The sequence below is a fragment of the Chrysemys picta genome, chromosome 5 (assembly GCF_011386835.1).
Source record: "Chrysemys picta bellii isolate R12L10 chromosome 5, ASM1138683v2, whole genome shotgun sequence".
NCBI lineage: Eukaryota > Metazoa > Chordata > Testudines > Emydidae > Chrysemys > Chrysemys picta.
Genome location: NC_088795.1, coordinates 56,239,762 through 56,361,657, shown reverse-complemented (window position 1 = coordinate 56,361,657; position 121,896 = coordinate 56,239,762). Strand labels below are relative to the sequence as shown.

Here is a 121,896-nt window from a genome sequence, read left to right as displayed (position 1 = left end):
TGAAACATTAGGAAAGTCAAATTCTGATCTCCCTAAAATAAAATACCTGGAAGATCTCTGGACATCTTAGAATATATAGACCATTAGTTTGCAAACTTTTATTAAACCAGTAAGGCTTGATTCAACAACCTCTAAACAGTAATTTACTAAAGTTAAGCATTCACAACGAAAAAGAAAATTTCAAACCATCTACTAAACACGCATTCAAGTCTCCAATGCTCAGCTTTCACTCTCACTCTTGTGATATCACCACATCATTTCACTAGTTCTCTAGTCATCAGTGGATTCCAGGCTAGACAGGAAATGAATTTCTAATGTAAAGAACAAGTAGAAAACCCATCTTTACCAATCCAGCACACCACCTTACAGGCTTTTACATGCTACAAAAAGGAAAAGAAAAAGGCAAAATGGTATTTTGTATCCATTCTAACTGAATTACCTTTTAGGCCCCATCTACACAATGTCTTACTCTTATGAAGCTCCATGTAATTGTGCCCCAGCCTTTGCAACAGAGCTCAGTCTTATCTACACAAGCAAGATCCAACTGCAGGCCTGACTCTTCCCCACCCTGTTATACCAGTTTTATGCCAGTGTAACTTTATTCAGTCAATGAAGTTACAGTGGCATACCTAAGTGAAGAATCAGGCTCTAGGTTTATAACACGTTAAAGCTTCATTATAGCAGCATTCCGATATGGGGAAGTCTAGTAAAAACAAAAAATTAGGCATTGTTTACACCTAGGGCCTGCTTTCTTAGAGGGCTGAAAGAAAATATCCAACTGGCTTCCTCTAGGCTACACAATTTGTTTTTTGTTCTTCTATATTACACACAAAAAATGTATTAAAAGAGAATTAAGGTTACAAAGTCAAGCATTCAAGTTAGGAAATGCCAGAATTAAAGGTTGCTGTGCTCCCTGTCCCAGTCTCCTTCTCCAGGCTCCTCACCCAATTTCAATGTCTCCCCTCCGCCGTCCCCTGCCTCCCCACACTGGTTCCTAGTTCTCCTTGCTCAACCAGTCAGCCTCCCTGGCTTCAACTATCAGTCATTGTTTTTCTCCCATAGTCCCAACCTCACCACCTACTCCTTTCCCTCCCCCATCCAAGTTTGGGTTTTTTTGTTGCCTCCGCATTTGTATCAGGCACTTTCTCCTCCATACTGCCAGCTGGGAGTGGAGCAACTGAAAGCACAGGAGAGAGAGAGGCTGCTCCCTGCTCTCAATTCTGGTGCCCAGTCCCACCCTGGCCCAGAGCAGCAATTTCAGGCAAAATCCTTCTGAGCCCCATAGCCCTGGGCTGGAGCATGCCTCGTTGCTATGTAGGGATGGCACATACAACGTCTGGTTGGCACCAGGAGCTGTGAGGGGGATGGAGCAAGGTCAGTGAGGACAGAATTTTTGGAAATTTCAGCTGCTTTTAAAAGGAAAAAGAAATTCCTATGGAACATGTGCAAATTGTGGATTTTTCAAAGGCTTATAACTAGGCCAATATTTGGACATTTTCACCGGGACAGCAAAAAGGAACATCCTGGACACAAAAGCCACACCCTTGCCAAATTCTGAGTCCTTGATCCAAAGCATGGGGACAGTAGAGTATGTCAAAGAAAAGCTCACAAGACTATCATGGGCAAAACAAACCATTTTTCTATAGCCTTGTTCTCAAAAATGACAAACTTTCCAAAAAGGTTTAGCACGAGGCAGACACCTGGAATGGAAAGTTTAAGTCCAAAGAGTTCAAGTTTGGCAAAGTTATAAGCAACTGACAAAAGGGAAGTGTCTGGTAACCTTAATAGGTGGTGCTACCTACCCCAACTGTAATTACCCCTCACCACACACCAGATCTTACCTAGTTTTTGAAGGAGACCAGTGTGTTTTCCTTGTCTCTGCTAGTATGAAAACTTCTCTCCCACAAAGGCTGCCAAAGATTTTTTCAGTGCCCTTTTCTGGATCTTTGCTGTCTCATTTGAATTAAGATGAGAGACTGAATACAAGTGTTGACAATATTATTCTCTAACCCCAGGGTTAATTACAGTTTAACATCTTATTTGCTCTCCTCTCCCTGATCAATAGTACATTTTTCTTCAACTGATAAGGATTGCTAGGATTTGTGTCTTTCTCCCCTGCACCTGGAGAGATTTACCACTAGTTCAGACATTTTTTCCAGAATCCTGCCACCAAGGCTTTGCAGTTCAAAGCAATCGTCTACCTGGGGAAGGAGGCAGGAATAGAATCAAAGACAAGAAATCAAGAGGAGGTGACTGCATAACCTCAGATCCATCCAGCTCTTCACTTTCCAGTGCTCCCACTGCTGTGGATAAAGCAGCATATAACTCTTGGAAAGCTATTTCCCCTCCCACTGCTTCTTCTGACTCACTGTAGGGAGCAGAACAGTAAAATGTATGTCAGGCTCTGGCAGCAACCCACTGATCCAAGTTTCTCTTCTCTATTCCCACTCAATTCAGGGGCAGCCTGATGCCACCAGTGATTCCCCAGCCCTGAGCATCTTGTAAGACTTTGGGTGAGAGCATGTGTGGGGGAAATGACAACTGGGGGACAAACAAGAAAAAGCAAAGCCACTTCACAACCAAGGGAAAAAGAAAATACAGATGCTGTCCACTGTGCCAGAGAATGGCTTAAGAAGCTGCTGAGGGTGCACTTTAATTCCAATGAGTCTCAGAAAAAATGGCTTGAAACCAGAGGTGGATAGCGTATGCTATCATCTAGCCCTCACACAAAGAGCCAGTAAATGCATTTCCTTTGTGTCAGTCCCAAGAATGTTCAAACAATACCTTCTCCTAAATCCTTCATTAACATAGGCAGGTCCTGAGACCAATACAATTTTGCAACAGTGCTATTCTTAGGGGAATTTCTGACTCTGAGCTCCCAAGATGTTAGTCAGTTAGAAGTCTCCAGTAAAGGGTGGAAAAGTGGCAGTTTAGTCCCAAATCTCTGATCCATCCTCACTGGAGGTATATAAAATTTCTGCAGATATTCCATACTAAAAATATATATATATATATTCAATGAAAGAGTCTATTAAGTTATTAGGGCACATTAGTTCTACTGAATCTATTCTATCCTCACCTGATGAAGAAATCCATTTCCCCCACAAAAATCACTAATCACCAGTACTGACTTAGCATTGCTACCAAGCTGTATCAGAAATTAAAACGTTTTTTTCCATTTGATGCAGTATTATCCAATAGAATCTTTTTGTCTGGGTTGTTATAAAGCTGCCAAGAAGTAGACAAGACAAAGCATTAATCAAAGTAAGCAATAACAATGGTTTTATTTAAAACTTCCAGTAAAGAAGACCCTCTAGTTTTGGAATAAAAGTACTTAAAGTACTACAGAGTAAGTGAATATAAAAGATTAGCAGAAGAAAAAAACAAAACATAAACCAGTAAAAAAAATTTTTTTTTAAAAGTTTGAAATAGATCCAAACAGGGTTTTTAAATCCTCCAAACATTTAACAGTTACTAGGTTTGGCAAAACAAAATTCTTTTACACAATTAAAAGCCTACTTCTTTTATGTAAACTGCCTAAAACTGCTCAATAATTCAAGAACAGACTGTACAATTTGTCTTGAAATATACAGAGCTGCAGTCTCAGGACCGCAGGAATGATTAATTTTGCCTTCTTCTCAGCTATATGAATTAACCAGCTACATAAATTGTTTTTGGGGGGAGGGAGGAGGCAAAAATAATCACAGTTAACAAGATAAAGCCACTATAAAAAAATAAATGAAATGCACAGCAAAGTTCAGACCTCCATTTCATTTCTTTAAACTAACAAGCTACGTTTACAGTATATTCTGCATGTCAATTGCCATTTCCCCCTCCCCTTTTCCCCACTCAAATATTCCTAAATCCTCTAGTCTAAGCTAATTAATTCTAAACTTTCAAATACACTGTACATACATTTAGCAAAGAGCATACCTAACATTATTCTTACAGCAGTATGGTCAGTACACAATTTCATAAAGATTATTACACATGACCATTGTTAAACCTCCCACCCCCCCTTCTCTCTTTCTTTCAAGGGAACAGCAAACTATTACTAGACAAATGGTTTTAAAATATTTTGTAGAAAGCCTGTGGAAAGCAGACTTCATCAATAAGGGCTATCAACCCCAGAGAACACAAACAATGAATGCTGAACATATAAAAGAAAGGTGACCTCAGAGTGCCAAGGAAGATCCCTTGGGAACACTGTCTAAAAGATTATTAGCTTGGTCATCCCTAACTATTACACAAAGTCCTGCTAAACAATTTGCATGTATCAATTTTACAAGAGACTGGTACAATGTAAACTGAAATTCTTGACACCAACAGTGTGTTAAAGGCTTTTTTTTTTTGCGTGCTTTTTCCCTGAATCCAAAAGTTGGTCACAGAGGTCAAGTATTATCAAGGCTCTTATTTAGCTGCTGCCAGTTCATACATGTGTCTGACTCATACATCCTTCAAGTACATGCAAGGCTCAATAGTTTCCAAACTGCAGAAGCTTGGGACCCTTTAAGACACAGAGGAAATAGGATTATGAGGTGAGCCCATCTGAGTAAGAACTTTATCCAGCCACTGAAGGGGGCCATGCAGGTGTATCTCAATCCAGCACGGAGTGCTTGTTACATCTTGGCGATGATATTCGGCTCCCCAACCCTACAAACAAAGTCACATAGAAAAGTTATTACTTTTACCTTATTTTACAAGGTCAAGGAAGTGGAAAATGTTTCTATCTCATTTTATATAGTACAAAGACAACAGATGTAACCTAGCCTTACAGGTGGAGGTTACCACTGTAGAGGAGCCATTTTTGCATGAGTTATGTTACCACATTTTCCCCTCTGAATCTGAAGCAGATTTAAGGTGACAGACTGAGATACCTGAAAACTGAAGTCTCACTTCCAATTAGGAAATGGTAATGCATGCGTCCCCATATCACCCAGCCAGTATGCCCCAATGTTGCCCTCGAGACACCACTCTTCTGGATTCCATCTACCCTAGGGAAGTGACCTATGAACAATCTCCCCTCCCCCCCAATGATCTTGGTACTGAAAACAGTTCAGCTACTAGTGCAAGTGGGGACCGGAACATTTTTGAAGACCATGGCAGAAAGCATTGGCCTCACATTAAGACAGTCTGACTATTAGAGTATGCTGAGCCAAACCATTTTTAATACCATGGCAAAAGTGTGCACTACTTTCATAATAGACTGTTCGAATGCTATTGCGTTAAAAACAGTTTGACCTCTAGTATATGTTGAGTCAAACTGTTTTCAAACACCTGTGGAGGAGCTAGGGACTCTTGGGGGTTTGTTGACCAGGTTACCAACCTGAGGTTATTTTCCTAGGGCAAACAAACTCAGGGTGAATAGACAGTTCAGCCCCCAAGCCTTTTTGGCCCTTGCCTTCTCTAGTGTGATTGCCACCAGGGTGTAATCAGTGCAAAGTCTCAGGCTGGATTTTTTTTTATTTATTTAAATAATGGACATCTGTGCACTAGGAACTGGATTAAGCCCACAAGCTCAGGTCCATCAGCCAGTGAATGTCTTCTTCAGCTTTCACTCAATACTGACCTGGGCTGAATAGGAAATAGTGACCTAGAAGAAGAAAGGCTCCATGTGTCCCATTATGACTCCCAAAGCAGATGTTGCTTTTGAATTTTTCACAAGGTGACATTCATTTTCATATCTGTTTATACTGACTAAAGGGGAGTCCTATAGCAGATTCATATAACAATGCATTTTGCAGAACTAACATTAAAATGCAAGGAAGCTCTTTGTCTCCCAAACCCATGGCTTTTGTGTTGCCCATGATAGTCCTAGTCCTACTGGAGATTCCCCCCAAGTCTCTCCTTTTCCAGAGGACATGGAAGGAGGCAGGACACAGTATTCTCTTAGAGGAGAGGGAAATATATTAACCGATTAAAAACAATTAAATACAAACAGAATTGAGGCTACCATGTTTGTGTATTTTTGCACTTCTGGAAAGGTACAGGTAAAAGGATTGAAGATAAAGGCTATTGGGAATCCCATAAGGCCTCTAGAAAAAGCCTGAAGAAACCTCATGTACTAAGACTAAAAAGAGAGTGAGATGGGAAGATACACTGCCAAACAGATTAATAGGCATAAAAACAAGGGGTCATGGATCAACATTAAGGTGGGAACTTGACTCCATGCAGCTAGGGCCAAGGTTTCTTTACAGGATGGGAGGACAAACAGATAAAGCTTCCCAAAACATCTAGGACACTCTTGTAGCTATAAAAACAGCCAATGGAAGAAAGTAGTGTGCACAATAAAAAGTTGTTAATAAACTGGACAATTTTGGGGAGAACGGTGGCATTGGTTATATCCTAGATAGGAAATATCAGCCCAAGTTAACAAGGCGAGCACTGATGGGTTTTCTTTTAGCTAAAACTAAGTCAGTTATAAGATTTACTAATTATCTGGAAAGAAATCTAAAAGTTCATTGTGTAGTTTGATAAAGTAAATTATCTTTTTTGGGATGTGCTGGGAGGCAGTAGATGGACCACAGGAATCACAAAAGTAAAAAACCCACACCACACTATGTATTAACCTCAGATTAACCCGTAAGGCATATGCCCAAAGAAGTCACCTCATCCCTTTAAGGTACCACTTTAGGATACTGTGCAATTAATTTGGCAGTCTTGAAATATTTGACTGACCCTTTTATCCCAATCCACATTTCTGTCCCTCACATCATTGCTACAATCCTTACATGTACCCTGAGAACAGAACAGTATGCACTATGTTTATAGAATTTCTAATCACCAGACAGACCTCAGGGAACAATGCTACCTATCTTCCAATCACCTACATGATAGTCCCAGCTGGTATGTCCAAGAAATGCCCACTACTAAGGCAGCTTAACTTCACGATTTAATCCTTCGGACACTAGAAGATTGTTATGGAATACAATGTGGTTATTTGAAGGGCATGGAAAAGACAAAGCCTGGAAAAGTTGCTTGTTAATTACCAAACTTTAACTTGAGCCACTATGCATCAACTCTGTTCATAAATCAGCTGTGGTAAACAACAAAGATTATTGCATTAACTTTTCTAGATATACAGTAAAGAGACGGAAGGAGTCTCCATGCTTGCAAAACACAAATATTCAATCTAACACTCTTGGAGAAGTGGACTAAACACTGGGTAAATGGAGAGGAAAGCCACAAAAATGCTAAAAATTCAGAAAACCTGACCAATAGGAAAGGTTAAAAAAAACCTGTGCATGTTAGTGTTGTGTAAAGAAGACTGAGGGGGACCAGATGACAGTTTTCAAATATGTTAAAGGCTGTTAGATGACTGATCAATTGTTCTACATGTCCACTGACAGTAGGACAAATAATAAGGGGCTTAATCTGCTGTAAAGGAGATTTAGGTTCGACATTAGGAAAAATGTTCTAACCGTAAAAGATAGTTAAGCACTGGAATAGTCTTCCAAGGGAAGCTGTGGAATCCCCATCCTTGGAGATTTTAAGAAGAAGTCAGAAGAACCTGTTTATTAAGAACCTGTCATGGATGTCTAGGTTTAGTTGGTCCTGCCTCAGTGCAGGGGGCTGAAGTCGATGACCTCTCAAGGTCCCTTCTCACCTCTACATTTCTATGATTTTAATGCAGGGGTGGGCAAACTACAGCCTGCAGGATTGCCACCCCATGGCACCGCAGGGCTAAGGCAGGCTCCTTGCCTGCCCTGGCCCCGCGCCGCTCCCGGAAGCTGTCGGCACCATGTCCCTGCGGCCCCTGGGGGGTAGGGAGGAGCCCCAATTGGCTAGGAACTGGGAACCGAGGCCAATGGGAGCTTCGGGGGAGGTACCCGCAGGCAAGTAGCAGCATGTGGAGCCCTCTGCCCTACCCCCTACGGGCCACAAGGACATGGTGCTGGCCGCTTCCGGGAAGCGGGGCCAGGGAAGGCAGGGAGCCTGTCTTAGCCCTGCTGCGCGCCACTACCACCCCGGAGCCGCTCAAGGTAACTGGTGCCGGGCCGGAGCCCGCACCCCAACCCTCTGCCATGAGCCCCCGCCACACCCTCCTGCACCCAACCCCCCTGCCCTGAGCCCCCTCCTGCACTCCCCATGCCCCAACCCCCTGCCCTGAGCCCCCCCCCCACACTCCCCATGCCCCAACCCCCTGCCCTGAGCCCTCCCCCCCACACACCCTAACCCCCTGCCCCAGCCCTACATTCGTGGCCTTGCATGTAATTTCCCCACCCAGATGTGGCTCTCGAACCAAAAAAAGTTTGCCCACCCCTGTTCTACTGTAACATTCTATTGAGGCAATAAGAATAGTTGCTAGGCATGATGGAAACTACTTAACTGCACCATTATCAAACCTAAAAAAAACTTAATGGGGAGAAATCTGAAACTGAGAACCTACAGGATATACCTTTGATTTTAAAATTCTGTACACCAACAAAATGATGTTTGTCCAAGGGGATAGCTTTGTATATTTAAGGACATGCATACAGCTTTTGTTTTATAGAAAAAGTGTTAATAAAATATAACACACATTTACAATCAATGTAATTGTTGATAGGGGAACTTCTCCCATACAAGGCATGAAATGGAACTGTTTTCACCAGGATTATTTAACGTAATTCAAAAGGGAATATTATTTTGCTTACAAAACACAAGCCCAACTGAACTCTTACCTACCTTTACAAAACTCATACGGATAGTGCACATCTTAGTAAGCTCATACACTGTTTCAAAGCCATGGTTCACTGATTGAGCCAGAAGCTGAGCAAACTCTTGGTTGTTGAAAATTTTCAAACTGCAGCCACTGGGAATTTTACAAACTGTGGTTGGATGGAACCCATGGTGATAGTTGCAGTTTCGACTTTGAACAAAAATACTGCTGTCACTAAGGCATTCAGCATACACTTCTCCCCCAACATAATAGAGGTGAACTCCTAAAAGGAAAAAATATGTTATGGACAGGTCAAATTAATTCATCTCACATGTACAATCTGGCACACATCTTTGTGGAGATGTTTTTGTGCTTCTCCAGCCTAAAGAGAAACATTATATTTCACTCACTAGTAGGACTCTCTTAAAGCTTTGTTGTACCTGTACCTCCAGATTCCACCAAAGTTTGTTTTTCAAATCAACTGTTCATTGAAGTTCTGAAACCTGTTCATTAAAGTTTCACTTCTTGTAAACCACACAGAAGAAAATTACTGTAACAGTGCAAGATGACAGATTTACAGGGCCAGAACATCTGCACACATCCCATGGGTTCATACTCGGGGAACGAAGGGGGACAGAACATTGACTGGGCCCAGGGTAGGGAGAACAGGCAAAGAATCCTCGGAAAACAGTAATACAGCTCCAAGATGGATTCTCCCCCAGCATTACTAGCTAGGATGAGTTTCTGTTAGGATAGCTTCAACAGAGGTGCACTTCCAGGGAGCCAGAGCACAGTGCATTGTCCAGAGGAACAGCTTAAGGCCATGTGAATCCTATGGCTTCTCATGGACCCCTCAAGATCTGAGGCCATACCTTCAGCCTTTTCTATAGGGGACAACAAATCCCTATGGGATACTGGTGGAGGGTGTGGAATCTCTAGAGATCTCTCCTCCTGAGCCCCACATACAGGCTTTTAAACTTTACGAACTGTGGGGCTCAAGTTTTCCACTGTTGGAATAATCAATTTGAAATAGCAAAACCAGAAAAAACGCACATAAGATATTAAAGTAAATGAAATTCCGAGAAAGAAAATCTTGATGGCATTTAATAGTATGGGCCACGTAAAATTTTGCTGATGACGTAACTCCCATATCATCTTAACAACAAAACAATCTGTGGCCATGTCTTCAAGCTGTCAATATGTTCTTCTTACAAATGGTGAGATTTAAATGGCATTTCTATACAAGAACATGAAAACAAAAGAATGGCCATACTGGGTCAGACCAATGGTCCATCTCACCCAGCATCCTGTCTCCAACAGTGGCTAACACAAAGCTTCAGGGGAACGATCTTAAACAGGGCAGTTGGAGTGATCCATCCCTATTTTCCCCCCTCCTGGCTTCTGGCAATCAGAGGTTCAGGGTCACCCTGAACCTGGGGTTGCATCCTTGATCATCTTGGCTAACAGTCATCAACAGACCTATCCTCAGTGAACTTATTTAACTCTTTTTTGAGCCCAGCTATACTTTTGCCATTACAACATCCCATGGCAATGAGTTCCACAGGTTAATTGTGTGCTGTGTGAAAAAGTACTTCATCTAGTTTATATTAAAATCTGCTCCCTATTAATTTCATTGGGTGACCCTGGTTTTTGCATTGTGGGAAAAGGGTAAATGCGTCTCTATTCACTTTTTCCACACCATTCATGTTTTTATAGAGCTCTATCATACCCTCCCGTAGTCGTATCTCTTCTAAACTGAATAGCCCTAATCTTTTTAGTTCCTCCTCATAGGGAAGCCATTCCATACTCCCATCATCTTAGTTGCCCTTTTCTGAATCTTTCCAGTTCCACTATATCCTTTTTGAGATGGGGGACCATAATTAGACACAATATTCAAGGTATGGGCGCCCTAGGGATTTATACAGTGGAATTATATTTTCTGTCTTATTTTCTATCCCTTCCTAATAGCTCCTAACATTCCATTAGCCTTTTTGACTGCTGCTGCACAGTGAGCTGAAATTTTCAGAGAATTATCCACGGTAACTCCAAGGCTTAGTCTACACTAAACCCCCAAATCGAACTAAGGTACGCAACTTCAGCTACGTGAATAACGTAGCTGAAGTCGACGTACCTTAGTTCGAACTTACCGCCGTCCAGACCCGGCAGGCAGGCTCCCCCGTCGACTCCGCGTACTCCTCGCGGCGAGCAGGATTACCGGAGTCGACGGGGAGCACTTCTGAGTTCGATTTATCGCGTCCAGACTAGACGCGATAAATCGAACCCAGAAGTTCGATTGCCTGCCGCCGAACCAGCGCGGTAAGTATAGACAAGCCCCAAGCTTTCTTTGAGTGGCAACAGCTAATTTAGAACCAAATAATTATATGTGTAGTTGAGATTTTCCCCCAGCATGCATTACTTGGCACTTAATCTAGAATTTCATGTGCTATTGTGTTGTCCAGTTACCCAGTATTGTGATAGCCCTTTGCAACTCTTCACAGTCAGCTTTGGATTTAACTACCTTGAATAATTTTTCATCATTTACAAACTTTGTTGCATCACTGTTCTCTCCCTTTTCCAGGTCACTAATGAATATGCTGAACAGCGCAGGTTCCAGTACAGATCCTTGGGGGACCTTGCTGTTTACCTCTTTTCATTTGTAAAACTGACCATTTATTCCTACTCTTTGTTTCCCCATCTTTTAACCAGTACAAGAGGCCCTTTCCTGTTAGGCCATAGCTACTTAGTTTTCTTAGGAGCCTTTGGTGAGAGACCTTTCTGAAGGCTTTCTGAAATCCACGTACCATATATCAACTTGATCACCTTTCCCACATGCTTGTTGACACACTCAAAGAATTCTAGTAGACTGGGGAGGTGTGACTTACAAAAGCCACGTTGACTCTTCCCAACAAATCATGTTTATCTCTGTGTCTGATAGTTATTTACTATAGTGTCTACCAATTTGCACAGTACTGAAGTTAGGTTTACCAGCCTGCAACTGCCAGAATCACCTCTGGAGCCCTTTTTAAAAACAGGTGCTACACTCGCTACCTTCCAGTCATCAGGTACAGAGGCTTATTTCCAGCAAAAGGTTTCATGCTGCAGTTAGTAGTTCTGCAATTTCATTTGAGTTCCTTCAGAACTCTGGGTGAACACCATCTGATCCTGGTGATTTATTACTGTTCAATTTATCAGTTTGTTCTAAAACATCTTCTACAGATATCGATGAGGGACAGTACTTCAGATGCGTCACCCAAAAAAGATAACTCTGATGTGGATCTCTCACCCACATCCAGGGGCAACAGGTTTGTAGAAATTTTGGTGGTGCCCAGAGCCCTCTGCCCCCCGCACCTGCCTAAGGCGCTGGGAGGGAGTTTGGGTGGAGGTCTGGGGTGCAGGCCCTGGGCTGGGACAAGGGACTGGGGTGCAAAGCCCTGGGCTGGGACAAGGGACTGGGAGGAAGTTTGGGTGCAGAAGGGGTGAGGTTGGGCTCTGGGAAGGGGGTGGGGAAGGGGGTCTGGGATGCAGGGGGTAGGGGTGCAGGAGGAGGGATTGAGGGGTGCAGTGCATGGGTTGGGTGTGCAGGCTCTGGGAGGGAACTTGGGACGGGAGGGGGTGCAGGCTCTGTGAGGGAATTTGGGGGCAGAAGTGTGTGTGTGTGTGTGTGTGTGTGTGTGTGTGTGTGTGTGTGTGTGTGTGTGTGTGTGTGTGTGTGTGTGAGAGAGAGAGAGGGGTGGGGTGCAGGCTCTGGGAGGGGGTGTGGGTGGTGCAGCGCTTATCTGGGGCTCCCAGGCGGGGTGGGCCAGGTGGCCTCCGCATGCTGATACCCCCAGGCACTGTCCAGACAGCTTCCTATTGGCCGCAGGGGCGCTTGGGGCGGGAGCAGCAGGTATGGACACAAACCCAACCCACCCCGCCCAGGGGCTGCCAGCCACATGGAGCAAGCAGGCAGGAAGCCGCCCAGGTTTGCTGCGCTGCCAGTGGTGGGTGGGGGCCCTGGGCCATTTTAAATCACCCGGGGAGGCACCGGGGGGGGGGAGAAGAGGGGAAGAGAAGCACCCGGGGGTGGAAAACAGGGCCGAGAGAGAAACCCGGCCTCAAACAGTGCTGGAGCCAGGCCCCAGGCCAGGAATATTCCTGGTGCCCAGGCACCACGGACCCATAGAACTTGCCACCTATGCCCACATCCTGTGTAGTGAAGACCGATGCAAAGAATTCACTTAGCTTCTGTGCATGCTCCTTTAACACCTGAGTTTAGTGGCACCTGTTCAGCAGACTTCCTGTTTCTGATGTAAATATCTTACTGTTAGTTTTTGTCTCTTTAACAAGTTCTTTCCTGGCCTGCCTTATTATACTTACACACTTAACCTGCCAGAGTTTGTGCACCTTCTTATTATCCTCACTAGGATTTGACTTCCAACTTTTGAAGGATGCCATTAAATATGAAATCAAAATTAGCTTTATTTTAAGCACGGAATTCCTGCCATCATTCATTATATATAGATACTTATTTTATAGCTTTCTTGCATTTTCCATCCTGCATTGGTATCTGGCCCAGTTAATGTTATTGTATCTCTGCTATCTGTACAGTTAATGTTTCAGTAGAACTTTGCTTGCAACAAGGCTGCTTTTAAAAGTTTACTTTGTTCACTTTCTATTTAAAACTATAAAAGTACATAGATACTTTCCAGGGTGGGGGAAAAAAAGAGAAAGAACGAGACTTAGTGGCAGAACCTCTGAGTATGAACCTGAGAGCAGCACAGGTACTAACATGGAACAAGGATGCTTTTCAAAATAAAACTGTATGAAAACTAAACTCCCTGCAGCACCAGCTCAGTTTCAAAACAGTTTCCTGTGAGGTCCAGAACAACATCACTGTAAGAAACTGATCTCCGAGTTTAAAAAAAATGAGTAGGGAGACATTCAAAGACAACTTTCCCTCTAAACCCATTTCATAGTACATCAATTTAAAAGGCAATATAGCCCTTTCCCTGAAATACATTTTTATTCCAAGGACCCCTTTCTGAAAAAAAGGTCAATAGAATTTTTTCCCTGCCTAAAAATGCACAAAGTACTTTCTTTTATTTTTCACGCTACATGGCTTTTTATTATCTTGAGGTTTTGAAAAGGTCTGACTGTCCATTTTGTTCTAATACAATTTTTTCAGCATCTAGATACCGCACCAATTGGTGCTCAAAATATACACCTATGGTTTGGGCAAATCAAACCCCTACCACCTCACCTCACCGCTCCTCCAATTAAATTGTTTTAAAAGCAAGTTTACATTATTGTTTGTATTACAATACCACTGCTAGGTGCAGTGGTATTGTAATACAAACAATAATGTAAACTTGCTTTTTGCTAATGTAAACTTGCTAATATAAACAAACACATTTGCTACCACAAAAATTAAAATAAGTCAATTTGGATTTAATTTACATGACAACATTCCTCTCAAAATGGACTATTATGAAGCTAAATTAAAAACAATCAATTTTTTTGAGAGAAGACTGTCAAAGACACAGACAGGAATACCATGAACTGTCCTTTGGACTTCTGAAAATCCCTCCTTTAAACTGTATTTGGAATATTACTTTAGCAGGCCTATACTCCTTTAAGGGAGTTTAAGGCCCAGACAATTTAGCTATCTTTAATCCAGAAAAAAAAAAATTATTTTGTTCAGAGAGCTAGCTGCAGTTATATAGTTCAGATTTCCAGAATCATCAGTAGCCGGTCTGTGTGAGAGAAAGAAACTGCCTTAAATTGTTGTGCTAATTAAAATTAAAATCGATGAGAGTCTGCAGACAATAAAAAAAACTGATTAGAAGATAGAAAGCTTCCTGCAATTATACAACAGGTGAGAACTTACAAGCATATAGGACTTGGCAAAGAAATGATATATTTGCCAGTGTTTATCATATACATTATGAAGTCATGTTCTAATGGTCTGTCCTTGAGGCAAGAAGCCCAGATTGCTGCATTTAGCTAGAAAGCAAAACAAACAAGAGAAAAACTAAATGCACCTTTGCCAATATGCCGCCTGGTGTTCTCAATGGTGGAATTCCGATTAACATTAGAGAGCAGCCCAAGGCAAAATCTGTTCTTGTTGTTTGAAGGATCAGTAAAACCATCTACCAACACGCTGGTGGAGGAGGCATGAAATGCCTCCCCAACACGATTGTTCAGCTCATAGTAGACAATAGAACACCAGTGTTTTGGCTCTTCATAAGCAACTGCCTGAACATCTGCAAAGAAACAAAGAAAAGGTTACAATCAATGGCACTGCAACTAATATGTGTCTGAACTTTAAAGTTCTGCAACCTGTAGACCTTGGCTTAAGATCACAGAGAAATTCTGGATAAATAACTGCTAATTAAGTGCAGTCTTCTATGGAGTTCATCTATCATTTAATTATTAAAAAAAAGAAAAGAAAAGAAAAAAACCCACTTTTCAGAGCCAAAGAAAGAATTTGTACAAATACAGTTAAGATAAAATTACTTGCAAGACTTCAGACACAGGAAAAAAATATCAGAGCTGGCAACACGTACTTAAGTAAGAGAACATGTTGTGGGCTCAACAACCACACCTATCAAGCACTCCTGCGTTCTTTGCAACATATGACCTAGATCAGCACTACCCTGAGTGTTGACAAATCAGTGAAGTACTCCCTCAGTTTATTTTACAGAGCTACCAAATTTAAAAAATATTCTACATGTTACAAAATTCTGTATTAACAATGAGAAATCACATAGCAGAAATTGTCAGAGAACAGCCGGAGGTTTTCACAACTGCCTAGGAGACAGCTGGGATTTTGGCCACACAGACACGAGTGAGACATGGCTTGGGTTTTTGGTATCCAGGTGGCAGATTAATCTTTTGCATCTGGGAAGGCGATGCACCTCTTTTCCCCATTCACCTACTGGACAGGTGCAGAAATTACTTTAAAATTTGGGAAGAGGATGTTTGAATTCTTCATTTCTCTGCCCTACAGGCCACGGGATTGGTTCACAGTGACCTTCCCCAGTATCAGCCACTACATCCAACAGTGGCAGTGGATCTTCGCACATTACAGTTGATGGTTCTATTAAAGTGATCAGCAATGAAATAGTCAAGGTACAGGTAGTCACTAGATTTCAGTGTTAACACCCTAATGAGATGCATAAGCAAATTTCACATCTCAGAGCATTTGATTCATACTCTTTGCAAACTCAAGCAGACAGTACTGCTTCAGTTTAGATTCTGAAGATTTTTTCCCCACAATCAGAAGGGCTAGGAGGCTTTTCTAAAAAGAAAAAAAACACAAATGAAAGCTTAGACTTGGGAACACAATTATGCAACAATTTAAAAATATGGAATCAGGGGAATTTACAAGGCTATGAAATTACATTATACACAGGAACCAGAATATAGTATTTTGAGCTACAAAAAAAGGGAATGAAGTTCAGCAAAATGCCATGGAATAAAGGTTTATGCATCAATATTGAACAAACCTTTAAATACTAACAAATAAGAATGTTTTAAGATTTCATGAGATACCAAACGGTCATTAGTCAGGTAACATCAGGATCCCTCAAAACTTGTTTTTCCAATATTCTGATAATGGCAACAATTGTTCTTCCATAACAAACAATTCCTTATTCAGCTAGCAAACTCTGCAACAGTTTGAGAGAAAATGTGTATCCTGAAGCATCCAATCTTCTGTTTGCGCCTGCCTGCCAAGCTCTAAAAATACATGGATGTTTTAAAGGTAATTTTTTTAATTTTTGCTTTGGGATTTCCCGCTTTGCATGAAGGACATTTTCTTTGACAAAGGAGTTTCAAACAGGGTGTCCAACAACAGTATGTGCTTCTTTGGAGGTTTCCACTTAATGGAAAAGGAATGCCCAATATAGCTACAAATTATTAAAATCACCTCCAAATAAAGGAGGTTGAATAAGAGATGGGATGTGGCTGTTCTGTGTGTGAGGGTTTTAAAGTGAAGACGACGACTATTTCTGGGCTTAGTACACACAGTTTAGGAATCTGAGATAGCAGCTCTGCAGATCACAGCCCTAAATGCAAGCTGAAGTGCTAAAATGACAATGACGTTGCAGCAATTTGTTTCTCCTTTCAGCGCATTCCCGATGCCAACATTAACTTTAAGACCAACATTCTATATTTTCCTTTTGCTTAGAAAAATGATTTTCATACACTTTTTTCTGATAAAAAAAGGACATGAGCAGAATTTTAAAAATATAAAATGTGATTATCAGGCCGACAAATAGTAGGAAAGCATGTAGCCTATGCAACGTCAAGCGATGAAAACTGTGCGAGAGCAAAATCTTGGTGCAGGGTTTTTTCTAGTGTGAAGTCCACTGCTGACCAAGAATATGCTGGGAAATGCTCATGAAAAGGGGTTTAAGTTCTGTAAAGCCACAGTACTGTTAAGCCTTTTCAAGTCATTGTAAAAACAGCCTTTAATTACTAGTAAGGGGTTACTACACTTTGCTTTCAAATTAAGTTGCCAGTAACTACCAAAGCTACCGCTTTGCCCCAGTTCTCAAACTCAGGAAGAAATCTTGCCAGCTGGCCATTCTTACAGAATGAATCATATCTCTCTCACACAGATTTCATACTAACTTCCTTACGTTTGCTTTAAGTCATGCAGAGCAGGTGCGTTTTGTCTCTCCATTCCCAGCATGGGCCAACAATGGAAATTACCCAGCTTCAGTGACAGGATGCAGCTTGTTAAGTCAAATCTCTTAAGACTAACAAATCTCCATAAAGAACATGCTTCTAAACATTTGCAACTAAAACATTTAACATAAAAGTTTATTGAAACAACTGTTTTTATATAACTACAGCAGACCTTTTAGGAGGGCAGTTAGACACTGGATAGGCACCACAAACAGACAGGAACTCAAAGAATGAGCAGACAGATATAAGCAAAGAAATAAATTTGTCTTTTTCCCTTGCCACTAAAGAAACAGTGAATTAAAAGAGACTATTAAACTTACTAGCAGGAAAAAAAGGATTTAAAAAAAATAGACCAAGTAGAAATCTTTTCTTTTAAGAATGAAAAGAAAAATGCAAGCCATTTCCTTTGGTTGTTAAGGGTCTCACATGTGATGCAAAAATTCCACAGCATAGATATAGTGTATTTACAAGAAAAAAAATGTGCAGAAGTCTGCAGAGTTAGGTATAAACACTGATAAATGTACTTTGGGCCTTCATCAGCTACAAAAGACAGTACACAATAGTGTATAGATCAGCAAAATAACTGAAAATGCCAAAGATGGTGCTTATCAAATGCAAGCTCACTCTGAAGAAGGAAAATAAGTGAATACAGAACCGATATAAATTATATTAAAAGAGCAGATATATTTGTGAGCCCAGACATTTTAAGCTTAACAACAAAACTTGTATGAAATTAAACAATAGCTAAATTGTTCATATGCTTGTAATCTTTATAATCATTCTGGCACAGTGTTCAACTTGCTACTCTCTCCCCTGGCTGGATGCATGGCTGTGCGAGCCTAAGTGTTCTCAGAGGGGGCTATTTCTCACCATGTGTTGAATGCACTAAATCCTTTACTCAGCAGTTATATTTGCAATGTGTTTAAAAAGCCATGTATAGAAAGTTGCCTGTGCCATAGGACGTAAAACAAAATGAAAAGAATTTAACACATTTTTCCTGCAGCAATACCACCTTATACTACAATCTCACAAGCTAAGCAGGGTCATACCAGGTCACTACTTACATGGGAAAGGAAACATTCCTCCCCCCAAAGCTCCCAGAAAAAAACCCAGAGTGCTGCAAGAAGCAGTGTTGGCAATTCAGTGTCATGCTCTTCTCTAGAAATCAGAGCTAAGCCAGTGCAATATAATGGTGTTTAAGAGGCACTTTGGTTGGACGTACTGTGTTTCAGAAGACGAAGCATACGGAGATCCTGACCCTTTGTATTAAAACATTCATAGGACTTTTCACAAGTGTAAAGATGTTAGTGCCAGTGTCCTGACCAAATCTCAATTTAGGCAACTATATTCCCTGCTCTAAATTCACCCACCCACCAACTGGATATCAACTGTACAACATCAGGCACTGTCTCATTAAGTCACTATAATCATAATAGATACCTTTCACTGCCTGTTAACAGGTGTGCTGTGTGCCATTACACACAATTACTATACTTTACCATAAGAACTGTTTAACTTCAGTGACTGTTACAAATGAGAGTTTGTAATAATGCTTTTGGATTCTTCTGGTTGGAAGTCAACATTTAAAACGTAAAACATGGTGATGCCTTAATTTAGTCATGTATGGTCACTTAGACTTTTTTAGACCTAGAGGCTCATAAGAGAGTATAATTTCACTCCAGCTGGGAGAGGAGGGAAAGGAATCCATATTCCCTTTAGTTTTTCTTATTGTCTATAGTTACATATTTCCATTAAATAATATGAATCTAGATCAATATTCAGCTTAAAAAATTATGAGACTCTGCACTTTAGAAACCAAGCAGAAAAAAACCGCATATAGAAGCATTTTACCTCCTCTGTTTATTTCTGGGGGAATTGAGGGTGCCATCATGTTGGTGTCCATTGGCTGTGAGCCATCCTGTGTCATCTGATCTTCCGGAGGCAGGTAAGCAGGAGGGGGAGTATCAGCTAAATATAGAAAAGGCAGAGATACAATTCCTTCCCTCTCTTTAAAATGTACATATATATACACCCACATAAACAGTTCAGCGTTAACTTGGAAATACTTTCAGCCTGACTCAGCCATAACTTCCACCCACTCATCAGAATATCTCAGAAAGCGATCATGGACCTTGATTCAGGGAAGCAGAGGATTACTGTGTATGAAAGAATAAAAGTAATTTTTATTGTAGCTATAACTATCAACCCACAAGTGAAAGCTTGGCTGCATTTCTGTCAACAGTGCTTCACAAGTTCAAAGCACTGTATATACATTAAATGTCTCCATGCTCAGCACTCTCAGCCCTACAGTCATACAGAACATGAACAGAACAGAGGCACAGGATTTGGAGTCAAGAGGTTCTAATCTCATTAATGTTGTTTCCAATGTGGCCCTCCATCAGGATAGAATCTGAACATACCGCGTGTGTTAATGAATTTCTCCTCAACATCCTAGTGAAATATCACCACCAGTTTATAAATAGGGAACTGAAGGACAGAGATTTAGGCCCAGATTTTGAAAAGGTATTTAGGCATTGCTGTGCTCACTGTTGCAGTACCTAAAATGATTTTAACAGCCTAAGTCTCATTGTCAAAAGGGATTTAGGCTCTTAGGAGTGCCTTAAAAACTCCTTCCTGACCCCCACAGACTTTTTGCCCTGGTGCATGAGATTTGATTACTACCATTCTGCACCAGAGAGCAAGTAGGCAGCCTATGCAGCACTGTTATCTCCATCAATCAGTGAGTCATTAACTATTATGACAAGTAACCAAAAGGCAAACAGGCCAATAACTACACCATTTCTTTCATGCAACTTTCTGGCCTTCAAAATCTCAAGCTAGTTAAAGTTAGTAACACAAAGCTCTCAACTAAGCATTACAGTAATACTACAGCTATGTTTTTCCAATTTTCACTATCCTTTTCCACTTGACCTTACAAACAGTCCCCTTTATGGAGAGTAGGCAGGAATGCACCATGGAATAGAATTCTAAGTTTGTGGGGTGAGGATCAAAATTTTGAGTCTTTATTAGGCCTCGAATGAACTTTGAGACATTTGTGTAATTGCAACTGTTATGCTACTGTTTGTATGTCTATATAGTACTGTGGGAAGGCCATCATTTTAGCCAGCATATATAAAATTTTCACATTTCTAGATATAGTCCTGCTCCCCTTTCATATTTTCACAACTGGGTCTCCTCCTGCTCTACTAACTCAAAATGGGTGTCTGCCAAGAGACCTATCTCAAGGCAATGACTCAGAATACTGAGTCAGGGCTAAGAGAGCCTCAAGATGGATGCCTTTTCATCTTTTCCACCACAATGCTCTCTCATTCAGTTTCTTCAATGCAGCTGCTGACTCTGCTTTACCTCTAGCCAGGAATGCTGGCAAAGACAGGACTCCTCAGAAACCAAATCCAATGACCTATCACAAAACATCTGGCATGGGGATACTGTAGGAGACCTTTCCCATTACAGACCAAGCATGGGACCTCTGTGACCTGATCTGTATCCACTGGGACAGGGAGTCCCAGAGCCTAAATCATAATCAGCAGTCTTTCAATAAAATGTGTGTGTGTGTGTGTGTGTGGGGGGGGGGGGGGGTAACCATAAAATGTACTGATTTTTCAGAAGAAATTACAAAACACATGCATGCAGCACACACAGTTCTGTAGTCTTTACCCATCAAGGGAAATTCTTGAAGACAGCTATCAGTAGTTAACTTCAATGAACACCCCCTTTACACAAGAAATTACATGTCTATATTTGCAAATCTCTCTCCCCTTCCCTCCTCCAGCCCAGGCTCCTTCTCCCAGCAGCAGAAAGGTAAATCAAAAACATCTTTCAGAGGCTGCTTTCTTCATGATACTTAGTCATGGACAAACCAGGCAAAAAGATAGACATTTCTGTAAAAGTCTATAGCCAACAATCAAAACAGAAATAAAAGGCAACTGTTCCACTGTCTTTAAGACAGACATGCTGAAGGTTTCTTTCCAGGGCCTCTGCTAAGAGATTGTTTTGCAGCTGAAGCATTTGTTTCTTGGGATTACATCACCATTTGAATGAATTTAATCAAGTGGTGGTAGTGTAATCCCCTTGGGAAACATCTTTTATAGAACCATAACCTAAATGCTGAACTTAAGAGTAAGTCTCTTTCCTGAACAAGGACATTCTGTAGCAATAGTTGTCAGAACATTAGATGTGCATAACACCCCTCCTCCCCCAAACTATATCAGGACTCAATGCTGCAATAATACACTATTCCCTCCCACCCCCACCCCTCCAAATACAGCTGATTTGTAAAGCAAAAACAAAGTATTTTACCTGCATTAGAAAGAATACTAAAAATTGAACATTATTGCTAGGCAGCCTGATTTAGTCGCCACGTTACATAGCATCTCTTCAACTAGCTACTGAATACACTTAAGTGCTGGCTGATGACGCTTTTGCTTAACGATACTTGCAATATCTAGCTATACTCTCCTTAATTCTTACAGAAGGTGAACTTACCTGGCATCTGGAAAGGACTTCCTGGATCCGAGCTAGCAGGAGAGTGTGGATAGGTGCTATTGCTGCTTCCAGGGGAGTTGGGATAACTACTATTGGGGGAATGGGGGAATGGATGACTGTTGGGTTGCTGGAAAGAGTCCGGGAAAGTGGCATTGTGTGGCATGTGAGGCTCATTTTGTCCCAAGTTGCGGAATTGAGCCAAGAGACTGTGCTGAGGGTTGTATTCACTGTGTCTTGGAACCAGCACTGGAGGAAGAACTAGAAGGGCAAAAAGAAAAACAACATTGAAGATCTGATCCCTAAGGGTTATATTATGCAGAGACATTTGTACTTAGAAGAAGTAAAAAGAGTTCTTCAGAGTCCCTTATGCCATATAGATGTGTCTCAGAAATGAGGTAGTCACATTCTAGGAACATATGTCTAGGCAAGAACCCTTTCCTCGTATCCTGTTACTGCATAATTTAAATTCACAATGATCACACTAGCTGTCTGGATCCCCAGCCATAAGCTTGTTTTTATGGAAGGCCAGTGTAGAAGAATAAAGGGAAAAGCTATAACAACCTTTTCTTTTTTTAAAAAATAAATGATCAGAGATGCAATGTATTTCACAATTTAATGCTGACATGTAGTTCATGTTAGTGCACTTGGTTCCCATGCTAATCGTTTAATGGTCTGTAACCCAAAACCCTGCTAATAAGGACAGTTTTTTTTTTTTTTTTTTTTTTTTTAAAAACACAATGCTAATACTACATGGGCCTTGAACTAATCCTGGTTCCAGCAGCTGTAATTTTATTTTTAGCCTACGCAACGTTAATTAAAAAAAATGTTACTATTTAACCCTCTATGCCAATTTACCAACAAATGTCTAATTTAGAGAGGGTTATGTAATGCAATTAAAACAGAGCAATCTGGCAAACGAAAGTCCCACCCTATGTTACTATGGGACAAGCGAGATACAGGTCAGAACTTGCTAGATCACACTCTCAAGATCCATACACTCCAGGGAAACAGATTTCCTTTTAATTCATTTTAACAGAGGAAATGAACAGGACACCAGATGTGTTAAAACATAATAATCTTAGTCAGCTCTTTCAGCCCAGCATTTCTGCCTCCAAACTCCTTATAGCAGTGGCAGAACCACTCAGAAGTTTATCCAGCTCTTTTAAAAGCACAGCTGTAGATTTTTATTTTGGGAAGGGGTGGGAGGAAGAGAACCGTGGGGGGAAGGCGCACACAACAGTGGGAGACACATGGAACATGATTCCTTTTGTTCCACCCCACTTCACTCCCAGGCTAAGGAAAACTTGGGGGGGAAAATCCCTTTGGAGCCTGCAGAGAAGGAAGGAGAAGGGTGGGAGGGAATAGAAGAAATACAGTCTCTTACCCCAGAGGCTTATGCTGTCTCTCAACTCGGTCTGGCCATGTGAGGAAAGGTCTAAGACCCAGATGCAAATTATGCATGTGGCACTTTGAACAAAGCCCTTCTCATTCCTCTGTTTAAAACTCACTCTCTGATGAAAGCAACTCAGCTGTTTACCTCAACTGCAGGAGAGGCTACAAGAGTGTATGCAGTGTTTCTTGACTTTGATATATTATGGGGAGGTTTTATTTAGAGAAGCTAGCCCAAACCTGCAAATCTTCACTCACTCAAACAGTCCTGACAACATGGGGAATTTATACTTAGAGAAAGGGTTGCAGGATCAGCCCCTTGGACTTTAAGGTCAAGCTGCAAGTCAAATCAGTACCAATTTTACATACACATCCAATTTCACTGACAGCGGCTTCAGCACAGTTTTCATTACATTTACAATCCTTAAAACAGGGTGTCATTCTTTAAATGGACTGCTTCATAGTTAACTGTGTTCATTTTATGAGTGGAATGTCACACTACAGGATGAATGTACGTTATGAGAGGAGGTTTCTTCATCTTCCACATGATGGAAGTTCTTGCTCTTTGGCCTAATACATCACCAGGCAAATGAGTAGGAGAAACATGTTCATTCTATCGTGCATATTCCTTGCTTCTAAGGAACTATTTTAATTAATAACTGGAGAAAGTCATTTAGATTTACCCCAACATTCACCTCAATATTTCAAATCTTACCAGTTGCAACACAGCACACATCAAATTCCAATTCCTCTGAATATTAGGATTCCTCTTTTCATTAAAGTTTGCTCTGAAAAACTTTTGGGTTTCTGAGCACGTCTTACTCAATACACTATTTGAACTTTACTTGCCATAGCAAACATGTGTTGGCCTAATAAATAAGAAGTGAAAAGGGTAACAATGAGAGCTTATGTTTAAAGATATAAAGATGGGAAAGGGAAAAATAATTCTTCCTTACTTTTCTGGGCATTAAAACACGGCTTCCCTATATATCTATTTCCTGCGGATGAAGGTCAAACTTTTCTAAGCTAATTTCTGAAAAACAAAGTACACCATCTACCTTTCCCACCCCTACAATGACATACATGACGTCACAGGAAGCCATGCGATTTATAGCATTTTTTAAAATAGCTGGAGGAACAGGATATTTTCAATATGGTTTTAGCAATTAAAAAAAGCTGTATCAGATTTTCCCAAGGCATGCACACACTATCTCCAGTTGGAACGGAGCCCTTCTTAAAAAAAACAGGAATAAGTACAGATGTAAATTGTACATTTCCCCCTCCGTGTTTTCCCCTCCCCTTGCACTCCAACCATTTCCAGGTACATGATGTGGCTTTGGCGGGTGGAGAAGAGAAAACTTGCAAAAAAAAAAAAAAAAAAAGGATTGTATTATGCCATAATTTAAGCATTATTCCAAATTGTAAAAGAGTTTTGAAGATGTAAAACATTACTGTGAAGGAGCAAAGCAGGGGTTAAAGAAAAGGCTCAGCTAGCCCCACTCTGCTATACCTGCACCCAATGCCAGGCCAATAAGGGGGAGAAAAGAAGTGAGCCAAGCTCAGTTGGGGGCTGACTGGCGAGGAGACAGCAGCAGTTTTCGTAGGTACTGGAGACAAATAAGCCTTCCCCAGCCAAGGGCAGCCTACAGCTCAGCCCCAACTGTGGGGTAATTGAACTAGCAGGGCCCTGCCCCAGATTAAAGAGACTAATAGGAAGTAGCTCAGGGCAACAGGTCTTGAAAGCTCCCCCTCCCCCCGCAGAGAGGCAAATCCATCAACCCCTGTTTAGGGGTCGAACTACACAGGGCCCTGGGGAGGGTCTGGGTCCCCCCTCCAACCCCTCTGCCCAACAATCTAGCCACTAGGCCACCGAAGGCTCTATCACAAGTGGTAGAAAATGCAGGCAATGCCCTAGTCCCTGCCGAAGGAAATTTAAAAAAAAAACCAAAACAAAACCCAAAACAAAAAGAAAGCTCTTGAATGGAGATAGAACAGATGCTGAAATGGATGGCCGAGCAAAACACACACCATCAACAGCAGCAACTCCTGCAGTAGATGGCCACACATCAGCAAATCCACGAATTGGCAGTCCAGCTAGGGTGACCAGACAGCAAGTATGAAAAATCGGGACAGGGCGTGGGGGGTAATAGGAGCCTATATAAGAAAGACCCAAAAATCGGGACTGTCCCTATAAAATCAAGATATCTGGTCACCCTAAGTCCAGCAACAGCAGCAGCAGCTGGTCGTCCAGCAGGTGCCCTCCATACTGCGATCGAGTGCTCCAACAGAATCAACTAACCTGCCCCATCAGGCTTACCAAGTTGGGGCCTGATGATGATCCTAAGTTTTCTTAGAAACTTTTGAGAAGGTAGCCACTGTAGCCCTGAGGCCAATTGACTGCAGTGCTGGCCCCATACTTAATCAGGGTAGCACAGACCACATATCGTGCTTCAAACCCTGCAGCCGCCAAGGAACATGCCCAGGTTAAGGCAGCGATATTCGATGCCCTAGACATGTTGGAGGACACATTCCGTCAATGCTTCCAGGGGGAGCGGTACCCACCGAGAACCCAACCCCGCCTGGTCGCCAAGAACCTGCGGTACTCATGCAGAAGATGGCTCAAGCGAGAGGCAAAGTCAGGAGCGCAGGTTGCTGAACTGGTCCTGTTAGAGCAGTTTGTCCAGATCCTTCCCCTTGGGGGAAGAGAGCAGATGTTGAGGTATCATCCGGAGACCATGACAGATGCTAGCTATCCAGCTGACTGAGAATTACCTAGCTGCCATGTCCCCCCATGATGACATCCCCTCAGGGACCAGCTGTAACCAAGAGCCCCATTGTATGTCTCAGATGATGATTTTTAGTAAATGGCAGAGTTGTTTCAAGACTCTACAAACATCCATATACCACCCCCAAACAGACGGCCTGGTGGAGCGCTGTAACAGAACCTTAAAAACAATGCTCCAAAGGTATGTCCTGATGAATGTCTGACACTGGGACCAGCTACTCCCTCCTCTTCTATTCGCAGTCCGAGAAGTTCCCCCGTCTTCCACTGGCTTCTTGCTATTCAAGCTTTTCTATGGGAAGCAGCCCTAAGGGATTTTAGATCTAGTTCGGGAAATGTGGGAAGAGCAGCCATCTTGAGCTAACAACATAGTTCAGTACATCTTAAGCCTGTGGGAGAAATTTGAGGCTTTAGGTTCATTTGCCAGGGAGAGCCTCTTAGGCTATGTCTACACTACCGGGTAAATCAACCTACGCTACACAACTCCAGCTACGTGAACAACATAGCTGGAGTTGACGTACCTTAGGTTGAGGGGTAGAGCACAGGGGTCGACTTCAGACCCATTTGCAGTCGATTTGGTGGGTCTTTATTAGACCTGCTAAATCGACCGCCGGTGGATCAATCCCAGAGCGTCAATCCCGGCTGTAGTATAGACCTGCCCTTATATGCCCAAGAAACTGCCTACAATAAACTAGCACGCTTCCGAGAGTTTCAGCCTGGTGATCAGATACTGTTGTTATTACCCAGCTCGGAGTCGAAGCTCCTAGCCTGCTGGCAGGGAGACCTATGAGGTCATCCGATGCGTGGGACAGGTGAAATAAGAAATCAGGCAAACTGACAAGCGTAAGCTACAACAAATCTACCATGTGAACTTTTAAAACGGTGCAAAGCCCAAGAAAGCTTATTAATAGCTCCCTACCCACCAGGGCCTGAACTAGGCCCTTGGGCTGCAGAGGTCTCAATGCCAGGTGTGGTCAAGATTGGGGACAACAACCTTACCCCGAGCAGAGAGACCAGGCATCATAACTGATCACTGCCTTCTCCTCTTCCATGTTCTCTACCTTACCAGGGCGGACTCACCTGATAACCCATCAGGTTCAGATGGAACCGGGAGTTAAGGTCAGGGAAAACCCTCGGTCCCTGCCTCAGAAGTTAAGGGAGATTGTGAAACAGGAACTCCACTCAATGCTAGTGTTGGGGGTGATCGAAGAGTCTGGAGAAGCCCCGTGGTACTGGTCCCTAAATCCAATGGGACCACTCAATTTTGCATCGACTTCTGCAAGGTCAATGCAGTATCAAAATTCAACACGTACCTGATGGCACACAGATGAGCCACTCTGGACTTACAGGGATATTGGCAGATCCCCCTCACGCCTGCATCCAGGAAAAGATAGCTTTCTCCACCACCTTGAGGCTTTCAATTCCAGACCACACCCTTGAGATTGCATGGGGCCCCAGCCACATTTCAGCACTAATAGACCGAGTCCTTTGCCCCCATAGCTGGTATGCAGCTGCGTACCTAGATGACGTGGTGATCTATAGTCATGACTGGTAGACCCATTTGAAATACATGACCGCAGTGCTACAGTCCCTCGAGGCTGGCCTGACAGCAAGCCCCACTAAATGTTACCTCGGTAAGGATGAGACCACCTACCTCGGGTACACCTTGAGAAAAGGCACAAACTGACCCTTGATTAGCAAGGTCCAGGCCCTCCCAGACAAGCTCCCATCTTCCTCGAAGCAGCAAGTACACCAGTTTCTAGGTCTGGCCAGATACTACCGCCGCTTTATTCCAGGGTTCTCATCCATTGCAGCCCCTCTTTCTAATCTATTGAAGAAAGAGCCCCAAAAATGATCCAGTGAACCAGAGTCTGTGAGGAGGCTTTTCAAACCCTGAAAGCCCAGCTTTGTTGAGAACCAGTCTTGTATAGCCCCAACTTCACCAAGGAGTTTTGTTACAGACAGACGCCTCGGACATGGGCCTAGGGACTGTTTTATCCCAGGTAGTCAGAGGTGATGAATACCCAATCTTACACATTAGCCAGAAGTTGTTCCCGAGGGAGAAGGCCCACTCCGTAATCGAGAAAGAAGCCTGAACAGTAAAATGGACTGTGGATTCACTCTTATCGCCTTTGGGGTGCACCCTTCACACTAGTCACTGATCATGTCCCTTTCTGCTGGCCACATGCCATCAAGGATACAAACCCCCGAAATATGGAGCTGGTACCTCTTCCCTCCAGCCCTTCTCCTTCCTCATTCAGCACTGAGCTGGGAGAGTCCATCTGAATGCCAACTCCTTCTCACGGGATGGTGAAGAGCAGTTGAAGGAGGGGAGGCAGACCCCAAATTGTGTCCTAAGGGGGGGAAGGATATGTGAAGGAGCAGAGTAACTGCCGCCTGGCACAGTAGGAGTTAAAGAAAACCTGTGGACTCAGCTAGCCTGGCCCGCTACACCTGCAGCCAATGCCAGACCTGAAGGGGGAAGAAGGGAGCCTGGTTCAGTTGGGGGCTGACTGGCGAGAAGGCTGGAGCTCTATGTTTGGCTGCCTGAAAGTAAACCTTCCCCTGCCAAAGGGAGCCTGCAGCTAAGCCCCAAACTGTGGGGTAATTGAACTACCAGGGCCCTGCCCCAGACTAAATAGCTCAGGGAAACAAGTCTTGAAAGGCCCCCCTCCACACACACACCCCCGGCAGAGAGGCAGATCCATCAACCTCTGTTTAGGGGTTGAACTACACAAGGCCCTGGGGAGGGACTGGGTCCTCCTCCAACACCGCTGACCAATGATCTAGCTACTAGGCTGCCTGGCCACCAAAGGCTCTATTACAATTACATAAATGCCAATTATTTCTTCAAAAGGTTTTAAAAATTCAGTCCAGTCTACGGGGTAGACAAAGCAAAGCAAAGCCGGCCCATCATTATCCCTAATTCAAGCCACCCATACCCTTTACCCCAAAATCCTTTAACTTGAGTTACGTGGTGCTTTTAATAGGCGTCGGCTGGCCCATCAGGCTACAAACTTAGCAGCTCCGAACACACACTAGACAGTTGGAGTGCCATTTCCAACTGAGTGAGAGCTGCCAACTCAAGAGAGGAGTTGGCTCCAGTTATCTGCACTCAAATTAACTGTGCAGGGAAGACATGGCCAGAGATTGTTGAGAAGTATGGAGGAATATGTAACAGTTCAAAATGCTAGTGTGAACACAAACCATTCTTACTCCCCCGTTTAAGTCTGTAGGCTTCTGGTTATGTTGAAGACCTGAATCACATGGAACAACAAATTACCGAGGCTCAGTGCAGCAGAAAAGGATAATGGAAGGGGAGAAAGCATGGGAGAGCATGTTATTTGGTGTTAAGCCAGCACAAATGTTGCTATAAAATAAAATAATCCAGTAGGGCATATCTTTGCTGTGGAGAAACCTGAAGGACACTGCTCTAGGTGATAGGAAAAGGGAGACATTTCTTCAAGCTTTCTCAATGAATAAGAACAGATACAGTGAGAACCAACAATATTAGTTTTACCTGAGACAATCTTTAACTTGTTTCTTGTTAATACAGATATCACTATTTAATGAGGGAAATATGTATTTATTAAGTGCTTTTCAGAAAAATGGCTAACAAAAGGTACCATCTAAACTGGACAGATCTGAGAGTCACATCTGTCTGCTTCATTAATTAAAGTAAGGTTTTTATCTACCAATTAGAGCAATAGCTCAACAAAGCAACAAAACAAAGAGCTAGATTCTAGATCTTCTCAAACACCAGATTTTTTTTTTTTTTTTTTAAACTCCAGGTCTAAAATTTGGTCCTTAGTTAAGCTACGCAACTCCACCGAAGACTGCGGACAGCTTCTGCAGTCTGGGGATTGTACACGTTTAATTAAGGACATAAAACAAAGGTTCTACAGGCCAAATTATTACCACTCAGTGCATTAAAAAAGGGGTTGGGAGGGACCGGCTTGACTTTCAGATTTCAGTTTAAGTTTGCAGAACTGCAGCTAGAAAAACATCTTATTCGTAAACGGAGTAAATTTGCATCTGGAGTCAGTCACTGATATTTACATATAGATTTACAGAGACACTATTCATAGTAAATAAGAGTATGACCACATTCAGTTCCAAGCGTGAGCTTGGTGCTGTACAAAAGTACAGCAACAGGGCCATTTAATCAAAGAGCCTACAGTACCAACACACACAAACTAGCAGAAACAAGAAGCCATAAATGGCCAGATGAAATTTCTAATTACAGTAGCATTTTTTACTTCAATAGTAATGGTAATCTTTATGGAAGTAGTTTAGGGGAAACCTATTGGTCCCTATTCTTTGTGCTCTGTTTTTCTGTACATTGAGTCTCTCCATGACTTCATTCTGTTGTCCAACCAATAGTAGTGGAATAAACTAGCGCAGCACATGCTTCTAACACCCAGAGAAGAGTGAAATGTGTGCAATTTTAGTTAGTTTCAACTTTATTTCTGAAACACAGAACAGAACAAAATGGGTGGAGTAAGAACAAATCTGAATTTCCTTTTTAAAATCTTCATGTTTAGAAGTGTAAAAATTAATCCAATTGAAGGACCTGTAACATTTTCAAGTGAGGGCATGTTTTCTCCCTCATTTGGTTTTGCCATCATCCTACATGAGCGCAGATTAAAGGGTTTAGTTCCCTTGCCACCCGCAGCTTTGTATTTATCTCCACCTGCTAGCAACTAAACTTTGGTAAACCTCTCTCTGTTTGAGACAGAATCTCAGAAGCCAAGAACTGAATGGAGGAGACGGGAGGAAGGGAGAAGTGGAAGAGAAAGGAGAGACTTTGATCATCCATCCTCCACGATGTTAAACTACTTCTTGAACTCCAGGTACATATGCAAATTTCAGTTTTCCCATAAAAGTTATGAATAAGACGATGAATTGCTGTTGCATTTTCACTATTTACTCCTGGTGGAATTCTGTGCATAATATTTTCAAATTCTGCAAAATTCTGCCTACTTTGTCAAAACAACACAATATAATCACACCAGTTTCAATTGTTTTTGGTAATTTAGTTCAAAATAGCTGTCAGCAAGTATGTCTAACAGTACAGACAACAAAAAAGATTCAGTAAATATTTTTTGACAAAGATTCCTTACTAGACATGTTAATACAGAGCTCTGAGTAATAATTCATTTAAACTATAATACAGAACCATATTTCCCACATCCCCCAGAAGCAGTGCAAAGGCTGGGTGGAGTCGGGTAATGGAGGAGCTGAGGGAGAGGGAAATAATTGCTGGGAAGGAGCCTGGGTGCGAACTTGGAAGGGTATGGATGGGAAAAGTATGGAGCAGGTTTTTTTGAGGGGTGGGGAGAGACTGTTAGGGAGCTTCCCCCAGGCAGACCCTGGCTGACCCCTAGCCTCCTCCCATTCAGTCAGGCACGTGTCCCTCCATCCCCACTCAGCCACACTCCCCCAATCCGCATGTGGCCCTGCGCCTCCACTCCCATTCTGTCCTCCCCCACTAGCCCTGATAAGCCTGTCTGACTGCCCAGCCGCCCCACACAATCTGTCTCCCCATAGCCCCTGTCTCCTGACCTGGCACTACAGGCACTGTGAAGGCGGCTCTGCAGGCTCTCTCTCTCTCTTCCCTAGCTGGCTGGGAGCAGTTGCTTTGTTCTATTGCCACAGTGCCCTCTGGTGGGCAAAAGGTGGAACTGCAGCACCTTTTCAACAGAAGCTTTTTCTGCTCAAAAAATTAAAAATATGCACAGCTCATTAATTACGTACACACACAGTGGCACAGAATAGGAGTAACTATTAAGATTGTAGTATGCATCTGTCAAGTCATGGTACAGCCAAAGGAGCATTCGTACAATTCCTGACACATTGGGACCCCCTATCCCAAATCAGGGTCTCTGGGCAGTACCATATACCCCCCCCCCCCACACACACACACACACACTTTCAACTGCATTTACCCACAGTCACTTGCTGTTTTATTTGAAATGTTCAATTCAGAATAAAACCTGCAGTTTAATTTTTAACAAAAGAGAAATATCAATAGCTAAGGGAAAATAGAAATGTGAGGCTTGCGCTCATAATTCAAGATGGAAAATCTTGTATGGATGAAGTGGAAAAGGATGATTAGGAAGGAGAAGGAAATCCAGATGGTAACAATTTTAGCCTATAAAACTCTAAAAAGGTTTAGGTCTTAGATTAAAAAAACCCCCACATCTCCCTCCTATTTGATTCCTCAGCAGTTGAAATCAGGTGTGACATACTGGCTAGCAGCCCCTCAGTTTAAATAGAGATAGTTTTAGTGCATTTTAAGTTGAGGACTCAAGTTGAATTTGCTTGACTTTCTTTGGCATCTGTAGTGTTAAACAGTTGATGTGAGCGTGCTGGTTGGAACCTTTTGCCAAGAACCCTCTTTTCCTTGCAGAGGTTAAATACTGAGTGGAAAGAAAGTTTTGGTGCACTTAATGTTTCAGATAGTGCAAGAGAACAAGACTCTCCTTGGCAAGCATAAGTAGTCTTTAACAACAGGACATGTTCCCAAATATAAAGACACTTACATTTCTACAGTGTGGATTAAGTTGCTCTTAACAATAACTAATATTGTTATATCCAAAGCTGGTCTCAGAGGACCTAGCTAAATTATGCTGTTCTAACACCACCTGGTTCAAACAAGGTTTTTCTATGCCATGTGGCGGTGAAACTTTGCTTTACTTTTTCTCAGAAGTAGAAGTGCCAAGATTTTAGCTGTTTGCTTCAACAGGACTTAAGTTACAGTAACTGTAAATGGAAAGGCTCATTAATAGCCATCCAGCAGTCTGTTTTGGGGGACTATGATCAGACAGGCACACATTCCAGGCTATTCATTCAAGGAGACAGCTGAGAGTCTGGTTTTCTTAACTTTATTTCTCAATTTCAGTAGACTTCATAGCTCGATTTGTCATTTTGCATATTTGCTACTGAAGACTTAGTTTAAAACATTTGTTGCTTCATTTACTGTAATTTTAAAATCAGACATCTGGTATAACACATTTGGCAAGTAATATTAGTAAGTTTCTTGCATTATAATGCTCAGTTAACATTGGAGGCTTTACTTGGATGCCCACTGATTCATGAAATTGACATTTGTTCAAAGTGCTTCCAGAATTCAGCACTAATTACATGCCTATGATTAAAGCAACACTTATTAGCTTGTGGCAAAAGTAATTCTGACAGTTCTGTAGTGGATAGTTAATAGTTTGACAGTGTATGTTAATTTAATTACATTTAAAGTGATCGAGTTTCTCATTACACCTGTAAGCAGCACTACCAATTTGCCATATAGGTGAAAAGATTTGCAACTTCAAGTCTGGAGTGACATTTGACAGGAATTTGGTTAATTTTTAAAAGGATTTATTCTTATTAAATCCATCAATAATGGGATCCCCTTCTCTGGTTCACATTGGAGAATGACAAAAATATTTCCCCAAATTGGGTTCCCTCCCAGTTGTTTTCAGTGGTGCATTTTAGAACTGAAATTGGCAAAAATTAGATGAAGAAAGCTCAATACCACTTGCCAAACAAACTGGCAGTTGTCTGCTATTTTGGGGAAACATCCTAGAATTGTACACACCTGTTGTAACATGCTATTTTTAAAGCTACGCCCAACAGTAATATTATGAAGCAATATGACAAATCCTCTCACCAGTGACACTCTGCATTCTCCCATCCCTGAACTTGCAGAGCTATAGGATGCCTAATAGAGAAAAAAAAGTCTAGAAACAAGAATTTCACTAAATACAAGTCAGACTGTTTTTTCTTTTCCTTGTTTAAGTCAGCTAGTGACTAACTCCCTGTCTCCAACCCCCCCTTCCCATCCCTTTCTTCTTCCACCTCTAATTCATCCTGTCACCATTTTCTTGTCTCCTCTTGGATGATTTCCACTCAATTTATCTTCTCTGTCTTTGAAAAGGAGACTTCATTTTTTTCCCTCTCCATTCTCCAGACTGGAGCAGCAACAGCTTCTCCTTTGCCCTTGTTCTTTTATAGTCTCTCCCCATTGCTTTCCTCCCCCACCTCTAATTCTATTACTGTCTAATGTTCCCCTCAAAAAGTGCTGGCAGTATGGGAGTATTGCACACAGCTGGTCCACTCTGCTCCCTCTAGTCTTCCTGATCAAAGCTTTCCCATCTGGCCGGAAACAGAGCAGAGAACTGAGTGCTGATCAGAGTTCTCCCAGGTGTTGGAAGGAGGAGGGAGTTACTGATCAGTCCTGGAATCCTTACACTAGCCAGACAGGTCACAAGATAGTAGTGCTTAAGAATAAGTTTGCCAATTGTTATAACTTCTCTCTTGGTCCCAAATTCAATTCTGAAATGATTTAGCAGCTGTTACCTTGAGAATCACTAGAAAAACCACACCAACAGAAACTGCATACCAAGTATGGAACCCAAGGTTCAAATGATAAAGTACTAATTTTAGTGATTTGATTTTAGGTTGGCTAAAACTGCATCAGAATTGAAGTGCAGTGAAAAAAGCAAGATAATAGGTAAGAATGAAATGATATTTAAAGGGCCAGAAACAGTTGCAGGACCAGTAAAGTTTTCTAAATAATGATCCTAGGACCAGAGAGAAAGCCTTTTAAATCCCCATAAGGTGGATGGGGGTGGGGGGGAGAATCCAGTTTGGGTACAAATTTCAGAGGCACAGCACAACTTTCATTATTTTTAACACATACACGAACAAGTTTTTAATGAAACATAAGACGAAATGCAAGCTAGGACACATTTTAAAGTTGCTTTATCTCAGGACAGTGTGGATCTCAAACTGGCTTAGCCAAGACTGTCACCACTTAAGGGTTTTCTCCTCTCTGGTGAATCACAGGATTGCCTTTGTGATCAGGAAAAAAAAAAAAAAAACTTTTTCACTCTAACACAACACACCACACATCTGTGTCTGATTATACAGGCTCGATTTAGACAGCAAGTTACTCAGGAAAATGATCAAGCCAAATCTGAAGAACCACGCAGAGGGCATGAGAGGAGTCCATGCTGGGGATGAAGACAACATGACATGGCTACTGTTTCTCAGAGTCAGACCTCTGCTGCTAAGGCAGCAAGAAGCCTCCTATACATTTAGCATGTTGCTTCCTACCCTTAACTGACCTGCACTTCGAATCCCAGGTGTGCTGACTGACTATTTTCAGTCTGAAGACTGATGTTCCAAAAACTGGCCTCTTACTTCAGTTTCCCAGTAAAGGCCACCGAGTGGCAGTTGTGCTTCATATGGCAATTTGGGCAGGGTACATGCATTACTAGTCATATCAACTCTCATCAGCATAGCGCATAGGCCACAACTGGCTGCACAGAGCCAGAGGAAGAGTTTAACAAAAGGAATAGGCCAGCTGAGCTAATCATCCATTTCATCCATTTGTTATTGGTAATTACAAGGAAATTGGAGCAGGAGCAGACCAGTTATTTTCAGCCTCAGATTAGATGCACCAGTGAGCCAGTCAATACCTATAGGATTTTTGAAGTTTAGATCAGCAATTTGCACAACTAGTTGTGAGTAATTATGTTTTATATCACCCTTTCGCTATGTGTGCATCTACAGTGCCTAATTCAACAGGGCATCAACTGCTTTTGCAAACTACTGCAATAAAAATACCACCACCACCCACATCATTCAGAGCAGGAATTAGGTTTACTTGGATTAACGGACAACAGGTTTTTTCCTAGCCTGACTGCATGTTAAATTCTCAACAGTCCTTGGAATTTGATGGTCACCTCAGGTTTGGAGAAAGTCAAAAGTGCAAGGGATTGCCAAAAAGGAAGACTTCGTGTATTGTACATAACCACCCTCCTTCACATGAGTAAATATCAGAAAAAAGTTAAATTAAAAAATTATGGATTAGAAATTTCTGCTAGCAAATTAATTAGCTTAGACTCTCAAACTCATTTAGCTGTTTTACTTTCCATTCCTGTTCCTATCCATGTAATTAATAGATGTTCCAGTTATCTCATGGTTATTCCATGAGTATGACTACTGTTTTTAAAATTTCAGAATGATGTATAAAAGGCAACCTAAGGTTTGGTTTTTTAAACCATTTTTTCTGCCTGTTTTTAAAATACATTAGAAACTCAGGTCCTGTCTCGCTTGTATGACTATGATGACCAGGAAACTAGTGAAATGAAAATGCAAGAGACAAGATAGTAAAAGTGATTTTCGGTCAAACTGTTTCCAGTTTATTAAAAAAAAAAAAAAAAAAAAAAAAGTTTTTACACCCCCATATAACTCAAAAGACTAAGTAGCAATTGGGAGAAATTAAGCTTTGGTTAAAGATTCATTACACTCCTCCTCCTTCAGTTAAGGCAAGAGAGTTGACAACAAGTTCCCCAAGCAAAACTTGAGAGGTCATTCCTGATCTTTCCAAGGGAAGGAAAAAATTAACCCTTGACCGTCTCTCTCTCTCCTTCCGGCCACACAAAAAACCATAATCCCAGCTTTTAAAACAGCCTTTAGGTCACCTTTAACTAAATCAAGGAGTGAAACATAAAGAGGCAAACAGACTGAGTCATGCTAAATAGGCCAGTCAGATTTTTTCAAGAGGTTCTTAAATAAAAGTTTTGTGCAAGTTTTAAAAGCTTTGCCTTGCCCTGCCAAAAGCAGCCAGTCAGATTTGATACAGACATTAAGTACACCATTGTCTGCACTAGCAAGTGTGCAGCATACAAATGACTCTGCATAAAATGACAACAGTTGAGCTATTCCAACACAGTTGTAGAAGGTACTTCTTTCCAACAATTTATAGCGGTTTGCCAGATGACAAGCTTCCCTCAGCATTTTCTTCCTTATACCAGCAGTCTACGAAGAAGCATGCTTTCAACAAAGCCTAGATTCTCCAGTCTTAAAATTCCCAGGAGCCTCCTCTCCTGCCCTTCCCCCAGTGTCTCATAACAGCCAACTCTTATATTTTCAGCCTCCTGTTTGTTGCTTTTAAAAAAAACAAACCTTATTTGAATGTGATATTTTAAATTTTAAAAAGTAAAAAAAATAATAATAATAATAATAATGACATCTGGGGTTAGAAATGAGATTTTCAAATCTGTAGGTATTTTCTAAAATCTATATGTTCATCTTGTGTACAAGAGATGAATATCACTTTAGCACCACAAGTTTTAAAAAGCAGAAGTGTCCATAAAAATTTGTGGCCTTCATTCCCCAGTGTAGAGTGATGTGTGATTTTATACAGATCAAGGGTAGATTTATTTTATTATGAACCAGCTTTTCAAAAAACCCCAAATAGGATATTGAAATGGAAAAATGTAACTATATACACACACATATACATACATACATTTATATATACATACACACACACACACACACACACACACACACACACACAGAGTATACAATTCCCCCTACTTTGCACCTTGTCCATATGAGTAAAAGCCTCCACCGTTATTTTAGAGGAAGGGTGTCAAACATATGACCCATGGGCCAAATCAGCTCACATGAGGTAGTGAAATTTTGGTCCCACTTACATTTCATCATCACCACCACCAACTATTAATTCCTGAGAATGTTAGAAGATGAAACAGGGAAAATGAGAGTGAAAACCTTAAAGGGGGTAGGAACTGAAGATAGTTACAGGGCAGAAAACGAAGAGGAAACAACTGAGGAAACCTGACAGACAGAAGAGGACAGAAACAGAGAAACCAAGGAGGAGACCAAAACCAAAACACAACCAACCACTCAGGGTACTGAATGGGCCAATAAGATACTGAATAATAAATACAACTTCAGTTGATACAGAAAAGCTGTATTCTCCCTTAGATCTCTCTGCAAACATCCCACAAACATCAGTGGGACATTAACTGTGCACTGAGGAGAGTACAAAGTCCTGAGTTTATATCCCAGCCCACCGCCTATAATAAAACATGAAATCCATCCCTCCTCCTCCTGACACCCTCGTGCTAGAATTTTTAAACTATCATGTCTAGACATTGCACAGGTCTCAGAACAGTGCTCTATTTTAATTATAAACTGCCAGATCTCCCACTCCCATTCCCATTCTCTTCACCTCTGCTTAACTCCATTCCTGTCTGTCCTTACCCTCTCCTCCCTGCACTGCTCCCCTCACTCCTACTTCCCTTGGCTTTCCATTTAACTGATCCCCTCCTAAGTATTCCACCCCCCAAAACAATGGAACTAACACGCCATTTATCATCATCATATTGCTCACTCAGCTAGTGTGTTTTACACCTTCCACCACCGCATGGCTGTCTTGAATGTTTAGACAATATTGTCTCATTGTTTCCTTGTACTCTCCCATCTCTCTGTTGTCTCGTCTTTTACTTGGATTGTAAGCTCTTTGGGGCAGGGACTATCTTTCTGTTCTACTGGGTGTTGGTACAGAGTTGAGCTCAAAGGGGTCTTGGTCCATGCTTAGGAGTCCTCGGTGCTACTGTAATACTACTACTAACAATGACAATAAAACGTTTAGTTTCCTTGCGTCCATCATAATTTTATATTTCCTTTTATAACAGGTGAAGCGTGGAAGGGACATCTCCCCATTTTACAGATGGGAAACTGAGGTTCAGGGAGAAGAAGGCCCTGATCCAAATTCCACCAAAGTCAATAGAAAGACTAAGGATATGTCTACACAATGATTAAACAGCCGCAGCGGCCCAGGTCAGCTGACTCGGGCTTGCGGGGCTCAGGCTGCAGGCCTGTAAAATTGCAGGGTAGATGTTTGGGGTCAGACCTCAGCCCGAGCCCAAACATCCACCCTGCAATTTTACAGCCCAAGCCCCGCAAACCAAAGTCAGCTGACCCAGGCCAGCCATGGGTGTGTAATTGCTATGTAGACATACGCTAATTCAATGGCTCTCAACCTTTCCAGAGTAGTGTACCCTTTTCGGGAGTCTGATTTGTCTTGTGTACACGCAAGTATCACCTCACTTAAAGACTACTTGCTTACAAAAATCAGACATTAAAAATACAAAAAAGTGTCAGCAAACTATTACTGAAAAATTGCTTAACTTTCTCATTTTTACCATATAATTATAAAATAAATAGATTGGAATATAAATATTGTACTTACATTTTCAGTGTATAGTATACAGAACAGTATAAACAAGTCATTGTTTGTATGAAATTTTAGTTTGTACTGACTTTGCTAGTGCTTTTTATGTAGCCTGTTGTAAAACTAGGCAAAATATCTAGATGAGTTGATGTACCTCCTGGAAGACCTCTGCATACCCCCTGGGGTACGTATACCCTTGGTTGAGAACCACTGCCCTAGTTCTCTTCAGTGGCCTTTAGATCAGGCCCTAAAGCCCTGATTCAGCAAAACATTTAAGCACAAGTTCAAGTTCAAACTGCATTCTGTTCAGCAGTTATTTCCAGAATATTTTGATTGAGAGGACTGCACAAGGCTTGTGTGAGCTTTTGAACATTTCCATGGCCTCCTAAGTATTTGAATATGTTCTGTCCTCCCTTTAGCTGGGAAAATGTCCTAAGAAACTGGAGCCTATAAGGTGATTCACCAAGAGAGTGTAGTTTTTCCTTAAGATGAGAACTAGAGGAAATAAAGTGGGGCTTTTTTTTTTTTACTGCTCAACTAAAATCTTTGCATTCAAATATTTAACTGTATCTGGATAACATTTCTTTAAATGAGTGTCCAAGAGTCAAAATGTACAATCTTAGCTTTATTTCCTTAAGACACTATTTAAAATAACAAAACTGAATAAAAGTGACAATGACACTAAATCCAGGAAGATAAGTAAATGGATGGTTTGTAAGCTACCAGATACAACCTTGATGACATATTTTAGATGTTACATTGGAGGGTTTATTGTATATTTTATTTGCCTATCTTGCTGCAGCATCATGACATTTTTGTAGTTTCTTTTTTAAAAAAATACTCTGCAACCAGATGAGAACATTCTCAAACACCAAACCAGTAAGCTGTTGCCAACATTAAATCAAGAAGAGTTAGCATAATGTTAAGAAACATGTTCTAATAGCAGAAGTCCTATTGCTGCTCAATGACTTAAGATTTTTTTTTTTTTTTTTAAATATAAAGGCATCCAAGCCTTCAGTACATTGGGATACAGAACACATCTGATCCAACTGTCTATGCATAAAGGACATAGTCGGGGACAACTGCTCATTTTAATATCTCACGTCTAAAGAGCAGAAAACTAAGAGTTTATAACTAGGTTTCTCACATAGGACCATTCTTTAAGCTTCTGCTGCATAAAATGTGCATGTTGTGGTATTAGTTTAGTTGTCTGGATTGTTTCCAAATACATACTTAAATGCTGAAAGGAAATAGTATATAGCACCATAAATATGCATTGCACATTACAAAACAGAGCTGCAAAGAACAACCACCTTGAAATATAAGGTCTTATCTACACTGTAGTTTTTAGCTACCTATGTAGCTATGCAGATATAATTGCTGGTACAAATCCCTAGTATAGATGCACTGCACAAATATAAGCCATGACGAACTACTAGTTCATTGCAGCCACCAGGGACGGCTCCAGGGTTTTTGCCATCCCAAGCGGTGGTGGGGAGGGAGGGGCGCCGCTTTCTTCTTTGGCGGGACTTCAGCAGCAGGTCCCTCCCTCCGAGACGGACCGCCACACTAGGGATTGTCACTGGTGCAACTACATCTGTACAGCTACACCAGTGGTGACTAAAGCCTCCTGTGTAGACAAGTCCCAAATACTTAAGCATATGCTTAACTTAATTCATGTGAATACTTCCAGTGAACTGAATTTGACTACTCACACAAGCAAATAAAGCCTGTGCTTAAAAAGTGTTTGCAGGATTAGTGCCTTAAAAAGGCAAGAACAGAAGGAGGTGGTGCCAAACAAGGATTTTACATTTTAAGAGTGGAAAAAGGGGGGGAAACCAACACATCTGTAAAGTGCATGAAATGGATTTTAAAATTATGTATGTGTATTTAGAAAAAAAAAAAAACTATTGGTCACTAAAGTATTATAAGCCAAATTGTGAACCTTTCTAGAAAGAATACAGAAATGCAACTACAGAACTATAGTAAAGATTGTGCCAGTAGCTAGAGTTCAACTCTGATCTGGAAGGTCCAAATCACTGCTATGAAGTTTGTACACGTATATGCCACATTTTCCCACAGCGCTACATTCCACAGAAAGACACTTTGCTGCTCTAATGTGCTATTCCACTAATAAATATAATTATTCCTTTGTGGAACCACCTAGTAACAGCCACATACCATCCTCCCAATTGGTTGTCCTCCTTCTGAACCTCAAGGATATAAAGATGAAAGGACCTCTTTGAGAATGAAAATTCTGACTTGGCCAAATGGTTGCCTATATTTTTATTTTTTTGTGAGAATTACAAGTCTGCACATCGAGCCACATTTGCAAAAAAAAGAGTTACCTGACTAATGTTGACCTTCAGAGCACTTTAGGATTCATTAATCTGCAAGCCTGTATAAAACACGTATGGAGAGGGTGAATGACTTACCTAATATTAAACTCAGTGGCCAAGCTAGGAGAAGATAGACCTCCTGACTCCCAGTCCTGTGTTCAGACCACCCTTCCGTATAGCCATAGAACACGTTTACACATATTTATAGCCCCCAGCATGTGAAAGAGCAAGCTACTGTATTATCACTTCTCTTTGAAATTATGAATAGTCTGAGACATGACATTCATATTTGCTTAAGTTTAATAGGATACCAGCCATCTGATCACTTTAATTACTAGACTTGTATGTTACTATCTAGATAAGAATTGAGAGAGAGAGAAAACTTACCAGGACTCTCCACCCGTTTGTAGTGGTAGGGATTGATGCAAACCTCCTTCTGTTTTGAACCGAAGGGAAACTCACAGCATTCCAGTGGTTTCAGTTCATGATGGCTCTGGAGGTCTGGCCAGCGCCACACTCTACAGTAAATCACATGTGGTAGCCCTTTCCGGTGCGAAACTTGAAGCCTGCCATCCAGGGAACGGGGAATTGTAACACAGTTGCTGGGCTGACCTGGACAGCTTAATGCTTTTTCCAGTTCCTCCATAGCACCTTTTTTCTTCTTTAGTTTTTTAACTAATGCATCAACAGCTTTCTCTGCCCATTTTTCTTCTTCATCCCCTTGCTTCCATCCCAGCAGCCTCTTAACTGCTGGGCTTGTGAAGGAGAATAAGCTTGTCACATTCATGGTGATCAACTCAGTCACACTGGATACCGAAGAAACAACAGAAAAGATTGCTCCCTGAAAAATGGCCTCAGCAGATCTTGTATATAAATGGGCACCAAAGGTTTGCCTGGATTTATACTGTTCCCTTTGGCTTTCCGATTCTGAAGTCTCGAGAAACTGAAACTAACATTCCAGCTTGACAGAAGTGATCTTTGTGTTTCAAACTGAAGTCCAGCGCCTAAGGGGGGGAGGGGGGGGACGGGGGAAGAGAGAAGAGAAAATTTGTTTTTAGTAAGTGACAACAATTAAACATGTCTAGATGTGAAACTGGAATGATAAAAAACACACAAACCAAAAACCTCACATATCCAAGTGCTGACAAACTTCAGAATCTGACTAAACTGGCAGCATCCAAGTTATTACAGAACATGGATCAATTTGTGCACATGACACTGGAAGAGGGGTTCTCAAATACTTTAGCGTGAACCACATCTTGACACTGAGTGAGTTTCACAGACCACTTCTCTTACCATTGACAATTGCACACATTTCCCTTTTTAAAATAAACCTAAATAAATTAAATATGAAATTATGACAATTTATGTTAAGGCCTAAACTCACTATGATGATCAGTTACATTAAATTTAATACTACACTATACATGTGTGCTGCTGAAGTTTTTTAAAAAGGCAAATCACTGAACCAATAGAAGTCACTGGATAAGCACCAGGACTCAGAGTTTGTTGAAGTTCTAAACCAGCTTAAACATTATTATTAATTATTATTAATAATAACAACAGCAGTAGCCTGTTTTGCAGGTCCAAAAGAATATTTTCTTCATTTTAGTTTATTCAACTAATTCAGTTCAATGACTAGTGCATTCAAAATTAAGAAAATCAAATTGGAGTAAGAAAAAGCAGGAAAGTTTCTCTTCTTATGTCCAAGAAAAAAAAACAAAAAAAACACCATGGTGTGAGCTGATGAGATCTACTAGTTCTAAAAAATCTTGAAGGACATAATAACCAGAAATAATCAGTTCAATTCTCTAACTACAGATAGTATCTCCTCTGTTTATTAAGATCAGTTTTAAATAAAAAACATGTTTGATTAGGTTTTGCCCCCTTTGGTGTAACCAGCACATTTTTAAAAAAAAAAAAAAAAAAAAAAAAGGTTGGTTCAGTGCAGGGGTCTCAAACACGCAGCCCCCAGAATTATTTCCTGTGGCCGCCAAGCTCCCCTCACTCCCTGCCTCCTCTCCCCTCCCTCCCCGGTGCGCCGTGTCCCCGCTCCTCTGCCTACAACTGTTTGGTGGCGCTTAGCACTTTCGGTGGGGGGGGAGAGGAGTGGGGAGCCATGTGCTCAGGGGAGGCAGAGAAGAGGCAGGGCAAGGGTGGGGACTTCAGTGAAGGGGCTGGAATGAGGGCGAGGAAGGGGTGGGAAGAGGTGGGGCCTCATGGAAGGGACGGAGTGGGGGGGTTGGTGCAGGCTTTTGTATCTTTATATGAAAAGGTATCAGTGATGCGGCCCTTGGGCCAATGTAATCCTCATTTGGCCCTCATGGTGATTTGAGTTTGAGATCCCTGGTTTAGTGCATTTTAAAAGAAAACCAATTTCTATGCAAACAGCTTGTTGCAAATCAAATCAAAAGTAAAAAATTAAGCTAGTAAATGAATCATTCACCATTTTCTAACATAGTGAAAATATAAACAATAAGAACCTGAATAAATCTGTTAAAACTATATTACTGCTTAAATAAATGTCTGTAGATACAGTATATCTTCCTGGTTAGCAAAAAAAGTACCAAATTTAGTGTAAAAGCTATGTTTAGTTGAAAATCAATGTTTTAATGTTACCAGCCAATGAGACTCAATCTGTCTTTATAAAAGAAAAAGGAAAAAAAAAAAAAAGCAAAACAACTACAATACATTAGTTAAATCAAGGTTTCCTTCTTGCTGATTTAAATCATGATTAAAATTTATGATTTAAATCAACCCACCCTGCCTTCCATTCACAAATTTAACAGCCCTATGGAGTTTATAGCAAATGCTTAGGTGGAAAAAGTATTTTTAGCTGTCTTCATCTTAGAAGCTGATAACAAGGAGAGCCAGAAGCACATGACCATCCAGCATTCTGCAGATCACCAGTGATATAGGGACCAGAGTTTGAAAGCCACTGCAACTAGAGAGTTTGTGAATACTGTGACCTGAAATAAATTAGGTCAGCTTGTTCATCTCAATAAGTTATTTTTCAAAGACTGACTTAAAACTTAACACAAAAGATTTAAAACCAAGGAGCTCTTTGTCAATACCCATGTCACATTAAAAAAATGCAAGCCACACATGCAGGCTGTAGAAAGTAGCCATCATGACTTCATATGGACCCCTCCCAGGGGCCACATGATAGTTTCAGGTTGTTATTTTAAATGATGAAAAGACAATTTTAGATAACTGGGGTAAACTGTTGCCATCTGGTGAAAAAAACAAGATGTAATCACATGCAGTTTTGAACAGAATCATACACCAAGTCTTCAGCATTAATTGTTGGTACATAACAAGAGATATCTTTAAAGTGACAGAAGCTATGTGTCACCAAATATATTTTTACATTTATTTAGTGGACTCTGCCAGAATGAGGATTTGTCACCAGTTTATTCAGTGGTTTTGCCATATGCATCAACATACCTGGAGTACTTTCAATTAAAATGAAACACCTTAAAGTATTTTGTCATGAAAATGTTCGGATGATGTTGCTCTTGAAGTTGTATGAAATATAAAATATGCAAAAAATAAATGTCAACACTGTTTATAACTAATCCAGGTCTGTACTTGGTGCTAGTTTATCCCACTCTTAAGAAAGCTTTAAGAATTCAAGTAATCAAATTTTGTACAGTATTGTCAATGAAATGGGAAGATTTTCATGAGCCTGGAGCAAAATAAAGAATATATTCAGTTACCTGGACATTTGCTGTATTTGATGAACTCAAACTCAATTACTACCACTGAATGTGCTCTGGATATGATTTTATCCTTATGTGCACTGTGAAGTGCTCCATTAAGTGCTGTGATAAGTTAAGAACCTCATCATCAGAGCTCCAAGTCTGGTTAGAGTATACTGGCAAGTAATGGAAGTTAGTCTTGACTCTCAGAATACTCTCTAATATGTAACAGAGAGAGAGAGAGAGAGAGAGAGAGAGAGTGAGAGATTTTCCTCCTTTCCCAAATGTGGCTGTGACTTCAGGGACACATCTAAAGTAACCAGCTGTTTGAGCTCTGATCAGATTTCCAAAACTGCACAGGCTAATAGCATTCCTTTATAAAAAAAATTAAAAATAATAATAATAAAAAAAGGAACCTAACAGGTTAAAAGTTTCAATTTAAAAAGAGCCTTCTCTATGTTACTACAAGCTTAGGTTATTCCACATGAAATAATTTTGAAAGTTAATATTCCACTCTTTATGTTGTTGGTGTCACTAGGCATTACCCTTGGTAACTCAGGGGGGTGGAAGACCACGAGAGTCGATGAAGCCCCCCCACTCTAGGCCAAAGTGAACCAAAGCCCCTCCATGTTAAACTTTACTAACCTCACAGACCAGCAGCTAGAAAGCGGTAGTGATAAGGGGAACCTACATGCTTCTAGCTGAAGGACAAAATAACTTGCAGAAGGGAACATTGAGAACAAGCTACACAGCCAAGGTTCTTTAATGTAACTGCTACAGGGGGAGGAAGGGGGGGGAGGAAGGAAAGGATAAAAAGGGAAAAACTGCTTGTATCAGAGCGCTTGATTTGAGACATGCTGGTCTCCTAGTGCCTATTCAGAGCTCTTGAATAAACTTTGTCTGCTTCTCCACCCTGGTGTGTTCATTGGCACGAAGCACACCAGGCAACGAACCCCACTGTTGCCCCCCTCAGGCCCTCTGTGCCGGCAACAATGTCAATCCTTCCAGATTGGACAATGAAAAAAAACACATCAGTTTCACTTTTATTTATAGTCTGCTTCCAGGTTCACATCCAAAAGCACAATACTACATGTTTCTCATTAAGTTTTAGCCATTTGAATGTTTATTTCCTCTTTTTTTTTTTTTTAAAACTGTTTCCATTAGAATGGAGAGATTTTAAACTAATCAATTTTATTTTTACAAACCCTAAATCTTGGGCCTACATAATGGTGTCCTTTTAATGCCAGTTGCTGAACATTAACTAGTTGTGGGTATCTTCATTCGGGCTTCATTTATTGCTACTGAACTGCTTTAACACAATAGATCAAATCCTGCTTGCACAAACTAGTAGTCTCATTGATTCTAATGTGGAAGGTGAACAAGATTTGCAATTTTTTCTGCTTTCAAAAATAACTCCTTCACGGTTTTAAAAAGTAAGTGTCATACCAAGGTATTCTGTACATTTAGCAGTGGCTAAAAACACACACTCTATGGAAGCAAGGACTTGTACACTAGTTCTACAAGACTCAACAGGACTTATCCCACATTTATATTTCACCCATCTATACTACATTGCATAACAACAGACTAGGGCAGGGTTTTATGAACCACATTTCTACCCCTTCAAAATTCCTTTACATCCCAGTGGCAACTGCACAGAAAAAGTAATATTAGGAAAGCCTATATTTCTAGCCATCACTGAAGTGCATGAAATTTAGCAGCTGGAAATGCCAGCATCATATGACTAGCCAGCTCTCTCTAAGGACATGCACCATAGTCTGCTTTAGGACTGCTTTTTTTTAAAGTTACTTACATTTTGCTACGCGGGATAATCTATTCAAAATAAATGGGACAAAGACAACACACATTTCTAAATTAATTGTGTTGAAACTGTTACACACTGAAGTCTGCTATGAACTGCTCTAACACTGAATTCTAGTGTCAAAACAGTATTAAACTAAGAAAAAAAAAAAAGAGATAGCATAGGTGAAGTTTTTTTATTTCCAAGAATTATAAAGTGTATCCATGGTTCTGAGCTTTTGCCAGTACATTCCGTTTTCCTTTCTACCACTTTTGGTTTTTGCAATGCATCATTTCCTGTATTACTTTTACACAAAGTGGTCTTATCAGTTTAAAGAGCAAAATAAAGTAACAAGTCAGCAGATGACATAGATTTTTCTCCTCTCTTCCCCAGAAAATACACGTGCCCTTCTTGGGGAAAAAAAGTGTCTGCGCAAGTCACTACCAGTCCTTGAAGATAAGTATGTTTATCCCAAAGGTATTGTACAATCAGAAAAATAAGATGATCTCCATATGTTCTTGACCCTGGTTTAAAGGAAATCTAGTTCCTGTCCAGTTAGCAACCAATCCTTGTGTCAAACCATACATACCTTTATTTGTGTATTCGGTCTATCTGTGGCTAAGCTGAAATCAACAAACTTGTTTCAAATGCAACTACCTCTTTGTATTTTCTTCACTTTAGCTAGCTTTTATTTAGTCTTTGGACCTTTCAGAAATACTTAAAAACAAGCAGTTTAAAACAAAACTGCCACAAACAGCTGTGTTATTTGCTTTGTATTTAAACAAAACTCAGCTAGGCAGCTTCCCTAACAGCGAGATTATTTTTTCTAGCATCCAATGAAGAGATAATTATACCTAAGAATCTGTCAGCAACACCGAGTGACTAGTTTGATGGTGAATATTTTACTGCCTTCAAATGCCCACAAGACAGATTCCTACAGACCATCTTCATTTGGATAAGAGGTTGGTTTTTGGTGGGTGGGGAGAGGGGTCAGAACAATCAAATTACCACCACTGATGGAGGAAGGGAACCAACCCCTAGCCCCAGGTTCAGACAAACAAGGAGGTAGCTTTGACTCTTGTACTGACTTTAGTGTTTACTTTAGTGCTCAGTGGGGCAGACAAAATAAAGAATTCCAGTAAAAAGGTTTTAAAATGTGTACAATTCAATAAAAACCAAACAAATTCAGGCAAAAAATTGTGAGACTGCCAAGGGGGAGTGGAAATCAAGGAAATCCACACAACCCCTAAGAGGTTTTTTTTTTCCCCCATTCATTTTTCCACACCTAGTTCCATGGTTCTTTTCTCAATCTTCATTAGTTATTAATGGCATAAAGAGATAATACAACAAGGGGTTTTAATTTGCTTCTTAGAAAATAGTCATTTGATTCACTTCTCTGAAAGAAGCTTACATCTTTACAGCTAGGGTGACCAGACAGCAAGTGTGAAAAATCAGGACAGGGGTGTGTGGGGGATAATAGGAGCCTATACAAGAAAAAGACCCAAAAATTGGGACTGTTCCTATAAAATCAGGACATCTGGTCACCCTATTTACAGGGATTCGTTTCTTTCAATACAATATTTAGCATTTGCAACAGAAAGAGTGGCTCCTCCCTGCTTTTGGTTCCCACTTTGCTCCCTGCAAAAATATTTTCCCACACAAAACTATGCCCTGGTCTACACATAAAATTTAGAGCAACCTAGTTACAGCACTCAAGGGGGTGAAAAATTCATACACCACCCCTGAGTGTTGTAGTAAGTTGACCTAACCCCACGTAATGTAGACCTGGCTAGGTCAACAGAAGAATTCTTCTTTTGACCTAGCTACTACCACTTGGAGAGGGGGATTACCTACCTCAATGGAAATACCTTCTGTCTATATAGGGAGCATCTACACTATGGCACTACTGCTATGCTGCTGTAGTAACCATACCAAAGTTAGTAGCTTCTCAGCTAAAAGGTGCTGCAACAGAACAAGACAGCATGAAAGCTTAGTTTATAAAAAGCTCTCCCTTTGCCCCCCATTCTTGCAGCAATCAGTGAAAAGATTTGTTTTTAATTCATGTTGGAACTAGGTCATGGGAGAATTGAATTGTCACTGATTCAATTATAGCTGTAGGTGTATATATGGGGTATGAGCTATTAATACAAATACAATGGATCAGAGTTCTGCACTGCAATGAACCACAGAATTTCTCTCATGTGTGTAAATTTTACACAATCTGTATATTAATTTTTGTGTGGAACATTACAGAAGAGAACAGACCATTTTTCACACCTCCTCTAAACTCGTACCCTCTTAGGATCCTTTAAGTGTGGCCAACTATGCATGCCCAATCTTCCTTCAGTGGGAGCGAAGGGAAGTCCTCAAAGTGGGCAACAAGAGATTTTATTGTTGGTAACACAAGCTTACCCTTCTGAGCTACAGATTCTGATAACTTTACTTACACTAAAGAGCAACTTCACAAGTGCTCCTGGTGAAGTCACTGAGATTACTCAGGGAGTGAAGTACCATCCAATGGGCCCAAATTAATAGCAAAAACAAGCTAAGTCCTGAAAGAACAGAAAAGCCTCTAAACCAAATAATTTGGACTACAGCCTGTCAGTTTTACAGACAGTCAGTTCAGATAAACTCAATTTATGACCATTAAAAAAAATAATCAAAGCTTATAACATAAGCTTGTAAATCACAAGATAAGCATTTTAGATGCCAAATTCAGTACTAAAAAAAAATAAAAAAAATCAAGAGGTAAAAAGGGGAAAATGTGTCTTTCCTTTTATCTTAAAGCCCCTAGTGTGATTTTTTTAAGTAAACACAGAGATCATTCCCTTTCCTGACAGTAAGAACTGTCTTTAAAAAACAGGTGTTTACAACAATAACAAACACACATCTGTGTGGGTGTGTTAATACACACAAAGGCAGGATAGCTGAAACCTCTTCCTATATTTAGATCTGTCTGGTCAGCGCTAATTGCATAATTTAATCAGGACCCTCTGCAGCGGAAATACATCCATATTCATCACAGGCATCAAAGGAAACATCTTTACAAACTATATCCTTTTACAAACCAACACATGGTCCCACGCCATTCTCCCAATTGTTTAATTCCTCCTTTGGGAAGGGCACGGAATTTTATTTCTTTTTATCAGTTGAAAAAAAAAATCACTTCCCTCTAATTCTGCAGGGTAGGGCAGGAGGGGTTTCCTTCACAGGTGAGCTGAATAAAACTTGTTGATTTGTCACTTTCAGGAATTTTTATTTTTTAAATGGTTAAAATGTTCATTTAAAAGGCAAAGGAAAATTTGAGAAGCCAGATCATGTGTTAAAATCAAGTTTGTAAAACACAAGATTTATTTTGTCTAATTCCAGAAGGCAGCATAGTCCAGTGCATATGACATGGGACTGGGAGATGGAATAGAACCATAGCCTGCTGGTCCATTTTAGGATTTGCCTACAATGGGATATTTTGCATCAGAATAGCTATATCAAATGCAAACCCAGTGAAGCTGCAATGAATTTTTACACTAGTACAATGAAACTTCACAAAGGGATTGCACTGGTGCCTCTACATAGTACCAAAACCAAAGTGTAGAAAAGCCCTAGAACTTTTCTAAAGTCTGATCCTGATCTCATGTATCAGAGATTAAGTAATTTCTCTCTGCACCTCAGCCTCCTCATCTCTAAAATGGGGACACTGCTTTACCAAAGTACACAAGACAAAATCTGAAGGAAAAAAATAAATGTATTTATACAGTAGGATATGTTTTAATCAAAGCTCAGCAACTCAGAAACAGGCTCCTCAAAACCATGCCAATATTTTTAAATAATCCTTTAAAATATCTTCTTTTAATAATTATCTTTACAAACTCTTGAAATAGCTCCTTCCCTTCCATTTTACTACTAATTTTTTTAAATGCTATGCATGTAGCTATGTTTATCTCCAAAGCATCTCTTAGCAAGACAATTTTCTAAATTATTTTTTTCAATTTATAGAATCAATTTTATAAAACTTTAAATCACCTTTATATTAAATACAATATAGATCAGTCATTACTCTATCTCCTCAGCTACTTCATTTTAAAGAAAGATCTTTGTTTTATTAAATCCTTCAGTTAAATTGTCCAGCAGTCCCTTTAAGTGTTGTAATAAGAACCTATCTGACCCACAAATGTAGCATTCTGGACAAAGAAAGTGTTTAAAGACAATATAGCTTCAAAAGCCAAGTTTATACAACCACTGAAATAAACATCAAGATCTGCCAGATTTCCACCCTCCAATGAAAAGTCTGTTTAACTACTGCACGGCATTAGTGGTCTCTTGAAAACCAGGACTGGACTTTCATATTTCATTAGACCAGCTCAGTCTGGGCTTACAGAATAATCAGTGAATAGCAGCTACACTTTCAAATTGCAGAAAGTGTTCTTTGGCACTATCTTTTATTCAATATTTGTCAATCCACCTGAGTATGCCATACTCTTAACAAGCAAAAAAAGAGGCAAAGATGGGAAAGTTTAGAATTTCTTTATAGCTCATAAACAGAAGATTTTTTTTAAATTGGAGATTTACAGGAGAAACAGCATATCCATGTGTCCACACAGTGCTTGGTAGCCTCAAGGAAGACCAGATCAGAAAGCTTAGCTATTCATATTCAGATCATTCATAAAACAAAACAAAAAACAACCTACTAGATCCCAGGTGGTAGTGATCAAAACTCCTGTTGTGATGTGAGAACAAACATATTGGGCTTGTCTACGCTAGAAAGTTATATTGTTTTAACTATACCAGCATAATCCCCCTAATGTGGATGTTTGTCAGTAAAAGGTGCCTTACGCCATGTGGAAGGGGGAATAATTATACTTTATATAAGCCACCTTTGTACCACTATAAATGCAGAAACACTAGGGCTTTTACCAGTATAACTACTGGTTTAAGAAAAAACACACCCACAACCAACCAATCACACCCTTAACCAAAACAGTTCTACTGAAGTATAGACCACTTTTATCAGTTTATCCCCAAATTGGCAAATGACCCCTGGACACAAAGACATCTTTTGAGACTGGTACCTTGTGGGTAAGCAAGGGCAAAGACTGAATAGGTGGGAAAAATCAAGACCATCTCATTCCTTGAGGTGGTCCCTCCATATGAGAGTTAAGGCACTAAACTTAGGTCTGGTCTATACTTAACTCTTTTACCAGCATTGTTATGCAGGTTAGGAAAGCAATTTTTTTTTTTTTTACACTTACATAGTTAAGCCAGTAAAAGCCCTAGAGTAGATGCAGCAATAGAGGCAATGTTACCTAATGGCTAGGGACTTGGAAGACCTGGGTTCTTTTCCCAGCTCTGCCACAGACCTGTTGGGTGACCTTCAGCAAGTTATTTCACCCGTGCCTCAGTTTCCCCACCTTTAAAATGGTGATAGTGATACTTTGGTAAAGTTCTATGAGATCTACTGATGAAAAATGCTATACAAAAACTAGATTATTATAGCTTATGCTGGTCCCCTGAAATGGCATAAGCTATACCAGCATAAACACTTGTATATTGCTATAATTGCATCCACATTAGAGCTATACCAGTACAATCACACCAGCAAAATCCTTACTATTGCCCAAAGCAACTGTCCCACACCATGCAGGGGGGTGGCAACATAGCTATTGGCAATTTGGCATTGACAAGAATCATGCTGCTATTGCTGCAGGGCCCAAGGACAAGTGCACTCAGGCTGAAATCTGCAGCACAAGCCCGTACTACTCTCATTGATCTCAACCAGTCCTATGACAAATGGAGACTTTGTAATCACTGCCTCCAAGGAATGATACAGCAAGGGTCCATGAACCTTGGATGTGCTCCTCCTTTTTAATCACAAACAGAAGGGCACAGGCCTATATTTGAGGAATAAAATAAAGCTAGAAAATTGATGAATGAAGCAAAAATACCTATCACACCCTGAAATCAAGGTATATACACACACAATTGCAGGCCTGCTGTTTTCCTCTGTCCTGGACATTAAGGCCTTGGAGGATTTTGTTCCAAGGGATGGAGGCACCGATATACAGACAGTAGCAAACAGATCATACAGCGCACTGCAACAGGATAATTTTAAAGGAAGTGAAAAAACATGCCCCTGCTATGCTTACAGGAAATATAGATGTTTTACAATAAAAGGAAACTGTTACAGTATATTCTCCTGGTCTTCTGGTTGCTTCTGTGGGTTATTTTGTTTATGTTCTAGGAACAGGAATCAAGACAAGTAAAAGTCACTAGATATCATTTTCTTATCTGAGCTTCTCCATTATTAATGTGCCCTACATTATTCTAAACCAAGAAATATTACTTGGGATGCTGGGTGCACTTGCACCTTTTTCACGCTAATTGACTGACAGCAGACAATCAGTTCTCCTCCAGGACAACTGCAGAACTTCAGTGAGCTCCACTAACATGTAACTGATTAGTTACTGACACTTTCTGACTTAGCTAGGAATAGTCACATGCTAAATCAGGTCCTCTCTCCTTTGCAGATAGACCCATATAAAGCTAAGGACAAGAACTGAATTGCATGAGTTTTTGCTAACTGGTCATGCCAATATCTTTTCCTGCCCCCCCACCACCACTACATGCTGACAACTTGTGCTTAAACTTTTATAGTAACAGGTGTTCAAGATGATGTACTCTGTGCAGATCCCATTGTAGGTGTACATACACCCCGCATGTGCAAGATCACAGACTTGTGACCAGCAGCGTCTGTTGAGGCCGTGCATATGTCCTACACCTCCTCATGCTCCTGTACAAGGGCATAAAGGATGGGGCAGTTGCAACAATCTCTCAGTTCCCTTACAATTTGAAGCCTGTGATAGTTAAGAAGGGCAAAATAAACAAGTGTGGCGATAGTCTGGATGGTCTGGTTCTATCTACATAAGAAAGCAAACTCCTGGAGCACGTGTAGTAGTTTCTTCTTTTAGTGGTGGTTTCAGCAAGAGGACAGGAAGCTTGATCGACAGTTTAAATAAAATCTGAGAACACCTTAGGAAAGAACTTCAGGTGAGGTCTCAGCACTAACTTGTTCCTGTGGAGAGTTATAATTGAGATTGGCCATAAGCATTTGAAGCTCGCTCACTCACTCTCAGCTGAAGTCAGAGCCCACCAACAAAACCAAACTTCAGAGCAAGGTCATGTGCGGAACATTCTGAGAAGGACCACACTGAGGTCCCAGGTTCTCTGACTGGTGATGTAAAAGTTTGTTGATAAACTATAATACCATGGGGTGAGAAACAACCAAATAACTATACAGACCAATGGCAAGGTGAAATTGCCATAAGGTAGCCTAAATAGAGCTGAGTGGAAGTGCAGCCTGCTTCAAGCATAAGAGGTAGTCATGAGTCTTTGGTTCTAAGGCCTGAGCAGGGTCCAGATCATGCTTGGCCACCTGTATTGAGAACCTCTTCCATGACTACCATCCATCTGATGATATTTCCCTATTCTGAACAAGAATTTCCTGGACCTGGAGGAAGCAGACCCTATTTGTGGTACTCAGCCAACCAACAGCCAAACTGTCAGATGCAGTGACTCCGGGTCTGGATATAGTATCAGGCAGTGGCACTGTGAGATCAGGTCCAGACAGCCCAGAAGCTGGATTCATGACTGAATGGATATTTTTAAGAGATCTGTCAGCCAAAATTGCCTTAGCCAATAGAGAGGCAATGAGAATGACCATGGCCTTATCTCTGCTGATGTTGGAATTCACCCTGGAAATTAGGTGAACAGGTAGAAAGGCATAGAGCAAACCTCCATCCCATTGTAGGAATGGGCTTATTCCACCTAAGCAACAAAATTTATAAAATATGGCATTGTCCTTGCTGGCAAACAAGTCTAGCAGGAGAATCCTCAAAGACAGAATATCAGCTCCACTATCGATCTGTGCAAGGATTATTCATTGGTTGGTCACAGATTGTCTGCTCAGGACATCCACCAAGTTAGAATAATAATAGTAATATTAGGGTTGGAAGAGACCTCAGGTGGTCATCTAGTCCAATCCCCTGCTCAAAGCAGGACCAATGCCAACTAAATCATCCCATCCAAGGCTTTTGTCAAGCCGGGCCTTAAAAACCTCTAAGGATGGAGATTCCACCACCTCCCTAGGTAACCCATTCCAGTGCTTCACCACTCTCCTAGTGAAATAGTGTTTCCTAATATCCAACCTAGACCTCCTCCACTGCAACTTGACACCATTGCTTCTTGTTCTATCATCTGCCACCACTGAGAACAACCTAGCTACATCCTCTTTGGAATCCCCCCTCATTCTTCTCTTCTGCAGACTAAATAACCCCAGTTCCCCCAACCTCTCCTCAGAAGTCATGTGCCCCAGCCCCCTAATCATTTTCGCTGCCCTCTGCTGGACTCTCTCCAATTTGTCTACATCTCTTCTGTAGTGGGGGGTCCAAAACTGGACGCAATATTCCAGGTGTGGCCTCACCAGTGTGGAATAGAGGTGAATAATCCCTTCCCTCGATCTGCTGGCAATGCTCCTACTAATACAGCCCAATATGCCATTAACCTTATTGGCAACCAGGACACACTGCTGACTCATATCCAGCTTCTTGTCGACTGTAATCCCCAGGTCCTTTTCTGCAGAACTGCTGCTTAGCTGGTCGGTCCCCAGCCTGTAGTAGTGCATGGGATTCTTTCTTCCTAAGTGCAGGACTCTGCACTTGTCCTTATTGACCCTCAGATTTCTTTTGGTCCAATCCTCCAATTTGTCTAGGTCACTCTGGACCCTATCCCTACCCCCCAGCATATCTACCTCTCCCCCAGCATAGTGTCATCTGCGAACTTGCTGAGGGTGCAATCCATGCCATCCTCCAGATTATTAATGAAGATATTGAACAAAACCGGCCCCAGGACTGACCCTTGGGGCACTCCGCTTGATACCAGCTGCCAACATGGAGCCACTGATCACTACCCTAGGATCTAGCCAGCTTTCTATCCACTTTATAGTTCATTCATCCATTCCATACTTTTTTAACTTGCTGGCAAGAATACTGTGGGAGACCGTATCAAAAGCTTTGCTAAAGTCAAGATATATCCACTGCTTTCCCCATATCTACAGAGCCAGTTCTCTCATCATAGAAGGCAATCAGATTGTTGTTGACTGTCAAGAGGTGAAGGGCCATTGGTATCAGTCTGTTCCCCAGCAAGACATTAGACAGGATGGTTTCAGTGCTCCCAGCATGTCATTGCAGAGCTGGCTTGGCGGTTGGACCCAACAAACACATTGAGAGAGGTACCCTCCCTGACAAAGACATGTTGGGTCAGGCTGGGGTGTTCACTGGACCATCTACGAATTCAAAGGACCTAATCCGTAGACTTTTCTGGAGTTAGAGATGACTGTCCTGGAGCACAGAGCTATCAGGCTGGCTGTGTGGAGCTCTAGCACATCCTCTGGAATTTGTTAGTGCAAAACTTCATGGACAACACAGCTATGTGCTGCATTAATAAAAAGGGGGGGGGGCGAGCACCTTCTCTCCCCTGTGGTCTGGGAGGCCCGCTAGTTCCAGACTTGCTGGAGGGGCTGCAGGTGAAGTCCGGTAAGCCATGGTGTCATGTACATGCATGCTGACATTTGGCTAATATTGCAAGACAAATCCATGTTGTCGTAGTCTGTTTTAATGTCAGCTGAAGAATGAATGGATGTAACGTCTGGAACCTGTCCTTCTCAGGTGGATATGCATTTTCAGATCTGGAGTTCAGCACAGTTCCTATGAGGGAGCAAGAGATGATTTTTTTATTATTATTATTGTTATTTTTCATTATCCACCAGCAGGCCCAGCTGAGTGAACAGGGATAGAGCACATTCCAAACTCGCTGCAGTCTTCTGCTGTGACTTCCCTCTGAGCAGCTGGTCATCCGGATAGGGGTAGAAGTGAATGCCCTGGCTTCTCAGGTGGGCCACTAGCACCAGTACACGTTTTGTGAAGACTCTTGGTGCTGTGGAGAGCTTGAATGGCAGTATCTTGTACAGGTAATGAGTTTGCTCCCCCCGCAATGTAGTTCCCCAGTGATCTGAGGGTGGCCCTAGCATCCTTTAAGGAGCAGAGCACTCATCAGTTCTTTTATTGAAGATCTCCACCTCCTTCAAATGGAAGGTCTTGTATGATGTCCTGGATCTTTCCTGATGCTAAAAGCCAGGAGGCCCGCCTCATGGGCACAGCCAGTGCCATCAACCTGACCATCAGAGGCATTGATGGCTGCCTGTAAGGCTGTTCTGGCAGGCAGCTGGCTTTCTCTAATGATCTCCTTTAACTCCTCCCCAGCATCCTGTGACACTTGCTTCAAGAGGAGAGGGATCTCTGGCAAGCTCTAGGGTCACTCTTAAAGGATAGCAGGGAAGTATCCCTGCTTGACACTGGGAAGAAGGTATAGTGTGGTGATGGGGAGGAGAAGTATTCTTTAAACAGTGGGGCTGAGGGGTGATGTCTCTGCTTCAGAGTCCAGTGCTGTTAAGGCCCCCAGAGGGGATCTTGATGGCTCCTGGGAGTGGACCTTCGTCCCATAATCACCACAGTAAATAATTCATCGGTGCCATTTTACTTAGTGCCACCCTCCAGGCACAGATTTAGGCATCCTGTCCTTGGAAGAGTGATTTATTTTCTCCTCTCTATGGGCAGTACCTCTCTATGCTGGGAGCTGTGTCTGGCTTTGCTTGGCCCTTCTTTTCAGCCTCATCTTTGTGTTGAGGCACCAGTGCAAGGTCCAACAATAGCTGTTGACTGAGGAGCCAGTGCAGAGGCCGAGGCCAGCGCTGAGCTTATTGGCACAGATGTCAGAATGGCAGCAGTTTTGGGGTTGAGATAGCAGCAGTTGGAGCTGACAGCCATGGTGCTAGGGTAATCAGAGTCAATTTGATCGATATCTATTTTGACAGTTTTCTTCTCTGCCTTCCTTTGCAAGACTCCTTATGTGGTGTCTGCTTGGAGGGGCACTTGCCGAAAACTACCATTTGAGTTCCTTGGAGGTGCATGTCTCCTCCAGGTCTGACGTGATACACTAATGCACATCAATCGCTCAAGCAGACATAGTTGCAGCCATATATCCCTGGACTTGCAAGTCCTCGATGAGAAGGATATACACATCTAGTACTTATCAGGGATGTGGCTCTCTCCCAGACAGAAAAGACATAGGCCAGGGGTTCTCAATCTTCTTCTTTCTGAGCCCCCCCCCAACATGCTATAAAAACTCCACAGCCCACGTATGCCACATCAACTGTTTTTCTGCATATAAAAGCCAGGACCAGCATTAGTGGGTAGCAAGCAGGGCAACTGCCCAGGGCCCCATGTCACAGAGGGCACTATGAAGCTAAGTTGCTCAGGCTTCAACTTCAGCCCTGGATGGCAGGGCTTGGGGCCCCAGGCTACAGCCCCATGCAGCGGGGCAAGGGGTATGAGTCCACAGCAGGTCAGAAAGGGCTTCAATCTTGAAGGCTGAGAGTCCAACATGGCAGTTGACTCAAGACACATCACCCAGCTGTACCTGAGGAAATGGGGGAAATCTTCCTGTTTGTTGGGCGGTCTTTGTTTTGTTCTTTGTCAGAAGTTTCCAAACAATATAGGTAATCGAAGATAAGGGTAAATAAGTATTTCTTCAAACTATGCGTAAAAGAGGAGTCTGAAGTAAGAGAAGGGTAGCAGGTCAAACAGTCACCAGGTTCCATCTTGCTGCCATGGACAGTAAGGGGGAACTGCAGGAGGGTCAAGGCTGCTCCACCCTTTATCCCCTTGTACAGGAGCATGAGGTGGCACAGATCACACTCATGGCACTGAAACACCTAGTAAAAAAAAATCCGATCTTTGGGCACCTACATACTCAAAGAGCCACCTAAGCTTTCATTTACACAAAACAAATAACTCCCTCACCCAACAGTGCACAAAGATGGCTTTAAATAATAAATTGAAGGTTTTGTCTACATTAGATAACTAGTTTGTTCCCCCTCAATCACTTGAAATAAATGCACTTTACATCCATACAAAGAGTTTCTTCCTGCAATAATCAGGGGCTCTAAGGGATGTTCCAAACAGGCCTTGATTTTCAGGGATAAACAACTGAGTCTGAATTATTTCAGTGCCCAGGCAGACCAAGCTGCCTGATAAAGTGTTTAAAATAGTTCTCCCACCATTGGGGGACAGGGAATGTTCAGAATAGAGCTATCAACTGCAACTCACAGCTGCCTCTGCCAACAAACCTTCTGCAGTTCATCAGTTCAACACTCCTACCATTCCACTCTCCACCTATTGAAATACTCACCTCTCCATAGGTCTCTTCAGCTTTTCCCCCAACCTCCAAACTCATGTCCACAGCTGTACAACCACCTGTGGTTTGGTGAATGCAAGCCCCATTCTGAAGGTTCACTTGGGGTTGATCAAATTGTGACCTGTAGTTACAAAGCCGGGGTAGACTATTTTTGTCAAGATCCAAGATCTCTTGATCCAGGTATAGTCAAGGTCCAGACGCCAGAGAAAAACAATAATAATAGTAAGTAAATAAAAAGATCTGGGGGTCCATTCAAAAACACCTGGCAGTCTGGATTTGACCCCCAGTCTGCCTATTGACTACCCCTGACTAAGCCAACTGTGGTTTGCCAGCTGGTGAGAGCATTAGTGCGATGATAAAAGGTCAATTCTAGGAGATATCAGTCCAAGGGCTTGTCTACATTACCTGCTTGATCGACGGGCAGCGATTGATCCAGCAGGGATCGATTTATTGCATCTAGTCTAGACATGATAAATCGACTGCTGAGCGCTCTCCCGTCAACTCCGGTACTCCACCAGGGAGAGAGGTGCAGGCTGAGTCGACAGGAGAGTGTCAGCCGTCGACTTACCGCAGTGAAGACACCATGGTAAAGTAGATTAAGTACGTCGACTTCAGCTACGTTATTCACGTGGCTGAAGTTGCGTAGCTTAAATCGAATCCCTCCCCCCCACCCCCGCCGAGTGTAGACCAGGCCTAAGATGGCTCCACTGTCCCTTGCCCCATTACTGACTCCCAGCCTGAGAAAAGTGCCCACTTTCCCTGCAACAATGCTGTTCTATTAAAGAGGGCAAGCACTAATTGAACAACATCCCGCCACCCAAAAAAAGGCAGAGACCAGCCTTCCCACCTGCCAGTTAGCCAGGAGATTGAGAAGGGGGAACCCTGGTGGAAAAATAGGGCCTTTTCTGTGGGAACATTCTGAGGGGCTTAGGTGCCCCTCCCCTCACCTTCCCCCACTACTCTACTCCCAGTCCACAAGCCACAGGTCGTTTGCCAGATGAGGACACAAGTGGGTAGCATTTCTGGTGGGGAGAATGGGAAGAAGTGGAAGTGGGTGCATGGTCAGGAAGGGACTTTCAGTCAATAAACTATGGAAAGTTCAGTGGCAGATTTGTCCGAGGCTTTAGGACAGTCATATCAAGGCTAGGTTCTAGGTGCACTACAAATGTTAATAATGGTGTACCCAACTATGTCAGGTATCTGATTACATCTGACAGGGCTTTATGCAGTTCTGTCTACACAGCAGGATATATAAGCCAGGGACATACTTATGAACTATCTGTTAATAAGAGCTGATTGGAAAATATTTGTCCTTTATTTGCAATGGAAAAAGTATTGACTTTTGAAAATTTTCAATCAGCTCAATTGACTATTATATGGAAAAAAGCTGTGTGTGGATTCAGCCATATTATTACCTTCTTACAAATTAAAAAAAAAAAAGTGGTTCAGCCATTTTACCACTACTTTGTGTGCAAAAGCAGTTAAGCTGATTTCCCCCCCCAAAACCGTCTTGAACAAGTTATTCACCTCAAATAAACAAATCCATAGGTCCGATACCAAACTGATAGGTGACTAGAGAAGTTCTGTGATGCTTCTAAAACTGTCTAGTCCAACAATTCAATTCATTAGGACAGTACAAACAAAACATACATAGCCAGTTTAAAATACAAGTAGACATTTTTCCTAATCATTGACACTATTACCTATTGCAACACTTAAATGGCAAGCACTTGTAGAATTGTAAAATGACTATTACAATAAGACAGCACTGCAATACAATTGTGTCTTTATATACAAAAACATTCAAAATACATCGTCCATATCCATATTTTAATAATTATAGATTAACATGATTTCTCTGAAATGATACAGGGTTTGCCACTACCAGTCCCTCTGACATATAAAAATGCTTCACTGTCTATACAGAAAAATGGGGAGGGAAGTCAAACCTCTCTGGGGTGGTTTGTTTTGTTTTGTGTGGGTTTATTTATTTATTTATTTATTAAATAGCAAATCTCAGGTTCTCCCTTCTCTCTCTTAGCTAGAAACTCTGGCATATTTGGGACTGTAACAAAATCTCCCTCCCAGCAAATGGAGGAATAAAAAGTATTCTTTTTAAACTGGTGGTTCATTCAAATGCCCCAATCAGGATCCCACCTGTGTTAGGAGAGGTGCAAACACAGGATGACACTAACCCCGGCTTAAGGAGTTTACAATTGCAAATTATTAAACAGAAATTTCAAGGAAGCAGAAAATATATTTAAATAAATTTATACAGATAATAAGTGGCAAAAAAAGTGTTTCTTTAAAGGTGACCCAAAAAGCAAATGCAATTGCTTCCTAAATTTCCGTATGAGAAAAATCTCAAAAGGCCTTGAAAAAGGCAGGAGGCGGTTTATCAATTCCCTGGACTCTGTAGTACTTGAGACTCATTAGCTTACAGTGGTATATCATCGTCAAACATCTTACTCCTCCCTCTTTCCTTCATTAGCAGATGTTTGTAGTAAAGCCAGCCTTTGTTTTTAAGAGGACTCCTAAATGGATTCTTAAAAGTTCTGCCAGCAACTTTAAAATTAGTTCCCCCTTTGTTTTAAGTAGCAAGAGAAAGGCTTTTCTACTGATCACAAGCCATCAGATAAATTTAACAGTATTATTTTGAAAAGAATAAATATGTTCTACCTTAGTCCAGGTCCACACATGGAAGGCATTACCAGTATTCTAGGATGGATGAAGCTTATCATGGCAAAACTGCACTATTATCAGTATAGCTATATCAGTTCCATTTAGGCTATGTCCACACCGTGCTTTAGTCGCTATAACTTTTGTTGGCCAAGGGTGTGAAAAAACCCACTCCCTTGAACAACAAAAGTTAATGACGAAAAGCGCCAGTGTGGACAGTGCTTTGCTGGTGGGAGACACGCTCCTAGCAACAAAGCTACCGCCCCTCGTTCGGAGTGGTTTTATTTTGTCGCCGGGAGGGCACAGCTGTACCATTGTAAGGTGCGTAGTATAGACGTAGCCCTAGACCTCATCATCTCTCTGACAGACGTAGTTACACCAGTAGAAGTCTGCAGTATTCGTCTGGCCTTGGTAGATGTTTTAAGGAGCTGCAGTACTCCTGATTGAAATCTTCATCTCTGACTAGATAATTCCTGTAGCTGTCTTGGGGCAGTAACTTAAGTGATATCCAGATACGACAGAGTGCTAGCAGCAGCACCCTGATCACTGATGGTGCTGCAGCATGAAGTAGGCTACCAGCTCAGCTATGAACAGTTAAATACTTTCTACTGCAGGAACATAAGCACCTGGGTGGTAATTACTGGGCTCACAACATAATTGGGAGGATATAGGTGGAAGGAAGAGGCAGCAAGGGGGAGCTTTCTACAGTGTTAAGTCTGAACACAGAAATGGTATTCTTAATGAAATATTACAGCTAGCCACAGAACTTGTGCAATTGGCTATAGCCATTGTAATAGTAGGGACGCTGGTGCATAGAGAAATAGCAGGCAATAAACTGGCAGACAAAGGCAAAAGGTAATATTACTCATGAACAAGTTAACCTAGTAATCCCCTTAGCAAACTGGAATTTAAACACCTAATCAAAAATGAGCTAAGGAAGGAATGGCAAGAACTGTGGGCAAATGAAACAAAGGGGAAAAAATTCCGAAAAGTACAGTATGTCCTACATTTGACAGTGTTGACATAATCAAAGGCCCTAAGAAGAAGAACAAAGTGGCTCTATTTAGAATTATATCAGGGCATTGTAGTAATTTATTTCTAATTAACATGCACAAAAATAAATTATGTATGACATGTAAAGGTCCATGCAGCAATAGATACTTTTGGATTGTAAAGACCATACCAATGATAGGAGCCATTTATATAGAAAAATAAGAAGCCTTAAAAGTAACAACATTTTCCTTGCAACATTTATGAAAAATACAAGAAAAATGGGGCTCAATAATAAAAGCTCTTCTGCAATTCTTTAAGAACACCAGGAAAGGCATGAGAACCTAAGTCATGAAAAAGATACAGAAGTACAGTGCATTCAACGATCACAGACTCAGGAACCAAGTCTGCTACTTCACAAAACCAAAGAAGGAGCTCAGAAGGGAAGCTCAGAAAGTGAGCTGTGCTGAAGAGGGAGGCTGCGTGGAAAAAAGCTCCTACTGCAAGGTGCCTGTGTTATGTTTTGTGAGAGAGAAAAAGGTGGAAGTATACAAGGTACACATAGTGAAAGGAAAAGAACCTTGGCGTATTTATGACCATGAGGTGACAGAAGCAGACTAGACAGCACAGCATGCTGGGTAACAGAGAGCACTTTGTGACACCAGGACAAGGATTTTTAGCGATAATTCATACTTGCAAGGCACTATCACTTCACCTTGTATTGCATTCCATCCCTATCGGTACATCCTTGTCTCTTGGTTCCTTGGCCAACTGTTTCTCTCTCCAAGAGAGAAACTTTGCCAAAGCTGTTTTTGAATAATCAAACAGTTTAGCAAACACTTGAACCCTCCTAAGCTACCATTGTTTTTTGCTCTGGGTTACTAAAGGTCAAACTTTTGTTTTTTAAGTGATCTCTCTCTCTCATCTGTCCAGAAAGCATGCTTCAAGGCTTGAAACTAATATCTGTGTTTTAAATATTTCAAAAGAGACTTCTCTAGATTAAACCTAATGCTAGAAGTTACAAACTATAACTTACATGTTTAAGGTAATACAAAGACAGACTTTTCCTCTACCTCCTACATCCCAAATGGGAGCACTGAACACATCAACACCAACAGGAATAATAAAGGGACTATTATTAAGGATGCTACACTGCAAAACCAGCAATGGGCAAAAATGCAAAACAGGAAGCTGTAATCGCTGAGACGGTAACCTACACATAGCTAGGTTTCCTAAGGTATTCAATAAGGTTAAAGTTTACACCTTTTAGAAAAAGTACGGTTCATTGTATTCACCAGGTCTTCATTCTACATAGTTCTACTAAATAGGTCACTGATACACTATCCTCTATGAACCAATGTAGGTCCCATCCTCACTAGCACGAAGCTAATGGAATTAGATGTCTAGAGATCAGAGAAGGAGACTGCAAATCAGGAAACCCTCATCCGATGTAAATCAACATAGACTTCAATGGCATTGATCTATGCGAGCTGAAGAGCTGTTACACAACTCTGATTTTAAAGTTGATTTAGCTAAACTGTTGGTCTTTAATCCAGTGAGAAAGTGCCTAGGGCCTGTCTGTGCTGGAGAAACTATCTTTAGCACAACAGAAGCACAATACAGAAAACCAAAGAAAGTGTGCTATCAAATACAAGGACTTCAGGCTCATTGTATATCTTAAGTAGTAGGACCTGAAGACCTTAGAAGAATATGGTGTTTTCACTAGTGAGACAAACCCCACAGTTCAGAGATTTTGCACTATTAATCATTTAAGAATTCAAACTGCTTTATTGAAGTGTGTTACTCTGGATGGAATTCTCACAAGAACAGGTTCTCTCTCTGTTTCCTACTTTTGATCAAGTCAAAAATATCATTAGAATGGCCCTTCACCTTACTTGGCTTCTCGCCAAAAATGAGAACGAGCACAAAAAATAACCGAAACTTCTTAAGGCCTTAAAAGTTGAACGGGCTTGCTCATCCCATCTCTTCACTCCTTATGTTCTCAACATTTCTGAGATTTCTGTACGTAAGGGAATAAAGCTGTCGTTTGCCATCATTTTGCCTCCTTGCATCATATACATCCCTGGAAGGAAACCTTCATTTTCCAACTGTCCTACCACTTTGGTGAGTGACTGAAGGACCAGATAAGAAAAGAGAGACTATTTCTCTCTCTAAGGCAGTACAATTACAGGTAGAGTAAGTATTAAAAATCTACCAGCTCTCCACACTAGACTACATTCCCATTCAAAAAAAGCTACAGATGTGACAAACAACGTATTGTTGTTGCAAAGTTTGTATAAAGTCTTTAGTCTCAAAAGAAAAAAACTGCATAAACAGCGTTATCTGCTTTGGTGTACAACGCCACTCACCCCATAATAGTAGGAATAGGACCAGAACCTTCCCTAATTTAAAATAATTAGTCTTCGGCTAGACCATTAACACCTTTCTTGTCTTTCACAAAACTGCTCAGCAACCTTAAAAGCACAATTGGGCAAAGAATGGGCAAAAAATTGTTTTGCAAGCCATTTTTCTTTGTAAAGAAACAAGAATGCAAATGTGGTTTGTGATTCTCTGGTATGCTGGGGATGGCCAGTGGAAAGGGGAGTGAGAAAAACCTTTTATTGTTCATTATCTTGTGTGTGTCATACCTAGAGAGTCTGATAGGAACTCAATCATGCCCCCAAGCTCACAGAAAATTACTAAAGAATCATCAGGAGGAACAGCAAGAGATTTAAGAGTTTCAGCAAGTCCTCGATTCACTTCTTACTCAGTTATGCTTTGGAAACAAATATGAGAGCCTCCTTTCCCCTGTATCTAGGAAATAAGCAAGTTGCAACCTGTATATTTTATCCATTAATCAAATCTGCTTTACGTGAGAGTCTTTAGCCATCGGTGCATGCAAGGTAGGAAGCTTTCAATTTTAACTACTTTCCACCTCAAGCCACACTGAAACCTAATTACATAAAGAGTGCAATGTATTGGTAGAATAAAGATAAATATGCAGTTCATTAACACATGAATGTGAACAAACACAGCAAATGTTTCCCCTCCTCCCCCAAACATGTTTACATGTGGAAACCACAACAGGATTCTTTAGACACATTTCACATTTAAGCCAACTTTTCTGCTTAAAAAAAAAAAAAAAAGGCTACATACTAGTTAGTTTACTTTGATTCATTTATATACAAATGATTCTCCACCTAAATAATTTCATTGTGTCACCTCTCTATTTGACCCAATTAAATTACAGCAGGTTTAACATTAAACATTGCTGATTTTAGGCAGACAATTCACATACATGCACATTAACATGGCATATGTAAGAAGTATGAGAAACTCAAAGATTTACTATAACCTAATGTAGTGAATTTAAAGTAAGTCTCTACTGTAGAATAATATGCTACATATGCAGTATGCTGCAAATACTGCTAATTTAATGTCTTATATAAAATGTTTAAAATATTCATATTATACAAGTTTGAAAAGACGTTAGCATTCTTCAATGTGTCTAATTTTGTGTGTATAAGACTATAATCACATAACTGTAGCTAGTATCAGCTCTATTTGTCCCTCCCCAATTAATCTATAATTTTTCCTGTAATTAAAATTGCCACAGTAGTCCTAACAATATTCTGTGGCCTCATCAACACAGAAATTGCATTGCTTTAATTAATGAGTTAAAAAACCCCAATTCAGCTAAATCAGTGCAAAGCCTATATATTAATGCAAGCTAACTTGATATAAACCAGTTGAAAAGTATGCCTATGCAGGGCTTGCACTGGTTTAACTAAATAAGTTCCTAACAGATTTTAGTTAAATTGGTTCACTGTATATGAACAGACAATGCATTACAAAAGCTGGCTATAAATTCTGAAACTCAATTTATACTTTTATCTGCTAAAAAAATAACTTACCTCTGGGTACAAAACCTTTGTGATAAGGAAAGGTCTGTGAGCTTAAAGCTGTTACCAATCACTCTCCTATTCAACTACATTATTGAGTGAGGAGGGGGAAAACAAATGAGGCACTATCAAATTATCAAGATAAATGTTTTTAAATGCATACTCATTTCTAAGTTATGCAACACTGTGCTGATCACTTTGGTGTAACATTTTAATAATTTCAATGACAAAACTTGCAAGTTAAATATTTCTGAAGAAAGTTAAATTATAAATTTAGACTATCTGCAATAGACAGCTCTAATTAAGACTGTCTGCATTAACATATTTAGACAATCACATCTGTTGCCATGTAGGAAAAAAAGTCCCTCTTCTAAGCACAAAAATATGAAATAATGCTTTAGAAATGATTGGTGAACCACATTAATGATTTACTCATATGCCAAGTCAGCAGTAACACTTGCCTTTGGATAATACTGCTCTGAACAGTACCTAAATATAATTTTATGAAGGCATGTTTAAAAATAATTTTCTTTTCTCCTTGTATTCCAGACGAGGCCATGTCTACATGAGGAAATTGACTGGAACAGCTCCAGTATAATTTAGGTGTTCTGGAATAACTCCCTATGTGGACACTATTCCTGAATAAAAGCAATTTTATTCTGTAATAGTAACTTCACTTCCAAGATGAAGTAATTATTCCACAATAAAGTCACTTTTATTTCAGAACAGTGTCCCCACATGGAGGCTGGGGTCATTCTGGAATAGTTAAATAAGAATAGTTATTCTAGAATAAATGCCAGTCAATTTCCCCATAAATCTACAACAGAAATTCAACTGAACAAATAAACACTTTCCTACCACTGCTCTAGGATCGTAATTATCTTGCAACTGTTTAAGCATGCCAGGTATTCCATACACAACATTGCTACACTGGACAGCCCTGGAGTCACCACAATGTTAAACTGTCATTTCAATGGAAGTCAAGTACAGAGATGGTGCACCAGTGGCCACATTGTAATATTAAAATATCCCAGGCACAAAAGATATGGCTGCGCAATTAAGTATCTAGTTCAATGCACTGTACTATGAGGAAAGGCTGAAGGAAGTGGGTATGTTTAGTTTGGAAAAGAGGAGATGGGGGTTGGGGGAAAGGGACATGATATCCGTCTTCAGATACTTGAAAGGCTGCCATTAAAAAAAAAAAAAAAAAAAAACGGAGAAACATTGTTCTCTTTTGCCATAGAGGACAGGACAAGAGTCAATAGGTTCAACCTACAGCACTGCAGATTTAGATTAAATCTCAGGAAAAAAATCTTAACTGTAAGAACAGTAGGACCATGGAACAGATGGCCTAGGGAGGTTGTGGAAGCTTCTTCACTGGAGGTTTTCAAAAGGAGGCTAGATCTTTCTTGGATGGTTTAGACAAAAAAAAAATCCTGCATCTTGGCAGGGGGTTAGACTAGACCAGTGGTTCTCAACTGGGACGCTCCGAGCAGGTTTCACAGGGTCCGCCAAGCAGAACCAGCATTAGACTCACTGGAACCCAGGGCAGAAAGCCACAGCACCACTGCATGAGGCTGAAGCCTGGGGCCCTGAGCCCCGCCACCTGGTGCTGAAGCAGAAGCCTGAGCAACTTAGATTTGTGGTGCCCCATGGCGTGGGGCCCCTGGCAATTGTCCTGCTTGCTACCCCTTAATGCAAGCCCTGACTTTTATATGCAGAAAACCAGTTATTGTGGCACAGGTGGGCCGTGAAGTTTTTATAGCATGTCTGGGGGGCCTTAGAAAGAAAAAGGTTGAGAACCCCTGGGCTAGATGACCATTGCAGTCACTTCTAATCCTTTGTTCCCACAAAGACTAGTTAAGAGAACCACACTTCATCATATGCCTCTGATCCAATTCAACTATGGGGCACATTTAGAGCAAACAGAAATGTGCAAAAAAACTGAAGTCACACTGGGTAAGTCTACACTGCATCTGGGAGTGCACCTCCCAGCCCAGCTCCACAGACTTGTGCTATCAAGGCTTACACTAGCACAGGGGTGGGCAAACTTTTTGGCCTGAGGGCTGCATCGGGTTTCGGAAATTGTAAGGAGGGCTGGTTAGGGGAGGCTGTGCCTCCCCAAACAGCCAGGCATGACCTGGCCCCTGCCCCTTTTTACCCCCCCCATCCCGCTTCTTGCCCCCTGATGGCCCTCCCCAGGACCCCTGCCCCATCTGCCACCCCCCCTCCCCGCTCCCTGTCCCGACAGCCCCCGGAACCCCCACCCCTGACTGCCCCCTGCTGCCCCATTCAACCCCCCCCTCCTTCCTGACTGCCCCCCAGGACTCCTGCCCCCATTCAACCCCCCCTGTTCCCTCCCTCTGACCGTCCCAACCCTTATCCACACCTCAAACTCCCCTGCCCTCTATCCAACCCCCCCTGCTCCCTTACCACGCTGCTTGGAGCCAGAGCCGGCTCCAGAGTTTTGGCTGCCCCAAGCAGCCAAAACCAAAAACAAAAACAAAAAGCCGCGATCGCGATCTGCGGCGGCAATTCGGCGGGAGGTCCTTAACTCCCAGGCGGAGTGACGGACCCTTCGCCGAATTGCCGCCGAATACCTGGAACTGCCGCCCCTGTCCGGAACGGCCGCCCCAAGCACCTGCTTGAGAAGCTGGTGCCTGGAGCCGGCCCTGCTTGGAGCACCGGTGGCTGGCAGCGCTACAGCTGCGCCGCCCAGCTGGAGCCAGCCACACCACAGCGCAGGTCAGGCCGGGCTCTGCAGCTGAGCTGCCCGGCCGCCTAGAGCATTGTGCCGGCAGCGCAGCGTGCTGAGGCTGCAGGGGAGGGGGAACAGCAGGGGAGCTAGCCTTCCGGGCCAGGAGCTCAGGGGCCGGGCAGGAGGGTCCCACAGGCTGGATGTGGCCTGCAGTTTGCCCACCTATGCACTAGCACATTAAAAATAGCTGTGCAGCTGGGGTTGGAGCTCAAGTTCTCAAGCCTTGGGGGATGGGGTGGGACTACTGCCTGAGCTGCTACATCAAAGCAACATCTGTCTACACAGCTATTTTTAGTGTGCTAGCACAAGCCCCAATACCACATGTCTGTGGATCCAGTCTGCAAGGCTCACTCCCAGATGCTGTGTAGACATACCCTTAAATTCTGTTAATCTGGGCTCTTTTGCATTCCTTGGAATTGGACTATTTTTTGAAGTGTTTGGCTTTTCTTCCCTAAAAGACAGCTTCCTTTATGCAAATGAACATTTGTTCTCCACTGAGATTGTAAATCTCTGTAGTCAGCCATCAGCAGTAAAATTCTGTCCCTCTTCCCCCTCCATACTTCACCCTACAAGGGAGTATAATCTTTAAAGCCAGAGGCCTGTTCTACACACACTTCTTGTGCTGGTATAACTATTTCAGTTTGGGGTGTAATTTTTTTTTTTTTTAAACCAAGGTAGTTATAACAATACAACCCCTTATGTAGATAAGTTATATTAATACAAAGGGGTCTTATACCCGTGTAGCTTAGGCCCCTTCCCATAAAGTATGCCTTTATACTGTCATAACTGTGTCCACACCAGGGAGGTTAAACTGCTTTAACTATACTGGCTGCAACTTGTGTATGTAGATGAGCCTTAAGACATTCACATCATAATAAAACATGCTTAAACTAACAAAGTTTGTTTTAAAATTTACTTTGGCTTAAAAAAAAAACAAAAAACAATTTTTAGAAATTCAAGAACCAGTATCCAGAAAATCATCTTTATAAAACTGGGTGGTTCCAATTATTTCAGACATCCTTACACACACAATAAAAAAGTAAAAGGGATTTCTGAATACTAAATGTTTAGATTAGTTCTGCAGGAACTGGAATGGAAAAAGACAGTATAACTGGGCAACTTGGTCATAAAAAAAAATAAACCACAAATAAAAAGAACATTAGAAGAGTCACTTCATTAACCACAAGGCAGTCTTTGTGACCTCATGTCCATTTTCACAGGTTTTACAGTCCGTCTTTCAATAAGGTTATTTCATTAGTCTGTTTCACCACAGCACAAGAGAGCTCCTTATCCCCATTTTACAAATATTTCTCCTAAAAATGGGTTTCAATGCTTTACTTCCAGCTCAGGAAGTAGCTTACCTAAAGGGCATCTTGTTCTGATCGGACTGAACTTGTCTCTTCAATCTTCCCGTAATATTCTATTGATTTTCTAGTGCTTTCCATAACCTCTCACAAATCCATTTTAATCTGTAGTTATCACAGATAAATACAGATGGATGCAAAAAAACCTAGTTTCTCCCAATTAGCAGAGATCATATATGATACAGTGGTGATTTCACACAAGTCAAACCAGATTGCAATTAAGTCTACCACCACCAAAATACCAAACCAAAGGACACAGACAAGAGCCACAAGCAGGATTTGCCATGTGTGCATTGTGAAGATTTTACTATCAGTACAAATAGCAAGAAGATTTAAGATGCTTAATATACAAAACAGTTAGTTTATGCCATTAGAAACTAGTATGCCACAAACTATTTACAGGAAAAAAATCTGTTTAAAAAAAAAATCACAGTTGACTTCACTAAGGAAAGTAGTGTGCTATGGACAAGCAGGATTTAAAATCAGTTAGTTTTTAAAATAGGTCTGGTCATATAATTCAACATATGATCAAGACACAATATACCACTCAGTTGTACAGAAGCATTTCAAAAGATACATTCAGAGTCACTACTTCTAGTAGGATAAAGATCACTAGTAGACTGGAAAAAAAGTGTTAAACCATTTGCCTGCTTTCACCACTTTGTGTAATCAGCAAGTAAAGCCTGATCATTTTTGAATCTCGGGAACTGTATAAAATTCAGCTTTTCCCCCACCCAATAAGAGAGATATGGTCATTCTCCATTTCAATTGCTAATGACTGGGAGAAGGAGGTTAATAATCAGGGTACCTCTGCTCACACAATTCCTCTTCATATTTCAAATTCTCTTTATATAAAAAGTGTTTTAAGTTATACACATGGTGCTCTCTGCATCACGCATTTCTGAAGCATAACGGGCCATGCCACACATGTTTGCTTTGGTGCCCCCATAATGTGGTTTAATTATGATGACTGAACTAATAGGCTCACATCACAGACTTTTACAGGTTGACCCCATGTCATTCTGATGTATCATTTTGCACCAGTTCAGTGCTGTAAATCAATTTAAGATCTCCAGCACGCTGAAAAGGCTGGTAATGATGCTTTCTCTGCAGTCTCTGGGGACTCCACATTATACACAACTTACATTATTTATAAAGCGGAGATGATGCCTCCATTAGCCTTGTAAGACTACAGAAATGAAGGCTTTTGTATACACACAACTTGGACTGGGTAGTGCACACTATTGTATTTTAAATATAACAATCAAACTTATTACTCCCTATTTTTGTTTTTTAAACGTGGCTTCTAAATTTCAGTCTTTAACTTGCACCCATAAAGTGGCTCAGAATTTAAGGAGGATCTATAAAAATCACTCCAGTATTTACAAAAACTGGTGCAGCAATGTTATTAACCGTTGCATCACTTCTCTTTACATTTCATCCCTTTACTTACTGGTTTGAACTCAACACTATATTTATCAACTTCCAAACTCTTGAATTGGTAGATACTACTTATACAGAAACTGAAGAATCTCAAGCTGTTTATCTAGTCTCTTTCCTCCACTGTACTGGATCAACGAGTATACAAAATGAAAAGTGGAGAGGACAACATAAGGAAAAAAGTGTATTTGATTACATACCAAGGAAATTGAGGGGTCAAAACTAAAGCAAGGACAAATCCCTACCCTTAGGGTAATCTGATCTTGCCTTGAACTGATCCTTTCTGGAGACTATGTAAGGCTCCTGGATCACCCAACTCCAGAGAAATCTCTGTCAAGCCCCAAATTATAGTGTGAAATTAATTACAAGATCAGAGTCTGAACAACAGCACAGGAATCTCAAATATATGGGTTTAGGGTTTTTCCATCTTAACATTAAAAAACCCTAAAGACAGCCACCACTGTAAAGGAGTCACAAAAATGAAGTATTTAATATTTAAACAAGGTGCAATGAGAATCTTCTACCAACTGCCCTGCACAGAACTCCTATCCAGATTGATATTTTTACATTGTGAGTTGCAACTGGAAGCAAGTCACCAATAAATTTAATGTAGTAGTTACAGACAAGATTAAAATCAGTTTTAACACAGCAAGTTCCTTTACAGGATTCACTCATTGTTTGACACACTGAGGTGCAGACGCTTGACTACATGAAGACTAGCAGAATTTAAAGAAAAGTGGTCTCTGTGGGTTGTTAGTCTCAGTTTTGAGTTTCATGTTGTGTAACATACAAAATCACACACAAGCTAAGTCTTACAGGGAAGGAGAAGTCAGAAGAGGCAAGAGTTGCCAGTTTTTACATGTAGAGCTGTCCAAAATATAACCTTTTTAACTAAAATGCTAATTTCTAGAGACATCATATCCTATTATGTCTGCCATAAACAAAAGCAAATATATGCCCAGCCTTAATCTGAAATATACACCAACGGAAAAAAAAGCAGAATTAGATGTTTCTGACCATCAAATACTCCACCCAAGAGAAGGGTGGCACCTATTCTTAGATGCGATGAACATCAGTTCTTTTTCCTAACTGAAACTACAAATAAACATATGCTCTACAAGCAAACTGCAAAACCAGCCTGCACATCTTCTGTATTTTTATAAACTGCTAACGAAGGGACAAATATTGTAGTTCTTACTCAATCAAAACTCCCACTGACTTCATTAAAAATGATAGGGTCTGGCCCAGCTACTTTAGAAAGCATGATTGAACACTTGCACATGGACATATCTTAATAAAATTTAAAGATACATCTATAGCTGGATAATCTCATTCTGTAAAGTAGAAGTAAATTGAAAATCACATTGAGAGAAGAAAAATCATGTGCATCCAAACCTCCTAATAATCAGAAAAATTTTAAGTGAACTTTCCTTGACCTCTAAACAAATCTTGTTGCAAAAAGCAAATCCATTAGGAGGAACCAAGATTTGGATTAGCCAAGTCATTAGAGAAATGCTTTTCCCAAATAAAAACAAAGGGCATTTGCCTTGTGTTAGCCAGAGCTTTACAGGAACTGTTACAAGTTTCTCCCACTTAGCTTTGAACACAATGGGGCCAGGACAAAAGTCTGAAGCAGCAGAAGCCCCAGGAATAGGGTTTTCTAATGAGAGGGGGAAAAAAGGGAGAGAGGAAGAGGGAAGGAGAGAGCTCTTGGCGGGTCTATTTTCTCTTCCTCCAGCCCAACAAAGAAATCTACCCAGAAACTTTAAACCAAGGAAGGCAGCAAAGAAGAAAGCACAGAAGTCACAGGTTTCTCTGCAGGCACCCGCAGAGACGCCATCATGCTGGAGAAAAACCCTGTCCCCCCTTCAAAAAAAAAAAAAAAAAAACCGTCCCTCCTTACCCAAAATCGTGATGAAAAGAAGAAGCCCGGACCCGAGCCTGAGGTTAGAAATAACCGGGGAAGGGGGGGGGGCAACAAGCCAAAGCGTAGCCACCATTCAAACCACTTCCCTGGCTGCAGCAAGCCCTGCCCGGCCCCGGCCCCGACCAGCCAGCAAGCCCCAGGACGCAGAGGTGGGGTAGGAGGGGTCCCCGCCCAGGCACAGGAGCCGGCTTGGGAGAGGGCAAAGAAGCGCAAAGTTGTTACCGGCTGCTGGGCGGCGAAGCGGGCAAAGGAGACACCGAACGCCGCAGCCGCTCGCTCCTTCCTCTCCGGCTGCTGCTGTTGCGGCTCCAGCCGCCAGGCAACCCTGCACTCGCTCTGCCTCTGTGCCTGGATTGATCTGGTCTCACTGGCGTCAGGCAGTCGGAGCCGCCCAGCCTCCACTTACCCCACTGCCAATATAACACACACACACACCAGGCCGGCGAGGGATCCTCTCCAAATTCCCACCCCCGCCAGCAGCTGCAGCTGCCTTGGGGCCCCTCTACAAAGTACTGGGTCGTGCTCCTCCTGCATTGCTGGATTAGTTTGGTTCGTCAGGGCCAGCCTCTAGCGTTCAAAAAATCACGAAAGTGACTTAAAAAGCACTGTTTAAAAAAACAGTAATACATTTTGGCTACTTTTTATTTTCCATCTGGTTTCACAGTCTTTAGGGTACACTTGCTTCACGTTTCAAATGTGTAGCCTGCAAACATGAGGGCTAGTAATTTTTGTATTATTATTATTAAAGCTGATATTCTCACAACAATCTCGTGTTTCCAGGCGTTGTGGCCCCGATTCTGCGGTGCAGTCTATGCTTTTTGCAGAGATTCACCACCACAGAGCTCATGCTGGGAGCAGAACAAAGTTGTTGAGGAAGAAGACTGAGAGCTTGTCTACACAGCGAAATTTCCTGGCAGAATTTAATTTAAACCTGTATCATTATACTGCCATAGTAATGCCAGTAAATTTCTCCATGTAGACAAGAGCTAAGTATTATATTAACCTAATTTTAAAATACAGATAAATTGAAGCACAGAGAGGTTATAAGGCCCTGATGCTGCTGACACTTTTGCACAGGAGTAATTTTACATGTGTGAGTAGTAGTCCTGGATTACTCACACATATAAAGTAACTCGTGGGTGTCAGGCCATGTCTACATTATGGGCGCTACAGAAACATCCCTACAGTGCCATAGCTACACCACTGTAACCCCATAGTGTAGACACAGCCTACAGCAAGGGAAGGGATTTTTCCTTCACTGTAGGAACACCACCTCCCTGAGCAAGAGTAGCTAGGTTGACAGAAACATTTTTACATGATCCTACACCAGGGATTATGTTGGCATTGCTTCCAATGATCAGGTGTATGTAGATTTTTGACACCTCTGAGTGCTGTAGCTGTGTCAACCTAAATTTTGAGACCAGGTCTCAGTATCTGCAGGAACCTCACCTAAATGACTTGCCCAAGATGACAAAAGAAACCTGTGGCAGAGGTGGGAGTAGAATCTAAATTGTCTGGCTCTCAGGCCTCTGCCACAAGATCACCTTTACTCCCATACAGGTTAATAATGGAAATTCAGCCACCTGTCTGGTAAACAGGCATACAATCAGTATAATAAACACAACAGTGGCAGACATGGGAATTTTGGTAAAGGACATTGGGGGGATCCCTCCCCAACTCAAGAAAAGTATCATGGGTTCTTTAATGTCCACACAAAGCAGCCAGGGCCTTCCTTTAAAAAAAGGGGGGGATCATCTTGGATTAAATTTTGTATTTTAAATAAACCAGTCCCTTTACCTTTTACCACTTGCACCTTCTATTATTAAAAATGAATGGACTCTAATAATCCAGTTTACTCTGAACCATTTATGCTGTGTTTACTTTTTGTACTTTATTCAATTTGGACAATTAAATTAAACCACTCAGGTTTCCTTTTCTGGTCCTCATGCATCAGTAGAATGCTGCAATGTATGAGTTGAAAATACTACTGTGAAATGCTTACATGCAAACAAAATAAAATGTTTCAAATTATTTTTACGTGTAATGAAAACATTTATAAATAGAGAAATGCAGAAGAAGGATAAGCTAATTGGCCTATATTGTTTGCATTGTGGTAAAACCTACAAACCCCAGACAGGGGTCAGGACCCTATTGTGCCAGGCATATACGCACAGTGATAAGATAGTCCCTGCCTCAAAGATTTAACAATCTAAGAACACCAGGACCAGATCCTTGAAACCAGGTGTTGTTCCACTGACTTCAGTGGGCCCCAATGGGCAGAAGAGTCTGCCCATACAGTCCTCACTGTAGGACTGGACCCTAAGGGGATGTGACAAGAAGCTAATTAAGTACTAAGCAGTGCAGTTTGTCAGATGTCTTGTTAAATCCACAATTTTTGCTATTTTGTGGGGGGGAAGGTTGGGGTTTGTTTGGTTTTTGTGAGGGGGAGGTGGGTGGTGTGATGTAAAGGAGTTATAGTGCTTTCTATTATTTAGTTAACACTTCTTCGAGGGATGGGGAAGTCTAGATTTTATAGGCTACCTATCCTAAAAAAAGAACAGGAATACTTGTGGCACCTTAGGCCTGGTCCACACTAACCCCCCACTTCGAACTAAGGTACGCAAATTCAGCTACGTTAATAACGTAGCTGAATTCGAAGTACCCTAGTTCAAACTTACCGCGGGTCCAGACGCGGCAGGCAGGCCCCCCCGTCGATGCCGCGTACTCCTCTCGCCGAGCTGGAGTACCGGCGTCGACGGCGAGCACTTCCGGGATCGATCCCAGAAGATCAATTGCTTACCGCTGGACCCGGAGGTAAGTGTAGACCTATCCTTTGAGACTAACAAATTTATTTGAGCTTAAGCTTTCGTGGGCTACAGCCCACTTCTTCGGATGCATAGAATGGAATATATATTGAGGATATATATATACACATACAGAGAGGAGATATATCTCCTCAATATATGTTCCATTCTATCCATCCAAAGAAGTGGGCTGTAGCCCACGAAAGCTTACGCTCAAATAAATTTGTTAGTCTCTAAAGTGCACAAGTACTCCTGTTCTTTTTGCAGATACATACTAACACGGCTGCTACTCTGAAACCTATCCTAAAAATGTGTACTGTAAACAGGTAATTAATTGAAGGGGTGTGTAGAGGCATGGGGAAAGTCAGTCATATGGCAAAGGGCCAGATTTTTAAAGGTAAAGATACAGATAGATATCTAGTGGGATTTTCAAAAGTGATGTAAATTTCTTTGGTGCTTTTGAAAGTCCCTCTAGGTGCCTATCTGCCTCTTTAGGCACCTAAATACCTTTGAAAATCTAGCCCTAAGAGGCAGCATGCAAGAAGGCAGAGAATGAGAGTGGGAGACAGATGTAAAATGAGAATTTATGTAGGCAGAATTTCCTTGTTTCTTCTTTACCATTCAAATTAAAAACATCCATGCCAGTATTATGATTCAGTGTTGTCTTGTCTTATTTAATACATTCATTATTTTGCATAACAAGTACCTAAAGAAATGCCACTTTTCTGAATAGGATAATTGCTCTCAGTCTCTGGAATTCTTACTGTGAGATGTGAGATCAGAATTTACATGCAGATTATGACAGATGATTTCTAGTTAAAATCAGCCTGGCAGCAGAAGTTTCATTTCGCTTGTTCCCTGGGTTTCTGTTACAGATAGTGGCTTCTGTTGGTGACAATGCTGTGCTGAACTCCCTGGTTTTGCTTCATGTTATGTTCACCAAATTTTTGCCAGGTGGATAGCCAATAATCCAGTAAAGCCGGTATTTTCATGAAGTGCTATTCAATATTGATCAATGTGCAATTTTTTACCTGAATCAAGTTAGCTGAAACCATTTTCCTATCATTCATATTGTATTTTGCACAGACCAATACATAAATAAATGGAAGTGGGGCATTTTGTAAGAGGAAAAGCAATGTTTCCCTTCTCATCATTGATAATGGGTTTTTCACAACTCTAGCTAGAGATCTGCAGTTTCATATTTGACTTCTTCCTCCAGCTCAATAGTAAAACAATACTGATAACAATACTGCTCTCCCCACCCTCTACCCGGGACAGCCCACTTGATCATTCTTTATGTTTATTTGTTTTTTAAATAGGATAGGTGAGGAAGAGATAGTAATGAATGCCATATAGGCCATCTGCCTAACCATTATCATTAGAGGATATGAAGGGAGAGAGGCAAGCAACTATGTAAATCTGTTTGGGGAGGATGTCCCATGCATGAGGGACAGCATGTAAGAAGACCACAAAAGTGCTTGTAAGATGCTACTGGGAGAACTAAAGGACAGAAGAGACTGGATAAGTAAGGTGGAGCTAAACTATGAAGAGCCTTGAAGGTAAGGACCATATATGGTCCTAAGACTGACCAACTTCTACCAGAAAACTTTTGATCACAGTATGGAAATCCATCTGCGTGGACCCGATTGCATAATAGGGACCTATCTTTGTTGCCATGTTTGCTACCATACACAAAAAAAAGACAAGGACCCTAAAGAAGCCCATTTAATTTCTTAACATACAATTTCTTCCTGAATTAGCCCACCGTGATTAAGTAAGATTTATACAGAATAAACATTGAACTGATAACTTTATAAGATTATTAAACACATTTCTCTCTGTTATATTAAATAATACTTCTGCAACAAATCTATCTGGAGATGACAAAGAGGTCTTTGATCAGGTTGAATAATCATTCTTCTTTTCTACTGATGGGATTTGGACCAAAATTCATTACTTGGATAAGATTAATGTACCCAACTATAGCAGCCAAGATCCTTATTAATGGTTATGATTCCAAAAGCCTGCGGCTGAAATATAGTACTACACAGAGCTAACCCTTATCTCTCTTATTGTTTGCACTTATTATGCAGTCTGATGCAAAGAATTCATTCCAGCAATGGTATTTTTGGTATAGGAATGACCAATATTGAACAGCAGATTGCATTACATATGTTGAGGATACATTAATTTTTGCCAGTAACCCTATAGTGTCCCTAGCCAATATATTGAAGCAATGTAACATTTTTGGAGAATTTTCTGGATTCAAAATGAATTACAATAAATCAGAGCCTCTCCCTCTGGACTTTGCCCAGGGCCATTCAGAGGCCTTTGAAGATCATTTAACTTTGTCTTGTGCACCACTTTAATTAGGGATATTGGAGTCCATGTAGCCAAAGATTTTTTGGACCTTTTTAAATTAAATGCTTTCCCTTTAGCCACTCAACTTAAAAGATTTACATAACTGGAATAACCTAAACCTATTATTGGTTTCTTGGAAGACACCACTAGAATTAAACTTCACTCCCATCTTAATTACCATTTTCAAGTTCTTACAGTCCCTGTCCTATTTACATCTCATTAAAAAATTACAGAGCAGTACATTAAAATTTATGTACACAGGTGTCAAATACAAAATTGAAACTTTTTTTTTATCAGAAAAAATCAACAGTGGTTTGGCATTTTCAAACCTAGCTCTTTACTGTTTGGCAACACAGTTAGGTCCATTAGTTGACAGGTACAGAAATGGCTCCCAATATATCCTGTATCAATATATCTCTTTCCTTCTACAGTTTATTTATATCTTCACTAATATAATTAACCTATTTATTAACTGATGAAAAGCACTGTGTAAAAGCTAGGTATTATTATTTATTACTATTAATATTACTCACCATGCAGTGGTTATTAGCTTTTCTAAACAAAGGGTTTTTTTTCATTTTGGATTGTATATATGAATTATATTTATACACCAGGCATAAGAGCAGGATTACATGTTTAGTAGTGGGAGGCTAATTGAAAGAGGTCTAAAGTGGAATGTGGAGATTAGTAAAGTTATTCTGAGCATTGGATAAAGGAGGCTGTTCCAGGCATAGGGTACTACACAGAAAAAAGCAACAAATGGGACATTTCTCTCTTGTATGGAAGAAACCAGGAAAGACATTGTGCTTCTGTTGTTCATGGCCCAACTGGATGTACATAGGATTCCTGGCAAAGCACTCATAATTAAGTTTTTCAAAGATATAACTGTGCCCAGAGGACATAGAACAGTTTTATGCCAATGCAAATAGTTTGCCCTCTCATATTATTGTGCCTTACTCTATATTGTGTTCACCAATTATAGAAGGTTCTGGGCTCTGTACTTGAAACATGTAGGCTGCCAAACCTTAAACAGCAGGTAAAATCTGCAGAGCCCTGCAAAACCATTTTTGCGGATTGGATGCAGATCAAAATTTTGTATCCACACAGGGGTGTAAAAAGCTGGGCTGCCTAACCTATTGGCCTGGGGCAATGTGTTCTTGTCTAGTACTTGACAACGATGGGCTTGAAACAAATGTATATATATTATTTTCCATTTGCACTTCCTGGCGCAAATTATGTTGCAGGTCTCAAAAATCCTGACAGTAACACACGATTACACAAGTTGTTGAAAACATGTACATAAAACAGGAACCACAGAAAGGTAGGACTGGAAAGAACCTCAGTAGGTCATCTAGTCCAGTGGTTCTCAAAGCCGGTCTGCCGCTTGTTCAGGGAAAGCCCCTGGCGGGCCAGGCCGGTTTGTTTACCTGCCGCAGCATCCACAGGTTCGGCCAATTGCGGCTCCCACTAGCCGCGGTTCGCCACTCCAGGCCAATGGGGGCTGCAGGAAGCGGCGCGGGACGAGGGATGTGCTGGCCGCCCTTCCAGCAGCTCCCATTGGCCTGGATCGGCAAACCGCGGCCAGTGGGAGCCGCGATCGGCCCAACCTGCGGACACAGCAGGTAAACAAACTGGCCCGGCCCGCCAGGGGCTTTCCTGAACAAGCGGCGGACTGGCTCTGAGAACCACTGATCTAGTCTAGTCCCCTGCACTGAGGCAGGACTAAGGGTATGTCTACATTTACAGCGCTGCAGCATGTGTGGTGAAGATGCTCTACACTGATGGGAGAGAGCTCCTATTGACATAAAAAACCCCACCCCCGCTCTCCACCAACATAGTGCTGTGCACACTAGTGCTTATGCCAGCATAATGCATGTCTTCAGGGGGGGTGGAATATTCACACCACTGAGTGACATAAGTTTTGCCGATATAAGTGGAAGTGTATACATAGCCTAAGTATTATCTAAACCGTCTCTCACAGGTATTTGTCTAACCTGTTGTAGAAGGAAAGCCCTAGAAGAATAAAACTAACTTCAAACTCCATGCCTCTTCCAATCTTCACCAAGCTTTCCTCCCCTTCCCCCCCGAGATAAAATAGCCAAATTGTTGACAGGCAAGTAGACTATTACTAAATACAAATCTCATCTATACATTATGTACTATTATACACACACACACACACACACACACACACACACACAACCACTCAACAGTTAAAAAATGCTAGAGCAGCCTTAATTCAGGAGCCCTTGTATATATGCAGTATAATACAATCTTTAATGACATGATCACACACTATATTTTCCACAGGACCCTTGACTCAGACAGTGCACAGGATGGATGGAGCTCAAATAATGAGCAGCTATGCAATATTTTGCTTTCTTCTTGTTCAATGTGTGGCCCTCATCCTTATTTATTACAGACTATTCAAACCCTGCTCTGAAGACAGAATTATTAATTTCCTCAGGGGTTTTCTATGGTACTCATCGCTGTAGTAGCTGAGTGTTTCACAAACATTGATTAATTTATCTTCACAACACTCCAGTGAGGGGATGAGGTGCTATTATCCCCATTTTACAGTTGGGGAGCGGGGGCACAGATAGACTACGGTCCAAAGTATCCCCAAATTTGGGAGCTCAATCTGAGACATCTAAGACCAGCATTATGTATCTCTTAAGTGTTCAGAGTTCAGCTCCCATTCACTTCAGCTGCATCTGAGAATGTAGCACTTCTGAAAATCAAACCCCAGGGTCTCAATCAGGTACCCAGAAAATGAGGAAATACACAATTAGTGTCCACCTGCAAAAAGTATGGGTGAAGCGACTTACCTAGCATCAGACAGGAACTCTGTGGCAGAGGCAGGTATAGAATTCAGTTCCCCAAGGCAGCATTCACCTGCTTAACTGTGAGACCATCCTTCCTCATCCTGTAATCCCCTGCCTCATTCCCAGTGCACCTGTGGCTCTCTGGGCAGGACTTGCTATTGCTGTCGCTGCTGCTGGAGGAGGTGGCTGCTGCTGTGCTACCCCCACTTTGCTGCCTGCTGGGCGGGGGGCGGGAAATGGCGTGGAGCCTTCCCTCGTCGCTCCTGCTGCTGATGACCATCTGCTGGCCTGCAAGGCTGCTGGCCTGCCTGCCTCCACTTACCCACCCTGTGACTATTGCAGCAGAGACTATTATCACATGCCCCCCTTGAAACTTCCCTTCCCCACAGTTTGCATTGGGCTGGTGGGCCTTCTCCTCCCCATGCCTGCCCATCAGTCCCTCCCCCCTCATGGTATGCAACCCTCCCCACTGTCTCCCATGGTCCTCCTCTCTTCTAGTTCACTGCTCCCCCCATCTTTTGTGGTCCCCTTCCGCTTGCAGTTTGCTCCCCGGCCATGTATGCTCTCTCTCTTTCCTTGCAGTTCATTGCTCCCTTCCCATCCCCAGTTTGTTACCTGCCTTCCCTGCCCTGCCCAGCCCCCCTCATCCCCTGCTATTTTGTTATCTGTCCTGCCCAGAGCTCCCCTCTCCTATTGCTGTTTGGTACCTACTCCACCCCGGAGCCCCTCCCCCACTCACTGGTACTTGGCTTCCCAGCCCAGTCCCACCCTTCATTCTTTGTTCCTCTCTGGGTGCCTTTCCTATCCCCTTACTGTTTATTTCCCTGCCTTCCCTGTCCTGCCCAGGACCCCATTTCTCATGTCCCTGTACCACATATTATGGACTGGCTACAGAGCTTGCTTAGACACCAGATGTGTTCATCATAAGATCCTTTAATGCTCTGCCAGGTCTGGTAAAAGTTCATTTAAATAAGGTCTTTTATACATGGTGCCACCTAGTGGCTGAACAGTATAATACAGTTTAGCATTCCACTACATCTCCCCCTTCCTTCCATTTACACTATCACGCTATCTTTGAAGTTCAGTATGGATCAATCTGTTGTGCATCTCTGAATTGTACTGGTTTTCTAATTACCCAACCCCAATTTGTTATAACTTGGTCATCTGGCTGTCCATTAGTTGCAACGCTTGGCTGTGGTTTGTTTGGAATCCTTGAGTCGTCTTCTTGTTCTGCATCTGCCATGTGTAGAGTTTGCTCTGTTGATTATAGCTTGTTCCTCAGAAAGAACAAGCTATAGATGCAGACAGTTTCTCTTGAACTCTCCACTGTTGGTCTCGATCACATATGATCTGGGAGCTGAATTATTTTTCCTTACGATCGCTGGAGTTATCCATTCTTTTTCTCCATCCAATTTGACGTGAACATAGACACCAGCTTCTATACCTGGCAGTTCTCTGAGTGATGTCTGTTGTAAAAGTGTTCATAGGCTCTTTTAGCCTTTTTATCTGAGTTGGCTACTCTTCATGTCTGGCCACTTTGGAGACAGATTCTTTTCCAAAGTTGGAACAGTAGTTCTGATTTGTCTTCCCATCAGTTGTTGTCCTGGATTATATCCAGTAATTGCTATTGGTGTTGATCTGTAACTCAGGAGAACAAGAAATGGATTTTCCTGCTGTAGGATTTTCTTGGCTGTCTGTACAGCTCTCTTAGCCTCTCCATTCGCTTCTGCTAGCATTAGGATCAAAATCATATTTTGTTTGAAAGGATTTAAATTCTGCTGCAGTGAATTATGGTCTATTGTCCATCACTAGTTTTTCTGGAATACTGAAGTAAGCAAAATTGCACTTCATTTTCTCAATAACACTGTGACATGTTATGGCTTTCAACTACATTATTTCTAAATACCTGGAAAAATAGTCCACAATGATCAGGTAATGATGTTCTATGAATTCACATAAATCTGCAGCTAGTCTCTTCTAAGGTCTGTCTGGTAGAGGTGTTGTTATTAAAGGTTCTTTGAGTTGGTCTGTGACTTCTGCAATGTTCATATGCTGATACTTTATTCTTTATGTTCTTGCTGATGTCTGGCCACCCCACTGACTGATTGGCCCATTCATGGCATTTAGTTAATCCTTGATGTCCTTCATGGATGAGGTTTAGGATTTCTCCTTTCATTTACCAGTAGTTTGGAATTATAATTCAGTCACCTTTATTCATGAGTCCACTGGACTTGCTTAGTTTTCCACGCACCACAAAGTTCTCTCTTGTCACTTCCTTAGGGTCCTTTAGATACTTGGGCCAGCCAGCCCTAACGTAATTTAGAACTTCCTGAAATTGAGTGTCTGTCGAGGTTGCTTTTTGTAACTGGTGTAGTCTCTTTTCTGACACTGATCTGTATGTGTCCACAGCATCCACACATGCCTTTACATCATCTTCACGCTCACTGGTAGTTGAGTGCAATGCTGGGCTCTGTGACAGTGTCTGCTAGTACCAGATTTTTCCAAGGAACATATTTAGCAATTGGGTTAAATCAAATTAACCTTAGCAATAGGCATTGGCATCTCAGCAGTGCTTGATCCAGGTCTTTTCTGTTGATGAGGGTTACAAGCGGTTATGGTCTGTTATCCGTGTAAGAGAATCCAGTCCATACAGATATTTGTAAAAGTCCTCACATTCCCATACACTTGCCAGGCACTCTTTTTCAATTGATCCATATACGTTTTCTGTTTCTGTGAGGGTGCGAGAGCAAAATTCAACTGGCTTCCACTCAGAGCCATGTTGTTGCAATAGTACACTACCTATGCCATATCTGCTTGCATCCACACTGGACATTATGGGTTTGTTCACATCATAGTACTTGAAAACTGGAGCTGTTGAGATAATTTCTTTTACCTTTTTAAAGGCAATTTTTTGATTTGGCCTTTGTAGCCAAGATGTGTTGAACATTGATAGTTCATTCAGAGGTTCAGTTATTATAAAAAGGTCTTGTAGGTATCAACCAAAGTAATTTACCATCCCCAGTATATGTCTCTGTTCTGGTACATTAGTTAGTGCATTCAATTCTCAAATTGCTTTTACTTTCTCAGGGCGAGGACTGATTCCATCTTTGTTTATTGTCTGTCCCAAAAACGTGAATGGGGTGGTGGAAAACACATTTTCCCTTGTTTAGTTTCTGTCTGAACTGACTGATTAGGTTTAGGATTTTGTGGTGTTTGTCCACCAAAGATCCATGTGTCAGAATATTGTCCATGAAAATGACAATGCCATCTGTATTGGTTAACAGTTCTGACATCTTTCTTTGGAAAATTTCAGGTGCACTGGTAATTCCAAAAGTTAATCTTCAAAAGCAAAATCTCCCAAAGGATGTGATACATGTAGTCAGTTTAGCACTTTCTGTGGGTAAAGAAATTTGCCAGAATCCGCTTGAGGCATCCTGCTTTGTGTATATTGTAACTTCTTTCACTTTGGGGAGGAAGTTATCCAGTGATAGGAGGATATATTTTTCTCTCACGACTGATGCATTAAGTCTTTTAAGATCCACACACATTTGTATTTTTCCATTTTTTTGTTATAACTGGTACCAATGGGGCACACCATGCTGATGGCTCAGAGATTCTCAATTATGCTAATCTATTCCATTCTCGTTCACTCAGTTTCCACTTTATGAAGTAATGGGATAGGAATCCTGCAAGGTGCATGTACACTATATGGTTCAGCATTGTCTCTTAAGGTTATTTGTACTGCATCTCCCTTCACAATTCAGTATCACCAAATATTCCATCAAATTCTTCCACCTTTCTCACTAGGCCCATCATGGCTTCCACGCTGCACCTGAGAAGGCAGTTGGTCTGTGGTCCTTTAACCACATACACTCTGAATGAATAGCTTTTGTCTCTTTTTCTGTAAGCTGTTTTTGTGGTGATCTGGCCCATGCAGTTCAGAGTACTTCTGGGGCTAATTAGAGCTTTACTAGGTGATGTCAGCTCTGGGAAACATTGAAGGTGATTGTCAGTTCCTTCTGAGATGAACTGTGACATCAGCTCCTGAGTCAATTGTAAAGTCAATAGTCTTGCCATTTCATTCTGTAGGCAGGCTCTATGTCATCACATGTGATAGATCCCAGAAGCAATGGATCTTGATTGTCTGTCATATGAGTCAACTCCCTGACTGCTTTGGACCTGAAAACAGTTGCAAAATGTCCATATTTCATGCATTTATTACACCGGGTACTTCTAGCTGGACACACAATCTCCTGGAATATCACTTTTCCCACATGTTGTACATGTAGGCTGGAATTTGTCCCTGTGAGCCTGGTAGTTCACTCTCCTTACCTCAGGGGTTTTATGATAATGACTTCTCACTCTCAAGTGTCTGTTCATAGCTTCAAAGCTAATTTCAGGTTTTTCAAGTTGTTCCTGCCTTTTGTCTGTTGTTTGACTAATTCTGACTGTTTTGCTATCTGTATAGCTGTGGCAGGGGTTCAATCTCTCTTCAATTGTAGCTGCTGTGAAAGGTTTTTATCTGTTAACCCAATAACCAGCATGTCTCTGATATTTTCATGTTTTGCATTCTCAAAATAAGTGTTCAGGCAATGTTTGCAGCTCTCTTATAAAACAGTCAACATTTTCCCCCAGTTCTTGAATTGTCTGGTGGAAACATACTCTCATAAATCACATTTCACTGATGTATAAAGTATGTATCAAACATAGCCAGAACCCTTTCATAGTCAGCTTTGTAACTGTCTTAAGGAAAGTCAAAGGATTTAAAGATATGCTCTGCCTGCTTCCCCGTAGCATAGATTAAAGACGATAGCAGTATCTCCAGTTTCTTTGTGCAACTTGGTAGCAATGCAAACTCTTGCAAAATATTGTTTCCAGTCTGTCCAAGGTTTGTCAAAGCTGAAGCTCTCTGGGGCATTGAAGAGTGGCATGTTGAGGAGTTCCTGCAACTTTTGTAGCTTTGTTCCCTTCTATTTGCCTTTGAGGAGCAGTGGGCACTATCAGGAGTTCTCTGCTCGATTTTCCCTTCCAATGTCCTGATTTTAAACCTCTTTCTTCATTTGTTGTTCCCAGTATTTATGAGGGGGAGGGCTTATAGCTTTGGGAAGGCTTAGGCCCACCATCTCCTGGCAATAGGGTGACCAGCTGTCCCGCTATTTCCTTGTTCGGTCGGGATGCGAATTGTACCAATATTTTGCACTGCGGCACACAGGCGGAGGGGGCTCGTGCCCCTCCCGTCCCCAACTCATCCCCGGCCCCACCCCAACTCCGCCCCCTCCCTGCCCCATTGGATCCCTCCCCAAATCCCCACCCTGGCCCCGCCTCTTCCCCAAGCACACCACATTCCTCCTCCTCTCCCCTCCCTCCCAGGCTTGCGCGAATTAGCTGTATGGTGGCGCAAGCGCTGGGAGGGAGGGGGGAGAAGCAGGACGCGGCAGCCCACTCAGGGGAGGCGGAGGTGAGCTGGTGTGGTGGGGGGTGGGGCGGGGAGCTGCCAGTGGGTGCTCAGACGCCACCAATTTTTCCTATGCTCTGGCGGCTCTTTTTTTTGCTCTGCTGCTGGCTCTCGTTTTTGTCACACACACCACCCTCCCTCCGGTGTCCCGATATTTCATGTCTCTCATCTGATCACCCTACCCGGCAACCACAATAGGTACACACCTTCCAACTTCCACAACAAATGAAGCAAGATCCTATAGACAACAGTCTCATTCACTACTTATCCCTGATTCTTCCACAAAGCAGATCCATGCCATGCACTGGATGAGACGGGAAAAATAGAATGTGGTCATATAATTAAGGGCTGTATCATATTGCATAAGCACAAGAGGGCCAAATTAAGGTTGCAGAGACAATCTTACTTCTACCGTATCCTAACTTTTGGGTGCTAGACTTTGCAACCTTAATAATGTTCTTCTAACGTAGTTCTTCTCTGTATATTTTCCTAGGTTTTTGAAAAAAGCAAACTGAAAGAACAGAAATTCTATTATGTGGCATCACACTGATACCCACCTGGGACATCAGCAGGGTTGGAACCTTTAGATCCATCACAACAGACCTCTCCACTTGAGCTAATGGAGTAACTGACAGCAGTAGTAGGTTGTTATCCCTCTGTGGACCAGCACTAGAGGGGAATGAGATATTGTGCTAGTGGGTTTCACAGCTATTTTCTGACAGCTAAGGAGTGGTGAGACACAGGAACTTTGAATTCCATCCCAGGCTTTGAAGGGGAGTGTTCTCTAGTGACCACAGACCCTTCTTCCCATTCTCCCCAAGCTTAACCCTGTTCACTGCAGCCTATTCTTGACCCCAACCTGTCTTTTCCCACTCCATCTTTTCCTCCCAGTCCTGTTCTCCCCAGCCAGTCCCAGTCTCCAATCCATGCCAAATTTCAAGTCCCTCCACCAAAGTATGCAAGGTGCAAGACCGTATCAAAGAAAAGGTTGCCAGAATTCAACATGAACAAAACAACATTTTTCTCTAACCTTGTTCCTTAGAAATGACTGAACCATTTTGGCTGAAATTTAAAATCAATCAGTCCAGATATAGGCAAACAACTTGCATAGAAAATTTCAGCTTGAATGGTTTATGTCTGGCAAAGGTACAACCAACTGAAAAATGGTTTTATAATGGGAAGTGTTTGGCAACCTTAATAATAGGTGGCACTACCAGCCCTGCCTGTAATACAGTTTGAAAGGTCAGATCATGATAAACACATGTGCAGATCATGCTTTGGGTGGAAGTGAGAGGGAAAGAATGGGCTACGCAGCTGATCAACACCTATGAAATCATCTTTCCTGCATCCCTCTCTCAAGAATCCCTGAACACAGCAAAATGTCAAATACAAAAACATATAACAGTTGCCATTTGGACTGAAGTAGTTTACTATGTAATGCATGAAGAACACTTGTGATAGCTATAATATCACCTAAATGAATATGTATTAATCATTCTGCATGGAAACAGAGAAGGGCAACATGTGATAAAGTATAGCAATAGAGAGTACCTCAGCACTCATGAAATACAACATACAGTTGTCAGAGAGCAACCAGCTGAAGGGGCATAACTCAGATTTATGACCTGCGCTTATACAGTCTTACACTGTGATCTCATCAAATCTCGAGTTTAGCAGGTCAGGCCCGGTCAGTGCGTGGATGGAATATGCTCAAGGAAAAACACAGCTATTGCAGGAAATTATGGTGATGATTCAGCTGCTGATTCTTCCTGCTGAGTCACTTTTGAAACTTTGCCCCACCACTGATCAGATCCTCAGGTGGCCAAATTACACCAGCAGGAATCCGATCCAATGTGTCTAAGGGAGGAGCCATCTTTTAGATGGGAAATTAAATAAAAATCCTTGCTTGTGATTAACTAACAGTTTTGATTTTTATGTTGGAGTACAGGAGTCATAGGAAAATTCCAATGTAGGCAATACATTTTGCCTCTCTGCATCCCCCCCCCCCCGCCCCCAGCATAGATATCACATTTTGTTTTTTAAATGGATGTTGTACACTTACTTATTCAATATATTCGCACTGACAGGCTTTGTAGAACAAGTATGTTTTCAGAGGGAATTTCAATGAAGTAAGGAAGGTTGTTTGATCCTTCCCTTCTTTTGTTCAGAGTCTTCCACAACACACAGTTTTCCATGTAACCTTTCTACTCTAATGCAATACAAAGAAGAAATTGAAATTGTTTAACAACTGCAATCATCATAAAATGTACCTAACAAGAGCCATCTAAAATAAATATACACCTCTACCCTGATATAACGCGACCCGATATAACATGAATTCGGATATAATGAAGTAAAGCAGTGCTCCGGGGGGGGTGGGGCTGCACACTCCGGTGGATCAAAGCAAGTTCAATATAACGCGGTTTCACCTATAACGCGGTAAGATTTTTTGGCTCCTGAGGACAGCGTTATATCAAGGTAGAGGTGTATTCTATAATCTATTCTTTGTAGGGGGAACTCCCTTAGAAAGAGAAATATTCCCTTTCCATTTATTTTCATCCCACCCCACTTCCCATAACTCATATTCACCAATATCTTTTGTCACTTCTGATATGTTTTACATCTAATTTTGATGTTAAGTTTCTTGGTGCAAATACCGTATCTATACATCTGACTTCAAAGCACTATACACACCCATTGCATCATATACAATTGTCACGTTTTAAAAAAAATGTGAGCATTACATTAAAAAAAATTAAAGAAAGTGACATCTACACTTCTGAGGGAATTTAGGTAGGTAGAATGTAATTACCCTAACTAGAATTTGGTCAAGACGTTAGGTTAACACCACTAAGCACTCATGAAAAGTGCTTGTGGAATCTTTGACAACTGAAAGTGGCAAAAACATTGGTTTCAGATTGCTTTCAAAATATAGCACCTTCAGCTCATTAAGGATTAAAATAATTTACAAACATAATGCTATACATATCTCTTTGGGATTTGAATATATATTGGTCTATCTAGTCTATACATAAGTACATACATACATTTCTGGATTCTTCAGGATGAAAAGCACTCAAATACATATTATTTCAGCTGTGTGTCCTTTTATCTTTGGCAAAAGCAAATCAGAGAGGCAGTACCTGTTTGTTCTGTCAGAGGAATAACTTTGATTTGTGGGGTATAATCACATTAAAGATAGCTCATCGGTCTCCCAGGTACTGCAGTGCCATTTATAACAGACAATTTCCCTGCTTGGAGCAGCTCTCATGATCTAGTGATTGTAAATGTCTGTTATCAAAGCAAAACTAGCTAAATGCTACATGTTTCTCTTTAAAGCTGATTTGATCCTCTGGTGCTGTCCGTCATCCTCAGAGTTTTCCCTAGTGTATGGCTATCAGTTTTCAGTGTAGTCATGCTCAATGCTGACTTTTTGATGTGATCTAGCAGGGCCAGCTTCAGAGTAAGTACATGGCTTACTGTTCCACTCTTCTGTGGGCAGGGACTATACAGTATTGTACAGAGAATAAGCAGAGCAACATGCCTGTGTTGCACACTTCAGGAAATCTTCCACTATTACACTATCACAGATGCAGTTCCACTTGAGGCAACAATGGTTAAAAGACATAGCAAATGTGTTTTTAACACTGTGGCCTGGTCTACACAGGGCAAGATTGCCAAAACATTAAAATTGGTTTTAAAATTAGTTGGAGATGCAGAGAATACAAGGCTCCAGGAGCAATAACTGCTCTGAAAGCCATTTTAACTAGACTGGTTATAATAAAAACAGTTAGTTGAACCGATATTAGCAATGTTTGGAACCCTAGTGTAGACAGCCCACCAGATGTTAAGACCGTTTTCAGCACTACATCATCTGATTGCTGGGGGTAAGTAATCGACTCAGTGCTGAAAACAATGCTGGCAGCTGCCAGGCTGTCTACGTTAGTGCTCTTAACATTTTCAGAAATGTCCCTATTAAAACAATTTTGTCCCATATATACAAATACACTGTCAGCGACAGGTCATTTTCCTAGCATAGGGGACTAAGGCCCTGAGATTTGAGCAGGCAGACCCCTATGATAGAGTATGGGCCCACTGATGTCAGTGCAACAGGGATCTCATTACAAAATTGGACCTTTAAATTGACAGTTTCTGGTCCAGTCCTCCAATCATTACCATGCATAGTACTGGCTAACATGAATAAACTCAATGCAGGTTTGGACCTTTTCTTAGTGAATTGTACAGCACCAGTAACATCATTGGCGCTTAAATATATTTTTAACAATATTAATTATAAATTGAGTGTTTTATCACTAATTCTTATGAATGAGCTTTACTATAAACATCCTTCAAGAAGCTTGAAAATAATTTCTAATTTTGCTTATTTTCATCTGACACATTGTTTATTCCCCTATATTACTAATAAAGCTAATGACATTGTTTCCTTGTTTGCATGTTGGCATCGGCAAATGGTTTGACATTGTTCCGGTGACCATGTTTGTTCACTTTTGCTGCACAAGCAACAGGAATAATTCATGGGTGAAATACTGGCTGTTTTCAAGTCAACAGCAAAACTCCCATTGAATTCAGTAGGGCCAGGGTTTCACCCCATATGTTCTGGAAGAAATCCACAAAACATTGTGGCTGTTTTTCATTTATAAAAATACCAAACACAACCACAATCCAAATGACAATGAACATTATTAAAAAACAATTTTAAAGTCCATATTTACCCTAAACTCCATTAGGACTTTTTCCTGACAAATCAATCAATTGTAGTTAAAAATTCAGTTTTATTATCTAAATAATTTAAATACACAAGAGAAACATGATACAAAGAAATGTTTGACAGCTTTTACTTGCCTTTTAGAAGCTTGTGGAGTTCCACAACTGTTTGTTTCTTGTTATCTTTCCAGTGCTGTAAGTCTGGTCTATACTAAGACATTTATCTGTTGATGATTATAGGTGTCAGTAATGGGTGTGCTGAACCAAAGCTGAAAATAGTTTAACTTCCAGTCTAGATGCTGTTGCCAGCTCTTGTGATTTTATCATGAGTTTTGTGATATCTAGTGTTTTTCTCAAACCCCATCTCCTGGAGTAACGGGATTACATGAGAATCTCAACTTTCATTACAAAAGTAAGGTTCTAGCCCTCATGGTTGCAAGACAAAGCTTGAAAACATGACCTAGGCATACCCTAAAGACTCAAAAAACAGAAGGCAAAGAAAAAAAACTCAAATTATTATTATAATTATATAATTGGACTCTATAACTTTTATGTCACTAGAGAGCTATTTAAAAATAATTTTGGAACAATTGAAAGACTTCTTGGATGTTCACGTATTGGATAACTCATGATGCCTCACTTCTGGAGAATTTCACACTATTTATTTCAGACCATTTTTCCAGGTTTTCAAGATCATTTTGAATTCTAACTCTGTCCTCCAAAGTGCTTGCAACCCCTCCCAGCTTGGTATCGTCTGCAAACTTTATAAGTGTACTTTTTCTGCTATTATCCCAATCATTTATGAAAATACCTAGGACAGATCCCTTCAGGACCCCACTCAATATGTCCTTGCAGCTTGACTGTGAACCATGGATAGCTACTCTTGGAGTACGCTTTTCCAACCAGTTGTGCACTCACCTTATAGTAGGTTCATGTAGGCTATATTTCCCTAGTTTGCTTATAAAAAGGTTACGTCAGACAGTATAAAAAACCTTACTAAAGTCAAGATATATCACATCTACCCTTATCCACAAGGCTTGTTACCTGTCAAAGAAGGATATTATATTGGTTTATCATGATTTCTTCTTGACAGATCCATGATGACTGTTACTTATCACTTTATAATCTTTTAGGTGCTTACAAACTGATTGTTTGATTATTTACTCCATTATCTTTAAGGCGGTGTTTCCCAAACTTGGGATGCTGCTTGTGTAGGGAAAGCCCCTGGCGGGACAGACCGGTTTGTTTACCTGCTGCGTCCGCAGGTCCGGACGATCGCGGCTCCCACTGGCTGCGGTTTGCTGCTCCAGGCCAATGGGAGCTGCTGGAAGCGGCGGCCAGTATGTCCCTCGGCCAGGGCCGCTTCCCGCAGCCCCCATTGGCCTGGAGCAGCGAACCACGGCCAGTGGGAGCCACGATCGGACGGACCTGCGGACACGGCAGGTAAACAAACCGGCCCAGCCTGCCAGGGGCTTTCCCTACACAAGCAGCATCCCAAGTTTGGGAAACACTGCTTTAAGGATATCAAAGTTAACGTGACTGGTCTATAATTCCCTGGGTTGTTCTTATTCCCTTTTTATACATAGGTACTATGTTTGCCCTTTTCTAGTCCTCTGGGTTCTCTTCATGAGTTCTCAAAGATAATTGATATTGGCTCAGCAATCTCATAAGCCAGTTCCTTAAGTATTCTAGGAGGAATTTTTTCAGCCCCTACCAACTTGAAGTCATCTAATTTTTCTAAGGGTATGTCTGCACTGTAATTAGACACCCGTGTCAGCTGACTCGGGCTCTCAGGGCTTGGGCTGTGAGGTTGTAAAATTGTAGATGTTCTAGATCGAGCTGGAGCCTGGGCTCTGGGACCTTCCCCCCTCATCTCTTCCTCTCTGCAAACACATATTATAAGCAATATCCTCACCAGCAATTATTAATTTATACAAGTGCTCAAAACAATAGTACCTGCCAGGTACACAGGTGTTGTTTATACAAAGGTAGGGCACAGCCCACAACAACATTTAGAAGGGACTTCAAGGCTTTTAGTGGGACCATGCTCTTCTAAATAAAGAAGCAAAAACTATTTATACAATAATTTGGGGGGTTTCCATTATATTTGTGACTGGGTTTGTCATATCTAGGTATGGTGCAGGATCTTTCTGAGTTCCCACGACCATTCTGTATTTCTTTCACAATAAGTACTATAATTATAGTTCTAAAATGGGCTAAACCAAAATAAATAGAGTTTATTTTTTTGTAATGTGGTGTCACCGAGGTCACTCACTGCTAGCAGTGCCTCCTGCTGGCCACCCTGGGAATTAGCTCCACCAGGCTTTCATACTCCCTCGGGTGGTGTCTCCCACCATCCTGTCTCGCTCTGGGGCCACGCTCACTCTCGGATCTGCAGTCTCCTTTTCGTGGCTTGGTCTTCTAGCCAGATCACTAATATCCTCCCCTTCCGGGGAATTCAAAGTCCTTCCAGACCCGCTGTCTGTCTGGCATCTCCAACGCCTTTGCCACTTTCCAGTAGGGGAACCCAGGCCCTCCCTCTAAACTGGGTTCCAGTCCAGGGACCCTATAACAAGCAGCGTCTCTTCAGTCTGGCCCCTTGCCACTGTTTCCCTGGGCTTCTTTCTACTCATCTGCCGTCCCCGCTCTCTGGGCTTGCCAGCCTCCCAACTCCTTCTACTCAGCCTACTTCCCTGCCTTCCTGCAGCCCTCTTGTGCTCACTGCTCCTGGGCTTTATACAGTTCCCACCTGTTCCTCCTAGCTGAGCCTACTTCTAATTAGTGCCATGCTCCCTGGTTCCTCCTCCAGGTGCACCCGGTGGAGTTGATTGACTTGCCAGGCCAGCTTAGCTCCTTTCAACCCTGTGTGGGGCAGCCACCACATCACACCTGGTCTCCACAGTCAATAGCTTGACAGTAGGAACTGCCTCCTCTTTGCTGTACCCAGACAGAGGGGAGCCTTCTTGGCCTCTCAGGTAAAACACAGTTATGTAGTACTGCCTGGCAGGTCTTGTGAGCACCCTGCAACACTTTCAACAAGGTGGAAATAGAAGAATTAAAATCTTCTCTCTTCAATAACTTTATGAATAATTTAGGAATTCCCCCCTTCTCCTGTTTGTTTCTTATCTCCATTGATTATTAGACAATACTCTTTACATCTAGACTATGCACAGGCTTGTCTGTAAGGCAAGTTAGTTTGCTTCAAGCTGGACTGTAAATCTACAGTGCATGACCGTGGTGCACACTTAGTCACCTTGTGGACCTTGCTACTGTGCCCTAAAAGTTCCATAGTGCACTTTGACCTACTGCTGTTTGAAACAGCAGTAGGTCAAAGCACACTATGGAACTTCTAGTGTGCGGCAGCAGGCTCCATGCAGCCAGTCAGTGTGCAGCACTCTAGTGCACTGTAGATTTATACCCTAGCTTGCTGCGCACTAATGCTCCCCAGAGAAGTGCCCTTAATTTTGGCATTTCCTAACTTTTGAGTGCTCAACTTTTCAACTTCAATAGCATGGGTTATGGAAAAACAATACAATAAAATAAATAAAATAGAAGAAATAAATAGCAGGCCTTCTCAGGGGGAGCACACGAAGGATCTAGTGTGACATGTATTCTTCTCTCACACTGGCTGGTGTTGGTTCAGTGAAAACCTGCCATTTCAAAGAAAATACTTTCCCAAGTTAAAAGTGTGCATGTGCTCACACACGTGCTCTATAGCAAAAGAGCACTGAATGCTGCATGTGCTCACACACTTGGACACCCACCCACACACACACACAATCTGTAACAAAGGACTACTGAAATCTACATGCACTAACTCTGAGATTTGTGCTTACTGAAGTCAGCATTCTAGACCTCACTTAGGGTCTGTACCTGCGTGCTGCTGTCTGTCTGACATCTCCAATGCCTTTGCCACTTCCCAGTAGGGGAACCCAGGCCACCATATAAACTGGGCTCCAGTCCAGGGACCGTATAACAAACAGCCAAGGGCTCTTCACAGTCTGGCAATGTGGGTTGTGCAATGCCTTCAGGAAACTCTCACTACCTCAGAGAATTATTATCGTTAACTTTTGTATTGTGGTTAATGCCTACAGGCTCAATTCTGCAAGGCACCGAACAAACACATTGCAATGGCAGTACTTTCCCCAAGAGTTCACAATTAAATGATAAACCATAACATGGGAGTGAGCAAAACACATGGCCCAAGAGGAGAGGGAGAGAATGGGGTAACAAAATAATAAGCTATTTTAGCACAGACTACATGTGTGCTCATCTAGCCCTTAATCCTGTAAGGATAATCAAGGTCAAACCGTATTCACTTTAGTCATATGTCCAGGGCCATTGACTTCACTGGGCCCTAGTAAACAAAATCTGACCAAAAAAATGAGGTGGTTGGGTAGATTTGAAAAAATTTTTGTTTGTCATTGCCCTGGTACTGCCCATTAAATCCAAGGCACAGAACATTTATATATCACATACGAGATACACAAGATAACCAAAGCATGGTGTTCTGGCACCTAGAAAGCATTGATTGTCTACGCCTGACCCTGTACTAGTATTTTGTTATAGCACTCCCAAAGTTATTACCCTGTATCTAGATAAGGAAACAGTAGACTCCACTTTAGCTTTCTTTCCAAAGCAGGTAGATGACCCCACAACTGAAAAAATATGGCAAGTATTTATTAAGTGGACTCACTATTAAACACAGAATAAAACATTTAATGGATCATTCTGAAACCTTCCTGGAATTTTGTCGCCATTTCTGAGAGATGATCTGCACATTACTTCAGACTGGTATTATATCTATACTGTAGGTAAAAAACAAGAGTAATTTTTAGGAGACTATGAAAATGTACACAGTGACATCTCTAAGAATGGAATCCCAATTCCAGCGTGAGGAACAGAGCCACTTTGTAAAAACTGTACAGGAGCTAGGGAATATCTTACAAGTATTTTTAAAAGCAAACTTCCAAAAATTTGAACAATGAAGTCTCAAATAATATAAAATGGCACAAGAACTTAAATACAACTCAATTAACTTGGAAGTCTACTGAATCTAAAGGTCACCACTTTGCTTAAATAACCTGAATCTATTATCTGTTCAATTCATTAAAAAGTGTTGAGGGGAGGGGGGATATTTACATTGTTGCTAAATTAGCCTTTTCCTTAAGGGCCTGATCCAAAGCTCATGCAAGTCAATATGAGTCTTTTTATTGACTACTATGAGCTTTGGATCAGGGCTTGTGGCATTTTTTGGATAACAAACACTGTTCAGTAGTTAAAGTTACATACAGACTTCCATTAGAAAACTCTGTTTTCACAGGCACATAATTTTCTTAAAAGATAAAACTTCCTATGCTTCATCTCAAAAACAGTGGATACTTCTTGTGACTCGACCTCCCCCGCACACACCCCTTCCTCCCAGCAAGCATGAACTATAAAGAGACTCTGTCTGGTCACATTCTGCCCCATATTTCATTTTGTAAAAACAATGTTTTGTAAAACCTACTGCCACCAGACATTTTTCTATTATTCTTTTTTTAATTCTAGTGTAAATAGTTACCTGGAAAACAAAATCCCCCTGTATTGCCTGACATTCAAACACTGCAGTATTGTGCTGATGTAGGAGAACCTGAAGGGAAAATTAGCTAGTATCAAAAGTGAAAGTGACTAATCTATTTCTATTATCTAAAATGAAAGAAATGAAAAAATTAAACAGCATAGATAGTGAAAAATAAATTAGAGTTTTAAAATAATTTAAATGTTAATAGTCAGAAGTGCAGTTAATAACAGAAATGAGGAAATGAATTTTCTTAATATATGATTTTTAATCTGACAGTGTCACTTTGAAAGTTGTGATTACGTGGCTAGTCCTGAACAAACTTTCGTGGCTAAGACTGGAAAAAAATATTGAAGTGATCGACAAAATGCTTTTGCCTATGCACAGTACAATGTTTCCACTAAGTTTAGAGTTACTGTACAAGATTATTTATAAGACTGTGGAAAAGCATAACCTCAGAGCCAGATTTAGCATTTTTGAATGGGGCGTGACATTTTTTTTGTAACACCGATTTCCTCAGAATTAATTTCTCTTCACCAGTATCTTACCAGTTTGCACAGGGTTGGCATGGGATAATAAAATCATCTTATGACTATACCCCTAATTTAATGGACTCATTTTACATTAAAGCATGCATGCTGAGAGGACTCTTTAGGCCAGCTGCTTTTCACTTTTAGTTTTCCCAAATAAGTGGGGAGGGTGTGAGCAAGGCATTGGTTCAGATGAAATCTGGTCAATGTATAGTGAAAAAAATGGCTTTTTAAACTTCCAGCTGTACCTGGGATCCTCAAGCATTTGCAAAAATTTGAAAGCATAATATGCAAGGACATGGAACCCCACAGTAGGGTTACCATACGTCCGGTTTTCCCCGGACATGTCCGGCTTTTCGGCAATCAAACCCCCGTCCGGGGGGAATTGCCAAAAAGCCGAACATGTCCGGGAAAATGCCGGCCGGGCACTTCGCCTCCTGCGGCTGCTCTGCTCCTCCCCTGACTCTTCGGCTCTGTTTAAGAGCCGAGCTGCCCGAGCGCTATGGGCTTCAGGCAGCCCCCTTGCCTCCGGACCCCAGCCGCTGGCTGGGCACTTCCCCTCCCGGGCTCCGGCGGCGCAGGGTCTGGAGGCATGGGGGCTGCCCGAAGCCGGTAGCGCTCGGGCAGCTCAGCTCTTAAACAGAGCTGAAGAGTCAGGGAAGGAGCAGAGCCGCCGCGGCCGGAGGCTCTGCTCCTCCCCTGACTCTTCGGCTCTGTTTCAGAGCCGAGCGCTACGGGCTTTGGGCAGCCCCCATGCCTCCGGACCCTGCGCCGCCGGAGCCCGGGAGGAGAAGTGCCCGGCCAGGGGCACAGGGTCCAGAGGCAAGGGGGCTGCCCGAAGCCCAAGCGCCACCGGCTTCACAGTTTGCCGGGCAGCCTCCAGACCCTGCGCCCCCGGCTGGGTGCTTCCCCTCCTGGGGTCCAGCTGCGCTGGGAAAGCGCCGGCTGGGGGCACAGGGTCTGGGGGCTGCCCGGCAAACCGTGAAGCCGGTAGCGCTCGGGCAGCCCTTTTCGCGTGGCTGGGAGTGGGAGAGAGGAGGGGGTGGAGTTAGGGCGGGGAAGGGGTGGAGTTAGGGTGGGGTTGGGGTGGGGAAATGGGCGGGACCAGGGCCCGTGGAGGGTCCTCTTTTTTTATTTGTTAGATATGGTAACCCTACCCCACAGTGAATGAGCACACACCATACCCATCAAACTACCAAGCAACACTACTGTATGTGCATTTTACACTATCTGATTATGTTACACAGAACTGACCTTTTGGCTCTGCAAAACCTGTGTTCAGAGGACAGGAAAAATCTGGTCAGAGTTTCAAGCAGAACAGGGACAGATGGTGTGGAGAAGAAGAAAGGTCTTTGGGCTTTTGTGAAAACTGACAGTCTAACCAACAACAGGAGCTAAATGGAATATTTTTCAAATGAACAACAGAGCACTGTGTTATTTCTTCCTAGAAAGGCATTAAGAGGATGGGACAGAAGATAAAAGTTGCCTTCCAGCCATGTGATATTGTGGATCCCTAAAGTTTGGCTTTATTAATACATTTAGTGACTTGCCGTTGCTTCTGCACCTACATGGGGATCTGCTAGCATGCACCGTGCCTCCAGGAAAGGCAGCGCTTGAAATCTGAATGCCTTATGCCTTTGTGGTGGAAGAGGCCACAAATGGGGATGAAGTTTGATCAAAGTGCATGGAATCAGCCCAAAATAACACTAAGATGTATTCTACCATCAGAAAATGCAGGTCTGGAAGGAAAGTTCTGAGCATAAATTAATGCTGACCTTAGCCAGGGTAACTTGCTCTCTTCAGTGTCTGCAGCTGTGTAGTTACTAGGGAGTTCTCTGGCTCCGTATGCTTTTTCACATCTGTCAGCTCAATCAGAGATACAATTTTACTGCAAAAATCTAGCACTCAGGGACACTGTGTGGATTTGTGACACTCCCTGAAGGACTTAGAATCTTTAAACTAACAGATTACAACAAAACACAATATAATATTCTCATCTGTGATAGTTATAATATTGCTCCAAAAGTCTGCATGTCACAGAATGTAATGGAAAATAATATCCATTTTCCTTTGGTCAGCTCCCTGAAAATCCAAAACATGGGTAAACAGAGCTACAAAATATGAGACAATAAGTTTGGCACACATTTGTGAAACTTCATACTTATGGGATGAGCAAAATGAGTAAACTTTTGTTTTAATTGCCTTACAACACCATGTGCGAGCAAATACAATGGAAAGGGAACAGATTGCAAGGGGGTTATAAGTGACTTTTCCAGCTGTTGCTTATACGGCAGTCTAGTGACTCTTCATCATTTTCAACATCAGATGGATAGGTTGCTTCCACACACTGAATTTTATAGCCTAGCAATATACTATTCTTGACAAGCACGCATGGTAAGGTTATGCAACAGGAGTGGCAACATTTTGTAACATGTGGCATGCATGTCAGTGAAGTGAGAGATATGTCACATTTGTTTTTGTATGCACTTAAGATGTGTGTTGCCACAAGTTATCATGTGTCATGGTATAGTTTAGATCAGTGGTTCTCAACCAGGGGCACATGTACCCCTGGGAGCAGGGGTCTTCCAGGGAGTACATCAACTCATCTAGATATTTGCCTAGTTTTACAACAGGCTACATAAAAAGCCCCAGCGAAGTCAGTACAAACTAAAATTTCATACAGAAAATGACTTGTGTATACTACTCTATATACTATACACTGAAATGTAAGTTCAATATTTATATTCTAATGATTTATTTAATAATTATGTGGTAAAAATGAGAAAGCAAGTAATTTATCAGTAATAGTGTGCTGTGATACTTCTGTATTTTTATGTCTGATTTTGTAAGCAAGTAGTTTTTAAGTGAGGTGAAACTTGGGGGTACTCAAGACAGATCAGACCCTGAAAGGGGTACAGTCATCTGGAAAGGTTGAGAGCCACTGGTCTAGATGGCAGGGTGACTATAGCCTCAATGTTGTGTGTGACATGCCTCTACTTCAGTGGAACGTATGCTCAAAAATGCTGCCATCCTTAATGTATAATATTGCCTTGTGCAATGCCGTTCTTAATTTTATGCAGCCTTTGGTGGAGTGTGATATATTGTTGGTCCATAATTGCGAAAGATGACATGTTTTCTAAATATTATTAAAGATATCTTCAAAACTATATACTGAGATTTCTCTAAAAAAACTTACCTCCCCTCCCCCCCATGTAATCCTACTATGTGAACTTTTAATTAAAATAAAAAATTGCATTGGAACCTCTTCTCAAACTATATTTTAGGTAAAGAAAATACAGATGGAGTTACAAAGGTAATTGGAAGCCAATAAAATTTTAATTAATCTAGAATGACTAAGAACATTATGTACATAGGCAATAAAATAACTTATTGTTATTTGCACACTGTCATCTCTGTATGTTCATTGTTGTGAATTGGTGTGTTACTTAAAGTAACTAAAATTTAAGCAAGGGTATGTCTACACTACGAAATTAGGTCGATTTTATAGAAGTCGATTTTTAGAAATCGATTTTACACAGTCGAGTGTGTATGTCCCCACTAAGCGCATTAAATTGGCAGAGTGCGTCCTCAACTCACGGAGCGGTGCACTGTGGGCAGCTATCCCACAATTCCCGCAGTCGCCGCTGCCCACTGGACTTCTGGGTTAAGCTCCCAATGCCTGATGGGTACATGTCATCAGTCTCCCCTCCCTCCCTCCGTGAAAGCAACTGCAGACAATCATTTTGTGCCTTTGTTCCTGGGTTACCCGTGCAGACGCCATAGCACGGCAAGCATGGAGCCTGCTCAGCTCACCGCTGCTGTTGTGAGCATTGTAAACACCTCGCACATTATACTGCAGTATGTGAAGAACCTGGTTAAGAGACGGCAGCTCGAGGACGATTGTGAGGAGGACATGGACACAGACATTCCTGAAAGCACGGGATGTGGCAATTGGGACATCATGGCAGCAGTGGGGCAGGTTGATACAGTGGAATGCTGATTCTGGGCCTGGCAAACAAACACAGACTGGTGGGATCGTATAGTGTTGCAGATATTCATAGATTCATAGATTCTAGGACTGGAAGGGACCTCGAGAGGTCATCGAATCCAGTCCCCTGCCCGCATGGCAGGACCAAATACTGTCTAGACCATCCCTGATAGACATTTATCTAACCTACTCTTAAATATCTCCAGAGATGGAGATTCCACAACCTCCCTAGGCAATTTATTCCAGTGTTTAACCACCCTGACAGTTAGGAACTTTTTCCTAATGTCCAACCTAGACCTCCCTTGCTGCAGTTTAAACCCATTGCTTCTTGTTCTATCCTTAGAGGCTAAGGTGAACAAGTTTTCTCCCTCCTCCTTATGACACCCTTTTAAATACCTGAAAACTGCTATCATGTCCCCTCTCAGTCTTCTCTTTTCCAAACTAAACTAACCCAATTCTTTCAGCCTTCCTTCATAGGTCATGTTCTCAAGACCTTTAATCATTCTTGTTGCTCTTCTCTGGACCTTTTCCAATTTCTCCACATCCTTTTTAAAATGCGGTGCCCAGAACTGGACACAATACTCCAGCTGAGGCCTAACCAGAGCAGAGTAGAGCGGAAGAATGACTTCTCGTGTCTTGCTCACAACACACCTGTTAATACATCCCAGAATCATGTTTGCTTTTTTTGCAACAGCATCACACTGTTGACTCATATTTAGCTTGTGGTCCACTATAACCCCTAGATCCCTTTCTGCCGTACTCCTTCCTAGACAGTCTCTTCCCAGTGATGATTCCCAGTGGCTGCAAAACTTTCGAATGCGTAAGGCCACTTTCTTGGAACTCTGTGAGTTGCTTTCCTCCACCCTGAAGCGCAGGAATACCAAGATGAGAGCTGCCCTGACAGTTGAGAAGCAAGTGGCGATAGCCCTGTGGAAGCTTGCAATGCCTGACTGCTACAGGTCAGTCAGGAATCAATTTGGAGTGGGCAAATCTACTGTGGGGACTCAGTGGTGTAGCCAGGTTCTAAGTGCAGGGGGAGCAAACATAAAAAAGACGCCCCCCCCTTGGCTCCTCCTCTGGCCATGCCCCCCCTTGTCTCCTCCTCTGGCTGCTCCGTGCCCCCCCCCCTTGGCTCCTCTGGCCACGCTACGGCCATGCTGCGCCCCCCCTCGGAGGGGCTCAGTCCGGGGGCAGGGGGCTGGGCGCGGCCCAGCCCGGCTGAGGAAGTTTTTAGGGTGCGGTCGGAGGGGGGGAGAAGAGGTGAGAAAGTTTCACGCGCCCCCGGGTGGGACTCACCAGCTGCTGAGCAAACTCGGAGGAAGCCATGGCACCACGCCAGGCGGCTGCCGCGGGAGGGGGAGAGGAGAGGCGTGCGGGAAGCTCCAGGCGGGCTGGAGTCTCGGACGTGACGTGAGCGGGGAGTGGATGGTCGGTCCCTGACCCCCCTCCTCCCAGACACCTCGCTCATTGGCTCATTAGGTCCGCACATACCTGGCTGCTCAGTTGCCTCTGATGAGCGATCTCCTCCTCCCCCACAGCGCCAGGGCGCCCAGCTCCTGCTGGTTCCCGCTGAGTCCAGTGCGACCTAGGAGCTGGCTCCCCACGGGGAACGGAGTCTGTCCCCATGGCTCGGGCGGGGAGCTTCCAGCTCGTCTCCTTCTGGATTGGGAGCAAGTGCCGGGCTCGCCGTCCCTCCTTCCCAGCAGGGGCTCAGGCAGAGCGGGCTGGCGGCGAGGGCTAGCTCTGGTCTCCTCCTGTGAAATCTGGTCTTTTGTGTGCTTTTACCCTATACTATACAGATTTCACGGGGGAGACCAGTATTTCTCAAACTGAGGGTCCTGACCCCAAAAGGAAGTTGCAGGGGAATCACAAAGTTATTTTAGGGTGGTCACAGTATTGCCACCTGTACTTCTGAGCTGCCTTCAGAGCTGGGCTGCCGGAGAGCAACGGCTCTTAGCTGGGTGCCCAGCTCTGAAGGCAGCACCCCGCCAGCAGCAGCGCAGAAGTAAGGATGGCAATGCCATACCATGCCACCCTTACTTCTGCACTGCGGCCCTCAGAGCTGGGCAGCCAGAGAGTGGCGGCTGCTGACTGAGGGCCCAGCTCTGCAGGCAACAGTGCAGAAGTAATGGTGGCAATACCATACCATGCCATCCTTACTTCTGCACTGCTGCTGGTGGCGGCTCTGACTTCAGAGCTGGGCTCTTGGCCACCAACTGCCGCTCTCCAGCTGCCCAACAAACCCCCCTACAACAGCCTTGCGACCCACCCCCCCAACTCCTTTTTGGGTCCCTACAATTACAACACTGTGAAATTTCAGATTTAAATAGCTGAAATCATGAAAATTACGATTTTTAAAATCCTATGACCTTGAAATTGACCAAAAAGGACCATGAATTTGACAGGGCCCTAAGAATAGGGAAGGATCTTCAACCTGTTTCTCACATGATTTGTCTGCTCAGTGCAGATAAGGCCAAACCATTGTTAAACTGTGCTCCAGACTAGGACCCTGACTTTTTTGTTACATTGGAAGGAAGTGACTTTTTTTCCCTCTACACTTTCATCCTTGGAATTCTCTACTGGCGGAAGAACTGTGGTGGATTTACCATAGCTGCATCTTATCTCTGGCAATGTGGCAATACTTTTGTAATGGCTTTCTGTACAGGCCTTGCATTTTGGAACCAAGTCTAAAGGGATATGACAAGAACAGCTCACACATCACACTTGTGCTGCAACCCCTCTTTTCCAGACAGATGTCTGTACCCTGTAACTCTACAGTTCCTCCACTCCAGACATGTCTCTCCTAGCAGCTCCCTGTTGGCTGTTATGCCACTCTTCAGCTCGGCACAGCTGATAGGCAGCTGTAGTTTCTTTCCTAAACTGGTACTACTGCAGCTGTTAAATATATGTTGTCTGGTTATCCAGTCCTCAGGGTCCTCCTGCCCACCTGGCTCCCTTTGCTGCCACAGTCTTTGCTCTCCTGGCTGCATCTCCAAAATGGTGTTCCTCTAATTGTGGTAGCATCTGAATCTCTGAGGTTGGGCAGCCAAAGACTGAGGCATCTAAAATTAATAGACACTTTAAAAAAATGGAGGCTGTGAAATCCAGTCCACAGGTGAAATCCTGGCCCCACTGAAGTCTATGGGAGTTTGGCCTATGACTTCAATAGAGACCAGGATTTCACCACAAGCCTTCTTACCAACCACGAGGGCTCTTGCAGGGCTCATAGCTTATCTCAGCCCAGCTATTTTATGCTGTTGGCAATTTTCACTTCCTGGCCATTTCTTATTATTTATTTGACATTGGTATGTCATTATGGATCATTTCTGTTGTGGCTCTGTCGGTCATTCTTGGTGAAGCCATTTTACTGTTAACATGGCAACCGGGTGTGTATAGCTGCCTGCCTTAGGACCAGAGAGGTACAGCAACGTGGAGCTCAAGCTGAACAGTTGCTCTGCTGGTGACTGACTGACATTAACCAGAGCAGTAGCAATGGTACTGCCTGTGTGAAATAAATATTTTAAAACTACAAATGGAGGCTGCACTGAAGGCATCATCTGGGGCCTGACTTAAAGCCCACTGAAGTCAATTGGAGGGGGGAGGCCTCCTGCATCCAAGACAGCAGCTGCAAGTATGGTGCATCTGTCAAGGGAGTGGGGTGCTGGGGGACAGAGGATCATGTGTGTGGGGGGGGCACCATAATTACTGACAATTGTGATTTATATTAAAAATCATGTAAAAGTCAGTTGAGTATGCACACAACCCTCTGGCCACTAGGAGCTCGGACCCCAGTTTTTTGTTCGGGGGGTGGGAGGGTTGGGAGAATTCTGCCTTGAAAACATTGTAAATGCCAGCAACTACGCCATACTGTTCAGTGAGCCAAAAAACAGATAGCCATAGTGATGCATCATTGACAGAGTGCTCAGTAGATCAGCTAAACTCCAAGGACCCTATTTGCCCATTTCAAAGGTATGAGTAACACTAAAAACTGCTCTACACTGGGAAAAATTTCCCCATGGATTCTAAGCATTGATGAACCTGTTTGACTGAAAGGATTTTAAAGCTAACTGGAGCTGCAGTGTTGAGCAGACTCCAGAGGCCTGGACCCACACTACAGGTCCAATTGCTTTTAAAAACGGATTCAATTTTTTTGGAGATATTTACCTAGTTTAGAAAATGCACCATTTCCCCCACTCATTCTCTGGCTGTGTTTAGGCAACAGTTGCAAAGAAACTTAACTCCATCTGAGCTTGTCTACATTACAGCTTCCATAGGTACTACCACGAGTATAGCTGTACTCATTTGGAATTATGGGTCAAAAAAATCTCTGTGTGGACGAAGTCTTATTGACTTCAGTGTGAGTTACTCATATTCCACAGAGGAAAATAGGATTAAGGATTCAGTTTCAATCTGAATTTATACAAATCAGGAGTTATATTTTTAACAATATTTTTCCTCACTGGTTCTAGAGAGATTTGTATGGCAATGAAAGGAAAAGTCAGAAGAAATTATTCTGTGATTTACTGCCACTAAAATGTTGATCAGATTAGCAAAACAGTACTATTCACAGCCCAAGTTTCTTTCTTCCTTTGATACCTTTGAAATAAACTCATTGCAGGTTTCCTTTGCACTCCTTGTAAGTTGATTAGCCATTGTTCATTGTTTGTAAATTTATAGTTTCCACTTTCTGAAAGGCACCTAATGTAAGGCACCTTTATAGTGCTGGAGCTTTGTATTTACCTGCAAAAGCCACAAGGATTACTGTTACACTAATGTGTGAAAAGTCACCTTCTATGCAAAAAGTTCAGCCTTCTGTCTTTGTTCTGATGCAGGTGTGGGTTAAGTATTTAACAAATAGGTGCAAGTAAAATTTCACACTATTTTGTGAAGACTGGTCAAATCCAGTTTAGATACAAACTATCAAATAAAAATACATTCCGGTTCAGTCCTTCTTACTATGTTTAATTATTAAGCTTATAGTGGCATGTCATTATATAAATCACTGGAATCCTATAAGCTTATGCTCTAATACATTTGTTAGTCTCTAAGGTGCCACAAGTACTCCTGTTCTTCTTTTTTTGGAATCCTATGTTCAGTTCTTCTGGTCACCCTATGTCAGAAAAGCCGTAGCAGGAATAGGAGGAATTCAGAAAGGGGTTTGGAGAGACTTCTGTATGAGAGACTGAAAAGACTGGGGCCTGGTCTATACTTAAAATGTAGATTGACCTAGCTATCTCGCTCTGGGGTGTGAAAAATTCATGACCTAACCCCTAGTGTAGACACAGCTAACTTACATTGACCCAGCTACCACCTCTTGGAGAGGTTCCTTAGGGGTATGTCTACACTACGAAATTAGGTTGAATTTATAGAAGTTGATTTTTTAGAAATGGATTTTATACAGTCGATTGTGTATGTCCCCATTCCAAGACCATTAAGACCATTAACTCGGCGGAGTGCGTCCACAGTACCGAGGCTAGCGTCGACTTCCGGAGTGTTGCACTGTGGTACTATCCCACAGTTCCCGCAGTCTCCACCGCCCATTGGAATTCTGGGTTGAGCTCCCAGTGCCTGACGGGTCAAAAACATTGTCGCAGGTGGTTCTGGGTACATGTTGTCAGGCCCCCCCTCCCTCCGTGAAAGCAATGGCAATCATTTCGAGCCTTATTTCCTGGGTTACCTGTGCAGACGCCATACCACGGCAAGCATGGAGCCAGCTCAGCTCACCATCACCGTACGTCTCCTGGGTGCTGGCAGACTTGGCACTGCATTGCTACACAGCAGCAGCTCATTGCCTTTTGGAAGCAGACGGTGCATTCCGACTGGTAGTTGTCGTCGTCGTCTCCTGGGTGCTCTTTTAGCCGACCTCGGTCATTCTCTTTTTAAGTTTCATCTCATGGAGATTCAGTCCTGCCTGCAGTCGTACTGCACCATCTTCTGGCGAGCAGCCAGGAGACGAGGATGGCTAGCAGTTGTACTGCACCGTCTTCTGGCGAGCAGCCAGGAGACGAGGATGGCTAGCAGTCGTACTGCACCATCTGCTGCCAGCCTAAGATGTATAAAAGAGAGATGGAGTGGATCAAAACAAGAAAGAGACCAGATTTGTTTTGTATTCATTTGTATTCATTTGCTCGCCCCTCCCTCCCTGAATAGCGGGGCGAGGGCTAGCTCAGTGGTTTGAGCATTAGCCTGCTAAATCCAGGGTTTTTAATTCAATTCTTGAGGGGGCCATTCTGTGTGACAGTTGTGTGTGTTTCTCCTTAATGCAAACCCACCCCCTTTGTTGATTTTAATTCCCTGTAAGCCAAGTTGCCCCTCCCTCCATCAGAGCAATGGCAGACAATCGTTTCGCGCCTTTTTTCAGTGCAGACACCATAGTACGGCAAGCATGGAGCCCGCCCAGATCACTGCCACAATTATGAGCACTGTAAACACCATGCGCATTATCCTGCAGTATATGCAGAACCAGAATCTGCAAAAGCAAAACCAGGCGAGGAGGTGACGGCACTGTGACGAGAGTGATGAGGACATGGACACAGACTTCTCCCAAAGTATGGGCCCCAGCAATGTGGACATCATGGTGTTAATGTAGCAGGTTCATGCCGTGGAACGCCGATTCTGGGCCCGGGAAACAAGCACAGACTGGTGGGACTGCATAGTGTTGCATGTCTGGGACGATTCCCGGTGGCTGCAAAACTTTTGCATGCGTAAGGGCACTTTCATGGAACTTTGTGACTTGCTTTTCCCTGCCCTGAAGCACAAGAATACCAGGATGAGAGCAGCCCTCACAGTTGAGAAGCAAGTGGTGATAGCCCTGTGGAAGCCTGCAATGCCAGACATCTACCCGTCAGTCGAGCATCAATCTGGAGTGGGCAAATCTACTGTGGGGGCTGCTGTGATCCAAGTAGCCAACGCAATCAAAGAGCTGCTGATATCCAGTGTAATGACTCTGGGAAATGTGCAGGTCATAGTGGATGGCTTTGCTGCAATGGGATTCCCTAACTGTGGTGGGGTGATAGACGGAACCCATATCCCTATCTTGGCACCGGAGCACCACGGCAGCAAGTACATAAACTGAAAGGGGTACTTTTCAGTGGTGCTGCAAGCACTGGTGGATCACAAGGGAAGTTTCACCAACATCAAAGTGGAATGGCCGGGAAAGATACATGACGCTCGCATCTTCAGGAACTCTGGTCTGTTTCAAAAGCTGCAGGAAGGGACTTTCTTCCCAGACCAGAAAATAACTGTTGGGGATGTTGAAATGCCTATAGTTATCCTTGGGGATCCAGCCTAGCCCTTAATGCCATGGCTCATGAAGCTGTACACAGGCAGCCTGGACAGTAGTCAGGACCTGTTCAACTATAGCCTGAGCAAGTGCAGAATGGTGGTAGAATGTGCATTTGGATGTTTAAAAGCATGCTGGCGCAGTTTACTGACTCGGATAGACCTCAGCGAAACCAATATTCCCATTGTTATTACTGCTTGCTGTGCGCTCCACAATATCTGTGAGAGTAAGGGGGAGACGTTTATGGCGGGGTGGGAGGTTGAGGCAAATCGCCTGGCCGCTGATTATGCTCAGCCAGTTCGGTCCATGCTGGGGCTCTTTTGCGATTCTGGGACTCAATCATGGTCACCTTTGCTGATGAGATCTGCACTTACCTGCAGATTGCCACGCTGGCCAAACAGGAAATGAGATTCAAAAGTTCGCGGGCCTTTTCCTGTCTACCTGGCCAGTGCATCAGAGTTGAGAGTGCTGTCCAAAGCAGTCACAATGGGATAGCTCCCGGAGGCCAATACTGTCGAATTGCGACCACACTACCCCAAATTCGACCCAGCAAGATCGATTTCAGCGCTAATCCCCTCGTCTGGGGAGGAGTACAGAAATCGATTTTAAGAGCCCTTTAAGTCGAAAAAAACGGCTTCGTCGTGTGGACGGGTGCAGGGTTAAATCGATGTAACGCTGCTAAATTCGACCTAAACTCGTAGTGTAGACCAGGGTTTATCTACAATGACAGAAAAAACCCTTCCATCACTGTAGGAAGTGTCTACACTATGGCACTTCAGCAGCATAGCTGCAGTACCATAGTGGTGCTGCTATACCACCCATATTGTAGACAAGGTCTAGGACAGTTTAGTTTAAAGAGGGAATGAATGCATGATAGAGGTATACAACATACTGAATGACATAGAGAAGGTAAATTGAAAAGGCCTACTTACCTTTTCTCATAATGACAGAAAAATGGGACACTCAGTGAAACGGAAAAGCAACAAATTAAAATACTTTCTGTTCTGGGCTCTGGAGAGGAGGGGTTTGGGTATATTGGCTGGAGGTCTGGGGGAGAGGGGTTGGGGTGTCTGCTCTCTCCCCCCGTCGCCCCCAGGGCTCTGGGGAAGGGAAGGAGGCAGAGAAACAAGAACTGGGTTGTCATAGGGGTTTCTTTAATACTTTACTCCTTGGGGAATTTTTGTGTGTCTGTATTGTTACAGATATACTTGCTGATAGGTATTTTGAAATAAATTGCCAAAATAATTGAAACTTGGGTAAATATTGTGCACAGAATTTTTAATTTTTTGGAGCAGAATGCCCCCAGGAGTAAATAAAGCCTAATATTGCTTCAGCTGCATCTGAGTCTGTTGGGGGCATTATCTTGTTCCATGGACAAAGTTGAAGTTCATGTCAGGTAACTGTCACAAGCAAGTTGCTGTGAGTCAGTCTGTGAACCTTTAAATCAATGGGACTACTCCTGCGAGTAACCAATGAGAGTAATGGGTTTACAATCTGGCTCTATTTTTTAAAAAGAAGGCAATAAGGGCCAAATTGTGCTTGTCTTACTATCATATTTGATGTCAATGAGACCAATGACTTGTATGAATAAGAGAAGCACGATTTGGCCCTAAGAAAATAATTTTCAGTAGGATGCATGGGAATTCGGTCACACAGTTTCCATGAATGCTAGTGGCAGCCCTGCTGATAAATGTTACACATAGAAAATATACCCCCGAGGCATATATGAGCATTTTGATTCACAGGGATTTTCGCAGTTAATGCCATCAACACTCACAAGAATTATATTCATAATTCTCCTGTATTTAGATTCAAATATTCCCATTTCCCCTACTGATCTATGCAGGTTTTACATATTTACTGTGTTAATCCTATACCCTTTAATTACACACTGTTAACATTGCAACTAGCATACCCTGTGGTTTTTAAAATGTTTCGTAGTTAATCCTAGTTAAAGCAAACACTCAAGCCATCTCATAATTATCATGAATAACTGTACCTTTTAACAATGTTCTCATGGAAAGTGGGACTCTTTATTAATGTTCTACAGGAAAATGTAACTGAAATCAGGGGAAAAGTTTGCCAGAGGCATTTACACATACTTAGGTAGCTAACTCATAGAATCAGACTGTGATGTGGCAAGGAGGTGAAACACATGAAATGAGATTAAATATGGTAAATCTAAAGAGACATGGTGGACAAACTTCTGTTGGTGAGAGAGAGAGAAGCTTTTGAGCTAACACAGAGCTCTTCTGCAGGCCTGGGAAAAGTAGGGCAGGTCTATACTTAAAATGCTGCAGCAGCGCAGCTTCACCAGTGCAGCTGTGCTGCTGTAGAGCTTCAGTGAAGATGCTACTGTACTGACAGGAGAGCTTCTCCTGTCGGTGAGGTTCATTCTCCTCTGCGAGAGGCAGTAGCTATGTGGACAGGAGGAGCCCTCCCATCAGATAGTGCTGTCTACACCAAGGGTTAGATCAGAGGTGTGGATTTTTCACATCCCTGACCCTGAGTGACGTAGTTACACCAATATAAATTTATAGTGGATACCTGACTGTACATAGAGTGTCAGAGCTACATACAAGTCAGAACAGATTGTTTGGCATAAATAGTTACCACATATTTCAATGGACCTTTCAAGGTGAAGTGGTCCATTAACAACCCTCCAGTCAGAGGGAGGGGGGGAAAGACAGCTGGGAGGGGGTGGTTAGTGGGTTATAGATTGTTTTAATAAGCCATAAACCAGTGTCTCTATTCAGTACATGATTTTTAGTGTCTAGCAAAGTAATGAATTTAAGCTCTCAGGCTCATCTTTTCAAAGTGTTGTACAGGTTTCCTTTGAGAATGAGGACTGATAGGTCAGATATAGAGTGATCGCTGTGCTTTGCTAGACACTAAAAATGTCTAGCAAAATGAAATATACCTTAAGAGAAACGTACAGTATGAAAAGGGACTTTGAAAGCTAACTAGATATAGTCTATATAGAAAATAGACTATAGTTGCAATACAACTGCATGCTGCACGAGCTTCAGCCTACTTAAATCTCTTGCATTCAACACCTGCTAGAGTGAAAGTTGCAGTAGTCTAAGGGTTTGTCTACACTGGCAAGTTTCTGCACAGTAAAGCAGCTTTTTGCGCTCAAACTGCAGCCGTGTACACACTGCCAAGCCTCTTTGTGCGCAGAAACTCCTCAGTTGCAGCGCTGCAAAAAAAACATCTCAACGAGAGTCGTAAGGCTATTTGCGCAGAGGCTCCAGCACTCTATTGCCAGTGTAGACACTTGATTGCTTTCTGTGCTGTAATTGGCCTCCGGAGCTGTCCCATAATGCCTCAAGTGACCGCTCTGCTCATTATTTTGAACTCGGCTGCCCTGGAGACATGCACTCGTCCCCTTTAAAAGCACCATTTCTGATAGCCCTTGTGTACTGTGCTGATCTGCTCCAGGACACAAAGCAAACCATTAATGTGGAATGCTCGTGCTATTGAACACAGAGGCAGGCCTGTGTGTGTGTGTGTGTGTGTGTATTTGTGAGAGAGAGAGAGAGAGAGAGAGAGAGAGAGAGAGATTGCTGTGCAGAGAGCCCAGGGTGGGAGGCAGGGGCCAGGGCCAGCTCCAGGCAAGCTGGTGCTTGGGGCGGCCACTCCGGACAGGGGCGGCAGGTCCAGCTATTCGGTGGCAATTCAGCGGACGGTCCCTCACTCCCGCTAGGAGCGAAGGACCTTCCGCCGAATTGCTGACGCAGATCGCGATCGTGATCGCGGCTTTTTTTTTTTTTTTTTTTTGTGGCTGCTTGGGGCGGCCAAAACCCTGGAGCCGGCCCTGGCGGGGGCTGATGTTGGGGTTTCCCCCTTCCCCTTCCTCAGGACTGGTTGCTTCCTGCTGCTGTCTGAACTTACAAGACTGCGTGCTGACACACTCTCTGTTCCACCACCCCCACGAACATGATACAGTTCTGCGGTGATCTGGAAGCCTACTTTTGTGGTCTCCGACTCAAGGAATATTTTCAACACACCACTGAACAGTGCACTGACCCACAGGAACCCTCCTATCAACACTACAAGAAGAATTCTGAGTAGACTCCTCGTGACGGTCGAAATGACAGACTGGACTTCTACATAGAGTGCTTCCGCAGACTTGCACAGTCTGAAATTGAACAAACAGCATCACTTGCCCCATTACCTCAACCGTACAGAACTCAACACCATCCACAGCCTCAAAAACAACTCTGACATATAATTAAAGGGGCTGACAAAGGAGGTGCTGTAGTCATAATGAACAGGTCAGATTATGAACAGGAGGGTGCCAGGCAACTCTCCAACACCACATTCTACAGGCCACTATCCTCTGATCCCACTAAAACTACACCATCTGCTCAAGAAACTCCCTGCTACAGTACGGGAACAAATCTACACAGACACATCCCTAGAGCCCTGATCAGGAGTATTCTATCTGCTACCCAAGATCCATAAACCTGGAAATCCTGGATGCCCCATCATCTCAGGCATTGGCACTCTTACAGCAGGATTATCTGGCTATTTGGACTCTCTCCTCAGACCCTACGCTACCAGCACTCCTAGCTATCTTCGAGACACCACTGACTTCCCGAGGAAACTACAATGCATTGGTGATCTTCCTGAAAACACCATCCTAGCCACCATGGATGTAGAAGCTCTTTATACCACTATTCCACATGAGGATGGACTACAGGCTGTCAAGAACACTATCTCTGATGAGGCCACGGCACACCTGGTGGCTGAGCTTTGTGACTTTGTCGTCACCCACAACCATTTCAGATTTGGGGACAACTTATACCTTCAAGTCAGTGGCACTGCTATGGGTACCCGCATAGCCCCACAGTGTGCCAACATTTTTATGGCTGACTTAGAACAATGCTTCCTCAGCTCTCGTCCCCTAGCGCCCCACCTCTACTTATGCTACATTGTTAACAGCTTCATCATATGGACCCACGGGAAGAAGGCCCTTGAAGAATTCCACCTGGATTTCAACAATTTCCACCCCACCATCAACCTCAGCCTGGACCAGTCCACACAAGAGATCCACTTCCTGGACACTACAGTGCAAATAAGTGATGGTCACATAAACACCACCTTATACCGGAAACCTACTGACTGCTATACTTACCTACATGCCTTCCATCCAGGACACATCGCATGATCCATTGTCTACAGCCAAGCCCTAAAATACAACCGAATTTGCTCCAATCCCTCAGATTGAGACAAACACCTACAAGATATTTATCAAGCATTCTTAAAACTACAATACCCACCTGGGGAATTGAGGAAACAGATTGACAGAGCACGACGGGTACCCAGAGGTCACGTACTACAGTACAGGCCCAACAAGGAAAATAACAGAACACCACTGGCCATCACATACAGCCCCCAGTTAAAACCTCTCCAGCACATCATCAATGATCTACAACCTATACTGGAAAATGATCCCTCACTCTCACAGACCTTGGGAGGTAGGCCAGTCCTCGCTTACAGACAGCCCCCCAACCTGAAGCAAATACTCACCACAGAAACACTAACCCAGGAACCAATCCCTGTAACAAACCTCATTGCCTACGCTGTCCCCATATCTACTCTAGCGACACCATCAGAGGACCCAACCACACCAGCCACACCATCAGGGACTCATTCACCTGCACATCTACTAATGTTATATATGCCATCATATGTCAGCAATGCCCCTCTGCCATGTACATTGGCCAAACCGGACAGTCTCTACGTAAAAGAATAAATGGACACAAATCGGACATCAGGAATGGTAACATACAAAAGCCAGTAGCAAAATACTTCAATCTTCCTGGACATTCTATAACAGATTTAAAAGTAGCCATACTTGAACAAAAAAACTACAGAAACAGACTTCAAAGAGAAACTGCAGAACTAAAAAATTCATTTGCAATTTAACACCATTAATTTGGGCTTGAATAGGGATTGGGAGTGGCTGGCTCACTACAAAAACAACTTTGCCTCTCCTGGAATTTACACCTCTTCATCAATTATTGGGAGTGGACTACATCCACCCTGATTGAATTGGCCCTGTCAACACTGGTTCTCCACTTGTGAGGTAACCCCCTTCTCTTCATGTGTCAGTATAATAGTGCCTGCATCTGTAATTTTCACTCCATGCATTTGAAGAAGTTTTTTACCCACGAAACTTTATGCCCAAATAAATCTGTTAGTCTTTAAGGTGCCACTGGACTCCTTGTTGTTCCCCAAAACAGACTGTTTCTCTCTCCCGCCCCCGTCCATACACACACACACTCCGTCACACACTCCCCCTGCCCCGCTTCAGTTGAAAAGCAGCTGGCAATGTAGTAGGATGCCCATGGAACAATGGGATTGGGAAACCTGCATCATGTGATGCTGTGCCTGCCCCATGAGGCATTGCAAACCCTTCCCAAAGCATCCTGCGGCCAGTTGCTTGTGGGATAGCTACCACAATGCACGGCTGTCTTTGCTGTTGCAAGAGCTGCTAATGTGGATGCGCTCCAGCGTCACAAGGAGCACAGTGTGGACTCGCAACAACGGTTTAATTCCAGCATTTTAATAAAAGTGGTATAACTTGTGGTGCAGAAACTTGCCAGTGTAGACATACCCTAAGACGGAAGTAGTGAAGGTGTTGATCACAATGGCTAACTCCTCATCTGAATGTTTTCTGGGTAGTTAAGAATGGAAGAAAGCATTCTCTGTATCTCAGATTCCCCAGATAGAAAAAGACGCTTAGTTACCTCTAAAGGTGCTTTTGGAGCTATATTTGATAAGCGCTACGAAATTAGTAGTAGTATTCCCTATTGCAACCTGCTTGCCTATGAGCAATAAGGAATCTGGCATGATTCACAGTCAAGCTGGAAGGGCAAATTGAGTGAGATCCTAAAGGGATCTGTCCTGAGTCCAGGTCTATTCAATATCTTCAAAAATTATTTGAATTATGGCAGAGAGGGTACACTTATAAAGTTTGCAGACGATACCAAGCTGGGAGGGGTTGCAAGCACTTGGAGGTTAGAGTTAGAATTCAAAATGACCTTGACAAACTGGAGAAATGGTCTGAAATAAATAGGATAAAATTCAATAAGGACAAATGGAAAGAACTACACTTAAGAAGGAATAATCAACTGCACAAATACAAAATGGGATATGACTGCCTAGGAAGGAATACTGCAGAAAAGAACCTGGAGGTTATAGTGGATCACAAACTAAATGAGTCAACAATGTGATACTGTTGCAAAAAAAGCAAACATTTTGAGATGTGTTAGCAGGAATGTTGTAAGCAAGACATAAGAAATAATTCTTCCACTCTACTCAGCACTGATAAAGCCTCAACTGGAGTACTGTGTCCAGTTCTGGGCACCACACTTCAGGAAAGATGTGGAAAAATTGGAGAAAGTCCAGAGGAGAGTAACAAAAATAATTAAAGGTCTAGAAAACATAACCTATGAGAAAAGATTGAAAAAACTGGATTTGTTTAGTCTGGAGAAGAGAAGACTGAAGGGGGACATGTTGATAACAGTGTTCCAGTACATAAAAGGTTGTTATAAAGAGGAAGGTGATAAATTGTTCTCCTAATCCTATGAGGACAGGACAAGGAGTAATGGGCTTAAATTGCATCAAGAGAGGTTTAGGTTAGACATTAGGAAAAACTTCCTACCCGTCAGGGTAGTTAAGCACTCCATCAATTTACCTAGGGAAGTTGCGGAATCTCCATCATTGTAGGTTTTTAAGAACAGGTTAGACAAATACCTGTCAGGGATGGTTTAGACCAATGCTTCCAAAGCCAGTCCGCCGCTTGTTCAGGGAAAGCCCCTGGTGGTCTGGGCCGGTTTGTTTACCTGCCATGTCTGCAGGTTTGGCCGATTGCGGCTCCCACTGGCCACGGTTTGCCATCCCAGGCCAATGGGGGCTGCGGGAAGCTGCAGGCAGCACATTCCTCAGCCTGCGCTGCTTCCCACAGCTCCCATTGGCTTGGAGCGGCGAACCGTGGCCAGTGGAGCTGCGATCGGCTGAACCTGCGGACACGGTAGGTAAACAAACTGGCCCGGACCGCCAGGGGCTTTCCCTGAATAAGCGGCGGACCAGCTTTGAGAAGCACTGGTTTAGACAATACTTTGTTCTGCCTCAGTTCAGGGGACTGGACTAGATGACCTCTCGAGGTCCCTTCTAGTACTACATTTCTATGATTCTATGATTTTAAGACTCTGCACTACCTTGGGATATCTTGGTATTAACAGACGTATTTATTAGGAAATAAAGAGCCAGATTCAACTGAATGTCCGCTACATATCTGTGGCATTGGCATATCGGTCTGTGGCATCTCACAATCTCTGAGTGTTTATCTAGACTAGGCTAAAAGGTGGTTTCCTTAAAATCTGTTAGATAGCTTCAACCCAGCCAGCTAGCATGTGCTAAAGTATGATTTGCCTTGTCTGTGGTAGAATTTTTTTAAGCACATGAGTAGTCCCATTGAAGCAAAATACTTCAATTGGACTACTTACATGCTTGAAGTTAGGCACGTACTTAGTAACTTAGAGAATCAAAGTCCTAGAAAGCGAGGAGCAGAGAGTTCCACAGAAAGCTAAGCAGATAGCTTTCAGAGAGGTTCTGTGTATTTCAGAAATACATGGTGCATTACATGAATAATAACCCCATTTTTGAATTCTAGCTTTAAGCACTTTTTATTGATTCAAAGTTTGAGCTGCTTTGTTTTGGCTTCATGAGACATCATACCAACAACTTCACCAGAGCTGGAAAACAATCAAGACTTTCACTCAAAATACATGAAAAGTAATGACTAAATAGAAGTCTGATCCAGGGCCGGCTCTAGGCACCAGCTTACCAAGCACGTGCTTGAGGCGGCACCTGGTGGGGAGCGGCGCTCACTGGGGAGAGCAGAGTCGCAGCGGGCTCGCTACCCTCCCCCGGCGCTCCGGCCAGCCGGGGACAGCGGGGCTGTGGCCGGGCTCGCTGCCCTCCCCTGCCACACTCCCCGCCGGGCGGGCGGCGGGAGGCTTTTTTGCCTGGGGCGGCAAAAAAGCCAGAGCCGGCCCTGGTCTGATCTTACCACGTGAAACCTATTGAGATTGTTTACAAGTTTTCAGGACAATTATTAATTTTTCTATTTATCAGTTGAAAAAGGCCTTGCCCTACCTATACTATATGCAATCACAGTGATTGTGGAGCTGGTTACAACACAATAGTCTGCCATCACATATAGAATATTGTTTGCTCTTGCTGTAGTCTTCTTTTAACTATGTTCTTGAGCCAGGATAAAGTTCTGTTAAATTCTAAGCTATAAACATGGTTCATTAATGTGTTCACAGCATACTCACAGAGAAGTTAGCTAAAACATCAAATACTCTTGCTGGAAAGTTGTTAGGTGACACTACTTTTATACTTAGAATCCAGAGCGATAACACACAATAACCAAAAACAGAGAGAGACAAAGCAAGCTGCTCCCCAATGCAGAGAGGCATAACTCACCACATTCTGTTCTAGGCTGACTCTGATCCCATGCTTGCCTACAAAGCTCCCTAGCCTGTAAGCCAGGTTCAGGAAACCCCTTACAATTAAAGTTACAGCCTACAATTCCAACACAGTTTTCAAATACACCACAAGGAACACTGCTAATAGTTCTGTCTACACTGGAAGACTAAATATTATTTTAACCATGTTGCAACATTATCCTGTTGTAGCTTGGTTTCCCAAAGAGGTACCACTTTATAATATAGGCTAGCAGGAAAAGTATTTGAACACTGCTGTGTAGGTAGTAGAGCTGATTCTACACTGCCTGGCACCTTGTATATATTCACTCCTGTGCCAAGTGGGAGTGAAATAAAATGGGTTGAGAGGGGGTCAAATGTTACTTGATTTGGTAAAAAGAAGAACAGGAGTACTTGTGGCACCTTAGAGACTAACAAATTTATTAGAGCATAAGCTTTCGTGGACTACAGCCCACTTCTTCGGTCTATATGCATCCGAAGAAGTGGGCTGTAGTCCACGAAAGCTTATGCTCTAATAAATTTGTTAGTCTCTAAGGTGCCACAAGTACTCCTGTTCTTCTTTTTGCGGATACAGACTAACACGGCTGCTACTCTGAAACTTGATTTGGTAGCATCTTGCATTCACTTAGTGCTCATTTTGCTCAGGTGTAAATAACTGCACAAGGTGTGAAACAGTGGAGAATAAGGCCTAGCATATTGTTCGCGAAGAAGCAAGGAGTCCTTGTTTACAGTAACAAAATTATTTTACTTTTAAGACAAAGGTATGAAACATAAAACAGCATGTTCTGTTGAGCTGCAGTTCAGCTCAATGAATATGACAGAAGATGTGGATGTGAGTGCACTCCGATTCCCTTTTGACATCTACATCCACTTCCAACTTGCTGAGATAATAATGTAAGGTACCCAGAACACAATAGGCCAAGAGACCCTGGGAAGAGAAGACAGAGGCAAAATTCAGTGGATTAATGTTTTGAAACCAAAGAAAATGTTTATATACGGCTACAGAAACAACCCTTCCCCTTGGCATGTTGTACTTTACTTGGGAGTATGTCTACACTTGAGTTTTTAACTCAAGTTCATAGCTTACCAATGTGTCCAGACTAGCATGTGCAAACTTGTGAGCTAACTTGAGTTAATAGGCAATCAATGAATTTGAGTTTAGAGTAGACAAACCCTAGAGAGGAGCCCTAGGTTTCAATTCAACCAGCTTGCCTTGTCTACAGTAGAGTTTTAGAACAAGTTAGGCCTGGTCTACTGCAGTTTTAGTAGCAATTTTACTATTTTGATTAGGAGTGTGATATTTTTAAAAGCAAAATAATTCATGCCTTATATGAGAATAACTTGCTCCTGTATAATCACCTCTTTACTTGTACACCCTTTGGCCTGAAGTTATAGAGGGTAGGGCGCTTGCTACTACACTCTGTCGGTGAACAAGGAAAAAAAGCAGCCACAAGCTGCTTCATAAGTTTGTTTATTCAGAACTTCAGATAGATACAAGCTCCATACAGAAAGGAGCTCTCTGCCACCATCTCTTGGTGAAGAGGAGAAAGAGCAGCTACAGAGAGAGCTTCATTTGCATAAACTTTCTACCCAGAAATCCTTTGACACTTGTGGGAGTCATCGGAACTGTAAATGAACTCTGAATTTCAGGGGTAGTAAGACTGTACTGAGGAGAGGGGGTAAGTGTCTATCTTGCATCCTCCTCTGCTGAAGGCCTTGCAAAGAGATAATGCAGAGGTACCTTCATGGTGAGAGACAGCACTAAAGTAGCTAAGCAGGTGTCAGTAACAGAGCAGAGTAAACGCTGGTGAACCCCCTTCTCCTGGCACCAATCATTGTAGCTGAAATCATTACAGCTGGATTAGGTGGTGGAGCCTCAGGAACAGACCAGGCAGTACGTACCCTAAGAACTGGAGACAGGCCTGCCTGAGTGCACTCCCAGGTTCTAGGACTATACTATCCACTGATACCAAACCATAAATGGGATGCAGTGAAGGGGAACAGAGGGGAAATTATGTCTAACGGACATTTGCTTATCATTGTTGTATGCAGTGTTGTTATAGCCATATTGCTCCCAGGATATTAGAGAGACAAGGTGGGTGAGATAATGTCTTTTAATGGGCCAACTCCTTTTGGTGAGAGAGACAAGCTTTCAAGCTACACAGAGCTCTGGGTAAGCTTGACAGCTTGTCTTTCCCATTGTAGCGGGGTGGTTACACTACTCCTGCCCCGAAGGGCTTAAAACAGCCCTGGAAGAGGGCTGTGGCAGGGGAAAAGCTGGGCTGATTGGGAAAGCAGCCACACAGTGCAATCAGGGCCCAGCTGGCCCTTATAAGAGGGCGGTGGGCCAGAAGGAAAAAGAGACTCTCTCTCTAGACTCTTGAGAGAGAAGAACCTGGCTGCCTGGGAAGCTGAGGAGGGTACCTAGGGTAAAGCAGTGCTGGGCAAGGGCAGAGGGAGCTGGGGAAATCCAGCCTAGCTAAGCCGCAAGCTGAGTCAAGGGCCCACAAAAGGGTACTAGGGCTGCAGAGGGGCAGCCCAGGAATAGGCAGAGGCAGCTGGTCTAACCCCCCTTGCCGAGGATTAGTGGTTA

General features: G+C 42.4%; 1 protein-coding gene across 3 annotated transcripts; it reads right to left on the bottom strand.

Annotated features, from left to right (window-relative positions):
* Positions 1–3,255: 3,255 nt before the first annotated feature.
* Positions 3,256–74,818, bottom strand: SMAD1 (SMAD family member 1). Of its 3 annotated transcripts, none has more exons than XM_005284288.5 (7): positions 74,472–74,818; positions 41,772–42,388; positions 21,821–22,078; positions 19,166–19,282; positions 14,662–14,883; positions 8,668–8,924; positions 3,256–4,653 (listed from the first exon to the last, which is right to left on the bottom strand). In XM_005284288.5, exons 2-7 carry the CDS (start codon positions 42,169–42,171, stop codon positions 4,510–4,512), a joined length of 1,398 nt encoding a protein of 465 aa, XP_005284345.1. In that variant the 5' UTR covers positions 42,172–42,388; positions 74,472–74,818; the 3' UTR covers positions 3,256–4,509. The 3 variants fall into 3 exon arrangements, with proteins under 3 accessions (XP_005284345.1, XP_008164332.1, XP_065453848.1); XM_008166110.4 differs by having other exon boundaries at positions 74,226–74,609; XM_065597776.1 differs by lacking the exons at positions 19,166–19,282; positions 21,821–22,078 and having other exon boundaries at positions 74,472–74,667.
* Between the last annotated feature and the right edge of the window lie 47,078 nt (positions 74,819–121,896).

Excerpts from the sequence above, each read along its gene's own strand:
- SMAD1 (XM_005284288.5), bottom strand. The coding sequence starts at position 42,171 with ATGAATGTGACAAGCTTATTCTCCTTCACAAGCCCAGCAGTTAAGAGG. Across the intron at positions 14,884-19,165 it reads CCCAGAAATAAACAGAGGAG|ATGTTCAGGCAGTTGCTTAT; the intron begins GTAAAATGCTTC and ends GTTTCTTTGCAG. Across the intron at positions 4,654-8,667 it reads TCCGTATGAGTTTTGTAAAG|GGTTGGGGAGCCGAATATCA; the intron begins GTAGGTAAGAGT and ends CTTTGTTTGTAG.